At 42.3% G+C, this 144,179-nt stretch overlaps 3 protein-coding genes across 52 annotated transcripts in view; 2 read left to right on the top strand and 1 right to left on the bottom strand.

The window, feature by feature from the left end:
* The window catches only part of LOC127008521 (uncharacterized), a 65,758-nt gene extending 61,687 nt beyond the window's left edge, over positions 1–4,071 (top strand). Inside the window, exon 9 of the mRNA XM_050880668.1 lies at positions 3,133–4,071. Within this exon, the coding sequence (XP_050736625.1) occupies positions 3,133–3,268 (136 nt within the window). The 3' untranslated portion in view covers positions 3,269–4,071. The remainder of the gene's footprint in view (positions 1–3,132) is intronic.
* A 231-nt stretch (positions 4,072–4,302) lies between these two features.
* On the bottom strand, positions 4,303–6,554 carry LOC127008354 (uncharacterized). Of its 50 annotated transcripts, XM_050880539.1 has the most exons (6): positions 5,913–6,554; positions 5,620–5,745; positions 5,494–5,577; positions 5,167–5,370; positions 5,077–5,124; positions 4,764–4,992 (listed from the first exon to the last, which is right to left on the bottom strand). In XM_050880539.1, the coding sequence occupies exons 1-6, from the start codon at positions 6,194–6,196 to the stop codon at positions 4,764–4,766; spliced, it is 975 nt and encodes a 324-aa protein (XP_050736496.1). In that variant the 5' UTR covers positions 6,197–6,554. The 50 variants fall into 50 exon arrangements, 47 of the variants coding, with proteins under 47 accessions (XP_050736581.1, XP_050736338.1, XP_050736496.1 ...); XM_050880624.1 differs by lacking the exon at positions 5,077–5,124 and having other exon boundaries at positions 4,303–4,992; positions 5,161–5,370; XM_050880381.1 differs by having other exon boundaries at positions 4,743–4,866; positions 4,951–5,370.
* A 26,402-nt stretch (positions 6,555–32,956) lies between these two features.
* Positions 32,957–127,257, top strand: LOC126982185 (probable ATP-dependent RNA helicase DDX46). Its single transcript, XM_050834033.1, has 18 exons — positions 32,957–33,132; positions 34,262–34,312; positions 36,851–37,277; positions 43,823–44,050; positions 51,980–52,091; positions 52,664–52,848; positions 55,625–55,737; positions 65,540–65,681; positions 65,798–65,978; positions 66,351–66,589; positions 73,772–73,984; positions 86,567–86,772; positions 92,208–92,340; positions 107,184–107,426; positions 114,338–114,562; positions 114,723–114,856; positions 120,900–120,987; positions 123,868–127,257. The coding sequence occupies exons 1-18, from the start codon at positions 33,116–33,118 to the stop codon at positions 124,039–124,041; spliced, it is 3,111 nt and encodes a 1,036-aa protein (XP_050689990.1). The 5' UTR covers positions 32,957–33,115; the 3' UTR covers positions 124,042–127,257.
* Positions 127,258–144,179: the final 16,922 nt, after the last annotated feature.

The following is a 144,179-nucleotide window of genomic DNA, read 5'->3' as shown; positions in this document are numbered from 1 at the left end:
ATACTACTAGGGGTGTTTGCCAATATCTGGGAGGAGTGATTTAAGTAACGAGCAGGGAGCACACCTAACAACGCTTTTCTTCGGCGCTGACTTGTGTTTATTATCAGAGCCTGGTAAACGAAGTTATCTGGATTACCTCAGAATATTCTTCATGAGATTTCCCCGGTTACCAATGGGGGAAGAACAGCTACGTGGATAATGTGCCAACTAGTACATCCCAATCTGTAGTCAGACTCAGGACTACATAGCCAAGAATGGAAACCACTGCAAGGGACTTCTTTAAGTACGAGTCGGGTCTAGGATCGTTTTACTGCGTCGCCGACCCCAACAGACAGACTGATGAATGTCGCGCAAAGCAGTTTCCAGTGTTTTCAGTTAGTTTGTATCAGGGTCGTAAAGATATTGCATAAACCCAAACAGATCGCATCAAAAAAAGTTTGAAGGCCATTGCACTACACTGGCGGGGGAAGGGGCGGACCCAATGAAAACAAATCCAGGTTAATCAAAAGCATCACGAGTAAACGTTTGAACCGACATGAAACAATTGCATGACCGTCTTTGATTTCTGATTTGTGGAGTGGGAGAGCTAGGGATAGGGGTCAACAGGTAACGGAAATACAGCTGTTTTGAAGAAGTAGCAAATTAGATATCGATATAGAAGCAATGAAAAAGAAAACCGAGTCGTGAGTAACAAGTAAGCTCCGATATTGCGGCAGGCTGCCGGACAGAGGAAAGATGTGGGGTTCTTGAAAGGTCTGGACTTCCGAAAATCCCGTAAATTCTCAGCAATAAAAAAATATAAAATAAAATAACTGAAAATTGAGTTATCAGACTCACAGCCCCTCTAGTCCTTATTTATTTAAATATCTGACCAGTCACATCTCTCATAGGGTAAGCAAAAGCCAGATAAACCTGCTCTTATGTTTACTGAAAACAACAAAGAAACTCGCTGGAAATTAAGAATAATTAATTAACACCAAGCACACAGCAACTTAGTAGCTATTCTAAAACATCCTAGCAAATGGTTACTTAGCTGTAGGTGGAGAAGAGGGAAGCCACACCCTGATCTGCCTCGTGTCTGGAGCCTTGCAGTCCTTCTTCAATCCTCTCTCTTTCCTCACTGCAACGCGCGGTGCCCTCCTTCCTCCCACGGGTTTCCCTGACCTGAGTACATAGTCACTCTGGACTTGCGAGTACTACAAGGCTGAAAAACCCGGAGGCTGGGAAGGGACGTCCGCTCGCATCGCATGGTTGGAAAATGGCGGCGGTCCCACAATGCTCCGCGCGCCGGCCGCGGTCAAGATGCCAGCTCTTGCCATACTGACATCTCGTTTTCTGTGCAACACTTACGCTAAAACGCCCTAACGGCTATGGATTGTTATTTATTAATAACCTAACACATGCAATTGGTCATAGTGGGTCATGCATCCCACACATAGGTCAGCGTTGGCAGTAATAACGAATATGATTTGAAAAGCTCGCTGCTTCCCGCCTTCTAGTTTTCCTGCGTGATCTGTGACTACTTCCCGCTCTCTCAATGAAAATGGCGGGGACTCCCGCGGTAATTTTCCACAGGCCACTCCCTGAATAATGAAATCATGACAAAAATATTGCGATGAAGATGGAAGAATTTCATAGATATTCAGACTACGCAGACCCTATGGTACAGACCAAGTGATTTATCCTTAAACCTAAGTGAAACATCAAAAGGCCACGCAGACTTGCTTCTCTGCCGTAGAGAATATAAAGGTAAAGCAAGTGGCGATAGTTTGTTTTTCAATTAATTAATCGTGTTGCACTGAACCAGTGAGAGAGAGAGAGAGAGAGAGAGAGAGAGAGAGAGAGAGAGAGAGAGAGAGAGAGAGAGAGAGAGAGAGAGAGAGAGAGAGAGAGAGAGAGAGAGAGAGAGAGAGAGAGAGAGAGAGAGAGAGAGAGAGAGAGAGAGAGAGAGAGAGAGAGAGATTTACAAAGAGCAGGAAAACTGAAGTTCAAGCCGCACAAAAACTCGCTGGGGCGTGACGGAAAGTTAAGATTTTTTTTCCCGGTGTATATTTCGAGAAAGTTTCCACTAAACTTTCCCATCTAACACGGCAATGCAAAACTCCATAGGCTGTAGGAAGCGTGTGTGTTATGGCGGAGGTCTGAGCCATTGAGATAATGCAAACGTCAAGTGTAGGCAAAAACAGTGTGACGTTAGAACATTATTATCGTATTTCTTGGTAGTAAGTAAAAGCATTGCCATAGGTTGTAGGTGTGCTATTTTTTATAGTCTGGGTCTTGGATAAATCAGTCAATAAGAGTATATATCGGGGAACGTGTTGCCTTCCTCTGAGCAAGTCTTCCTACCTTCCCATCACACAAGTAAATTATGGCAGGATTCATCGCATTACTCGAGCCACGAGCTTGGTGTGAATTCCCCTGGCATCATCCGCATAGGATTGTCCCTTTCAAGAACAACCCGATGAGCATGGCCAACTTCTGGGCAGCGTGCCACTTACTTATATAGCTAGAGTTGGTGTTCACGGACAATGTTTGTAATAGACTTCGATCCAGTCTCAAGGAGTACTCGCTGATTGATGGCAACAATATCGTTGTATTTTGTCTTGAGTGGAAAGATAATCGTTGTAACTTTTTTTTTATTTTTTTTTTTTTACGTAGTTACCCAGGTTTTCAGCGATGGAAACTTACTAGTAATATGGGAAAAACGGATATCGTAGAATTTTCAAATTGTTTTAGTCTTGAGATTTCCGCCTTGAAAATATTTAACAGGTAGGAGAGGTGAAATAAAATAGAAGGAAGGCTGTTATAGAGTGTAACAGTGAAGGATTCCTGTTATATGAGTGTTCGGTGTAAGTGTTGGGGTGTAAGCTTCAGTGCGGTGTAAGAAAGATCGTTATGATGCATATCTGTAGGTGAGCATGATAGATTTGGTAGTACGAGTTTGAGTTTGGTGCAAGACTCATGTAGAATGACATCCCCTAACATCAAGTGCCGATTATAAGTTATTTTGGCCTAAGTCAATTTGGGTGTAAGAAAAAACATTATGACTGGCATCTCTATGCACGGGTATGGTCACTCACGCACGAGTCTCCGGTGTACTTGTTCCAGGAAGTGTTTTCTTTCTCCCTGCAGGAGCATAGCGCCGCCGCACCGCCTAGCCCTGTGGTTGGTCGTGGCCCTGGGCGCTGGGTGCAGCCTGGTAGCAACGTGGACCGCCCTGGAGGCCCTGCTCGATCCTTCTGATTCTTCTCTCTCATGCTTCGACTGATAGATAAGTTTTTGCCGCCGTTTCATCCTTCTCTCCTCTCTCCTCCTACTACTACTACCATTACTACTCTCCTTATCCCTCTCTTCTTCTTCTTCTTCGTTGTCGTTGTCATCATCCTCTTCCTCTTCTCGCCCACCTACTCCTCAAACGGTGTCTTCTCCTCCTCCTCCTCCTCCTCGCTCTCCATCTTTTCCTTACTAAGCGGAGTAACAAGCACTACCTCTGCTGCTACTTGCTGATCTACTGATGCCCCGGAGATTCCCGCAGTCCAGGTTGTATCAGTCTCTGCCCAGCCGAGACCCCTCAGGGCAGCTAGTAGAGGATCCAAGCAAAATCTAATTATAACAAGTCTGGTCACTTCCCGCGAAAATCTCGTCGGGCTCGCGCATGACGTCCCGCTGCCTTCAGAGGCGGGGTCCGTTGCGTGGAACCGAGTCAGTCTGCAACAAGACGACGTCGTGGTTAGGTGTATAGTGCTGACGTGGACCAGGATGCCTAATAAATGTGCTGTTGGTGGCTGCACATCCAATTATAAACACAAACGTGGAATTGTTTTTCACAGTTAAATAAGAATGATATACTTGGAGTTGATAAAGAAACAATAGAATGACTGAAAAGGTAGTATACAGTTGACAAAAAAAAATACAAGTCACCCATCAATTTCTCCGTTTTCTGTCCTCGGACCATGTAGGTAAAATTTGTGGAGTCGACATTAGCCCTAAAAAGTGAATCCGCCGAACTGTTATTTTTAGGGCTGCAAGGTTGTGGACACCTGCCAGGTGATGTCAGGTCAGGCTGCCCTTTACTGGAAGTTTGGCATGCAGGTGAACAGACTTGGTATATGATCATATACCAAGTCTGTTCACGCGCAGGAGAGGCGTGGCAAAGAGGTGACGTCATGCTGCCTAGGTGTGTCCGAGGCATGGAGGTAGAATTGGTGGAGTCGACACGGCCCGCTAATCCGAACGCCGAACTGTTATTTTTAGGGCCGCAAGATGAGGGATACCCGGGTGAGAGCTCATCTCCACTACCTTAGTTGTTAACTCCAAGACCCCGTCTCATTCATTATGATGGTGGTGTTTTTGAATACTGCACATTTATTGTTGCGGTAGATCTATTTCATAAATACCTGACCTGACAACACCTGGCAGCCTGGATCCAAGCACGTCCTGCACGGCAAGGGTCACGGCGTCTTGGCGGGCAGGCCGTGGTAGGTTCAAGGTTCCTCAAGAATTAGGTTAACCGATCCGGTGTCAACCCACAGCGCATCGCGTCCGAGGACTCAGGGTTCCGGTGTGGTGTCATGAGACAGCCGCTATAATAAGACATCCCATCCTGATCTGCGCATGTGTGGGCTTTGTTTACAAACAGAGGGTGGATGAGCTATGACACGGTACCGTGTCTTTTGTTGACTGCCTATCATGAAACGTCCCACCTAAGTTTATTCTTTATCTTTTTTAAAGTGATAAATTAGATGACCTACACCCTTTGTATGTCAGTAAATGTGATGTAACCTACACCCCTTGTATGTCAGTAAATGTAATAAATGAGACAACCTACGCCCCTTGTATGTCAGTAAATGTGATAAATGAGACAACCTACACCCCTTGTATGTCAGTAAACGTAATAAATGAGGTAACCTACACCCCTTGTATATCAGTAAATGTGATAAATGAGGTAACCTACACCCCTTGTATGTCAGTAAATGTGATAAATGAGACAACCTACACCCTTTGTATGTCAGTAAATGTGATAAATGAGGTAACCTACACCCCTTGTATGTCAGTAAATGTGATAAGTTTGAGAACCTACAACCCTTGTATGTCGGTAAATGTGATAAATGAGACAACCTACACCTCTTGTATGTCAGTAAATGTGATAAATGAGACAACCTACACCCCTTGTATGTCAGTAAATGTGATAAATGAGACAACCTACACCCCTTGTATGTCAGTAAATGTGATAAATGAGACAACCTACACCCCTTGTATGTCAGTAAATGTGATAAATGAGACAACCTACACCCCTTGTATGTCAGTAAATGTGATAAATGAGACAACCTACACCCCTTGTATGTCAGTAAACGTGATAAATGAGATAACCTACACCCTTGTATGTCAGTAAATGTGATAAATGAGACAACCTACACCCTTGTATGTCAGTATATATGATAAATGAGACAACCTACGCCCTTGTATGTCAGTAAATGTGATAAATGAGACAACCTACACCCCTTGTATGTCAGTAAATGTGATAAATGAGACAACCTACACCCCTTGTATGTCAGTAAATGTGATAAATGAGACAACCTACACCCTTTGTATGTCAGTAAATGTGATAAATGAGACAACCTACACCCCTTGTATGTCAGTAAATGTGATAAATGAGACAACCTACACCCCTTGTATGTCAGTAAATGTGATAAATGAGACAACCTACACCCCTTGTATGTCAGTAAATGTGATAAATGAGGCAGCCTATTCCCCTTGTATGTCAGTAAATATGATAAATGAGACAACCTACGCCCTTGTATGTCAGTAAATGTGATAAATGAGGCAGCCTATTCCCCTTGTATGTCAGTAAATGTGATAAATGAGACAACCTAAACCTCTTGTATGTCAGTAAATGTGATAAATGAGAGAACCTACACCCCTTGTATGTCAGTAAATGTGATAAATGAGGTAACCTACACCCTTTGTATGTCAGTAAATGTGATAAATGAGACAACCTACACCCTTTGTATGTCAGTAAATGTGATAAATGAGACAACCTACACCCCTTGTATGTCAGTAAATGTGATAAATGAGACAACCTACACCCCTTGTATGTCAGTAAATGTGATAAATGAGACAACCTACACCCCTTGTATGTCAGTAAATGTGATAAATGAGACAACCTACACCCCTTGTATGTCAAAAAAGCTGCCATGGTGTCTTGCCGCCATCTTGCCTGGGACAAACGACGATATCAATACTCTTTGTTTGTAAACATTGGTTTCTGCACATGCGCAGATCAGGATAGGATGTCTTATTATAGCCGGACGTCTCATGACCACACCGGGCTCGGCACGGCTCAGTCAGGCGCGCGCAAGGTCTGGCGGGCCGCGCCTGGGCCCGCGAGCAAGCACAGCACCACGCTAGCGCCTCCACACTCTAATCCCACCCTCCTTTCAACCTTTTTTTATTTTTTTATTATTATTCTGTCGCACGTTCAAAACTGAGTTACGAAATAAACTAGTGTACTTAAAACATACATAAGACTAGAATGTTAGATGATATTTTTTTCATCTCTAGCCCGTAGCCCAGAGCTCATGCCCTCTCTTCACCCCCCACCTTCCCTCTACTCCTGCCTCCTCAGCCTCAAGCTCTGCCATTATATATTTCATGTGCCCTCTCTTCACCCCCTCCCTCCCCCACTCCTGCCTCCTCAGCCTCAAGCTCTGCCATTATATATTTCATGTCGTGCCCTCTCTTCACCCCCCTCCCTCCCCTCTACTCCTGCCTCCTCAGCCTCAAGCTCAGCCCAGATATGTTTCATGTCGTGCCCTCACTTCACCCCCCTCCCTCCCCTCTACTCCTGCCTCCTCAGCCTCAAGCTCTGCCATTATATATTTCATGTCAGTGCCCTCTTCACCCCCTCCTCCCCTACTCCTGCCTCCTCAGCCTCAAGCTCTGCCATTATATATTTCATGTCGTGCCCTCTCTTCATCCCCCTCCCTCTACTCCTGCCTCCTCAGCCTCAAGCTCTGCCATTATATATTTCATGTCGTGCCCTCTCTTCAGCCCCCTCCCTCCCCGCTACTCCTGCCTCCACAGCCTCAAGCTCTGCCCATATATGTTTCATGTCGTGCCCTCTCTTCACCCCCCTCCCTCCCCTCTACTCCTGCCTCCTCAGCCTCAAGCTCTGCCATTATATGTTTCATGTCGTGCCCTCTCTTCACCCCCCTCCCTCCCCTCTACTCCTGCCTCCTCAGCCTCAAGCTCTGCCATTATATGTTTCATGTCGTGCCCTCTCTTCACCCCCCTCCCTCCCCTCTACTCCTGCCTCCTCAGCCTCAAGCTCCGCCCCCGGCCTCGGCCGGGGGGAGCTTCATCCGGGGCGCGGGCCCCCCACCCCCACCCCCGATCGGTACCCTATGCTGCGTATCGGTTAACCTAACTCTTGGGGAACCTTGGTTAGGTTAGTGGAGGACGTCTGTGTAGCGAGTCGTCTCCATCACAGTGCAGGCGAGCTGGGGTGTTAGTTAGGTTAATCATTGATTCAGTCATGTTAGTCACTGGTTTTAGTCATTTTATATTCTCCGCCAGTCAACTAGTCTCATTATCCCCGCCACCTTCCTTATGGCGTCGCTGATGACCTGAGTTTTTTCAAGTTGTCTGCATGTAATGATCAAAATGCCTAAGCCATGAAACAATAGTGTTAGTTAATGATGTAACAAGATAAGTCGAAATGGATGTAGTCCTGCTTACACAACCACTGTGTTTGCCATTCGTTACTGCTGCCATTATGCAGCCTCGGCAAGCTGGCGGCGAGCTTGGTGGCCTCCAAGTTGTCTCTTCCGCAATAAGCATAAGGCGGAGGCTTTACAAAACCAGTTCCCCGACCAGAACGTACCGTAATGGACACATACGACAATCCCCACCCATTTGAATAACTTTCTCCTCTGTTGGTAACTAGAATATGCCAAATTTGGGGAATACGCTATGGAAATAAATCTTTTTTGTGACGCTTCTTGTGGTATAACGTAAAGAGAGCTACGTGGTGTTTTTTTATGAATGGGATATCCAATGTTCTCATGTCTCATACGATCCACAAAAACATCGAGAAGCCTTTGTTTATGCTTTTGACGGAGGGAACACCTAACCGAGTGCTAAGAGTGGTTGACTACGTTTGAATTAATAGATTTGTTTCCCATGTGTTCTTTTCAAATCATTATTGTTTATTGAATGCATGCGCGCCTGCTCGCCGACAGTCTACATGCAGGGGCTCAGCAGCGCTTCAGGAAAGGTGGCAAACGACTATTGTTTTGTATGTTATTCCCAATGTATGTGTTACATTTTGGCGCCTTCTGTTGATCTGCATCAAAGTTATGAATCATTTCACCAACAAGACTCTCAGATAGAGGCTTAATGTTATCATACTCATCAATGCATCACCTCATGTATAATGCTCCAAAGCATGTTACCATCCACACCTTGAAGCAGAAAATTTTTTCCTTTTTTTCGTGTGAATAAATTATGTGTGTATATTAAAAGAAAGTGGCAACTCATTGTTTCTTAAACTGGTTTTTAAAGTAATAAAGAAGCCAATGATTGGTCATGTATTTTATTTTGTTCCTAGGTGGAGGACACACCTCCCCTTGCCTCACCCCCCCCCCAAAAAAAAAGTTACACCACCGTAGGGTTCTTCTTACAAGGGGTGGAGTAAATCAAAGACTCCAGACTCCTTGCAGTTAATGGTGGTGGGTTAGAGTCTGCGGCCAGGCGGGGGCGGTGGTCCGTACCTCTCCCTCAAGTGGTTCCTCAGCTGTATCTCCAAGGGCCGAGTTTCGTTGAGGTACTGCTGGAGCTGCCTCGAGTACTCCTCTCTGAAGTAGGGTGGCAGCAGGAGGAATAGGAGAAGACGGTAAGTGAGGTGTGAAGTGGTAGAAGAAAGATCTGTATGAATATGAACCTAGTTTTTCTATACATAACACTCTGTATCCGATCATAACTCTCCCCTCTTATGATTACAGTACGTAAACTTAAACGTTCATACACACACACACACACACACACAGAGGAAAAAAATAATCTCGTGAGAAAAAGGAATTATTTAAAGGAAGACCACGTAAAAACTCATCAAATACATAAATTATCAACAGATTTTTTTACTCACCTGACATCTCCTTCAAGTAAAATAAAGGTATGTTCCTCTCACCTGTAAACATGGCAGTGCTCCCTCCTGCGCTGCTCATCCGCCAGCCTCACCTGTCTTCTCCGTTCCTCCTCCTGCGTATTCTTCTCCCTCTCTGCCGCCTCCATCCTCGCCACACGCTGTATACGAAGACATTACTGACTGAAATGGACAGAAGTTTAGAGTCTGTGTGTGTGTGTGTGTCATGACGTCAAAGGTAGGCTACTATTTTCAGGAAAGGTAGAACTGCAAGGAAGGATGAATAGGTGATCTGTGGGTACAGGGAGAATAATTTGATCGATGCCCCTTTTGATTATGTACACACACTCAAATAAGTATCGTAAAACATTCATCACGATATAAACTAACACCAAGTACGAAGCCATTGATAACAGGCTACTCATGTTGGTTTCACTGCGTGTGTTGGGTGTGGTTTCACTTGCCTGAACCAAGTGAGCGGGACTCGTAAATGAAGCAGAATTTGAGCTGGCACAGTAATGCTTCATGAAACACACGGGTGGAGTCTTAGTCGAAGTGAATTGATCTGTGTTGTATGTAGCACTTTAATATTGTCGTGTTTGGGTGATTGCTTTAACACTTCACGCACAAGTGAATAGTTAAAATTTCGTCCATTAAGGAGACAATATAATAAACACCTTGCGTTATTGTTATATTCGCTATAGGAGCATCGTTTTGTTGTGCTGGAAGCTTTCCCGGTGTCTATGGGCCTCTGGAAGACTCCGGGAGGAGCGAGCAGGGGGGTAAGGCCCCGCCCGCCTGCCCCGCAGGCACGGTCAGGCGCCAGGCGGGAAGTGTGGCCAACTCGCCCAGATTTGTGCGACAAGTTAATTCTTGTATAACCGAACAGACTGCAACGTTATAGACTGTACGGCTCGCTATATATATATATATATATATATATATATATATATATATATATATATATATATATATATATATATATATATATATATATATATATGAGAAGAGGGCGAGAGGAGCCAGACACAGTCAGAGTAAGTCATAGTCAGCTATTAGTCAGTGAAGAGCCAGAGTGAATTGTACTAAGGAGGAATATATTAAACTACAGAAGCTGTGCAAGGTGTTTCACATATCTTTCTCCCACGGAGTCTCCTGACGGCGACACGGAACCCATGCAAGTAACACGTCCGGCATAACAGTATATATTACACATGCTGGAAAAACAGGACAGGCATGGTTGCTTTCATTGTATTAGAATGCTTTTGGCAATGCTTTTAGCGTTGCAATTTGAAGTGAAGGATGGCACATAATGAACTATATTATATCTGACATGCGTTGATGGTTGACGTTTTTGTCTTTGACATGGGGGAATACTTCTGCCCACCGCTGTTACGTATATCATATGAACATTGTTTTATAATTTGTGAATGTAAAAGAAGTGGCACTCAAATCACTCCGTTAATATTTTGGTGATATCTGGTATCTCAGGGCCATATTCCCGTCACGCAACATTTTCCTCGAAGTAAAACTTAGAATTTCCAAGGTGCCTCCACACCTCCCTTGCTTGGACCTTTCCCTTGGGACATAATTAGGGATATAATTAGGGATTATATCGTCATTTATGCATAATGAAGTGCTAATATATTCTCATTGGCGTATAATACGTGAATTTCAGTCCACCTCGACCCGAATATGAGGAAAAATTTAAAGATACAAACACGTTTATAAGACTTAAATTAGCGTAGAAGTGAAGAAATAGGGTGATGTTTACCTGCAGGGTGTCACGTTTATTGACAGCGTAAAGAATGTTTTATAAAGTGAAACGTATGAGCGAGAATTATCATAATATGAATTACATATGTTTATTCATAAGTGGAAGTAGAAGAACTGCGAAATATTCAATTGCTCAACCTATACGCTTTTCACATGAAGGAAGCGGCAAAACCACGTGTTCCAACAATCGTCAGCTGAAGCGTGGACAACGTTGCCAGGTTGTCGTACTCTGCCTCTTATGTTTGCCGATTTCCGACCCAAAAAACTGCTTTCATCACCCAAATAACTGCCTGCATATATGGTTATCGTTTAATTGGTTAATTATTGATGTTTCTTGGCAATAGTTATGGGCAGGGTCCGGACCTCCGCCATAGGAGGTGAAGCACCGCTCCCAGCGACGCAGCTCGAGGCTTCGCGAAACTGTGTCATAGTGTCTCATGGCTTGATTCATTACTCGTGGCTTGTGAGGCTTCATTAAAACGCTCGATTCCCAGAACCGCATGGCTGTGTTTAGTGGCAGCGGGAGCAGCAAGATCAGGAGGAAGAGGTTGATATCGTCCAGCAGCCGTAAACAAGGCCACTGCTTCCGCCTGCTTCTTGCGTCGCATGAAAAGGAGGTAATTTCCTTTGAGTCGTGTGTTGCCGCGCGAGCCTGTGATCACATGGGTCTGCGGGCACTGGGTCTGTGGGCCTTGCCGGGTCGTAACGACTGGAAACAAAGACGAGGTGAAGATGTGACGGGTGAGGCAGAGCGTGGCGGATTAAAGGCCCTTCCAGACGAGGGGCAGTTGCCCGCCGTGCAAACACTGTTACCATATCATACTAAGCAGTGGGATGACGTCATAAGCACAGAAACGAAGGAAACAGATCTGGCAACATACAGTGATGGGCCCGTATCCTCGTCAACTATTAATACTAAACTTGGTATTAACTTTCGACTTTAGTATTAACTTCACTCTCAAAGTGTATCCTCACCAACTATTAGCCTAATACCTACTATTAACATCGATATTAACTTGGGAGTGCTGGCGAGGACTTCTAAACACTTTAATAGGAAAGTTAATAGTAAATCCCAGACCCAGACCCATATCAAAATGGCCGCCGGAGCTCCTCGCCCAGCCCACCTCCGCAATTTAGAGTCCGAAAGGACTCTTTGGAACTGTATAACGATGGTGAACTTGTCAAGAGATACATATTAGACCGTGCAGGAATGGAATATGTGACTGATTTGGTGAGAAGAGAGCTACAAGATCCAGTTCAAAGGGAGCATTCCCTCACCCCGGGGTTGAAAGTGATTTTGACTTAAAGATACTTGGCTACAGGAAAAATGCTGCAGTGTTCAAGTGATGAGTTTGGGGTAAGCCAGAGTAGTGTAAGCAGGGTGATTGCGGAAACTCTGGCCGCCCTCCGTGCCCCGTAGGTAGTCGGGAGGTTTATCCAGTCTCCCCTTGATAAGGTGGTGATCCGTGAAGAGCAAGCAGAATTTTCCCAACTTGCCGGTGTTGTGGGAGTGATAGACTGCAACCATGTGAAAATAATGGCACCAAAGGAAAACGAAGCAGTTTATGTGAACAGAAAAAAAACTTACATAGTTTGAACACACAATTAGTGTTTGATGCCTTTGTTATTGATTAAAATGTGAAATATTTGAGTTAAGGAAAACGAAACATGGGAAAAAAAAAACTTTTATTTGTAGCAGAAAGGTACACACATGCAAATGAAAAAGATGACAGTAAAATTGCATTAAAATGTAATTTAAAATATGATTTATAATTATTGTTGCTTTAAAATCAAGTTAGAAAAACAAATTACTCCTGCCGGTCATTCGTATGGAGATAATGGTGGTAAGAAACCTTGTTAGTGACGTCTGCGAGTGTGAGGGAGGAGGAACGAAAGGTCGAGGCGACCACATCGCGTACATCATGACTTATGTGTGAAGTAAAACGAGGTTACTTGGTTTCTGTTTACAAAGTTCCAAGTGGAAAAAAAACTTTATTGTGAATTCAGTGTATACTTTTCTGGAGTATTGTGTTTACTGAGTGAATTGGTGACCAATCTGTTGCTATTTGTGTCTTGCTTGAAGATATTCATCATTGGATTCAAAGCTATGGTATTAATGTGCAATAGTCGTCATAACAAAATACGTAGTAATTAATTATATATGTCAACCTATTTATTTTCATGAGATCATGGTATGACCACTGAAAAACATAGCTTTTTTATCTTGGCTCCATTACAAATTCAGTATATAATTACTCATATATTCAATAAAGTAGTGGAATCCAGTTTTCAGCATCTTTTATTATTATGCCAATTAGCACTCAGCTTGCAAACACGCTAAGGTTTATGTTGTCAGCTTGGGTCGGACTAAGGTGAACACTTTACCAAGTGACCTAAGAGTACTCAATGCTACCAAAGCTATGGTATTAACGTGCAATGGTCATCATACCAAAATACGTAGTAATTAATTATATATGCCAACCTATTTATTTTCGTGAGATCATGGTATGACCACTGAAAAACATAGCTTTTCTATATTGGCTCCATTACAAATTCAGTATATAATTACTCATATATTCAATAAAATAGTGGAATCCAGTTTTCAGCATCTTTTATTATTATGCCAATATTCTAAGCACTCAGCTTGCAAACACGCTTAGGTTTATGTTGTCAGCTTGGGTCGGACTTAGGTGAACACTTTACCAAGTGACCTAAGATTACTCAATGCTACCATATAGGTATACTACATCTTTGATTGTGAGTGCAAATCTGGTCATTAAACACCGAGAAATTAATCTAGGCTCTAGGAAACTCAGAAAAATCCAATTTAGAGAGTGCTGGTTGTGGGGATTGAACCAGTGACCTTCGACATACAAAGCCATGTCTCTGTCAGTCGAGCCAATAACGGTAAAGGTAAAGTTGGGGCATACCCTGTAGCAGCGCGTGGCCTCGGTGCTCATCTCCGTAACATTGGCCCTTGAGCCTGTGGTGGGAGGGAGCCCATTACCCCGGGACACAGGGCCAGTGTGACATCCGGGTTACCACAGTTTCCCCAGGTTTCCCCAGGTAGCCATTTATCGACCAGCCGGAGAGGGAGGATGATCAGCTGGGTGAGCTGCACGCCGACTGCCCGAGCAGGGATTCGAACCTGGGCCTGCGTAGAAGCCAGGCATGCTGATCACTAGACCACAGAGGCGTATTGGAGCCCAGTCTCAAGTGAACCCACTCACAATGGCACACAATTTTTTCTGGTAAATTTTGTGCTTTGAATGAATTTGCTAACCATTTCTGTCGAAAAACAGCAGAGATTTTTTTTCACCCCTTCCACCCTAACCTCAGTAATAAAAAAAAATGACAAAATCATAGCCTTGAGGCAGTAATATTCAGCCCCAGCATTAAAAAAATTGTACTGCTGCTCTATGAAAGGCATCTCTTAACTCCGATGAAGTAGGTGGTGACTGTGGTGGAGCAGCTTCATTGTCATCCCTTGCAGTGGCTGGTGTCATTGGGCCAGTAGATGATGAAGCAGTGGCAGGTGTCATTGGGCCAGCAGATGATGAAGCAGTGGCTGGTGTCATAGGGCCAGCAGATGTTGAAGCAGTGGCTGTTGCCGGAGCAGCTGATGGTATCTTTTCCACAAGTAATGAATAATGTGCTGGGATGATCTCTAGCAATATAGCAGCGGGGATGAAAAAAAGCGTCATATATTAGTCATGATTAATGCATGTAACTTAACCCCTTAACTGCGGATTTCCTACAAGAAAACATCACCAAACTACAGAAATGGAACAAAAAGTGGCTGCTACAATTCAGTGAAGAAAATGTAGTCCTGTGTTGTTGTGTGCCAGTCTCTACTCCGTTCACCGGGCAAAGATTGGCGGGCAAACTTGTGTCCACACGAGGGGCAGTTGCCCACCGGGCACTGCCCGTTGATCGTATAATAAATCCTCGCTTGTGTAGCAGGGTTACCAGGTCGAACAGTTGGTGGAGGGTTTTTGGCACTACCAGGGGCACATAGCAGACCGGGCACTCCGGGGCAGGCAGCGGCCGATAGCACAACCGGACAGAGTAGCACAGCATGGGCTACAGCAAGGATGCTGTCTATATAGGTCAATTAATTGCACGGTGGCTTCCCTTGACCACACCTGTTCTTTGCCACACGGGACAGACATGTTATCCCATCAAGTGTTTAGTGGAAACCAGAAACTGACTGCAAGGGAGTTCCGCAGGGTAACTTCGTGTGTCTGGCAACATGCTCTCTTTATACCAACCATCAAACCTGCAGGCATTGCCTCGCCCACGGGCAAGGGCACTTGGATGATTTGATGTGCCCGTAGTTTTCCCGCTTCTGACGTCATCTTCGCTCCCACCATCAAAACAGTTGAAGCAGTATGATATCTGGTAACAGTGTTTGCACAGCGGGCAACTGCCCCTCGTCTGGACGGGGCTTTAACGAGTGCGTTTGAAAAGGACACACACACACACACACACACACACACACACACACACACACACACACACACACACACCAGAGTATAACGTCGTATAAGAAGAAACCGTGGTAAATCTTAAGAATTACCACTCCACCCCCACCACCATTCCAGCCCCCTAAACTCCAAAACAAGCCTGGGGACCTGTTGGGGAACCGGGTTTTTTTTTTTGGGGGGGGAAGGCAAAATTACTGAAAAATGGGCTTTCAAAATATCCCTAGAAAATCCCTAAATTAGGGGAAATTCCCTAGTCTCGAAAGTAAGGAAAGTCTCCAACGCATACTCTGTAATCTATTCTAATATAACCTAGCAGCCGCCGGAGCCGGTCTGTTGACAAGTATCGGGCGTGTCATTAGATGCCCAGCGTAGTGGCCGCCGCCGCCCCACTCCGTCCCGCGTTGCGTACCTGCGTAATTTCCGACGGCCAACACCGCATGTCAAATATATTTAAACTACTCCAACCAAACTTTATAACCTAATAGCTAACGGGGGGGCTTTGCCCCCCCCTCGACCCTCCCCCCCCCAGTACTAAGGAGGGTAGCTCTATCTGCCCAACTTGTCAGTCACAGTTTGATGCGCCCACGAGGCTGCGAGCGCATCCCATGTGACACGCCCGTGTCACTGTTCGTATATGGTGGTATTGAAAGGTGACAAGGACTCGGTTTTGAGTTATTTGACAGCGCAATGTGGCGCGAGGTGCCTCATGAGGGATACCAATAAAGAGGCTAAATAGTCAGTTAACACTTACCGAGAGGTGAAGTAAAATGATAATTTGAGGAGACTAAAGAAGACTTTAAGTGTCGATCCCACCGCCCATCATGGCGGCCCGAGGAAGACTGAGATACAGAAAGCTACCTACGTGTAAGCAGCGCGATACACACTCGCGCAGTAGCTAATACTTCATGAATGTAGTCCTTTATAATTATAAAATACAAATACTTGCGCCATTATTTATTTTTAAATAGTGTTATGCGGAACGTGTTACTTTGGTTCAGTGTCGCCGTCAGGAGACTCAGTGGGAGGGAGATTATGTAAAACACCTTGCACAACTCCTGTAATTTAATATTCCTCCTTAGTACAATTCACTCTGACTCTTCCCTGACTACTAGCTGACTATGACTTACTATGACTGTGACTGACTCCTCTCGCCGTTACAGTATGTTCGGTCATACAAGAATGAACATGTAGCAAAAATCTGGGCGAGTTGGCAACACTTCCCGCCTGGCGCCTGACCGTGCCCCGCGGGGCGCGGGCGGAGCCTTGCTCCCTGCCCCCTGCTCGCTCCTTCCGGAGTCTTCCAGAGGCCCATAGACCCCGGGGGAAGCTTCCAGCACAACAATAGAGAAGAAAATAACGTAGAACTCGTAAAGACCGTTATATGTCTGAAATCGTAATGATCTTTGCGCGTTCTGGATATTACTGACTTAAGAACTATAGTGAAACCAAATTGTCGAGTCCGTTTTGGCGTTGGCTCTCGTGGGTCTATTTCTCCCCTCTGCTCTGCCATAGAGTCCCAACACCTATTTTTTCCTCTCATATGTTACCTATAGCTTACATATGAGAGAAAGAGATAGGTGTTGGGACTGTGTGGCAGAGCAGAGGGGTGGAAAGGACCCGCTGGAGCCTACGCCAGACCGGCCTCGACATATATATTTGGAAGACTTTAGTTTCTATGGTGTAGTGCTCAGGCTCAGTCTGTCTATAGAGGGGTTGCACGTGACGTCATCATCAGCGATCAGCTGATCACTTCTCGGCTGCCCCGCAAAGGCCCGCCATTTTGGGAGGCACATATTTACCGCAATAGAACTCCTCAGCTTTTCCCCGCCATGTTACTGTGTTGGTGTTTGTGTTAGTGGCCCATCTATTACTGTGTTGGTGCGTGTGTTAGTGTCCATCTATTACTGTGTGGGTGGGTGTGTTAGTAGCCCATCTATTACTGTGTGGGTGGGTGTGTTAGTTGCCCATCTATTACTGTGTGGGTGGGTGTGTTAGTGGCCCATCTATACTGTGTGGGTGTGGGTGTTAGTGGCCCATCTATTACTGTGTGAGTGTGTTAGTGTCCATCTGTTACTGTGTGGATGGGTGTGTTAGTGTCCATCTATTACTGTGTGGGTGTGGGTGTTAGTGTCCATCTGTTACTGTGTGGATGGGTGTGTTAGTGTCCATCTATTACTGTGTGGGTGTGGGTGTTAGTGTCCATCTGTTACTGTGTGGATGGGTTTGTTATTGTCCATCTATTACTTTGTGTGTGTGTTAGTGTCCATCTGTTACTGTGTGGATGGGTGTGTTAGTGTCCATCTATTACTGTGTGAGTGTGTTAGTGTCCATCTGTTACTGTGTGGATGGGTGTGTTAGTGTCCATCTATACTGTGTGGGTGTGGGTGTTAGTGGCTCATCTATTACTGTGTGAGTGTGTTAGTGTCCATCTGTTACTGTGTGGATGGGTGTGTTAGTGTCCATCTATTACTGTGTGGGTGTGGGTGTTAGTGTCCATCTGTTACTGTGTGGATGGGTGTGTTAGTGTCCATCTATTACTGTGTGGGTGTGGGTGTTAGTGTCCATCTGTTACTGTGTGGATGGGTGTGTTAGTGTCCATCTATTACTGTGTGGGTGGGTGTGTTAGTGTCCATCTATTACTGTGTGGGTGTGGGTGTTAGTGTCCATCTGTTACTGTGTGGGTGGGTGTGTTAGTGTCCATCTATTACTGTGTGAGTGTGGGTGTTAGTGTCCATCTATTACTGTGTGGGTGTGGGTGTTAGTGTCCATCTGTTACTGTGTGGGTGGGTGTGTTAGTGTCCATCTATTACTGTGTGGGTGTGTGTGTTAGTGTCCATCTATTACTGTGTGGGTGTGGGTGTTAGTGTCCATCTATTACTGTGTGGGTGTGGGTGTTAGTGTCCATCTGTTACTGTGTGGGTGGGTGTGTTAGTGTCCATCTGTTACTGTGTGGGTGGGTGTGTTAGTGTCCATCTATTACTGTGTGGGTGTGGGTGTTAGTGTCCATCTGTTACTGTGTGTGTGTGTTAGTGTCCATCTATTACTGTGTGGGTGTGGGTGTTAGTGTCCATCTGTTACTGTGTGGGTGGGTGTTAGTGTCCATCTATTACTGTGTGGGTGTGGGTGTTAGTGTCCATCTGTTACTGTGTGGGTGTGGGTGTTAGTGTCCATCTATTACTGTGTGGGTGTGGGTGTTAGTGTCCATCTGTTACTGTGTGGGTGGGTGTGTTAGTGTCCATCTATTACTGTGTGGGTGTGGGTGTTAGTGTCCATCTATTACTGTGTGGGTGTGGGTGTTAGTGTCCATCTATTACTGTGTGGGTGGGTGTTAGTGTCCATCTGTTACTGTGTGGGTGGGTGTGTTAGTGTCCATCTATTACTGTGTGGGTGTGGGTGTTAGTGTCCATCTGTTACTGTGTGGGTGGGCGTGTTAGTGTCCATCTATTACTGTGTGGGTGTTAGTGTCCATCTGTTACTGTGTGAGTGTGTGTGTGTTAGTGTCCATCTATTACTGTGTGGGTGGGTGTGTTAGTGTCCATCTATTACTGTGTGAGTGTGTGTGTGTTAGTGTCCATCTATTACTGTGTGGGTGTGGGTGTTAGTGTCCATCTGTTACTGTGTGGGTGGGTGTGTTAGTGTCCATCTAGTACTGTGTGGATGTGGGTGTTAGTGTCCATCTGTTACTGTGTGGGTGTGGGTGTGTTAGTGTCCATCTATTACTGTGTGGGTGTGGGTGTTAGTGTCCATCTGTTACTGTGTGGGTGTGTTAGTGTCCATCTAGTACTGTGTGGGTGTAGGTGTTTGTGTCCATCTGTTACTGTGTGGGTGGGTGTGTTAGTGTCCATCTGTTACTGTGTGGGTGGGTGTGTTAGTGTCCATCTATTACTGTGTGGGTGTGGGTGTTAGTGTCCATCTGTTACTGTGTGGGTGGGTGTGTTAGTGTCCATCTATTACTGTGTGGGTGGGTGTGTTAGTGTCCATCTATTACTGTGTGAGTGTGTGTGTGTTAGTGTCCATCTCTTACTGTGTGGGTGTGGGTGTTAGTGGCCCATCTATTACTGTGTGGGTGGGTGTGTTAGTGGCCCATCTATTAATGTGTGGGTGTGGGTGTTAGTGTATCTATTACTGGGTGGGTGGGTGGGTGTTAGTGTCCATCTATTACTGTGTGTTTTAGTGGCCCGTCTATTACTGTTACTGATGGGTGCTACACTGCCACTCACGGTAGACAGGGGCTGCCAAGTATAGGTCAGAGGGGTTTTTGCGAACCCCTTACGTTCCTATGTTCTTACTAAACACCGCCCGGGGATGCCCGGGGTTAAATTAGTCATATATTAATTGTTCTTATCATTAAGTATAACTTAAAGTTTAATAATAAATGTATATACTGTATGTCCATCATAATTTGGCAGCCTAATGGATAGTTATATAACGAAGCCTAGCCTCACTGTCCAGATTATTTGCATATTCACTCAGATTGTGTCATGAAGACAGGAGGCACGGGCCAGCCATCATCAGGGGGCAGAGGCTCAGCTGATTGCTCTTGCCTCCCAAAATGGCTGACAGTTGTTTTTCCTAAAACAAAAGCGAAGCGGTGTGACGTCAGTGCAACCCCCTCTATAGAGGCCTTCGTGAAACAACAACAATGGACTTAAAATCGAAGCCACCCAACTTTATAATTAACGAGGCTTGTCCCCTGGCCCCTCCCCAAGGTAAAACGTATACGAAAATGCATTATAATAATAATTCTTTCGCGGGCTAAATTACTACGGATATTGGTTTGGAGTGGTGCTCCCTTAGATTAACCAACCATGACTAGTTTCAAACCAAGGGAATTCAATTAAGTCAAATTGTCTCCGTTTTTATTACCGCAATATGCATCCATGCACCAAGCTTCCAGCAACAATGAAATCAAAGGTAAGCCAAAATCTAGAATATGCATCTAATAATCTTTACCTTTAAATTACTTTGTAAGGGTTTAGTAAGATTTGTTGCGTACCTATTACTAACCCGTATTGGGCTATTATTCTAGTGTTTGCCCACACTCACCCCTCTCACCCAAAGCTGACTAGGGGGTCTGTGCAATGCCTCCGCCGTTCAGTACGAAAACCAAGCTTGATCAAATGAAATTATAAAACCACTCAATCTCGCACAACCACATTAAAAGCTTTATACCATCGGAGGCGTAGAATACACACTGAACCCTTACCTCCCCAGCATAGCACCAGCAAAAGTGATAATGCAACAAAATTTGTTTTGGTTCCGTAGAGGAAATATACAATTATACTATTCATAACAAAGAGCATTCACCCTTCTTTTAGAATATTTACAGTAGTAGTAGTAGTAGTAGTAGTAGTAGTAGTGGCCCTAACTCTCAGAAGGCTTATGGACCTGATGGAGTGCCTCCTATTGTCCTTAAAAACTGTGCCTCCGTTCTGACACCCTGCCAGTTCAAACTCTTTCGTCTCTGCCTATGAACATCTTCCTTTCCTTCCTGCTGGAAGTACGCCTTCTTACAGCCTGTGCCTAAGAAGGGTGACCGCTCCAACCCCTCAAACTACCGCCCTATAGCTTTGCTTTCCTGTCTATCTAAATCTTTTGAATCACTCCTTAACCGAAAGATTGAAAAGCACCTTTCCGCTTCTGACCTTCTATCTGATCGCCAGTATGGGTTCCGCAAGGGGCGTTCTACTGGCGAAATTCTTGCTCTCTTAACTGACTCTTCCCTAAACCTATCAACAGCGGTGTTCCACTGGGCTCTGTCCTATCACCCACTCTCTTCCTGTTATTCATCAATGATCTTTCTATAACAAACTGTCCTATCCATTCACACGCTGACGACTCCACTCTGCATTATTCAACTTCTTTCAACAGAACTTTTCAACAGGTATTACAAGACTCCAGACTGGAGGCTGCAGAACGCTTAACCTCAGACCTTGCTCTCATTTCTAATTGGGGTAAAAGAAACCTTCTGTCCTTCAATGCTTCAAAAACCCAATTTCTTCACCTATCAACTCTACACAATCTTCCAAACACTTATCCCCTTTTCATCGATAACACTCAGCTATCACCTTCTTCAACACTAAATATCCTCGGTCTATCCTTAGCTCAAAATTTCAACTGGAAAATTCACACCTCCTCTCTCACTAAATCAGCTTCCTCGAGGTTGGGCGTTTTGTATCGTCTCCGTCAGTTCTTCTCCCTCACACAGATGCTTTCCATTTATAGGGGCCTTGTCCGTCCTCGTATGGAGTATGCATCTCACATGTTGGGGGGAGGCTCCACTCACACAGCTCTTCTGGACAGAGTGGAGTCTAAGGCTTTTCGTCTCATCTGCTCTTCTCCTCTTACTGATAGTCTTCTACCTCTTAAATTCCGCCGCCATGTTGCCTCTCTTTCTATCTTCTATTGATATTTTCATGCTGACTGTTCTTCTGAACTTGCTAACTGCATGCCTCGGGCAGCCTCCCCCCAACCCGCGGCCCAGCCGCACACGACTTTCTACTCATGCTCATCCCTATGCTGTCCAAACCCCTTATGCAAGAGTTAACCAGCATCTCCATTCTTTCATCCCCTTCACTGGTAGATTCTGGAACAGCCTTCCTTCATCTGTATTTCCTCCTGCCTATGACTTGACCTCTTTCAAGAAGAGTGTATTAAGACACCTCGCCACCCGAAATTGACTACTCTTTTGGCTACTCTTTACTTTTATCTTTTATGGGAGCGGCGAGTAGCGGGCTTTTTTTTTTTTTTTTTCAATCTTTTTGTTGCCCTTGAGCAGTTTTCTTTGCTGTAAAAAAAAGTAGTAGTAGTAGTAGTAGTAGTAGTAGTAGTAGTAGTAGTAGTAGTGGTAGTAGTAGTATACAAAAGTACTAGAAATGGTAGTGGTAGTATTGGTGGTGTTGGTAGTAGTAGTAGTAGTATACAAAAGTGCTTGAAATGCTAGCGGTAGTGGTAAAGGTAGTGTAAGTGACGGAACAAGATTAATTCGAAGGATTGGTTTAGTAAGACCAAAAAGAGGGTGAAAGATATATGATCAGCAATAGAAGCGTTAATTCCATTTTGATATGAGCCGTGTGCCATGAGATGGTTGTTCAAACATTTTGGAAACAGCTCGAGTTAAGCAGACCTTATACTTATCGAACCGGGAGAAGGGAGTCTTGACGGGACCTTACATGACTGCTTGCGAGTCTTTTTTGTTTTTTGTTCATTTGTTATTTCGCTTTATCTAAAATCTATCTCTCTAATTATCCATATCTATCTATCAATCTCTATTTCTATCTCTCACCTGATGTTCGTAGATCTGGACAAAGCGTTGGTGAAGTTCCCTCCGATGTCTGGCCTCCTCCTCCTCCAGCATCTCCCGCAGCCCACAAAGGGAAGGAGAGAGACAGCAGCGGTAATGAGGACAGTGAGAAAGGGGTGAGCTATACATATGCTTGAAGAGTTCGGTGTATAATGTTAGATGTAGTGCGAGGACTGTGTGTGTGTGTGTGTGTGTGTGTGTGTGTGTTTACCTAATTGTATTTACCTACTATCCATATCAGACCCTTTTTTTACTGTGTCCTCGTGTGTTGCTGACGTTTCTTCCTTCTCTTAGTAGTAACTCCTCATTGTCTACCTCTTCCATTTTAATCAATAACTTATATATTTGTATTAGGTCTCCCCTTTCTCTTCTTTGTTCCAATGTTGGCAAGTATATATCCTTTAACCTTTCTTCATATGACAGTCCCTCCAGTTCTGGAACCATTTTCGTTGCCATCCTTTGTATTCTTTCTAGTTTTTTATGGGTTTCTTCTTATGGGGAGACCACACCGTTTCCGCATATTCCAATTTTGGTCTAATCATAGTGGTTATTATCTTTTTCCTTATCCGTTTAGTGGAATGCTAATCCTATATTTCTAACCATTCTATACGTTATCACTGAATATCCTATTGTTATGCCGGGCGTGTTACTTGGGTTCCGTGTCGCCGTCAGGAGACCCCGTGGGAGGGAGATATGTAAACACCTTGCACAGCTTCTGTAGTTTAATATTCTTTCTTAGTAGTACAATTCACTCTGACTCTTCACTGACCACTAGCTTACTATGACTGGGACTGACTCTTCTCGCCCTCTTCGCCTATATATATACCGAACAGTACAGTCTAGAACGTTACAGTATATATTCGATCATACAAGAATGAACATGTAGCAAAAATATGTGCGAATTGGCAACACTTTCCGCCTGCCGCCTGGCCGCGGGCCCCGCGGGGCGCGGGCGGGACCTTGCTCCCCGTCCCCCTGCTCGCTCCTCCCGGAGCCTTCCAGAGGCCCATAGACCCCGGGGGAAGCTTCCAGCACAACACTATTAACATAACTCTCAGGCTGTTGATTATCCTGTATTGTCACTCCCAGATCTCTCTCTTCTTTAACTTTTTTTAATATTTCTCCATCTCCCATTTTATATGTCCATTTTGGTCTCCCTTCACTCTTTCCCATTTCCATTACATGACATTTATTCACATTGAATTCCATCTCCCATTTCATACTCTGCAGTCCCAAATCTTATTCAGGTCCTCTTGCAGAATTTCAGTCTTTATTGTTTTTTTATGTCTCAGCAGTTTCACATCGTCTGCAAACAGGCTCATATAACTGCTTACTTTCTCTGGCATGTCATTTATATATACTAGGAAAAGTATTGGTGCCAATACCGATCCTTGAGGCACTCCACTATCTACAATTCTCCATTCCGATTTCATGTCCTTTACCACTGTTCTCATCTCTCTTCCCCTAAAGTAACTTTCCATCCAGTTCTTCATTTTCCCTTTCAATCCTCCTTTATTTTCCAGCTTCCATAGTAGTCTTGTTTGTGGAACTTTATCAAAAGCCTTCTTCAGGTCCAAGTACACGCAATCTACCCATCCGTCCCTCTCCTGTATTATTTCTGTCACTCTTGAATAAAAGCTCAGTAAGTTTGTTATACATGAGCGCCCTTTTCTATACCCATACTGTTTTTCTGTAATCATATTATGTTCTTCTAGAAATCTCGTCCATTGTTTCTTTATCACTTTTTCGCATATTTTACAAACTACACTGGTCAATGATACTGCATGGTCTGTAGTTCAGGGGTTCTTCCTTTTTTTTCGATTTTATATATTATAGGGACCACTTCAGCCCTCCGCCATTCCTTTGGTAGTTTACCAGTTGCTACTGAGCATTTTATGATATCATATACCGGTCCAATCAGCTGATTTCTGCATTATTTCAATATAAAACCTGAGACTCAACCGGTCCTACTGCTTTCCTCTCTTCCAGTTCCTCCATTATTTTGTATATCCTCTTTAGGTACTGTGACTTCATTCATATAAACATTTATTTTGTCATCTTTTGGTTCACTGAATTGTGATTCTTTTGTAAAAACTTGCTAGAAGCTCTTGTTTAGCACCTCAGTCATGTCTTTAGGATCTTCAGTTAACTTGTTTCCATCTTTCAGTCTTTCTATTGTTTCCCTTGGTTTGATTTTTCCATTTATGAATCTATAAAACAGTTTAGGTTCTTCCTTGCACTTTTCAACAATATCCTTTTCATATCCTTTCTCTTCTTCTCTCCTTATTTTCACATATTCATTTCTTGCTATCTTAAAATCTTTATTCCTTTGATTCGTATTTCTTTTCAATCTCTTTCATGCTTTGTCTCTTTTTTCCTTTGCATCTGCACATCTTGCATTAAACCAATCCTTCTTTCCTTTTTCTTTGGGTTTATATAATGGTACATATTTCATCACTCCTGTTTCATACGCCTCCATAAAAATATCATACTTTTCCTGTACCTTGCTTTTTCTCCTCAACTTTACCCAGTCTAGCTCTCCATAGTATTTCTTAAGTTTTTCCATGTCCGCCCTCCTATAGTTTATCCTGTTTCTTTTAAATGATTCGTCCTCCTCAGTGCCTTCCTCCTCTGTTTCCATCTCTATTATCACGTGATCACTCTTTCCCAGGGGGCACCCATACCTTAATTCCTTTAACAAGTGCATTCCCTTTGTTAGCACCAGGTCCAGTCTCGCCGGTTCATCGTCATTTCTGAATCTTGTGTTTTCCGTCACCCACTGCATCATCAAATTCTCCATAGTCAATCTTAAGAATCTTTTCACACATGCCGTTTCACTACTTCCACTTTCAGAAATTTCCCAATTTACCTTCTTACAGTTGAAGTCTCCAACTAACAAGTCTCTTTTGTTTGCTTTTAGTAACTTACTCAAACTCTGAATGGTATCTTCAATCATGGTCTCATATTCTTCCTTGGTTGCTATTATCGTCATCATTTCTCTGTTTTTGTTCTCCAGATTAACACTCACTATTTCCGCCTTTCCTTCTCCAAATACTACTGATTTCACTAATACCTCCTTCCTCGTCATTATCATTACTCCACCACCTTTACCCTTTCTATCCTTCCTCCATACATTGTAATTGTTATCAAACACTATTTGAATGACCTCATTCAGCTTTGTTTCCGTTAAGCATACGATCTTGGGCTCTTTTTCCTTTAGGTTGTCTTGTAGTTCCGGTTTTCTAGATATTATACCGTCTACATTTGTATACATCACACTCAATTAGTCCCTTATTTGTTTTAATCTTGTCTAGGTTCTGTTCTCTTTCGGCTTTTCCCTTAATATCATTTCTTTATTCTGTCTCCCATAACTCTTCAGAAAAAATACCTCTTTTTCCTCTTCTGATCTTACATTGTTTCTCTCTTTTGCTTCTGCTTGCATTTCATTCCATTTCTTCCTTTCTTCTTCATTTCTATTTTTATATATATATATATATATATATATATATATATATATATATAGATATATATATATATATATATATATATATATATATATATATATATATATATATATATATATCCTTACATTCGTCTATTTCCCTTAGTTTAGTTGTTCTGTTTAATATTTCCTCAGTTACCTTTTGTGATTTTAATCTTAATTTAACTGGCCTTGTTTTACCTTCTATGTGAGGGCCCATCCTAACTATCTCTTCCACCTCCTCCTCAAGGTTTTGTATTTCTTCTTCATTTAAGTTTTTCAGTAGGTCTTTCACTGACTTAAATTCTTCCTTATCCCTTCTTGGTTTATATGTTATGTTTTTCTCTTTCATCCCGAATATTCTTTTTTATGACCTTAACCATCTCTTTTTCTACATTTTCCTTTTCCTCTTTTAGTTGCTTTTCAATTATTTCCTGTAAGTCTACATTGGCTTTATCATGTTCTACTTTCCATGTCTTTATCTCCCCCAGCACTTCCTCCCTAAATTTTTTCTCTTCTTTGCCCATTATCTCTTTCAGGTCTTCATTTTCCTTTCTTACGACTCCTAGTCCTTCCTTCACCATTTTTTTCATATTTTGCCCGTTTCTCTTTCAGCTCCTCATTTTCCCTTAAGTCACTGTGCATCTTCTTACCTTCCATATCTTCACCCTCCATGATTTTGACTCTTCCGATCCACATATTCAGTTTCTTTTCCACTAGCAACACTTTTCTGTATCTACAAGAACACATGAGCTTTCAGATCACCAAGCTCAGTGCGTTTGGTGCCTGCCTCGCGACCGAAAGGTTGCTTTCGGTGAGAAAAGTATAGCGCTAGGCTCTCGGCTACCTAGTTCGGGGGACCATGTACTCAAGTTAGGCGAAGGGACAGATGGGTGAAGGGACTTGCTGCTTCTGACAAATCGTAAAGTCAAACTGGTGTGGTGTCATAGACATCCCAGGATCGTGGGACATCCCATCCTAAATACATAGCCTACATGAATTTCGACACGGTACCGTGTTTTTTGTCGACTGCTTGTCGGGATCTGTCCCACCTAAATTTATTTATATTATTATAAAAGCAAATGATGACGTATGTATGTATATAACTAGGATATCAACAACTACTCTTCTTCTTCTTTTTGTGACCTGTTCCGCTTTGCCTCGCTTTTTAGATCCTCCTTGATACATTTTTTACACTTAGATGCTTCACTTAATTACTCTGGGATAGTGAAGATTGGGTTCCATGATGCAAAAATCAGGATGGGATGTCTTACGATAAGGGATGACAGCTAGATGACACCACACCGGGAAGTAGCAAATAAAAAAATATAAAAAGAAAAAACGCGCGCGTGCGTGCCTGTTTGTGTTTGTGTTTTTATGTGTGTTTGTGCTTGTGTGTGTGCGTGTGTGTGTGTGTGTGTGTGTGTGTGTGTGTGTGTGGTTCACCATGGTCTGATCACGTGCTGGACTCGGGTCGCCGGCCAGTAGCTTTCCCGAATGAGCTTGTAGCACAGGTGACGTGTGTCTGGGTTTGGTTGGAAGCTCACATCACACCCACATACACCCGGGAGGGGGGACGGCCTCCGAATTCCACCCGGTATCCATTCACTGGTGGGTATAAACAGGGGGCACAGATTAAAGGAGACTGCTCATCCGTCTCCTCTCCGCCCGGGAACCAAACCCTGGACCTCTCGGTTGTAATGCGAGCATGCTAACCAGTGCACTACGGAGGAGGAGGTTATGATTTTTTTTTTTTCATAAAAGGGAAGTTTCTTTTTCAAATTCGGATTCGTTTATTTGGCAGGATTACTTTAATATAGTTTGCTGCCAGGAATAATGAGGCAAATGCGGAGGGGGGTGGGGGGGTAATCACTCTGGCACGGCAGTCTTGCAAGCAGAATATTCAGCACCACTATACCCAAAGTTTTTTTTGTACGTTTGCGATATGATGCTTCCTGTTCTCGCGGGAATTACTTAACTATCAATCGTATATTTGACAGACGCTGGACCCGTTCTCTTATTCAGTTTGGGCGCTTCCGTGATGCGCTGCTTCCTCCATACATGGCAATCGCTTTTTCTGGCATTGTTTCGAAATTACCCTAATCAGTCTTTCTTTAGATTTTGTCTACCTCTTCTATTCCTTACCTGCACCTGCGGAGGTTAAGCTGCTGGCGATGCTCCTCCTCCCGTGCCGCAACCACCTCGGCCACCCGCTGGGCCCTTGTGCGGCGCGCCCCGCACGCCAGCCAGTCTGTCTGCGGGTCAGTCATCACTCCGATTCGCTTCGCGTTACCTTGGCCCACACTTTTTCATCGCTGTTCTAACGCCGTTCCCACAGTTTTCGTATACTCCACTGTTAGTTTTTAACTCTTTTCATGGTTACGGGTATTCATATATCTCCTTTGTACCTGTTACGTATAGACTTACTAAAAATGAGATTAAAACACGTCTTTTTTTGCTCCATTCAAGGTGTATATCATTCTGACCACACCATAATAATTCACCCATTAAATAGTTTATATTTATATACATAAGTCACGTCATATTACCTCATTCCGGTTGAATCCAGGGCAATACATAGTTCTGAACTTCTGATGATATCTAAACATTCCATTCATGATCAGAACAGTAATACATTAATTATTGTGATAGACCCACTGCGTTTTACATTAACATCATCATATCACATTGTAGCATTATGTATTATTCTGACCACAACGTTAGTAGTTTCTTCATTATTCCAACTAGATCATGAACGCATATAGCTGTAGTACTCTGGCACAGGAGACAAGTGATAGGGATTATCCAGACCAACAAGTCACGATGAATCCCACACATTATTGTGATATATAATACATATCCAGCCACACCTTTCACTCTTTATCGTACTTTTCCACTCGTTCTTTTCGCTTGCTCTGCCAGCGAGCACACTACAACTGACCACTGCAACGAATTCCATGCATCTAGGGTACATTTAGGGACCGTCACGAATAGGAGACGAGAGGATAATATAATACGGATCCAGTTAGATGGAGAAAGAGAGCTTGATGATGTCTACCTCTGAGAGACTTGAATAACACTGTCCTGACCCTCCCTGACTGCTCTATGGGATTACATTGAGCGTCCCCAAGTTACCATGGCAACGCATCTATAGCCAGCGTCCACACACACACACACACACACACACACACATTATTCCTAACAGAACACAATAGCTTATACACATTGCTGTTATTGGATAATTACATACATCACGCGTAATATATGATTCACACCACATCAAAACGTTTCAGAAAAGGTTCTGACCATGCCCTCAACTTTTCTTTTTTTTTTCGTTATAAAGCACAATGGTGAGGTGATTTGGAATAAAATAATAAAGTGTAATTAAATCGAATCAAATCAAAGCATGAAACGAGCGAATGATAGAGCGCACGCACGCACGAACGCACGCGCGCGCGCGCGCGCACACACACACACACACACACACACACACACACACACACACACACACACATATCAGGCCCGTAATTTTGAGAGAGCTATTTTTTGGGGGGGAGGCTAGAGGGCCTCAGAGGTTCATGAGGTGGGGAAGAAGGGTGGCGAGCAAAGCGAGCAGGCGCAGGTGGTGGAAGTTTTTTTTTTTTTTTTTTAAATAACACGTTTAGAGGCATTTGGAGGCCGATACAAAAAAAAAACAACAACATTGGGGGGGCTATATACCCCCCCTCCCCAACCCACCCCACCAGAAATTACGGCCTTGTACATGGAAACCTGGACTTACAGACAACAGAAAGCCTGTTGGTTCACTACAAGGTTGTCCACCATAGTACGTTCAGTTGACTCATGTCGCAACAAAGTAACAGTCGATTCGATTTTTATAGTTGATGATTTTTGCACATACTACTTCTGCAGGAAGGTTGTTCCAATGGCAGATGATTCGGTTTAAGAATAAACTCCTGCCAGTGTCTGTATGGCATCACTTAATTCACCTGAATAAGAAGATTGTTATATCTAGTTCTTGAGTTGGTTTGTAGATAAAAGAACTTGGGGCGAGCGACATTACTTCGTCAGATAGTTGAAGACCCGAATAATATCTCCTCGTAAGCATCTCTTCTTCCAACGTAGAGGAGTGGAGTCGTTCCTGATACGACTGGCATGTCGCTGACCTCTCTCCATGGTAATTCAATGTTCTTCCTATAATTAGGGGACCAGAAAGGCACAGAATTTTCGAGGTGAGGTCTTACCATTGAAATATATAGGGATTGCATAACTCCCAGCGTCTTACACTCGAAGTTTCTCGCTATGAACTCAAGCATAGTGTTGGGTTTGTTATCTATATTTTTTACAGGGTTATTATGTTTGAAGTCCCTGCTGATGGTAACAACAAGATCCGATTTCTCCTGCACGACTTGCAAGGGCTTTTCAAGCATAGTCTATTGTATGTAAAGTTGCTACTTCTGGACTAAGAGTGCATGACTTTGCATTCGTCAATGTTGAATTACATATGTCACTTTTCAGCCATTTAGATGATCTGTTCGAGCTCCTTTTCGATAGTTTCCCAACCGACAGTTGTGAAGGCTTTCCATCCACTTTGGTGTTGTCAGCAAACTTGGCTAGAAATTATTTGTCCTGTTTCTAAGTCGTTGATGTAAATTATGTATATGATAAGAGAATGAGTCCCAGCACTGCCCCTTCCTGTTCTCCACTAGTGACTGCATGCCATTCAGAAGCCTGCCCGTTGAGCAACACTCGTTTTCTGTTGGTGAGCTTATGAACGCAGATAAATTGTTTCCTGTACCTGCTGACTGTAGTTTCCTGTGTCTAGTCGCTCGTGTTGTACCTTGTCAAAGGCTCTCTGGAAGTCCTGATAAATAACATCGCTTGGGATGTGATCCTTCATATACAACTGAGTTTTCGCTGGCAATCATGAAACGTTATCTCCAAGCTAAAATGACCCTATTTCTAATTTTTCCAATATTTTCTTATAGTTCTGACCCAGCTTTGATATATATATATATATATATATATATATATATATATATATATATATATATATATATATATATATATATATATATATATATATATAATTCGCTGTTGTCATTTTTTACTTTAATTATTTTTGTTGCTCTTACACACTTCTCCTTTCATGATCCAGCTGTTCATTAATCAGCAAAGTATAAGGCTCGGAGCGATGGCTATGAAAACTGAACGAAAATGTACCTGGAGGGGTGGATGCATGAATGTGTTCAGTCTGGGTAAGTTTCAAACAAAGAACAGACAACTCCGCTGAAGTGTACAGCATACGTTAGTTTTAAAACAATGGCAGTTATTGATGTGTTTGAAATTTTAATGAGACATAAAATCCGCCATTACATTATTTTTTTCTTACGCATCCCTAGTGATAAGTTCACGCACCCCCAGAGACTCCCACTGGATAATAACAATTGGGCAAGAAAGGTATACGAATGGGATATAAGTAGGTAACTGAGGTGCCCAGCAGAGAAGGGGCAAAACCGCCACTACCCTAATTGCTTGTCATGGATTTGCAGTGACTTGAACAGTTATTCTAATTATGATTATTATATACCAATTTGATGTCCTGGAGTAGCTCTATTCAGTATTCAGTCGCATAAAAAATAAATCACATAACATTGTGATACACTTGAATAAAATAGGTATAGGTGCATATTTTTTTTTACCTATACACAAAATATTGATGCACAAAAAGAAATATGTTTGCAAATCAACCTATTCTATAAAGCTAATATATAGAATGTAAAAGCTTTATTATTCTACTTAAGTTAGATATTTTCATGAATTTTCAAAAAGTAAATTTCATGAATGAAGACTTGCGACGCTTGAACCTCTGTGCAAGGTTTTGAGGGTCTATTATCCTATTACTGATTTCACCACGGGAAAAGTTGATGTATAAGAGGTAACTTGCCGCGCATAATTCGAAATGGTATGTGGCGCAGCTTCTGCCCCATATCTCTGCTGGACACCTCAAATGGAGGTGGATGGAAGAAATGGGAATATGGATGTTTGCAAAAAAAAATAAAAAAAATCACAGGCGCGTGGAAGGGAGAGGAAAGGAAGAATATGGCAATGGGAAATGAGTGAGAAAATTTATCAACACTAGAATTGGTGTTGAAGGAAGGATCAGCATGGGATGAAAGTTTCTATGCTAGTCTAGTCCTTGGCTGAAACCGTGGAACGCCTCTGCTGGAATGTGAGAGGCAGGAGCATTGAGAGATGCTTGAGGTAATCGGAGTGGAAGAATGGAGTGAGATGGAAGTTGTATTTGGTAGGCAATGTGAGTGCGATGCTGACTGAAGTGACAAAGGGAAGTTGAACCCATAGTTTTGCCCCCACTTCTTCTGCTCTCGCCAGGATCATACCGGAGAACGCCGTTCAAAAGCTACACCGACAGTGCCCGCTGCCGCTGGTGACTCCCCGCTTGAGGCGTTCAAGTGAAGAAACTGTCCTCCCAGCCATGGCCCACTAGCTACATGCAATAAATGTATACAAGGATCATGAGGCCATTAAATATATCATACGAATTGCTGTTGTTAGTAAACTTGCTCAATGTTTCATTGAAAAGCCGAAATCAACAAACAAACGAACGCCGATGTGTGGCTGATGGGAACGTCGCCACGCTTGTTATATCCGGGTCAAGAAGTGGTTTTAATGGTTTTCGTGACAATCTGCTGTAGCAAATATATATACGTTGACATTAAATACTTCAAATTAATGCTTCGTAATGTTCTGATATGCATAAATAATTATGTGATATTGATAAATTTGTTTTTCCTGTGTTGTTTGTGTCCAGTACGTGAGTGTGTTGTGTGTGTGTGTGTGTGTGCCGCGGCCCAGCGTGCACGACAGCGGCGGCAGGCAGCACCAGGCAGCACCACGCCGCCACCATGACGCGGGACAGCAGGTGGGTGGCAGGCCCGCCGTGGACACGTCCTGCAGCCGAGGTTTAGTGAGGGGCTGCGTCAGGCCTGGACCCCCAGGGCAGGGCTGACCCAGGCACGCCCCGGGCCACAGGGGGCAGGGCTGCCCCAGGCACGCCCCGGGCCACAGGGGGCAGGGCTGGCCCAGGCACGCCCCGGGCCACAGGGGGCAGGGCTGGCCCAGGCACGCCCCGGGTCACAGGGGGCAGGGCTGGCCGAGGTGTGTCCCAAGCCACAGGGGACAGGGCTGGCCGAGGTGTGTCCAGGCCACAGGGGGCAGGTCTGGCCAAGGTGTGTCCCAGGCCACAAAGGGTAGGGCTAGCCGAGGTGTGTCCTGGGCCACAGGGGGCAGGGCTGGCCAAGGTGTGTCACAGGCCACGGGGCAGGGCTGGCCAAGTTGTGTCCCGGGCCACAGGGGGCAGGGCTGGCCCAGGCACGGGTATAATTTGAGTGTTTGCCCATACTCTCCCCTCTCATTCAAAACAGGCTTGGGGACCTGTGGGAATTCGAGTTTTTCATTGGGGAACACAAATTGCAGTGCAGTCACATAGATTTTTAGTTAGGGAAGGGGGGTGAACAATAGTCTATATTAGGGATGTACCGATACCGATACCCCAATATTTGACCGATACCAGAACCTGTGCACTGATTTTATATACAGCAATTCCAGCAGCTAAAGGGCAATATCAAATGTTAAGAAGAAGAAAAAAAACACTACTTGTCCCACCATAGACGGGAAAAAAAAAGTAATCAGTGCTTGCCTGAAAAAAGGTGTCTATAGTCATGAATTTCTTTTTATCAAGTTTGTTATTAATAAACGTAGGTCCCTTAAAGACATGGGTAAAAAAAATCAAATAAAAAAAATAGTAGTAATATAAAGTAGTAGTATTTATTTGATTATACATTGAGTATGGAAGTTTGCAAAAGGCAAATACAAATACAATCTCCCAAAAATTTTGTCATGGGATCAGTCTTTTCTGCTCTGCTGCTCCTATTGGCTTTCTACACCACTAGGAGGAATGTGATGACAGTGTTTGGGAGTTTTCTTGAATAGTAAAGAAGACTATTGTAGGTTGCAAAAGAGATTTCTAAAGTGTGTTGTCATCTTTTCAGACGCCGAAGGTCACGGACACGGTCTAGGAGCCTAGAGCGTCGGCGCTCCAGGTAAGTATAGGATAACATCAGTGTTGATGTCAGGACCGCTTTTTGTTAGAAATTATAAAACAACACCGTTGGGCCTCATTGTCAATAGATGTCCCCATTTCTTAACTATAGAAACATTAATATATTTGATTTTGAACTCAAGTGAATTTCCATCAGTAGGAATTTGTCAATGTGTCACATAGTGCCATGTAAACACAAAAGAGGGCTCTAAAACATGATCCCACTTAGGCATGCTTAGGAGACTAGAACTGGCACTACTTGGTGTAGTGGACTAGACTGAAAGAGGAAGGGCCAGAAAAAAATAAAGCTTAAATTTATTTGTTCAAGTATTAGCCTTAGGTTATAGAAAACGGTTTTGTCATGCTGATAACATACAATATTCCCCAGCGTCAAAGACGCACTTCTTTCTCAAAATAGGATTAAAAAGTCAGCATGCATCTTGGATATCTTGGATTGGATACACCTGCAGGTGTAACCTAGGCCTGTAGGAAGTGTACAGATAAGATATTATTGACAGTCTAGCTGACCCTACTCGCCCTGGCATTGCCCTGTGATAACAAGGATACACTTATAACAGCCATTGTTGATTTTTGGGTGTTTGTCTTGGTCATGGTGTGGGAGTCAATGACTAGGATTTCATTTATTCGTATTGTGATGCTTGGTGTGTCGTGTTTGTGCAGTAATGAAAAAGTTGTAGTAAATCTGATAACATGTATAGTATACTCCAATAGTAGTATGAGGTTCAACCCCACACTCCCTCTACCAATTCTTGGTCATGGTCATTGGCTGGGTGCCACTTGTCAAACAAAGACTCGGCTATGGTAAACAAACCCCTAGAGTGAACAGGTCTCTTTCCACATGGTGCTGTTGTTACAGTATGGTATACATGTGTATTGTATTGTATACAGATCACAATATAGTACTGGTCCAATAGTACAGTGGAAGCTCTGTTCTCAAACTTAATTCATTCCTAATGGTTGTTCAGAAACTGATTAGTTTTAAAACTGAAACCATTTCCCCCACAAGAATTAATGTGAAATTCATTAATCCATTTCTGAACCCCAGGTGATTTATTACTTAAAGCTTTATAACAGTACTTCATGCATAAATTCATATTCATGTGCTTGTAAAGCAGACTGTAGGCCTATAAACTGGTAAAGTAGTGACAGTAGCATGAGCAGTGATTACATCTTGAGCTCCACAGGCAATGTAGGGGGAAGTGTGGATGGGCTGGGGTCAATGTCATCAGATTATCATACTTAGCATATTTTTTTTTATTTTATTATTTTTTTTTTTTTACCATAACTGTTGCAAAAAACATCAATAATTAACAGTTTTAAGAATACCTTTAATTGAACATAATTTTTTGTGTGGGTATGACAGTTTTTGGTCTAAAACTGATAAATGCAGTCTTCTGAGTACGACAGTCTCGTAACGCTGGCTGGGATAAGGCAAGTGTTGTGTAAACACACTTCCGTAAAATGAATGCCATATTCATGTTTGGATTTGATTTCTTTTATCTGCATTGGATCAGTATAAATTTGTAACCATAATTTAAGCAGAAATATATGAAAATGAGTTGATCTGTGCTAGGTTATCAGCAGCACCTCCATCCTACCAGCCAGTATTGCCAACCAGTGAGGAGCTGAAGCCAAGTAGGCAGGAGTAATTGTTTATGCACTATTTTACTTAAGTCTAATTTTATATATTTCTGCATATGTTACTGTTACAAATTTACACTAATGCAATGAAGAATTTTCTCAGAAAGATGATGCTGACCTCATTTTTACTTGATATCAAATAGTAGTGTCAGGGATTGGGTAGGAGTTAAGTGTGTGAAATCGTCAGCTTGGGGCAGTGGTGTCACCCAGGCCATGTATCCCAGAGCCATCCTCAAACACACTCGACAATCTCAAACACACACTAGTCTATAACTTGAACTTTATGGAAATTACATTATAGTGAACAGTTCTCTAGCTGCCCAATTGTGCCGCTGTGTATAGCCAATACATTCTATTTGAGAGGGAGCCTGCAGTGAGTGGAAGCTGCAGTGTAACTGACTGTCCCCCACCGTACATCTCACTGATCTCAGTATGTACGTGGTTGCTGGCTTGCCTGTTTGGAAACCAAAACTTCGTTCGAAAACCAGTGCATTTTTTATTTGGAAAATATTTGGGGGAACCAATTTGTTTAAGATGAGTCATTTGACAACTGAGATTACACTACATACGGTAGACATGCACTACAAGTCATAAAACAGCCAGCAATTATTTCAGTAAAATTAGTAAAGGTCAGAATATTATTATTATTAATAATATTATTATTATTATTATTGTTATAATTATTATTATTATTAATATTATTATTATTATTATTATTATTATTATTATTATTATTGTTATTATAATTATTATTTTAAATATAGCACTTGAAAATAGGATGTGTCTTTGACACTGGCAAATATGGTACTTTGTGTTTAATATTTAATATTAATATAAATGTTCTATATTGTATTTACATAAGATTCTCACATGGCAGGGAGAGAGACCGTGACAGAGGCAGATCACGACGGTCCCGCTCCAGAGATCGTGACAGGGACCGTGACCGTGACCGCGACCGTGACCGTGACCGGCACAGGTCTAGAAGTAGGGACCGCAGAAGGTCAAGGTCACGTGACAGGCGTTCCAGATCAAGGTCACGAGACAGAGACAGGGACAGAGACAGGAAGAGGAGCAGGAGCAGGTCAAGGGACAGAGACAGAAAAAGGAGTCGAAGTAGGTCAAGGGACAGGGACAGAGACAGAGACAAAGACAGAGACAGAAAAAGAAGCAAGAAGAGCCGCACTCCATCCCCTCCCAAGGTGAAGCTCCTTCTCAACCCTCCGAAGCCTCAAGAGCCCGTCCCCGTAGCACCCAAGGAAGAAGAGGAGGTGCCGCTGGACTTTGACCCATCAAAAGTAGATAAGGTTACTCTTCTTTTTGCACACCTTAGCCCCCCTGCCAGGCCACTCATGACAGGCCCAGAGCAGAAGACCGTTTCACTGTAGAGAATGGACTTGGCTTGTTAAATGTCTTGTGTCCTCCTAAGCTATCTAGTTACATCCATCTCATCTTTATCAGTGGCAGTATTGGAATTTTCATGGTGATATTTGATAGTTTCCTTTCCATGCAGACATTCAGTGTGTGATAAGATGAGGGTCATAGGGTCATTTTGATGTGTTCTAGAAAATGAAAGGGAGAACCCAATCCTTAACCTAAACCTCCTTATGTAGGGGCTACATCCCTTTTAGCCACATCTTATAACATGCTGTGAAGTGTGGAGATAAATTTTTATTCTGTTGTCACATGACGCTTTCAAAGTGCAAAAGTCTTGCATGAAGCACACTTAAGTATCAGTATGTTCTTTAAAAGATACATTTCAAAACCAATGTTTATAAAAGATTTATGGAATGAAAAGCATCACCATATTTGAGCACAATCATATATATATATATATATATATATATAGAGAGAGAGAGAGAGAGAGAGAGAGAGAGAGAGAGAGAGAGAGAGAGAGAGAGAGAGAGAGAGTATATATTCTGTTTTGAATTTCAAGAGAGCAAAAAATAGTGAAAATCATTGAAAAATAGAATTATATCGTGCATGTAGTGTGTTGTAACCACTGTTGTATGCATCGGTGAAAAAGCAATACCACCATCAGTATTAAAACTATTAACACAAGCATTAGCACTGGCATGAACAAGTTTTCAGTGATATACAAATTTAATCTTAAAATGTGCATATTCTCCAGCTTATTTGAGTACAATATACATAACATTGTACAGGCAGTTCCTGTTACATGCATTCTCATTATGCATAAGTACTCATCTGTACACTTTTTTTCACCAAAATCATGCACCATTCATGGACATGTGGGTGGAAAATTCTATTTTACCTACATTTAATCTGCATGTATATATATATATATATATATATATATATATATATATATATATATATATATATATATATATATATATATATATATATATATATATATATATATATATATATATATATATATATACATACATACAGTCAAACCTGGGTTTATGAGTGCCTTAGTTTACGAGTGTTTTGATTTTCAAGCAAAAAAATCCCACAAAAAATGCCTTGGTTTACGAACGGGCACTCGGTATACGAGCATCCTGTTTGTTCCTTTTTTTTATTTGTCGCCTCCCCCCGGGTGCGCACATAGGCTATATGGAGGCCGTCAGGGTCAAGCGAGTATGTCCCTTTGAGGAGGGACGACAAATGCAGTGTGACGGTTCATGAAGGGGAGGAAATGATGTCAATAGACCGACTATCGGCTTACGTCAGTCTAGTAGCCGACCAAGTCGGTCTTTTGACGAGGCCTGGCGTGTCTCTTTGCATAAGTCGAAGATGTGAGCGTGGGTTCCCTTTGTTCGCTGCAAGACGAGAGTGCTCAAAGCAGAAAACAATGGGAATAGAGTCTCAGTTAGGGTTGCCACCTTGATCTAAAAAAAATGAGGAATGCAACATCCCATTTTCCAATGCAGAACGAATCCATATTTTAAGGAACGGATGGCAACCCTAAAATTTCTCTGGCCTGCCATACCTGACAGCCGGTGCCTACTGCTGGTGAAGGCAAGAGGAAGGGGGGGAAGAGACATTACAACATGTATTTTACACAAATTTCAAGACGACCCTTGACAAACGTAATTTTATGGACCTGTTTTGTGGTTCACCGAAAAAAGCACTCACTACAGTTTTAAAATACCAAATTTAATCTGTTTAACCATTCAGACAAATACGGAACAAATGGCATTCCGTATTTTAACCCTTTCCATACGTGATGCAGACGTCGGCGTCACAGTACAGAAAGGGTTAAGAGGAAATGGAAAAAAATTCATCCTCTTCTAAACCTCTTAATCCTCTTTCATTTCCTCTTAAGAGGTTTAGAAGAGGATTAAGAGGAAATGGAAGAGGATTAAGAGGTTCAATACGGTAACGTCGGCATCACCGTATGGAAAGGGTTAAGGAAAGGGTGGCAAGTTTGAACCCTAAGGTGTCATCTGGCGATATATGGCCTTCTTGAACAACCCCCCATTCCCATTCCCCCATCCCAGAATCCACCAGAACACTTTATCTTGTCCATATGATTGGATGAACCAACACTATTTCTCATTTTGTCACTCTTCAAGGACAACAAGCATTAATTTAGTCACAGTTACGAGATCTACAGTTCCTTAGGAGTATTTTAGTAGCTACTTAGCGTCAGTGCATGCGACGAAGATTCTTAAAACGTCCTTTTTCTCTACAAAATATTGACAAATGGCATTGTTTCGCATTCTTGTTTCTAATGATGACGATGATGTTTTCATTCCGGGAAGTTCTTACTTATCCTACAGTGATGCCTTAAAATGGTCTGTGGTGCAACAGTAACACAACAATAACCTTGTGAACTTATATCCACCACCACTTGGCAGGGTTACCCATAGGAAGCTTAGGAAATGGTCATCGCCATAGGCCCATTGAGTTGCAGCCGGCAAGACAATGGCCATACCCAGCCCCGCCGCAGCTTGCACAGGGCACCCGTTTCTTGCCAAGAATTGGGGGGATTCTCTAAAATCTGACGCACCAGAAAAAAAAATGCAAGAATTTCACAAGATTTGGGGTTAATTCTTGCTCTGTCTAGGATAATTCTTGACAGCTCTAGTCTCAGTCTGCGTTGTAAACTCGTAGAAATAGCATCCGTGCGCTTGTGTCATGTTTTCAGCACTACGGTGAGAGTTCTTTTTGCTTTAACAATGTCCCCAAAAGAGATGATTAAAAGCGATGGTGCTGCAAAGAAGAAAACAGGAACGGTGGATACTGCTCGCAACAGGAATGGGGGGGTGAGCCTCGGCAGCTTGTATGCCCTCCTGGACGTAACTGACTCCTGTTCACCCTCCATCACGGACGATACGTTGGGGTTGCTTCACGTTAGTGGTCGAACGTAGTTCCGGTGCCTCGAGAATAGGAGAACTGCGGCTGCTAAACCCTGGGGCAAAGCCTGCATCTCAAGCGTAGTTAGCGGTTGCAGGAGTTTCCGTAACAACCATAACACATTGATTTGTGTTTCATATTATATATCCGTGCTATTTGTTAGTAAGATTACTTTAACCCCTTCGCTACGGCCGGGCCAAAACAGCGTCCCGCACCGCATCCGAGATCGCCAAATTTCAAATGTTGCTATTGAATATAACAAGTTTTCAGCCATAAATCAACATAATCATCATGTATTATATATGAAAACATACAGAATTAAATGGTGCACATAAAGAAACATAAATTAATTGATAATTTTGAGATGTAAGCATAAACATAGAGATAAAATTACTCATATATTGGCTAAAGCGAGCCAGGACACAGTATGCGCGTCCTCGGATATGATACGGGGCACGCAATGACACAGTATACACGTCCTCGTGTTGAAGGGGTTAAATCACCAAAGCGGGCAACCTCATAATGAGCCAATACGCTTTGTTGCCTGCATTTCCATGTTTCCATGTTAATGCCGAATGTCCGTTATAAGCAGGGGAAAAAAAAAAAAAAACGGGCAGAGACGATACTGAACACCCAACTTTGAGGAAGCTTGATTTAGTGAGAGATGTGAAGTTTCCAGTTAAGATTTTGAGTTAAGGATAGACCGAGGATATTTAGTGTTGAAGAAGGTGACAGCTGAGTGTTGTCGAAGAATATGGGATAGATGTTTGGAAGATTGTGACAAGGTGATAGGTGGAGAAATTGATTTTTTGAGGCATTGAAGGACACAAGGTTCCTTTTACCCCAATTGGAAATAAATGTAAATCCCATTTATGCATCCCATATCTCCAAAAAATATTTATATAAATATCATTTTACATGTTATTTTATAAAGAATTGAAATACTTTTACTAACAAATAGTAATGATAAATAATACAAAACACAAATCAAAGTGTTATGGTTGTTACGGAGACTCCTGCAACCGCTAACTACGCTCAAGTTGTATGTAAGCTTCACACCGGGGTTTAGCAGCCACGGTTTCCCTATTCTCGAGGCACCGGAACTACGTTCGACCACCAACATGAAGCTAACCTGACGTATCGTCCGAGATGAAGGGTGAACGGGAGTCAGTCACATCCTGGATGGCATGCAAGCCGCTGACGCTCACACCCCGTTCCTGTTTCGAGCATAGTATCTGCCCTTTCTGTTTTCTTCTTTGCAGCACCATCCCTTTTAACCAGTGGTGGGCGCTAACGAAAAAGTTAGCTTCGCTTAACTGGTAATCCATTAACTAAAAGTTAGCTTATTACGCTAAACTGCTAAACTGTTTAAGAAATTAGTGGAAGCTAATGCGAACCACTAACCGCTAACTTTTTTATATGGATTTAGCTTTGATTTAGTATTTTGGCTCTAAAACCCTTAAAAACAGACCTGGTGACCTGCAATTTCAATATGTTGTAGCTTAGACATAGGGCTTTCCAGAAAGGTATAGCATGCCAAAATCAGATGATGGTAAAGGTGAACACAAATAAAGAAGTTAAGTTCAAAAACGCCCTCACTCCGGTCACCTTCCATGACATCGGTAATGACAAACCTGGTGACAATAATGAACGCGACTACACTGTGATAAAGTCACAGTGGAACTGAACAAAGAGCCCAACAAGCAACGACAAGAAGAGAATAGAAAGAAGCCTCCAGTTTATCTTAAATCCGTATATTTTACCCAAGATTTACCGCAAATTTACGCATTTTTTACTTTTTTCCATAACTGACACTTATTTTTATTATTTTAAGTTTATTTCTTGTCAGGTGGAAAATATCAAATTTTTATTAAATCCCAAGTTCAAAGAGATGGAAATGGAAGATGCATTACCCTTAAATATGAAAAAGTTTCCCTAATAATTATCCAAATATCCTACTTTAATGTGTAATTTACCCAAAAGTGGAAGCCCTGGAATTATTGCGCCGTGTGGCTCAACTGGTGCTGTGTCTGCCCACAACGGACGAGAACAAACCTGTATGATTTTTGAGTGGACTAAAGTTAGTGGAGGAGGAACTACATTTAGCGGAAGCTAATTGGTTTGCTAATTGTTTCCAAAGTTAGAGAAAATGCTGATCAGCCAATGAAAAAGTTAGCTTCGCTAATTAGCAGTTAGCGAATTAGTAGAACCATGCCCACCGCTGCTTTTAACCATCTTTCTGGGGGTACATTGTTAAAGCACAAACGACACATACTGCAGTGCTGAAAACACAAAAATCGCACATCAAAGCACAAATGCAATCGGACACGAGTACACGCATGCTATTTCTATGAGTTTACAACGCGGACTGAGACTAGAGCTGTCCTCTGGTGGTCAAGAATTACCCTAGACCAAGCAAGAATTTCCCCCAAATCTTGCAAAATCTTTGCGTTTCTTGTTCTGCCTTGTCAGATTTTCGAGAATTCCTCCCAATTCTTGGCAAGATTCGGGGGCCTGCGCAAGCCACTGGGGGGCTGGGTACAGCCACTGTCTTGCTGGCCTCACTTCCATAGTCCTATGGCGATGACCATTTCCTGAGCTTCCTATGGGTAACCCTGCCAGATGGGGACAGATATAGAGTTCGCGAGGTTACTGTTGTGTTACTGCTGCACCACTGACCATTTTAAAGCATCACACTGTAGGACAACCCTAACTGAGACTATTCCCATTGTTTTCTGCTTTGAGCACTCTCGTCCTGAGGCGAAGAAAGGAAACTCATGCTCACACTTCGACTTGTACACAGAGACACGCCAGTCATCGTCGAAAGATCAGCTTGGTCGGCTAGGCTGACATAAGCCGAGAGAGTCGCTCTATCGGCATCCTACCCTCCCCTTCATGAGCCCTCACCTGGTAATGGCCTGTGGTCCCTCTTCAGAGGGACGTACGTGCTTGACCGTGACGGCCTCCATGTAGCCCGTGGCCCCAGCCAGGGGGTGGCGATATATATATATATATATATATATATATATATATATATATATATATATATATATATATATATATATATATAAAGGAACAAGCAGGATGCTCATATACCAAGTCACCGTTCAGAACTAAGGCAGTTTTGTGGGATTTTTTACTGTAAATCAAAACACTGTAAACTAAGGCACTCATAAATCATGGTTTGCCTGTATAGTATATATATATATATATATATATATATATATATATATATATATATATATATATATATATATATATATATATATATATATATATATATATATTTTTTTTTTTTTGTTAATTTTTTTATATTATTTTTCTTTACTTTTGTAAACAACTTTTTCGGCATATATACAATGATCATTTATTTTAACATGGTGTATGTTATGTATAGTAAATACAAATAGTGGTCAGAGTTTGCCTAACTATTTAGCAAGTTAACATAGTAGATGCAGGGGATTTTCTCATTTTGTTGATCTAATAGTAATGTCATCACATAATTCATGCATTCATGTTTCAGGAAGAAACAGAAAAACGCCTTGAAGCTGAAATGCAAAAGAGGAGGGAAAGGATTGAGAAATGGCGAGCTGAGAAAAAGAAGAGGGAGTTGGAGGCAGCAAAGAAGGAGGCAGAGAGAGGGACTCTGGGAGCCAATGTTCCTAAAGTGTCCATTAAGGCATGGAGTCTTGAGGATGATGAAGAAGAGGAAGAGGGAGAAAACAAGGAAGGAAATGGGGAGGCAGATGAGGTACTGAACAGGATTGCTTACTTATTGTATTTTAATTAACCCGCTCGCGTACCAGACGCACATGTGCGTCAAAATGTCTTCATGCGAAAGATGACTTGACGCACATGTGCGTCAAAAAACATTTTTAAATTCATAGAAAATTAAGTTTCTAGTGGAAGTGCGTCAATTTTTGGTGCTTCAAAGATGAGCATAAGTTTTATGAAAGTAAGCAATTGACAACTTTGTCCCTTCCATAGATAGGCAGAGCAAGTGATAAATGAGTCAGTATTTGTGCATCAGGCAGGGTGTTCGCCCGCTGTCCCCAACTGTCCGTTTTCTGTGGAGAGTTTCCCGTACGTAGGATAACTGGTGTTGCTGAGGGGTGACTCCATCATCAGAGATAGCGTGCTGATTTCAGTTTTCCATTACTTTCTCGGGATCTAATTTACATTTTGGAATGATAATACCACCATTGGAAAGCTTGTAAAGAGACAGTTCAAATGAAGTGTAGCACGTAAAATGTTCATGAGAAAAGTTTTGAGCTTTGATGTTGGGAACTTTATTTATTCTTGGTTTATGTGTATGTTCATAGGATAAAATGCTTTAAATTATCTATATAATGAAGTTTTTACTTAATCACATTACAGATAAATGCCTTGCAAGTCTAGTTGTATATAATATGTGCCTATTTATGAGTTTGTATGGGATGTAAACTGGATACGAGGCAGGTTTATGCAAGGCGCACGGATACGCCACAAATGCTTCTCAACAGATGAGGTATTGGAAAGAAAACTTATGAAACTTACTGGTACTCGAGAGGGTTAAAAAATGAGAAAAGAAATATATTGTAAACTTAATTGTACATTTAATAAGAATAATTAATTTATAAGAAAACCTTTATTTTATTGATTTATTTCTTTATATATATATATTTTTTTATATATATATATATATATATATATATATATATATATATATATATATATATATATATATATATATATATATATATATTTATATATATATATATATATATATATATATATATATATATATATATATATATATATACTCAACTCAACTTTGCGGACCTCCATTTGCGGATTTCGATTTGCGGACAAGAGTCCGTGGGGTAAAAAAAAAGTCGGGACAAGTCGATTTCAAACTACCGCCAGACAAAGTTCTAAAATCGGGCACTAGATGGCAGCGCGGGCTGACATACACGACTAGTCCTGGACTGTACACAAGTCTGCCGCGTCACACGAGTGTTGTGCTTACGTGCTTGTCATGGATACACCTCTTCTTCACAACGATGCCACCCAAAAACCCACCAAAGAAAGTAACCAAGCATGTTGTAGAAGGTAATATATTATATTACAGGACAGTATAGGACAGCTATGCGAGGTGTAGTCCGGGGGTGGGTTGTGTTTCCCGGACATATATAGGGTAAAGTCCGGCAAGGGGGTAGACCCCCGGACATTTTCCATTGCCGGACATTTGCCATTCCCGGACAAGCCTTCCCCCCTTTTAGTCCGGCAAATCGAGGGTTGAGTGTATATATATATATATATATATATATATATATATATATATATATATCTATATATATATATATACAGTCGTCCCTCAGATAGTACGGGGGTTAGGGACCCAGTACCCCCATACTATTTGAAAATCCACATAAAATTAGTGCCCCCCCTTGAAACACCCATGGGCACTCCTACGGAATCCGAGTCCTGCCTGGCTCAGCTGTTACCCACGGGCCCAAGTTGCCAGTTATGCATTTTCTGCTGCAGTCACAGTGTAATGTTACCACGCTGGGAGTGTCGAAGGGGGCGAGTAGTTTAAATATGCGTCCCTTAACTATATAGTATGGAGACATAATGTCGTATTTTGGAGGCTCGGAGTCAATCTCCACAATTACTGTTTCGTATCTTATTTCAAGTATGAATGAGAGTGCAATAGAAACTGTGGTAGAGAGTAAGAGAGAGTGTGAGTGTATGACATGGCTGGCTTGTTGCAATGTGAAAGGCAGCACTGCTAGGATGGCTAAGTTGTCCAGCGTGGAAACACTACAGAAGAAAATGCATAATTGCATGGCAACTTTGGCCGGCGAGTAGAAGCTCAGCCAGGCAGGACCTGGATTCACGTGGTATGTTCTCCCTACCGCAACTTAACTCATACCAAAACGTAACTTTTTCTAATTCTGAATTCTTCTGCAAGGTGAATACTTTTCTCGAATGCTTTGGGATGCATTCAGTAGGTGTTTTGGCTTGTCTCTTGGGTCCCATGTTCATGTTATGTGGTAATGGAGAAGCATAGCTGAGGTTGTGCACTCACACGGACTTAGGGAAAGTGCATACGTTTCAATCTGGCAAAACAGTGTTCCTGATGTTGTGCACACACACGGACTGAGGGGATGTGCATGGGTGGCAGTCTGGTAGAACAGTGTTACTACTCATGCCATGGCTACTTGGTGCGACAAGCAGGAAATTTAAAAATCCTATAAAAATCTTCTATGACAATCCGTATAAAACCGAAACCGTACTATTGGAAAACATACTATTTGAGGGACAACTGTATATATATATATATATATATATATATATATATATATATATATATATATATATATATATATATATATATATATATATATATATATATATATATATATATACGTGTGTGTGTGTGTTTGTGTGTGTGTGTGTGTAGGCGGTAGCTGAGTGGATAGCGTGACGGTCCAGGATGACATGGGTTCGCGCCCTGCCTGGTGCCACAAGCTGGGATTTTTCAGTCACTGCCGAGTGGCCTAAGACTACCCACATGCTGTCCAGAAGACCATGTATCAACCCAGACTCTAAATTCTAGGATCAAAGATGAGCTCTGGGGGGCAGCATGAATCAATGCAAGATATTGCCTCAATAAATACTTGCCTGCGCCACGACGGGATGGGGCCAACCATCAGTCCCCATCAAGAAAGCCTACCAGTGCCACAGGCTATACATTAAAAAAATATTATATATATATATATATATATATATATATATATATATATATATATATATATATATATATATATATATATATATATATATATATATATATATATATATATATATATATATATATATATATATATATATATATATATCTATATATTTACAGTACCCTCTCGAGTTTCGAGCTATCTGAGTTTCACAATCCTCAAGTTTAGCGCTTAGTCCTACATTCTTACCATCACAATTTTCGTGCATTACCGCCACGAGTTTCGCGTTGCTTTGATATGTTTGGGTCACGTCTGCCTACTGTCGGCGTCATGCGTGCTGCCTTAAAAGGCGGTATCCAACCATTGGGCATACGGGCAACTGCAGTTGCCCGTATGCCCAACCAGGAGCGAGTTGTTGGTTGTCCTTATGAATGGAAAACGGTTGTGAGTACGAGCATGAGGAGTGAGGAGCAGTGGAAGATGGCCCACCAAGAGACTCGTAAAATGGACTGGCAGAGCTGCTTTGCTTACTACTTGATTAACAAGATAAGAGAACACCCCGTGCTGGGGAAACACAGTCAAAAGATCCTTTTCTCAAGTCTGTGAAAATTGTAGATCTCCCGGTGTTGTTTTCCTTTTTTTCTTCTTCTTCTTTTGACCTGTAATGCATGGCAGCGACGGTGAAAAGTAATAGTGAAAAATAGCGAAAGGGCATAGAAAAGCAAAATCTGGGAAAGAAAAGGACAGAAAAACACCTAAGTTCAGGGTAAAGTGTATAAGTGCGCACTGTTAAGTAACTAAGGGCCGCTTTCACAGTCACTTTGTTTGTTTTGATTGTTACCAATGGCGGCGATCGCCGCTTAGTATTTCATGTGAAACGGGCCGATGGGGTAGTGGCAGCTGCAGATGAAGCGAGAGATGTTGAGAGTAAGTGGTAAGTGCAGGGCTAGGCTAAACCCGCAGCCGCCACTATCCCATCGGCCAGTTTCACGTGGAAATACTATAGCGGCGATCGCCGCCATTGGTAACAATCAAAACAAACAAAATGACTGTGAAAGCGGCCCTAAGTGCATGTTGTGAAGTATAAAAGTGTGGAGAAGGAGGACCTAAGAAGCGATACAAAGCATTACAGGTCAAAAGAAGAAGAAGAAGGTCCACTACACTGGCCGGTGTTGCGAGAAATATCTCCTCGATGAAATTAGTCATTCTGCTGTCCACCACGCATGTGCGCTGTGAGAATACACAGCATTGAAAGTATTAATTTGCCTGGTTTTGTTCTAGTCTGTCCGCTTGTGATCTTTGTGAGTGGTGAGGGAAATATGGAAACAGTAAGCAAGTCAAACCTCTCTGCAAACTATTTTGCGGCGGCAGCAGCGGTTTACGTTCAATAGGCATTGAAAAGTCAATCATGATATTAGTTATTTCATGATTTCTAACAGAAAGAGTTTGCAGATTATTTCATAACACACAGAAAACTACCAGAAAATATAGGTTTGTTAAACTATCCAACAGGTGACCGCTAGCGACCGCCTGTACTTTAGCAGACGACACCACGTGGATCGCAAGCGTGTATTCAGAACTGCCAGCCAGTTGTAAGGCAGCCGCCTTCAACTGCGGCTTAAAAACGATATGTTCTTACTTCCTATTTTCTGCCTATTAACAAGGTACATATTTTGAGATAACAAGTGAGTAAAGTCAAAAAAATTGTGATAATAAGGGAGTAAAGTTGGAAAAAGTAATTATTTTCAATGGGTCGGAACCTATAAGCGCTTTTACATGGATGTCAATACCTCGAGTTAGCGATCCTCGAGTTTAGCGCCATACCTTGAATGAAGCAAGCGAAACTCGAGAGGGTACTGTGTATATCTATATATATATATATATCTATATATATATATATATATATATATATATATATATATATATATATATATATATATATATATATATATATATATACAGTAGAGCCCCACTTAGCGCGAGATCAATTAGCGCGAACCGCAATTAGCACGAGCCACCATCTACCAAGAAAAAAATTAATTAGCGCGAAAGCCTCAGTTAGCGCGAGCAGCCACCACGACTGAATTTTTAAAATTGCGCCGAGCCGCCATGATGCGCAGCATAAGCCGCCATGATGCGTGGCACAAGCCACCATGATGTGCAGCACAAGCCGCCATGATGCGTGGCACAAGCCGCCATGATGCGCAGCACAAGCCGCCATGATGCACGGCACAAACCGCCATGATGCGCAGCACAAGCCGCCATGATGCACGGCACGAGCCACCATGATGCGCAGCACAAGCCGTGAGAGCCCTTACTTTAGCAGACGACACCATGTTGATACAGGGCAAGTGCTTTGTTTACATTGTGGATGTGGATATGGGCAACTGACCTTGGCCGTGTGTAACCCACACCCGTAAAATTTGGATTTGACGGTTGTCCAATGTCCAAGTGTGATACTGCCTTAAGGCAGCGAGGCCCCTGATCGGGTGAGTGCCGGCGATGACGTCATCGGACTCCCAGCGAATCACAAGCGTGTTTTCAGAGCTCAGCCAATCGTAGGGTTGTTTTTTTAATGTGAGTGATTATTTTGAGTAATCATCAAACCCAAAAGCCAGACCCATGTGTGCACCAAATAATTTTTTTCATACTGGTTACTTTATTCAATTAGCGTGAATTCAGTTAGCACGACCGCGTTCATCCACCTAATTCTCGCGCTAAATGGAGCTCTACTGTATATATATATATATATATATATATATATATATATATATATATATATATATATATATATATATATATATATATATATATACAGTGCTACCTCATGATTCAAACTTAATTCGTTCATTTGGGCTGTTCGAATTGAGAATGTTCGAATTAGGAAGCAATTTATCCCATTGAAATTAATGTAGAAAAAATTTCATCCGTTCCAGGCCCCAAAATCCTCATATTTTTTTAACATTTTTATGGGTTTATGTTGTGCCCTGTGGCCAGATCTCTCAAATATTGTCAACCAGATATATATTGTCAACTAAATATTGCCAACACATGTAAATGCATTTTGTGGGGGAAATGGAGGAGAGGGAAGGGAAGAACACTGATGTAAGATCATGGAAAATATCCCACTGAGTCACCAGCAATACGCACAGATTTCCCAGAGTAAAATATTGAAAGGCCGTCCTCCTGGAGATGGGCCTTGTGTGTGTGTGAGAGAGAGAGAGAGAGAGAGAGCAGCAGCAGCAGCAGCAGCAGCAGCCTCTCTCTCTCTCTCTCTCTCTCTCTCTCAAACACACAAACACACACACATACATACACACACTACGGCATGGTAGCTCAATGGGTAGAGCGTCTGCCTCACAACCAGAAGGACTGGGGTTCGATTCCCCAGCCATGCAGCCCCTGTTCACCTAGCAGTGAGTAGGTACACGACGTAAGGCGAGTCCTCCCCAAAGATTGGTCACTGAGCTCTGAGCTCCTTCCGTAGGGGAATGGCTGGCTGTCTCGAGAGAGACCCGCAGTAGACCAAGAGGTGAATTACACACACACACATACACGGGTGGGATCGAGATACAAGGAGGGGGAGATAAGCTCTCTCTCTCTCTCTCTCTCTCTCTCTCTCTCTCTCTCTCTCTCTCTCTCTCTCTCTCTCTCTCTTTCCCACCCCCTAGACTCCTACCACCACTTGCACTGTCACTTTTCACTTTCTTGGGAGCCATAATGAGGGTTAATTTCAAGAAATTATTCAAAAAATATCAAAAACAACAAAGAGTGGTGGTCAAAACAGGGGAGCGAAAGAGTGACTGACAAGAGTGGCTTCCAGTGTTGCCAGGGCCAAGTTTTTCCCACGCAATTGGGCTATTTTTCAAGGGAGTGTGTGGGAAAATATGGCAGCCGCGGGTTGGCGTTTTTTGAGGCTGGAGTCCGCTGTATCACAGTCACTGACCTGACTACACAGGTGGCTTCATCTGCAGCCGTTTGTTTGTGTTCGAATTGCGACCCACATTCGAATTGGAGGACAAAATTTGTTTGATAAATGTGTTCGAAATGGGAATTGTTCGAATTGAAAGGCGTTCGTATCACGAGGTACCACTGTATATATATATATATATATATATATATATATATATATATATATATATATATATATATATATATATATATATAATATACACTGGGGGGTCGTCTAATATGCGAGAATATGGGCGGTTCAAAGCCTCGCATATCGCAAATTCGCATATTAGGAACCTTAAAAAGCATGTAAATAATGGTATATGGGCGGTCAGCCACATTTTTTTTAACTTAGTTTCCAATGTAATAAACTGCTTTTTCGAGTTCTTTGGAGGCGCCATAATAACAACAACAGCAACAACAATAGCCCACAGGCTAGCTTGCACACAGCACAGACACAGCTTGTGAGAGCAATGGCTGCTTTAGACGTACTGATGAAGAGAACACGTGGAGCCGTCTCACAGAGTAGAGTTGCCAGATTGTGCCATTGTTTATTTCCTTCCTTCGAAGTGAGTAACAACAAGTTCATTATTTGGTAGGAAATGGATGTTAGCGAAGTCGGGAACATGAAATGAATGAAAAAAAAACTTTTCTCTTACTACCGAGTCAAGTCACCGCTCCCACGTGCTCCACCCCCCAAGGGGGGGAGGGAGGGAGGAAGGAGGTCGCATATGAGGTGGTTCGCATATCCCAAGTTCGCATATCAGGCGACCCCCCTGTATATATATATATATATATATATATATATATATATATATTTATTTATTTATTTATTTAAAGGTCTTCGTGTGATGTGGTTTTAGTTTTCATTATTATTCCATTTTTCCTGCCTTAGGATGGGAGTCTAAAATTAAGATAAGAAAAATACTTTGTTAAAGAAGGATCAACCAGTGAGGTGGGCTGCCAGTAACACATGTAGCCTCGTACTTAACTTTGATGTTTTTATACAGGAGGATGAAGTTGATCCCCTCGATGCCTTCATGTCAGGTATCCAAGAAGAAGTTCGGAAGATCAGTCGTGTAGACATTCGAGGAGGAGTGAAGAAAGGCACAAAGATCACTGGTGAGGAAATGTGCTTTCTTTATAATTTCTTAAATAAATAAAAAAAAAACTTTTGCACATGCAAGCTATTCAGATGAAAATTCAAACTTGGGAAAGTAATCCAAACTAAGTTTTCAAAGCAATTGAGGATAAAATTTCAAAATCAGTTATTTACCATGAAATATCTTTCAGCATAATATGTATTCTAACTAATGTTTTTAAATAACTATGTTTTCACCTTTTCCTTAATCACACCAGTCTCATCAGGAGCTAATGGTATGAATTATCTTAGTTTTCCTTTTTAAAATCATGAACTTTCTGTGACTGACTAGACTGAATTTTTCACGATTTAGTAATATGAATAAAAGACAAAAAATATTTGAAGAGCTTAAACAGATTGATAGCACATGAAAACTGTTGTGTGTATTATCACATCACGGGTGTAGAAATTTTTTATAAATCAAGGTGATTTTTTTCATATTTAAGATGACAATTGTTAGACAATGTTTTATGTAAAAATGCAGGAATTTTCAAAGCTCACCAAGCACCATATATCATAATAAACAAAGTATATTGTGATTTTTCTATGACAGCAGCAGGTACAGAGTCTGGGGGGCCTAAGAAGCCAGTGATCATCATGGGTGTGGCAAAGAAGGTGAGTGCCAAGAAGAAGGGGGAGCTGATGGAGCAGAACCAGGATGCCCTCGAATACTCGTCTGAGGAGGAGGGCGAGGACCTGAAGGACACCATGGCCAGCATCAACTCTAAGGGCAAGAAGGTTTGTGTCTCTCCATATATGGGAAGTAGGATGGTATGCATGTAAATGCCACAAAGTAAGGTTGTAAAACAAAACACAACAAAAATTAATCAATAGTTTAAATTGTGTATGGTATACACTTCATTATTTTTACTTTTTCAGGGCAGCTAAATTTAAGTATCAAAGCTTCTAAGTTAACTACCATCATTGTCTTTTGAATCAAGACCAGAGTTTGTTTTGTGAACAAGTCAGATGGGGAAGAAGCATAACATACCATTCAAGCCAGTTAATACAAGCTGTGACTGTATCGTCATCATTGACATCATATGTCTTAAAGCACACACAGTCTGAGGTTAGACAGTAGCTTGTCAGAGAAATGTCTAATTGTTATGCATACTGCTTTACAAATATTGCTCCAGTTTTACTCCAGCCTGTCATTTGCCACCTCCCTTGCACCCACAGTGCCTCTGTGGTGCAGTAGTTAACATCCCTAACCATGTGTCTGTGGGCCTGGGTTCAAGATGGCATCACTATAAATGCTTGCCTGCACCAAAACAGGCTGATGCCAACCACCAAGCTCCACCAAGAAAGACCACTGGTGCCATAGGTAAAAAAAAAAATTCCAGCCTGGGCAATCAGCATGCAGCCTACCCTGCTGTTCATCTTTTTGGGATGTTTGGTAAATGGGTACCTGGTGAAACCTGATGAAGGTAAACTTGGGGAATTTTTATGTTACACTGACCCTGTGTCAGGTTAATGGTTTCTCTCCCACCATAGCCTCAAAGGGCCAACTGGATGGAGATGAGCACTGCTGCCACGTGCAGCTGTAGCATATGCTCTCAACCTTGCCTTACCTTACCTTTGCACCCACATTGCCATTCAGTCTTTTTCCCATCTTTTAACCTAACCCTGTATACTTTCACCATGAACCAAATCTGATGTTGATTCTCTCCACTGCATATTGTCTCCATAATTCAGTATCACAGTACTACATTAACTCATCTTACTTAGTTTACCTGTCACATGTCATGTATTATAGATTTTACAGTTCAATTAAGCAACTGAAGCCATGTAGCCAAGAATTAGAATAAGAGGCAGAATATCCTGGGATATTCTGCAGATCTGTGGGATTCCTGCAAGGATTATTGATCTGATGACTGGCCTAAACTTTGGGACTGAGAGTACTGTGAAGTGTGGGGGAGGCATTTCTAGCTTCTTCCCTGTTAATTCAGGAGTGAGGCAGGGGTGTGTCCCTGCTCCATCACTTTTCAAGACTTGCACAGACTGGGTATTAGGCAAAGTTGCTGATCAAAGTCATTGTGGTGCATCTGTTGGCAACATCAAGGTCACTGATAGTGTTTTTGCTGATGATGCTGTACTTCTCATAGAATTGCTGGTAGCAAAACCTCTGGAACTGAAGGTCTCCTGAGCCAAAACCTAGGTCCAGTCATTTGGAGGCTTGCTGGATCACATAGTTCAGTCTGTTCATGCATATTGTGTGACATGGACACTGAATAGTGACTTGGAAAGGTGTGTCGATGCCTTTGGTACTGTTAGGAATTAAGTCAGTTAACCAGGGGATTAGACAAATTAACTATTTCCCTTATGGAACTAGTCTCGGGCCAAGAGTTCAAGTCAACTAAGAGTATCGTCTGAGCTCAAATAAGCCTTGGATGGTACTTTCATACTTCGCTCATCGGCTCCCAGACCGAGACAGTATCACCGTATTCACTGCCTGACGACTAAACACATTTACCATGAAAGGAATAACAATAGTTCAGTGTTTCCTTTCATGAAATAATAAATAATTGCCCTTGCGGCAAGGATAATTTAACCGATCGAAAGTCACGCCATCTGGCGAGGGAAATTCAAAATACCCCTTCAGACCCACGTGGTTGGCTTTCGGCCCACAACATCACCTGCTCTCAAGCAAACAACATCTTCAGCGCTTCGCCCCACATTAACTCGCGACAGTGCTGACTTAAACTTAGTCTCGAGGACTACAGGACTCCTCCAGAACTTGATTCAAGAGACCACTACTTTTGAAACCCTTCGAAAATTAAGTGCCTCCTACAGTGATTACAAATAGGTATTACTATCAGGCCTGTTAGGTTTATCGTTGTAACGCTGGGAGGTGCTTGTAGGGGAAAGCCCGGCACCCCTGATGAATTAGTGGTAAGTGGTTTGTGTGTCTTTTTTGTGGAGTTGTCCTGGTGTAGTTCTAGTGTCTTGGGAGAAACATAACTGTTGGGTATGGTAAATTCACTGTATCACAACAGTACCAAGTGCCTTTACAGGATGACTTCATTTCAAACCAGTGACCACTCTTTGAAATTGAATTGAGGCCTGTTATCAACTAGTCAGTGAACATCAACTCCAGCTATATGGGCACATAGCATGCCTCCTGGATGTAGATCCTGCTTACAGGGTTGTTTCTGTACGAGACAACCCTGAGTGGAGGAGATAAAGGGGTCGCCCATGTAACTCATGGCTGGTGCAAGTCAGCCGATCCTGCCAGGAAGGACTTAGGATGGATAGGGTAACTATGTGGGAGCTTGCTCGGGACCACCGCTGGGAGTATGGGTAACGAATGAGTGAAGCAACGCACCCCCAGGCATATGCTCCCCATTAGTTAGCTAGTTATTAAAATGCTGCCATCTGTAAGGCACAAACTCATGTCCTTCCAGGCAACAGGCACTCAGTCTATCTGGTCCCTATATTTTGCCTGAATAGTGAGGCTGCACTTGTTAATTGCAATCTAGAAACAGGGAAAGTAATATGTACTATCCCTTTTCAGGAGCTTGGGAAGGTGGACCACACAGTCATTGAGTATGTACCATTTAGGAAGGACTTTTATGTGGAGGTGCCGGAGATTGCCAACATGACCAAGGAGGAAGTTGATGCATACCGGTGAGTATGGACATGAGAAGAGCTTGTTAATTTTAAGGATCATAAATTATCTGGTGTGTAAGTTTTTGTATTGTATAGGAAGGATTTACCAAACAGTCTTTGTAATTTTTTACCAGTTTTGAATGTTTATCCCCATAATGACGATGATGCCGCTGGCGTCACATAGTTTTATCAGACGTGGGCAATGAGCATGACGTGAGCGCCGGAGAGCGAGAAGCTATTTAAAATTTGAAGGCCGCGCGTAACTATGTCTCTGTCGATGTTAAGTGACTAACTAGCACCTCTTTTGTCCCTTACCACCACTCCGTGCTAAAAATAGTCTACAGTTCCTGCCTGTGCATCATGGCGTCTGCAGAGCGATTATGTTCCCTCAGCTATCCTATTTCGGCGGCCTTCCTTTAGTTTCTGCTAGTTGTGTGTGTGCTGAGTGTATTCTTGACACCTCCATTGATATACGTGATGTTCTAGATGAACCAATATCTTGTTCACAGGAGTGTTCAGAGGAGTGGGAAGCAGAAGTTGGAATTTTTTGGAATCATGGAATTCCAGCTAAATGGTCTGTCCAAATCATAATCTGATTTCACAGTTGAGTTATACAGATGATTTTCTACAACTTTTATTCAATGAGATTCATTCCAGAATGAAAAAAACTACAAAAACTCAAAAATTATTTTTCGGGTCTCACTGCAACTTTGGCTCTCTGTAGGCAGTAAATTTCCAGGTAAAAGATTATAAACTATATTTTTCACACTCCATCGTGATAAAATGAGCAACTTTTCTTCAATAAATTTTCCTGTACGTCGCACCAGTAAAAAGTTGGAATTTTTGGGAATCATATAATTCTAGCCAAACAGTCAGTCCAAATCAGTCTGATTTCACTGTTGAGTTATACGAATGATTTTCTACAACTTTTAATCAATGAGATTCATTCCAGAATGAAAAAACAACAAAAAATTACCAAAATTATTTTTTGAGTTTCACTTCAACTTTGGCTCTCTGTAGGCAGTAATTTTCTGGGTAAAAGATTATAAAATATATTTTTCAGACTTCATCGTGATAAAATGAGCAACTTTTCTTCAATAAATTTTCCTGTACATCACACCAGTAAAAAATTGGAATTTGGGGGGAATCATTGAATTTCAGCCAAACAGTCAGTTCAAATAAAAATCTGATTCCACAGTAGAGTTATAAGGATGCTTTCCTATAACTTTTATTCAATGAGATTCATTCTACAGTACCCTCTCGAGTTTCGCAGTTAGTCCTAAATTCTTACCGTCCCGAGTTTCGCGCTGCTTTGACACGTACGGGTCATGTCTACTTACCATCGGCGTCACGCACGCTACCTTTGAAGGTGGTATCACTGTAACGGTGTAGGCTTGATTGCGTGGAGCCTAGTCAGGGTCTTGGTGGGCGAACAGGGGCGTGAGGGAAACGCTCACTGCTTTAGGTGAGTATATTCTTTAACCTAAAATACAGGGAGCGTTGGAGAGAGAGCCGAGACAATAGGTCTGTGTCAGTCAAGCTCTCAGGAAGGAGTGAGAATTACAGATTGGAAAATAATGATGTTACAATTGGTCACGTTCGTCAAGGTGACCGCTGAGGTGACGAAGTGTTTGTTACACATACTGAGAACGAACGGACGATAAACACTGATGGATGACATTCCTATAAAGGTGGCGTGATCTCTCTGAAGTGGGTATTTTCCACTATACATGCATTCCTAATCCATGGTAATATATAATGATAATAATAATACACTGATATAATTACAACTACTATAACATCACACTGGACGTTTTCCTCCAAACATTGTGGCTATGGCAAGAGAGAGAGAGAGAGAGAGAGAGAGAGAGAACGGGTCGTTTTGAAGGCGCAGTTGAAGGCGGCTGCCTTACGATTGGCTGACAATTCTGAAAACACGCTTGTGATTCGCAAGGAGTCCGATGATGTCATCGCCGACGCTCACTCTATCAGCGGCTTCACTGCCTTACGGCGGTGTCACAATGGCCGTTTTCGTCCAACCGCTGGGGCTATGGGCAACCCCCATATGCCCAACTGGGAGCAAGTTCACGGTTATCTGTAAGCTGGTGTCACACAGTGTTTTTTTCTTTCCACCGCGTTGGTGCCACCTAGGGCAACCGGCAACTCCAACTTTTCCTGGTGTGCGTCACACATGGCCAAGGTCAGTTGCCCGTATCCACATCCACAACGTAAACAACGCACTTGCCCTGTATCAACATGGCGGCTGTGGGGTTCTTGAAAGGTCTGGACTTCCGAAAAATCCCGTAAATTCTCGGCAATAAAAAAAATATAAAATAAATAACTGAAAATTGAGTTATCAGACTCACAGCCCCTCTATCCCTATTATTTATTTAAATATCTGACCAATCACATCTCTCATAGGGTAAGCAAAAGCCAGATAAACGTGCTCCTAAGTTTATTGAAAACAACAAAGAAACTCGCTGGAAATTAAGAATAATTAATTAACACCAAGCACACAGCAACCTAGTACCTATGCTAAAATATCCTAGGAATTAGATTACTTAGCTGCAGGTGGGGAGAAGCCAAGCCACACCTGGTCTTCCTCGTGGTCTGTGCCTGGAGTCCTTTTGTCCTCTTTGCGTTCCTCTCACTGCAACACGCCGTGCCCTCCTTTCTCCCACGGGCTTCCCTAGACCTGAGTATACAATCACTCTGGAATTGTGGATACTAGAAGTCAGGAAAACTCCACGATCTTCCTCATGTTGCAGGAGGCGGGAGGGACGTCTGCTCGTGGCAGTGTCTGGGCAGGAGAGATGGCTTGGAAGATGGTGGCTGTCCCACAATGCTCAGGCCGGGTTCCGCGGTCAAGATGCCAGCTCTCGCCATACGGCATCTTGTTTTTTCTGTGCAACACTTACGCTAAAACGCCCTAACGGCTGTGGAATTATTATTTATTAATAACTTAACACATGCCATTGGTCATAGTGGGTCGTGCATCCCACACATAGTTCAGCGTTGGCAGTATTAACAAAATGATTTGAAATAGCACGCATTCCCGCCTTCAAGTGTTTTTTCCCGCTCTCTCAATCAAAATGGTGGGGACTTCCGCGGTAACTTTCCACTGGCCACTCCCTGAATAATGACTCATGACAGCGGCATCTGCTAAAGTAAGGGCTGTCGCGGCTTGTGCTGCCATTACCCAAGTTATGGACTTGTTGCTGCAGTTAAATGGAAGGAAGAAGCTGTTGTGGGTGTGGCGTGCCTGTGGGTCCTCCGTGCCAGTTCTCATTGTCACCACTGCGCGTGCGCAGCCAATCCACCCATCTTGACTCAACCACATAAACACTTGGATCAAATAACAACAAACACACACGCACGCACCAGACTCATTACGAACCATTGCAGATGTTTCTGACAAACTGAAACGACTTCACCATTTCTTGAGCGTGTTAGAACATATTTGGTGAGTGGCTCACATGAACCATACCAACCTCTTGGCAAGAAGAGAGCAGGTGTCTTTAACACTGCTCTCTTCTTGCCATTGGGTATATTTGGTTTGTATGAACCACTCACCAAATAAGATCTAACACACTTTAGGAAATGGCAAAGCCATTTTTGTTTGTGAGAAACATCTGCCATGGTTCATGATGAGTCTGGTGTGTGCGTGCGTGTGTGTATGTGTCTTTGTTGTTACTCGATCCACGTGTTTATGTGGTCAGAGTCTAGATGGGTGGGTTGGCTGCTCATGTGCAATGGTGACAATGAGAACTGGCACAGAAGAACCACAGACATGCCACACCCACAACAGCTTCTTCCTTCCATTTAACTGCAGCAACAAGTCCATAACTTGGGTAATGACAGCACAAGCCGTGGCAGCCCTTACTTTAGCAGACAATGCCATGTTGATACAGGGCAAGTGCTTTGTTTACATTGTGGATGTGGATACGGGCAACCAACCTAAACCGTGTGTGACGCACACCCAAAAAAGTTAGATTTGCCGGTTGCCCAAGCTGCCGCTAACGCGGTGGGAAGAAAACGGCCCGGTGCGACACCAGGTTATGGACAACTGACAACTCGCTCCTGGATGGGCGCACGGGCATTGGCAGTAGCCACGACAGTTAGAGGAAAACGGCCAGTGTAACACTGCCCCAAGGCAGCGAGGCCGCTGACCAGGTGAGCGCCGTCGATGACGTCATCGGACTCCCAGCAAATCACAGGCGTGTTTTCAGAGCTCAGCCAATTGTAAGGCTTCATCTGTGGGTTTAAAACGACCCGTTCTCTCTTCCTGTTTTCTTCCTTTTTCCAAGGTACGTATTTTGAGATAACAAGGGAGTAAAGGAGGAAAAAAAGTGAGCTCTGGGGGGCAGCAGGAGCCAGTTATAATGGCGCCACTATAAACAGTTGCCTGCACCATGACAGGCTCGGGGCCGACCATCAGACCCAGATGGATAGTCTACTGGCGCCATAGCACACATGTAAAAAGAAAAAGAAAAAATCCACGGGTCAGAACAAATAAGCGCTTTTTCAGTGTTTTCAATACCTCAAGTTTCACGATCCTCGAGTTTAGCGCTATACCTTCGGAATGAAGTGAGCGCGAAACTCGAGAGGGTATTGTAAAATGAAAAAAATAAAAAATGATTTTCGAATTTCACTGTAACTTTGGCTCTGTAGGTAGTAAATTTCCGCATCAAAGATTATGAACTATATTTTACAGACTCCATCATGATAAAATGTGCAACTTTTCTTCAATAATTTTTTCTGTACGTCGCACCAGTAAAAAGTTGGAATTTTTGGGGAATCGTGGAGTTCCAGCCAAATGCGACAACCTAGAAAGAAAGGATTTCACGGCAGGGTGAGCCAGAAAATTTTCTATTAAACACCTTTTATGACATTTTCTCAGTTTCAAAGTTTATTTTCCGCTGACTTTTGCATTCAGGGGAATCTCCTGGGAAAAACTTTTGCAGTCTAAGGGGCTTGTTAATACAGGTCTCCTTCAGTTTCCGATGTACTATCGATTTATGATATTTAGCATATACAGTTGACCAGTACTACTACCCATGTTTTGATTTGATTTGACTCGTTGATTCTATCATCTGACCATCAGCCAGCCTGGGTCTGCATCTAAAGCAGTGGTTGCTGATGGTCAGCGCTAATAATAAAAACTAGTTGCCAGGTAGCCGACACTGCAGGTGCATACAAAGAGGAGGCTTAGTGCATTTGTCCAGGGGTTGCTATGACAGAGAGGCTGCTGATTGGGTGAGTGCCACCACCAGACTTACCAGCAAATCACAAATGTGTTAACAGAAATGTCAGCCAATCATAAGGCAGCTGCCTTCATCTGTGTCTTCAAAGGAGCTGCCTTGTACAGGCCTACCGGCCTCTTGTAGACTCCTGCGTTCTTATGTTCTTATGTAAGCAACCCATTCTCTCTTCCCATTTTCTTCCTTTTTCCATCATTATAAGATATAATTGTTGTTTATATTGTTTGTAAGACCATAATTACTTTTTCTCTGCTTTTTACTTCTACAGTAAATCCCCAAGTAAGTGGCAACCACGGGTTTCAGAGAAGTTCTAGATATTTGTGGTTATACAGTCAAACCTCAACATCTGTGGTGATTAGGTAACAGACACATCCGCTGATATTGAAGATCCATGCATATCCGTTGATAGATACTTACATATACTTACGGCAACCACTAGCGTGGTTACTGCAAGTATGTAGGTGCATTGGGTGGTGGCTGAATGTGTGGTGAGCTGAAAATGTTGGCCACAAAAGTGCCAAAAAAAACCTGCAGAAACACAAATCTTTAACTTGATAGTACCCATGGGGCACCCTGCAGGTATTCAAATTTATGAATGTTAAATCCACAGATGTTGAGGTTTGACTAACTGTGTTCAGAAAGTTCCCCATGTAATTTTGTAATTTCATTCAACCATATATGTTTACATAAGTACTATCCATGCAGAAATGCATCTCTTGACTACAAGTGTGTAGCTATTCATGTACAGTTCTCTCCCTCTAACTACAGTGAGCCCCATGTCTAGCTGAAAAAAGTCGCTGTTTCTGAAACTGCTAGTTTGGGGGCAAACTTTAACCCTTACATTATGGCGATCGTATATATAAGTGCGCTACCACACACCCCACCTGTACAGGGATCATATATATTATAATAATATGCAAAAATTAATGGTGCACATAAAGGTGCATCCACACCAGGAATCTTTGTTTGACAACAATGAATCCCAGATGTTTCCCAAGTGTTTCGGTAAACCACTGGCATACATTTGAATACCCTTGGGAAATAATGTTTCCTGTCCACACCTCAAGGTTGTTCTCAGGATGTCGGTGTGTGCGAAGATTGCTACAATGGCCTCTGTGTTTTATTTATTATTGCACTCACTGGAGAGCAAGAAGAAGACAAGAAAACGCGTATGGGTGCGGTCATTTATAGAAAGTTGAGCATTACAGAATGACTTACTTTTGGCGGAGCCAAGAGTTAATGGAGCAGGGTTTAATTGATTAATAATTTTCTTGGAAGGTCAACCACTGATTTTGAAGAACTATTACGAACGGTGGCTTCCAAAAGCTGAGTTTCCATACAAACTTTCCTGGTGTGGGCGGTCATGAGAAACAGTTTGGAAGTTTCTCATGTTTTACATACAGGATGGCAAAAATGAGAAACTTTTTAGGCCATATATATGTGGTGTGTGGGGTGGGTGTCTGTGGGTGTATATGTATATATGTATATATGTGTGTGTGTATATATATATATATATATATATATATATATATATATATATATATATATATATATATATATATATATATATATATATATATATATATATATATATATATATATATATATATATATATATATATATATATATATATATATATATATATATATATATAGTCTCACACACACACACACACACACACAATTAGCTAGATATTGAAGTATGTGAATCAATGATAATTAAAATCCCAATCCCTTTTCCCCGTGAGTGAGGTGTGGGATATGTCTTTATCCCCGCACCCCTGAGGGAGGTCACTCCCCGCGGTCAGGGTGACCCCACTCTCTCTCTCTCATCAAAAAATATGTAAATGAAATTTGACTGGAATATAAAAATAGTTTATATTTTACTATCAAGACTTGAAAATCACACACACACACACACACGCACACATGCATGCATACGTGCGCACGCACACACACACACACACACACACACCTGACCTGGCCCAGACCTGACCGAGGTCAGACATGGGTCACGGCGCTCCGTAAGGAGCAGCCTGGGGCCAGCCTGTTGGCCTCTCCCCTTCCCCTCCATCCCCCTCTCCCTTTTCATCAATAACCCATCACTGTAAGAAACTTTTGTGACATCAAGCTTAATCATAGTGAGAGAAAGTGAGTGCAGTGCGTTTGTGGTGCCGTGAGGACAATGAAGAGTAGTAACGGCCAGCGTGACGTCGACGCCGCCTAACCATCCAGCCGACGCCGGCCCCCAGGTGCCCCCAGGTACACCAGCCCGACCATCATGCTGCTGGGAGAATTCGGTTCAGGTGCAGTGCAGTGTAGAGCCCCGTCACTCAGGTGGTGTCATGGTTGGGGCAAGTGGCATGGGGCAGTGCAGACGTTTTGATGTTCCCACGCCTACTGCTTCTCGGTCCACCTCTTCCTATCTTGTCCCACCGGCTGGAGAGATTAGCTGGTCATCGCTAAGCTGAGTGACGGTCGACACCGCTTCTACCTGCACTCCTGCCATCAACTGCGACCTGACCCTTTTTTGACCTGGGGTTGACCTGGGGCTTAAACACCTGACCCGTCACCCGGAATACCACACCGCCTCCTTCAGCACTAACGCACTGCATTCCACCACCTCACCTCCCCCCCACCACCCCAGACCCCCTATACCCCTTTCACATTGTACTTTTTCTTTTCTTCTATTTTATTTCAATATTGTAATTTTAACATGTATATTTTCAGCTTTACAGCTGCAATCACTTAATAAACCGTTTATTATTATTATTATTATTATTATTATTATTATTATTATTATTATACACACACACACACACACACACACACACACACACACACACACGTGTGTGGCCCAGACCTGACCGAGGTCAGACGTGGGTCACGGCGCTCCGAAAGGAGCAGCCAGGGGCCAGCCTGTTGGCCTCCCCCCTTCCCCTCCATCCCCCTCTCCCTTTTCATCAAAACCCAACACCGTAAGATACTTTTGTGACATCATGGTGACAGACAGTGAGTGCAGTGCGTTTGTGGTGCCATGAAGACACCGAAGAGTAGAAATGGCCGGTGTGACGTCGACGCGGCCTTACCATCCAACCGACGCCCCAGGTGCCCCCAGGTACACCAGCCCGACCATCATGCTGCTGGGAGAATTCGGTTCAGGTGCAGTGCAATGTTGAGGCCCGTCACTCAGGTGGACTTATGGTTGGGGCACTCAGCACGCCGCTCAACATACAAGGCAGTGCAGACGACATAGATGTTCCCACGCCCACTGCCGCGCGGTCCACCTCTTCCCATCTTGTCACACCGGCTGGATAGAATAGCAGGTCATCGCTAAGCCCATAAGCTGAGTGACAGCCGACACCGCCTCTACCTGCACCCCCGACCCTTTTTGACCTGGGGTTGACCTTGGGCTTACACCTGACCCGTCATCCGAAAAACCACACCGCCTCCTACCGCACCAGCGCACTGCATTCCACCACCTCACCTCCCCCCCCACCACCCCAGACCCCCATATCCCTTTCACATTGTACATTTTCCTTTTTTTTTTCTATTCCAAAAGTGTTTTTGTAACGTGTATATTTTCAGCCTTACAGCTGCTATCATTTAATAAACCGTTTATTATTATTATTATTTAATACACACACACACACACACACACACACACACACACACACACAGGAATGCGCACGTACACACACACACACACACACACACATACACACAGGAACACAAACACACACACACACACACACACACACACACACACACACAGGAACACACACACACACACACACACACACACACAGATATACGCTAAAGTGCACTTGCTCATGTCGGGAGGGTACCTGCTGGCGCTTACGAGTCCAACCCTTGATCAGTCCGTGGTGAATTACACACATATATTCTCTCAATGTTTCTCAATTCTTTCCTGAATGTATCCAAGTTGTTTCTCAACTGCTTCCCGAAAAACTTGGGAAACTTCTGGGATACATTGTTGACATACAAAGATTCCTGGTGTGGACGCGCCTTAAAGAAACATAAATTATTTGATGATTTTGAAATGTATGCAAAAATATACAGAGAAATTTGCATTATGCGAAGATGACGTGTATCTGCTGAATTGTATTTCCTTATATTAGTTGTGATAAAGAAATAGATTTGTGGAGGAGAGGGAAGGGAAGGACATAGACGTAAGATCATTGAAAATATCCAACTGATTCACCGGCAATACGCACAGATTTCATGGAGTAAAAGTTTGAAAGGCCGTCCTCCTGGAGGTGGTCTGCGTGTGTGCATGTGTGTGTGTGTGTGTGTGTATTACCTAGTTGTAGTTTTACAGGGCCTGGGCTTATGCTCTTGTTTATTAGGAATATAAATGAATGTTATTATTTATATTAGGAATATAAATGTATGTTAGTCTTTAGTTGGCTGCTATTTTTTTTTTTTTTTCCCCCCCCCCTAAATTATGAGGTACGAGTGACCAATATTTCTCGTTTTTTCTTTTGTTTAACATTTTCACAAATACTTTATTTGATATGTCTATGTAATCCATGCAGAGCTGAACTTGAAGGAATCAAGGTTAAAGGTCAAGGATGCCCCAAACCCATCAGGACTTGGGCTCAGTGTGGAGTCAGCAAAAGAATATTAGATGTCCTCAAAAAGAACAACTATGAGAAGCCGACACCCATCCAAGTGCAGGTCTGAACCTGGAATGTTGTGTCAGACTGAAATTTTGTGAATATGATATAAATAGTGTTTGCTTTTATAAATAATTGCAATATTACATATGTGGCATCCTATTCCTCCACAACCAGGCCATCCCAGCCATCATGAAAGGTAGAGATGTCATAGGCATTGCCAAGACAGGCTCAGGGAAGACGTTAGCCTTCCTGCTGCCAATGTTCCGACATGTAGTGGACCAGCCACCCCTGGAGGACACAGACGGACCTATTGCCCTCATCATGACCCCCACCAGAGAGCTGTGCATGCAAATTGGTAATTTGAGGGTGTGCACTATGTCAATGAATGGACAGCAGCTTTTTCCCTTATTTCCTTTATTTCTTTTAGTATTTCCACCTTTGTGTATGAATTTTAGGAGAGAGAGGATTGTTGAGTCAAGTCTAAAGTGTCTAGTATCAAGTCCCCATTGATGACAGAGAAATGTTCCTTCTGGTACACAATTAAAAGATATAACCAAGTCACTTATTTTATTATGTGGATATCAAAGTAGTATAACTCATTCTTATACCTGGACAATAGATTACACTTCAACATTGTTAACATTAAATGATCTTTATGGAGGGACTTGAAACCAGAATGTATACTAATGTGCAGCTTATAAATGTTAAAATAATATCTCCAACACAGGCAAGGAATGCAAGAAATTTGCTAAGAACAACCTGAGGGTGTGCTGTGTGTATGGTGGCACAGGAATATCAGAGCAAATAGCAGAGTTGAAGCGAGGAGCAGAAATCATCGTGTGCACTCCAGGTCGAATGATTGACATGCTGGCTGCCAACGGAGGGCGGGTGACCAACCTGCGGCGAGTGACCTACGTGGTGCTCGACGAGGCTGATCGCATGTTTGACCTGGGTTTTGAACCTCAGGTAGGGAGGATGAACTAAGACTTGTACCATCTACTTGGACATCTTTGGGGGTGACTGGCTATGGTAGAGAGAAAAATTTACTATTTTCTTCCTATATGCTCTAATCTTGCATGCTCAAAGGCAACCCACTTTTAGTCCATTTCTTTGAAGCACAGTAATCCCTCCTTATACATTGATGTTAGGCTCCACATTACGTATAAGGAAAAAATGTGTATAACATTTCAAGTTAGTATACACGGAGTAATAGCAATCTGTGCCTGTGTTTCCTCCATGCCAATTCCCATTGTCACCACTGTGCGTGCACGGCCAACCCACCCATCTAGACTCCAACCACAAACACATGGATCGAATAACAACACACACACACACACACACACACACACACACACACACACATGCATGCACACACCAGACTCATCATGAACCATGGCCGATGTTTCTGACAAATAGAAACGACTTCACCATTTCTTTGAGTGTGTTAGAATGTATTAGGTGAGTGGCTCACATGAGCCAAACCTAGCTCTTGGCAAGAAGAGAGCAGTCATCTTTAACACTGCTCTCTTCTTGCCATTGGGTATGTTTGGTTTGTATGAACCACTCACCAAATAAGTTCCAACACACTCTAGGAAATGGCAAAGCCATTTCTGTTTGTCAAAAACATCTGCCATGGTTCATGATGAGACTGGTGTATGTGTATGCGTGTGTCTTTGTTGTTACTCGATCCATGTGTTTATGTGGTCGGAGTCTAGATGGGTGGGTTGGCCATGCACATGCAGTGGTGGCAATGAGAAATTCTGGCACGGAGAAACCACAAGCGCACACCCACAACCGCTTCTTCCTTCCATTTAACTGCAGCAACAAGTCCATAACTTAGGTAATGGCAGCACAAGCTGCGACAGCCCTTACTTTAGCAGACGACGCCATGTTGATACAGGGGAAGCGCTTTGTTTATGTTGTGGATGTGGATATGAGCAACCAACCTTGGCCGTGTGTGATGCACACCCGAAAAAGTTGGAGTTTCCAGTTGCCCTAGCTGCCGCCAACGCGGTGGGAAGAAAAAGGCCCAGTGCGACACCAGCTTACAGACGACCAACAAGTCGCTCCCGGTTGGGCGTACAGGCGTTGCCCGTAGCCCCAGCGGTTGGATAAAAACAGCCAGTGTGACACCGCCTTAAGGCAGTGAGGCCGCTGATAGGGTGAGCGCTGGCCCACAATAAACACAGCCACACACACACACGGTCCCCAATGAAAATACCGTTTGGGTGGCGCCGATGCAAAGGCCACGCCGCCGACACTCATCATCACTATCACCATCATCAGATGCCCGTCAGCTGCTCAACCCCAGCGTGCGGTCGGGGCTGCTCACACACATGCACCTGGCTGCCCGGATCCCACTCACCATGCTTCCCGCGGCCAATGGAAAGGCCCAGGGGCTGGCAAGGAGCGAGAATGGGAGTCAAGGACCACAACAAAGTGTGAAGAAACCCGGATTTAGCAGCCTTTTCCATTTCCTTTCGGGTCATATTTCAATTTCAGTTTTCAATAAAAATCGATTTTTTTGGGTCCCTATCGCAAACTTGAAACTCGCAGTCCTGGAAACAGTACTGTATTTTCGTAATCGTAGCCAAAGAGTATTTTTTCATCACATTGCAAAGTACTGATTTTAATTTTTCATAAAAAATCGCATTTAAAAATCTGCATACTTAATATTTATGGTAATCAAGGCTTGAAAATACATAGAATTGGAGATTTGAGTGTCGTGGTCATTTTGAAACAAAAAAGTAAAATCGCTTTGTTCTTACAAAGTTATTTGTACCTTATTCAGAAAAAAGTACAGTACCCTCCCAAGTTTCGCGCTATCATAGTTTCGTGATCCTTGAGTTTCGTGATCCTCGAGTTTTGCGCTCAGTCCTAAATTCTTACCATTCTGACCTTCACGCATTATCGCCCCGAGTTTCGCGCTGCTTTGACATGTACGGGTCATGTCTACCTAGCGTCGGCGTCACTCGCGATTCCTTAAGGCAGTGTCACATGGCCGCTTTCCTGCAACCGTTGGGGCTATTGGCAACCGCAATTGCCCATGCGCCTAACCGGGAGCGAGATGTCGGTTGTCCGTATGGATGGAAAATGGTTGGGTGTACGAGCAACCACGCAGCTGAATGTAAACGGGAGGCAGTGGCTGAGTGGTTAACGTGCCAGCCCTGCATTCGGTGTGTTGTCCATGATGCGGGCTCGAATCCGCCGCTAACCACCTGGGATTTTTCAGTCACCGCCGAGTGGCCTAAGACTACCCACATACTGTCCTGAAGACCGCCTATCAACCCAGACTCTAGAAGAAGCTGTGCAAGTGAAATCAAGAATGAGCTCCGAGGGGCAGCATGAGCCAATAATAATGATGCCACTATAAACAATTGCCTGCGCCATGACGGGCCCCGGCTGATCATCAGGCCCCTACTGAATAGCCTACCGGCGCTATTGGACACATGTAAAAAAAAAAAAAAAAAAAAAAAAGACGACCGCATTGGCTGTGGAGTGAGGAGCAGTGGAAAATGGCCAACCAAGAAACTCGTAAAGTAGACTGGCAGAGCTGCTTTATTTACTATTTAATCGATACAGGGTGACTGCTTTATTTACGTTATGAATACGGACAACCAACTTTGGCTGTGTGACACAAACCCAGAAAAGTTGGAGTTGCCGGTTGCCCCTATTGCCAACGCGATTGGAGGAAAAAAGCCCAGTATGATACCAACAGCTTTAAAGGCATGGTCACACAAGCTAGTTTCTTGGGAATTTTCCACCACAATTGTCCCGACAATTTTCTCCCTCGAATTTATCCTCAAGTTTGGTCACACAGAGGACTGTTGCATTCTGGGATATATCACCTGAAAAGCAAGACAAATGATGGATTCAGACATTGCAGAGTTTGTGCTTTGTGGTGTTTGTTGAAGAAAAATGAAAAAAATTAAAAGAAAATATTTGTTGGTTCCTGAGTGGTTAGCTCGGAGACAAAGGGAGAGTGTGTCACAGCTTGCTACCATTAAATGCTACGAGAACACAACAGTAAGGACCCAGACATGATGAGGCAGTGGCTACGCTTGGACAAGACTCAAGTCCAAGACCTGCTCAACCTGATTACTCCAGGCTTATCTAGCTTCGTGGAACTCATTGTGGTACTGGAATAAACACGCGGATAGCTGCTGGACCGATCAGCTGATACGCTCTACTTCATCTTGTGACCACAACTAACCGACCTTACGAGAAAATAACCGACATGCTGGTGAGTGAGTTTCTGACTAGAATTTCGATAAGTTTCCCGTGAACTGCAGCTGACTTTGAATCTCTGTACAAAATTCTCAAGAAACTAGTGATTGGGTGACCATGTTCACACGTGCTGGGGCGGGATTCACAGAGATGCTCAATAATGGCCCATGGTGAAAGCTTCGAACTAATGATTTAACAATCAACATTGACTTCAGATTCACAGAGCTTTCGTTTCGTCAAAGTTAGAGGCCGCTGATTGGATGAGCGCCGTCAATGATGTCATCAGACTCAGCGAATCACAAGCGTGTTTTCAGAACTGTCAGCCATTCTGCTGCGGTTTCAAAATGACCCGTTCTCTTTTCATATTTTCTTCCTTTTTACACAGTACATATTTTGAGATAACAAGTCAGTAAAGTGGGGAAAAAAAGTCAGCATCTCTACGTGCCAGAACCAATAAGCTCTTTTTCACTGTTTTCAATACCCCGAGTTTTGCGATCCGCAAATTTAGCGCTATACCTGTGGAACAAAACAAGCGCGAAACTCGGGAGGGTACTGTAGTTTCGAGATAATTGCACTTTTATACTGAACATCTTCCTTACACCATAAACAAGTGCCGAATGGAAATATCAACTCACCTAGTCCATTGGCCATTCCTTGGTAGTCAGTAGAAGAGGGTCTGGTCACATCAGGTCAAATTCAGGTCACCTATGTAGCACTGTGAGAGAGCGTTTTCGATAATCATGGCTCCTGGTCCCCTTTTATTTATATATATGAGTACATAATATCATATTTATATATCATATATCTCTCATATATAAATAACATATTATCAAGGTATCAGTGGCACCCACCCAACCTCATTGTTGCCAGGAAATCATTCAGAAACTGCCAGGCTGGTAGTCACGGTCAAATGTTGTACATTTCCTCCTCTTCCCAGTATGCTTGGGTGGTGTTGTCTTCCTATTGTCCATTCTCCTCCTTGACACCACACTTTCTGAGGCTGAGGCAGGACCAAAGAAATTAATGACAAATAGAAAAATAAAAAAATAGACATTTTTTGACCGAATAACCGAATCCCGCCCTTAAGGCAGCGTGCGTGATGCCGATGGTAAGTAGACGTGACCCGTACATGTCAAAGCAGTGTGAAACTCTGGGTGATAATGCGTGAAAGTCGGGATGGTAAGAATTTAGGACTAACCACGAAACTCAAGGATCGCGAAACTTGGGAGGGTACTGTATAGCTATCCATGTCTCCGTGATTGCTATAATATCTGATGTTCTGCCCAAGCTACACCCCACAGAAGATCCATTTTTTTCCAAGAACGGTGTCCGCACGCGGGACACTCAGCATTTTACAGAACCCACCAATATTTCCGCCTGCAGGTTACTCATCCTTTAGGGGTGAAGTGCTATTACTCTTACGGGCCTCCTTGCTCCCCAAGTTTGTGTAATAATCTTTAACTGCTCAGGAAAACTAGAACCATTAGCACGTAACCTTTTCTCAGAAACATTAACTACATCTCTGCTACCACTGTCAGACCCAGGAATCTTTTATTAACTCCTAAGGGCTGCAAAAATAATCTAAGGGGTGACTCCGAAAAATGCAAAAAACAGCCGATTTTCAAGTACATTTTTTGTAAAATCTCATGTGATACAATAAAACAAATGAAAATCATAGTGAAATGGCTAATAATAACAATTACAAATAAACCAATAAGGTCTATTTGTGCACATGAGGTAGAGGACTTGGCTCTATGTGGAACTTTCCTTGTATGCAAAAAAATTTTTTTTTTATCCATGACAACTTAACATGTGACTGAGCCTCTAGGTCTATGTATGCATGCATTTGGGTCAAATTGTTCATTTGTGTATTTCAGATGTAGAACAATAGCAAAAGTCACAAGGGAAACATATGAGAAAACGGAGGCGTCCGCACGCGGGACACTCAGCATTTTACAGAACCCACCAATATTTCCGCCTGCAGGTTACTCATCCTTTAGGGGTGAAGTGCTATTACTCTTACGGGCCTCCTTGCTCCCCAAGTAATCTCTCCCTGACATGAAAAAAAATATGGAGAACACCAACCTTGCACTAGAGGCTCTGAAAATCTCCACACCCTGATGCAATAGGTGAACACCGTCTTTAGCAAGCATGCAACTTTTGCCTTAGAAATTGTCCCAATTATCCACAAAGAGCCACCCATTGCTCTTGAAATGACCAGACTGCCAGCTACTTATTGAAAATTAACTTGAAAACTATCAAATGGCAAAAAAACACCAAAAAAAGAAAGCAGCAATAGAGGAAATATTTACTGCATTTAAAATATAGATGTAATTTTCTACGTATGTCCAATTTGACCTGCGACCAACCTGCTGGTCCCACCCACCGTCATAACTCGAGAACTACTTGTATACATACAGAGGTGAATACGTCGATGATACCTCAGCCCATTTATGTTGACTGTCTCCTTTTCTGTCCTTGAGGCAGACGGGTCTCATTTATAACCAGAAAAACATTGACATGTTGGTTTATGAAATGCTGAATAAACCTTGGTTCCCAAGTAGGGTTTGTTTCCCGGGATCCCGGGATCCCGGGATCCCGGACAATTTTCAAGGTTTAATAATCCCGGGATATTTTTGCAAATCCCGGGAAATCCCGAGATGAAAAATCATGAAATTAAGTATAAAAAAAAATAAAAAAAAGACAAATTTGACTGCAGGATAGTTGTGAACTTGTGAACTTGTGCTTCTATTTATATGTTTATACAGGGTGTCCCGTGAGGAGTGTTTTGTGTGTGTGTGTGAACACTGTGAAGGAAGGACTTACTGTTTAGGTATTCTCTTGAGTATTATAAAGCAGCCATGGCACTCCCGTTACCCGTAACAGAGCCCGTATAATGAACACCATGTCTGCATATTCCACTTTGCTGTATGTATACGGCATTGAGATGAGCGTGACAGCTTAAAAAAAAAAAAAAAAAACACACTTTCCCTCCTCGCGTGAGTGACCGAACAGTGACGGTTACCAGTAAACTGTCTGTCTGTCTGTCTGTTTGCCTGCCCGCACAGCTGATCGCTGTTGCCATAGTTCCCAACGTTTTAGCTACTTATTGCTAAGATGATACATAACTTTTTTTTTTTATGTTGGACATGTAATGTGACTAATGTCTATCATCTTCACATCAAAAATCTGAACGTGAAACTAGGTATAATGTGCAATTTTAGACAATTGAAAATCCCGGGAAATCCCGGGATTAGGGCTAATTTTATCCCGGAATCCCGGGACAAAGAAAAAGGTCCAAAACGACAATCCCTATTCCCAAGCAATGAAATGTTAAGGTCAACATTCTCAAACTTTCTTAGTCCTAATATTGTTCTCAGGATTTTGAGATGCCTAGCACCTTATGTTTTGCCAAGTGGCTAAATGAATGCTTACACTATGTGATGACATCTGTATTTGTTTTATGTCTGGTCATCTTAAGGAAATTGTGCTTAAAGCATTATGTACATCTATCTGCCTTGTTTCCCTTTCTTTTGATATCTCCTCAATCTCAGTTTCTTCAGGTGGTGAACCATCTCTGAGTACTTTTGTTTTATCACCTCTACCATTCCACACTTCCTTCACTCTACTTGGAATAGGCCTTAAAACTTGTTCCTCATCCATATCATTGGTATATGCCACTGTGGGTACTTTAATCCCATGCTCAAGGGATCATGGCACTTTCTTCCATTGTAAGAGTGTTTCACCACACCAGTTCTATCCAAATTCATTGACTATTCCAGATATACAGGAGCCTCTTTTCTATGAAAATACTACTACGTTCATCAATGTATGTGATCATATATTATCCTGTTTTGTGTAATGTTATCTTGTTTTAACTTGTATAAAATATAGTGTTCAGATGATTTTTTTCCCCTACAGGTTATGAGAATAGTAGACAACGTTCAGCCATCACGGCAAACTGTGATGTTCTCAGCTACATTCCCAAGACAAGTAGAAGCTCTGGCTAAGAAAATTTTAATGAAACCTATTGAAATAACGGTAATGGTCTTATATGTGTTTTATATGTTCTGTGGATGGTTAAACTATATTAATCTTAATAATCTTTCCAAAAATATTTGTTGGCATTTAATGGCATTGCAGCATCTGCAACATTAACATTTAATTGAAGATGTCTTTACATTTAACTGAAGTAGATGTCAGAAAATGTCAGTCAGCATGCATTTTTATATTCTATATATATATATATATATATATATATATATATATATATATATATATATATATATATATATATATATATATATATATATATATATATATATATATATATATATATATATATATATATATATATATATATATATATATATATATATATATATATATATATATATATATATATATATATATATATATATATATATATATATATATATATATATATATATATATATATATATATATATATATATATATATATATATATATATATATCATATTTCCCGCCATATAAGATGCACCAGAGTATAAGACACACCTATACTATAATTTGGCAAAATATAATTAGAAAAAAAATTAAAATTCCAGATTTTCCCTGAACTTAATGTATGTGCAGTATTACATTTGGCCACCTTACATAGTTATGACTATGATACCATACGTTTCTTTGTGTCTTTCTCTGTGTTCAAAGTGTTCCACTGTTGGTTGAAGAGTTACAGTGCTCTTACCCCAAGCAGCTGTGACTTAGAAATGGTAAACAAAAGGGTTGGTTGGTAGACTCACTCACTGCACAGTGTGCAGGCGGTAACTTTCACCGAGCACTGGGGGAACTAATCACACGGGGATGCTAGGTTCGATGGGCAATCTTGGTCTTGATCTTGACTTTCAGGGACCGGCTCAAATAGAAATAGACATTGGTTAATTTCTGTCAATCATATTATGTTTTATTACAGTTATTTTTACAGTGAGAAACAAAAATGCGTTTACAATAAACATTTTAGTCATCCACGGATATCTGTTCTTTCAAACGTGTATCACAGAAAACGTCAGCTGACTGGGCTGTTGCACAGCAGAAATACCTTCTGATTACTCCGGCCATGTTCGCCCCACGGTCGCCGAGTTGAGTCACGTCAGGCAGCACCCTGCTCCACCAATATTGTTTCCGTGTAATAGCCACTTTAACCTCCAAGGTACCCGGCACACTGGTGACTGGCGCGCCACAGCGGAATTGTGTTTTGTGTTTAGTGTTCACGCTGTGCATCACATGTCCTCCTCCTTTCTTCTCCTTATCCACACTTTCCTTTTCTATTGCATCACACTATTCATTATTTAAAGCCATAAAAATTTGTACCTTTGGCGTATACCGCGCAGGGGTAACTTTTTGGCATTTCCTGAGTGAAAAAGTACGCATTACACGCTGCAAAATACAGTATATTTCATTCTGGGGACATTGGGAACTTTTGTGTCAAAAGGAGGTATTTTGGGTGTTGGTTTCATACCTCTAACAATAACCCCTAGGCGTACCAAAACCTAACCATCGGGGTATAAGATGCAGGGTGATTTTTTGACTCTTCTTTTTTTTAAAAAAGTGCATCTTACATGGTGTGAAATACGGTATTATATATATATATATATATATATATATATATATATATATATATATATATATATATATATATATATATATATATATATATATATATATATATATATATATATATATATATATATATATATATATATATATATATATATATATATATATATATATATATATATATATATATATATATATATATATATATATATATATATATATATATATATGTCTGTTAAACGTGATAGTCAGTTCAATGTTAACTATTTTCTTTAGAAAATCTCTTTTCTCGGATAATAGTCCTATTCTTTTGTCAATTTGGTGATGACTTCACCGTAAGTGGTCATCTTTGTATCCAGATCAGCGATTTCTTAACCCTTCTTCAGTGGCTTGAAGTGTTCGTGGAGGAGTAGTTTCTGCTCGCTGGTGGAGAGAATGGCTGGTGCACGCCTGGTGCCCGGTATTTAAGGCGTGTCTCCCTCCCGTGTTGCGCACTGCTGATTGGTTAGGCTGGTGCGCAGCACTCCTGCATACTCGGGAGAGCCTGTAGATCTAGGGCCTGCTTGTTTAAGTTGGGCTCCATTTCTTTTATGTTGAGGGCTTCTAGAATCGGGAGGCGTCGTTGTCAGCATCTTGCGATTATGTCTGTGTTTTCTTCTAAAATTTTCCTTGTTAGCACTGTATTGTGCTTCTGTAGTAGGTGTTGGCGCGGGGCTCCGGATGTCAGGTGGTAGCTCATTCGCCTGCTCAGGCCTCAATATATATATATATATATATATATATATATATATATATATATATATATATATATATATATATATATATATATATATATGCAAAGAAGAAAGTAGAGAGAGAAAGGGTCCCCTTGGAAAGGAGGGAGAGGAGAGGGGTGAGGATGGCAGGAGATGTTGGTGCATTGTGATCATAAATTGGTGGTCTATCTTTAAGTCATTTGGCAAGTGATGTTATGTGCATTTATCTGCATTTTGGTCACAAGTATACTTGCCAAGCATACATGCCAAGCTTCAATCAGCTTAGTGAGTGGGACAGGAAGTAGTCACTGTCCCAGTCACCCTCCTGATACACACCATACACTACTCTTCACCCTCTCTTGCTCATGATTGTGACTTTTCAAGTGGTTTAAGTGAAGATCATGCATCATATTGTCTACTTTTAAGTGCTTTACATTCGAATGCCTCTTTATCCTCCATTAGACCCTCCCTATCCTTGGATTAGACCTTATTCCTATGTGCAAACTTAAGCTTTTTTTATCATTCTTTTATAGGGAATGAGGTCCCTCTCATGTCAATAATTCAGTGAAGTCAGCCAGATCTCCACTCCAATGAAGGACTTCACAGACTGAAATTTAGTAGAGAGCAGCATTGATTCTGGCCCCTTGGAGACAGAAATGCAATACAGTAGTGCACTGAGTTTCGTGTTTAATCAACACCATTGTAATTGGTGTGAAACTCAAATCTGTAAACTGTATGCATTGACCTTATGCGAAATAAGCTGATCAGAACCCCTAGCTCCCCTCCCTTGGCTCACAGGGTGGTGGGGCTGAGGGAGCTGCTGCCCTTGGAGTTGATGAAGCTTATGTCATCAGAAGTAGTGGCAACCTTCTGTGTGTGGCTGAGGGGATGTTAATAGGCAGCTTGTGCTTGTGCTGGCCTTTTGTGTTTCAGCCTATGGCGCCGATAGGCTTTTTTCGCGGGGGCTCATGGTCGGCCCCAGTCCGTTATGGTGCAAGCATGTGTTTATAGTGGCGCCACCTTGCTACGCTTATGGTGTCCGCGGGAGCTCATCTTTGAACCTCTTTAGAGTAAGAATCTAAAGTCCAGATTGCTAGGTGATCTTAAGGACAGCTTGTGGGTATACTTAGGCCACTCAGCAGTAACTGAAAAATCCCAGCTAGTGGCAGAGGGCGGGACTCAAACCAGTGTCCTCCTGGACACGGTGCCCACATGCTAAACACTCAGCCACCGCCTCCCCTTGGTGATCTTGGCCTTAGTACCAGTTGGGGAGGCCTTGTATGACAGTGGCCGTGGTTGGAGGTAGCATGGACAGTCTAGTAGCAGCTGAGGTGGCCGAGGAGGGTAACATTGGCAGTAGCTCAGTGGCATTCTTACACCTCCGCAGCCACATTTCTTGAGCTTGTGGATGTGGCTGCTGACTGGCCCAGGACTCATGCTCTTCGGCTCAGTAGCAGTGGCGGCTGGCCAGGCAATTTGAGTTGTTTGTGGTTTAGGGTGTTACAATAATGAGATAGACAAACACTAGATGGTCTGTATATTCTTTGGGAAGCAAACTGAATATGAATGTGTATGTGCAGAAGTACTTACCTAGTTGTAGTTTTACAGGGTCTGGGCTTACGCTCGTGTGGTCCCATCTCTGTATCTGTATTTGTCCAACTTTTCCTTAAAGTTTTGCACACTCTTTGCCGATACTACCTCACTTAGTCTGTTCCAAACCTCTATATTTCTTTGCGGGAAGCTATATTTCTTTATGTCTCTCAAACATCTTCCCTTCCTCATTTTTTTACTGTGTCCTCTTGTGTTCCTGGTGTTTATTCCTTCTCTTAGTAGTAACTCCTCATTGTCTACAGTATTAGGTCTTCCCTTTCTCTTCTTTGTTCCAGTGTTGGTAGGTCCATTTCCTTTAATCTTTCTTCATATGTCAATCCCTCCAGTTCTGGAACCATTTTTGTTGCCATTCTTTGTATGCTTTCTAGTTTTTATGTTTCTTCATATGGGGAGACCACACCACCTCTGCATATTCCAATTTTGGTCTAATCATAGTGGTTATTAACTTTTTCATCATATCCTTATCCATGTAGTGGAATGCTAATCCTATATTTCTCACCATTTTATATGTATCACCAAATATCCTATTAACATGACTCTCAGGCTTATCTTGTATTGTCACTCCCAGACCTCTCTCTTCTTGCACTTTCTTTAATATTTCTCCATCTCCCATTTTATATATCCATTGTGGTCTGCCTTCACTCTTTCCCATTTCCATTACATAACATTTCTTCACATTGAATTCCATCTCCCATTTCATACTCCATTCCCAAATCTTGTTCAGGTCATCTTGCAAAATTTCACAAGACTTCTTTACTGTTTCTTATATGTCTTTGCAGTTTTGCATCATCTGCAAACAGGCTCATATAACTGTTTACTCCCTCTGACATATCGTTTACATATACTAGGAAAAGTAATGGTGCCAATACCGTTCCTTGAGGCACTCCACTCTCTACAATTCTCCATTCTGATTTCATGTCCTTTACCACTGTTCTCATCTCTCTTTCCCTTAAGTAACTTTCCATCCATTTCATCATTTTCATTTTCAATCTCCTTTGTTCTCCAGCTTCCATAGTAGTCTTTTATGTGGAACTTTGTCAAACACCTTATTCAGGTCCAAGTAAACGCAATCAACCCATCCGTCCCTCTCCTGTGTTATGTCTGTCACTCTTGAGTAAAAGCTCAGTAAGTTTGTTACACATGAGTGTCCTTTTCTAAAGCCATATTGTTTACTTGTGATTATATTATGCTCTTCTAGAAATCTCGTCCATTGTTTCGTTATCACTTTCTCACATATTTTACATACTATACTGGTCAATGATACAGGTCTGTAGTTCAGTTTTTTTTCCTTTTTTCCACTTGTATATCGGGACCACTTCAGCCCTCCGCCACTCCTTTGGTACTATACCAGTTGTTATTGAACATTTTCCCAAACGGGATGAGTTACTTGCCTATGTTGATGTAGAAAGTCCGGACGTGATTGCTATCACCGAAACGTGGGCCACCTCTGACCACCTAATGACCGAATTCTCAATTCCGGGATACGAGAGCTTCTACAAAAATAGACTTCACAAGAAGGAGGTGTTATCTGTTACGTCAAGTACAAATACCCTGCCGTGGAAATAACCAAAGAAGACTCAGAGAAATATGATACTGTATATGTTGAACTGGAGACTAGCAAGCACAACAAAATAACGATTGGAACCATTTACAGACCTCCAAAGCAACAAGCAGTGGACGACGAAGCGCTGTACGAGGAAATTCACACCATAACACAAAACAAACAGTCAGTCATTATCGGGGACTTTAACTGTTCCAACATTGACTGGACCACGATGATTGGAGATCGGGAGGGTAACAGATTGCTCGAAATGTTAGAGGACACTTTTCTTACTCAGATTGTTACCCAATCGACGAGGGAAAATAACTTATTAGACCTAGTACTCGTGAGTGATTCAGATCTCACACGTGAATGTCAAGTCGGCGAAAAACTGGATGGTTGCGACCATCACCTAATTCGCCTAAAAATCAGAACAGACCATGAACTCACCGAAAACACGTCCAAGATTCCAGACTACAAAAAAGCCAATTTTAACTTCGCTCATGAACTGCTAAGCCAGACAACTTGGGAACCCATGAACCTCACTCCGGTGGACGGCACGTGGAACGGCTTTAAGAACAAACTCCTGGAGGTAGAGAGAACGACTGTTCCCATGAAGACAAGGAGAACAAATAATGCCACAAGCACACCATGGATGAAGAAGAGAAAATACAACTTGCTAAAGGAAAACAGCACTGACGAGGCACGCGAATAGTACCATCAAAGCCTCAGAGCTTGCAGAACACTCATTCGCCAGCGTAAACGCGACTATGAAAAGAAAATTGCACGCGAAGCCAAGTCCAACCCGAAAAAGTTCTTCACGTATATAAGAACCAAAAAGAAGACAAAAAGCAATATCGGTCCCCTAAAAGATGAAAGTGACGTACTAACACAGGACAGTAGACAAATGGTCGAAATCCTAAACAGGAACTTCGCGTCTGTGTTCATGGTCGAAAATACCCAGTCCGTACCCGAGAGCCCTTCCCCACCGATGGGAATCACTCCCCTAGAAATTGGCACAATCGACGAACGGGATGTGAAAAAGTACCTAGACAAACTTGAGACAAACAAGTCTACCGGACCCGACGACTTGTCACCCAGGCTGCTCAAGGAACTCAAGTAGCAAATCTTCAAGCCACTCACCGCCATCTACAATCTATCACTACAACAAAACAAAGTCCCGAAAGACTGGAAACAAGCGAACGTAACACCGATCTACAAAAAGGGAGACAAAAGTGTGGCCCTAAACTACAGACCAATCAGCTTGACCTCAGTGGCGGGAAAAATCCTCGAGAAGATCATCAGAGACAAACTCGTTAGGTTCCTTGAAGACAACATCATTTCCGATGCTCAGCACGGTTTCAGGAACAAGCGCTCATGCTTAACCAATTTATTGGACTTCTTCCAAGGTATCTATGAAAACTGGGATAATCATATCCCCAGCGATGTTATATATCTAGACTTTCAGAAAGCCTTTGACAAAGTGCCACATGAAAGACTCCTCAAGAAACTTAAGTTGGCGGGATTAGGCGACGATCTGACAGCGTGGATCAAAGACTGGCTCACTGAAAGAAAACAACGAGTTGTACTCAACGGACAGGCCTCCGAGTGGCTCCCGGTCAGAAGTGGAGTGCCACAGGGGTCAGTGCTGGGACCCATACTTTTCATCATATATATCAACGACCTAGAACTAGGATTAAAATCCAATCTTTCAAAATTTGCCGACGACACAAAGGTGGGTGGGAAGGCCCTCACGACGGCAGACTGCGAAATTATCCAGAGAGACCTGGACCAGATCACTCGGTGGTCAGAAAAATGGCAGATGTCCTTCAACACTACCAAATGTAAAGTAATGCATATCGGATCCAGAAACAGCAACCACATATACCACATGGGTGGCAAACCACTACATGTTGTGCAAGAGGAAAGAGACCTCGGGGTCACCATCAGCAGTGACTTGAAACAAACAAAACACTGCAAGTCCGCCTGTAAGAAAGCCAATACAATGCTTGGGTTCATATCGAGGAACCTCGAACATAAGACGCCGGGAGTTATGTTATCCTTGTATAATTTGCTGGTAAGGCCCCACCTGGAATACGCCGTGCAATTCTGGTCTCCTAATTACAGGAAAGACATTGAATTACTTGAGAGAGTACAGCACCGCGCCACGAAGATGATACCATCACTGAGGACGAAACCCTACGAAGAACGACTCGAGCGACTCAACCTCTTCACGTTGGAAAAGAGACGACTGTGGGGAGACATGATACAAGTCTTTAAGTACCTGAACAAGCTCAGCAACGTTGATCACTCCAAACTCTTCACGCTACAAACTAACCTGAGAACAAGAAACAACGGAAAAACAATTCAAGCAAAGCGATGCAATACCGACATCGGCAGGAGTTATTTCTCGAATAGAGTTGTTCGCCACTGGAACAGCCTTCCTGCAGAAGTGGTTAGCGCAGAGAGCATCAACTCCTTCAAGAAACGCATTGATCGCCACTTTGCTGCAACGGGTGTGAACTGAACGTTCTCAAGAGTAGGTACATAAGTGCTTTAATCCTTCCCTGCAAGCCACTCCTATGGCAAACGGATTGATTAAATCACTGAACGCAGGCAGCCTAGTAATGAGCCAACAGGCTTTCTGCTGACTGCTAGTCCATGTTTCCATGTTTCCATATACCAGTCCAACCAGCTGATTTCTGCATTCTTTCAGTAAATAACCCGAGACTCCGTCTGGTCCAACTGCTTTCCTCTCTTCCAGTTCCTCCATCATTTTATATATCTCCTCTTTAGTTACTATGACTTCTTCCATATGAACATTCATCTTGTGGTTCGTTGAATTGTGATTCTTTTGTAAAAACTTGCTGGAACCTTTTGTTTAGTAGCTCAGTCATGTCTAGGATCTTCGATTGTAATATTCCCATTACTCAATCCTTCTATTGCTTCCCTTGGTTTGATTTATCCATTTATGAATCCATAAAACAGTTTGGGTTCTTCCTTGCACTTTTTGACAATATCCTTTTCATATCCTTTCTCTTCTTCTCTCCTTATTTTCATGTATTCATTTCTCGCTATCTTAAAATCTTTTTTATTTCTGTGCTTCTTATTTCTTTTCAATCTCTTCCACCCTTTGTCTCTTTTTTCTTTTGCCTTAGCACATCTTGCATTAAACCAGTCCTCTTTTCCTTTTTCTTTGGGTTTATATTCTGGTACATATTTCATAACTCCTGATTTATACGCCTCCATAAAAATATCATACTTTTCTTGCACCTCTCTTGTTCTCATTAACTCTTCCCAGTCTAGTTCTCCATAGTATTTTCTGAGATTTTCCATGTCTGCCTTCCTATAGTTTAACCTGTTTCTTTTATATGATTCATCCCCCTCACTTCTTTCCTCCTCTGTTTCCATCTCTATTATTATGTGATCACTCTTTCCCAGGGGGCACCCATTCCTTAATTCATTCAACAAGTGCATTCCCTTTGTTAACCCCTTCACTTTGGTGATGCCGACGGGCAAGGATCACGTATGAAAAGTGGGTAACGACCAGAAAAAGTTTGGGAACCACTGTTCTAGATGAATCAATATCTTGTTCACAGGAGTGGAAAGAGGAAGTTGGAATTTTTTGGGAATCATGGAATTCCAGCCAAACAGTCTGTCCAAATCATAATTTAATTTCACAGTTGAGTTATACGGATGATTTTCTACAACTTTTATTCAGTGAGATTCATTTCAGAATGAAAAACTACAAAAATATTTTTTTGAGTTTCACTGCAACTTTGGCTCTTTGTCGGCAGTAAATTTTAGGGTCAAAGATTACCGTATAAACTATATTTTTCAGACTCCATAGCGATAAAAGGAGCAACTTTTCTTCAATAAATTTTCCTGTACATTGCTCCAGTAAAAACTTGGAATTTTTGAGGAATCATGGAATTCCAGCCAAACGGTCAGTCCAAATCATAATCTGATTTCATAGTTGAGTTATACAGATGATTTTCTACAACTTTTATTCAATGAGATTCATTCCAAAATGAAAAAAAAAAAATTTTTTTGCCAAAATTATTTATTTTGTTTCACCACAAATTTGGCTCTCTGTAGGCAGTAAATTTCCATGTCAAAGATTATAAACTATATTTTTCAGACTCCATTGTGATAAAATGAGCAACTTTTCTTCAATCTTTTTTTCTGTACATTGCACCAGTAAAAAGTTGGAATTTTTTGGGAATCATGGAATTCCAGCCAAACTAGACAATCTAGAAAGAAACAAATTTCACAGCAGGGTGCACCATAAAATTTTCTATAAAACATCTTTTATGACTTTTTCTCAGTTTCAAAGTGTATTTTTCGATGACTTTTTCGTCATGGGGAATCACCCGAGAAAAACTTTTGCGGCTCTGAGGGGTTAATGGTACTGGTATCGGCACCAAATGTCACAGTACTGGTGGTACTGTAAAGTGCTCGCTCTGGCCATTGAGAGTGGAACTTAGGGACAGAGACTCCCCCAAGGCGGGGGGCTTCGTGGTGCAGTGGTTAGCACAATCAGCTCACAACTGAGAGAGCCTGGGTTTGATTCCCGGGTGGAGTGGAAAAATTTGGGCGGCTTTTCCGATACCCTACGCCCCTGTCCACCCAGCAGTGAATGAGTACCAGGTATTAATCGGGGGTTGTGTCCCGTCTCCTGGAATCTATTCCCTTCTATAATTCCTTCCCCTTCTGTCTCTCTCCGGCATATGACCACAGATGTTGTGCCGACTAAACAAAACTTTCCAACTTTTTCCCCCCCAAGGCGTCTCATTGAGGCACTTGAGTGACGACACTCAGTTTAAGTGAGAGGGAAGCACCATGTGCTCTCCTAAGCTGCAAACATGTGAATAGGTTGAAGCACAGGCGGTTTTAAAAATATGTGAATCAGCATTTTAACTTACCCAGAGGTCAGTTTGGCTAATGGCAATTTTTGGATACAGGAAGGATTACTTTACTTCATTTCATGTAAATCACCCTTGTTCCCATTCCCCTTCGTCTAAGGCTAGATTATCTTACAAGACCACTCTTCCTCACTTGCTGACAGTATGTCTGCGCTGTTAACACTGTCTGCTAGTTTCAGTGTCCTCCACCTCTTCTGAGTCATACTCATCAGGAAAGTCTTTTAATAACTCCTCAATACATGTCTCATAGTTATAATTTTCATCACTGGTATCTGAGGGAGAAAACCATTATCTCCAGCATGCAGCAAAATATCAGTCACTAGTTGCAGGATCATAGAACACACAGGATCTTGGAAAATCTGGGGTAATAATTTCATCCTACTTGTGTGTGAGAAACTGACTCCATAATTGATTGGCTACTAGATGTGACTTTATGATAGATGGGTGGCTGTATTTAACGGTTCATGCTTCTGTTTTTGTTTCTCAAAAATGTTGCCACCATGTGGGGTCTGAAAAGCCAAGATCCACACTCATGGCTTGGCCAAATACATCCATGTATTAGTGTGGTACATGCATACCACACATTTTGCTCAGTACCACCAGGTTGCTTTCACACGTCATATGCACTTACATCAATCACATTAATCATATTCCATAATTCAATAATTACATCATCAAGTTTGAGAGCCTATTCATGCAAAGGTTTATATCTTAATGGAAATCTTTGCATGAATATTGTATTCAAGTGGTTTACTTCAAATGTTTAATTATTTATGATTATATTAAATTTTATAAAGTTATCCAAACATGGATTTACTTGAATATCATGTGGTATGTATGTCCCTTAAGAAAAGCAAGTGCCCCTACACAAAATGGCGCTTAGCTACACCACTGTTCAAAGGTTCTGTAAGTTGAGCTTCAAAGCATTTGTAATTTACCTATTTGTAGTATACAGGACCTGAGCTCAAGCTTGGTCAGTCCTGTCTCCCAATCTATATTTGCCCAACTTTTCCTTCATTTAATGGACACTGCCCGCTTCAACAATGTCTTTGTTTAGTCCATTCCATGTATCCACACTCCTGTATGGTAAACTGTACTTCTTTATGTCCTCTTAGTTGCCTCCTCCCTTCCATCTTGATTAAATCTTTTGCATCCAGCACGTCCATTCCATAAATGCACACTAAAGAATCTGCAAAGTGATAAGAGTTAGGTCTAGGGACATGAATGTAGTGTAAAGTTATTCCCCCCAAAAGGACTGTTCATCACCTCAAATATAACCACCCCAAAGCAGACATTTAAAGAATGAGGTGCCAATGCTGGCTTTTTCAAGTGAGGAGTGAGAGGTGAGAGGAGAGGTGACAGATTCATGAACAGGTGAGTTGAAGAGAATTTCAAACAAATGCACAACTTGAAAATAATTATTAGCATACACGAGCATCAAGGGGAACAAGGCTAGAGTAGATCTGTCCACTCGCTGCTTTTCAAGCTTGTATTGAGGTCTAAGCATCTATGCTTTAAGACAGTCATATTAAAAGTGCTATACTGTCATCTTATTCCAAATGAAGTTATGTTACTAACATGCCCTTAGATCCAGCCCTATTATTTGGCATAGTCTTTAGTGTGTACTAAATATTTCCTTAAGCTCAACATACAGGATTTTTAAGGGAAAGCAATATAAAGAGAGGGAAGGTGTGGAAGTACTTGCAGCTATATTACCTTGAGTAAAGCACACCATTATTAACAATTTATTGTTTTCCTAAATATCTATTTACAAAAGAAGTTGAGTTATTTTAGTGTCATGCAACACTTGCCTCACATTTCTTGCAGAGGTGTGAGTGACTCATGATAGTTATGAGACTTGACTACTGGACACAATTTCAGTGTTGACATTGACGATGGGCCACTTGTAGAAAGTCACCCCTTGCCATTATTTTTGTTGTTCCCTGTCATGTTTATCAGTTTGCATTCATTTAGTAGTATCCTTCAAAGCAGTAAAAAAAATAGCTTCAATTAATTGCATACCTCACACACAGGGCAACTGATGACAGCTATTGGAGTCAATGCAATGGTAAGTTGGCTGCCCTATCAATTCCAGGAAATTTTGCAGTACAGATACTAACTTAACCAAATAAATTTTTTAATAGTAACATTACTTTGCAAATTTTTCACCCTATTTTGTAGTAACTTCCTTCTCTGACAGATAGCAGCATCAGGTTGACTTTGTCAAGCCTGGGTGATAATGGAATCATTAGGGGTGTAAACAATGTCAAAACCTTTGTTTCCTAGGACCTGCTCAGTCATTCCTACCGGGCACTGGTGCTCCACGGAGGGGTGGACCAGATTGACCGCGACAGCACCATGATGGACTTCAAGGCTGGTCGCGTGCCCATCTTGGTGGCGACATCTGTAGCAGCCAGAGGCCTGGATGTTAAGCAGCTGATTTTAGTTGTAAACTTTGATGCTCCCAATCACTATGAAGACTATGTACATAGGTAAGATATTAACCCCTTAACCCTTAGACTCTTGGTGTAGTTATATAACACATGAGCAGCCTTGGTCATGGCTACAGGTGTAGTTATATAACATGAGACATTTCCCACTGGAGTATTTCATCTCCCATTTTATAGGTCTATGTGGTTCTCATTTCACTTTCCCCCATATGCAGAACAAGGTATTTTTTTGCAATAAATTCCATTTCCCAGGTTTTGCCCCATCCATATATCTTATCAATATCTTTCAGCAGTTCTTCACAATCCTCTTTGTATCTTATTTTTTCAATAATTTTGCATCATCTACAGACAGGCTCATGTAGCTTGTTACCTCCTCCTGGCATATCATATATAATTATGAACAAAATTGCTGCCAGCACTGAGCCGTGGCACTTTATTAGTCATTTTCTTCCAGTTTGATCTTTTGTCTCATCACAATTCTCATTTCTCTTTCTTCCAAATAGTCTTCCATCTAGTTTTTCACTTTCCCATTTAAGTCTCCCATGCCTTTGACTTTCCATAATAGTCTTTTGTGTGGGACTTTAACAAAGGCCTTTTTTAGATCCAGGTAAATACAGTCTGCCCCATCCATCTCTTTCTTGTCTAGATTAGAAACGTATCAAATTTGTAACACAAGATCATCCTTTCTTAAACCCAAATTGTCTCTGTTAATATTTCTTCTCTTTCTAGATATTCTATGCATTGTTTCATATTTTGCATACAACACTGGTTAAAGATACTGTTCTGTTTTTGATGGATCCTCTTTGTTTCCATTTTTGTAAATAGAAATTACATCTGCTCTCATCCACTCTCGGCATTTTCCCTGTTTTTAGTGAACATTCAGTTATGTCATATATTGGTTCAAACAGCTGTTGGTTATGTTATTTAAGGATGTGTCCCACAACCCCATCTGGGTTTGTTGTTTGTTGTTTTCTTTTATCCAGGATTCTCATCATCTCATGCATCTCTTTCCTATCCACTTTTATTTCACTCATCACTACTGTGTTCCCCTGTCTCTGTGTTTCCTAAAATCTGACCCCTTCATAAACTTTTTCTGGAAATCTTAATTCAGCATTTCACTCATTTATTTTGGCTTTTTGTATATTGTTTACTTTTAAATGTGTTACACTTTATTCTTTATTCTTTGGCTTATGTATCTGTAAAATAGCTTAGGATCTGTCTTACTTTTGTCAACAATATCCTTCTCATATTTCTTTTCTTCTTTTCTTATTCTCACATAATTATTTTTTGCCAGTTTATATTTTTCTTTATTCCTCTGTGACATTTTTTCCTCATTTTCTTCGATGCTCTGTTTCTTAAATCCTTTACCCTTGCACTGTTTTTGTTGTACCACTCATTCCATCCCTTGTCTCTCTTATTTTATACAATGGTACATACCTTCAACAGCTTGTTTGTATACTCTTAAAAGAAGTCATATTTACTCTGAACATCTATTAACATTTTCATTTTGCTCCAATTTTGTTCCATTTAGAAAACTTTTCAGATCCTTAAAGTTTGTTTTTGCAAAGTTCCTTCTTGCTACCTTGTGCTTTTCCTTTAGTTTATTTTCTCTCCTTACTCCCTTTTCTATTTCCAGTATCTCTTGCCTAGGGGACATAAATGTCTTATTTCTCTATCTAAATGTTTCTTTTGTAAAGACGAGGGCAAGTCTTGAAGGTACATCTTGTCCCCTTATCAATATATCATTCTTCACTCATTGGATCATCATATTATTTAATGTCATCTTAAAAAAAAAAACTATTTCCCCAAGTGTTTTTGTTTCCTTCACATTTGAGTGTCTACCAGTTCACTCCTTGACAGTTAAAATATTCCACTATTATTTCTTTGTTCCTTTTCCTTAACCCCTTCGTTACTGACTCTGTGATCCCCACGCTTCCCACCCACCCACCCCTCCCGCACCGAGTTTTTCGCGGCCTTTTAATTTCGTGGGGGTAGTTTATATTTATCCTTACATCCATATTTAGTCATTTATGTATTTTTTTCACGTGTTCCGATAGATTTTGTTCACGAGATGTATACTATTTAAATCAAAAGTCCAAAGCACTCATGTCATTCCTTGGTACATCAGGATGAACACAGAACAATCCTCAATTAGGGCAGGAACAGTGCCAGGACGATGATTAGCAAAGGGATCAGCCACGAGTGTAAAGGAGTGTGGGGCTGTGTGGTGTTCCTTCATCGTCACCATTCACATCACTCATTTTCCTCATCACTACTCGCCTCACTGTCATTCTCTGGCAAATAGTCTTCATCCAAGTCACTTATGAAGCCTTCTGATTGAGTTTCATTATCATCTGACCTTTGTAAGTCACCTTCAAGAGTCATATCGCGCTTAGAATTACTATCGGACGGAGAAAAAGACGCCCTTACACGACACGTTTCAATCACACACTGCCCCATCACCACCCCCAGGGTACACATCGTACCCCCCAAGGTCAATGCCCCCAACATCCTTGAAACACAAGGTGCCAACTTGTCAATTTATCACTATGTATACATACAAACCGGAAAAAATGAAGTCCTGTGTATTGTCAATGAGCGATGACATATACATGTACTTCATTGGTTCCTTAGCCAAAATTATATATGAAGTACTATGGTATGCCATCAGTAATGAAGGGGTTAACAACTCTAGACTCTGGTGTCATCAAATATTTCTTCATGTTCCTCATTTGTCCAGCAATTTGTCTTGGGGGGGTATATCACCACTATCTTCATTGGCTCCCCTTTTTATTCAATATCTGCACACTTAATACTTCTGCAAAAGATGCAGGATCCTCTAAGTATTCCTTTTTTGTCATATGGTGGCATTGAACTTCTAACCCGAGTCTGGCTTTACTGAATGTTGGAGGGTTTGCAAATCAGTTGGTCTTTTAATAGCAGTGTACTTTCTGGAACATGCAGAATGATACCCTGTGTTACCCAGTACTTGCTTCAAATTGGCTTCTGCGGTATTTCTTTGTAGCAATCTGACTTCAGTAGGAGTCGCATCTGTGCAGCTGTCTTGAATGTACCCCATGTATTGTCCACAAATGTTTTAAAAGCCTCCCCCTCTTGAGATTTGCATAAATAATGCACACCTGATCAGCCTGAAATAGAAAAAAAGCTTGGCTATGGTTGCAAAAAATGTTTGTATTCGAGTCTGTTCATTTCTTGCAGCGACCTGAGCGTCACAACTTATACAGTCACCTCTCGATTAACACGAGTTTAAATAATGCGTTTTTGATTTAACACGAGTTGATATTTAACCCTTTCCTTGTGCACGTGACGGGATGCAACTATCCCCTCAGGCGCAGTCAGGCAGCCCAATGGGGGGTCTCTTTTAACCTCTGTATCTCAAAAACTATTCATCACAGCTAAAAACCAAAAACACCATTGGAAAGAGGAGGTCCAGATCTATAGGAGTTGGTTATATATGCCTCTCTTGCGAACATACATGCATGTTCAGCACGTCGGTGCGTGCGGGATGATCAGCCATATTGAGAGAACTGCAAACATCTCTCCTTCAGATTCTGGCAAGGGAGTATTGCCAACTGCAATATTTACAACTATTTGGTCAAAGAATCAGTCAGGTGAAGCTATGCAAAAATGCCACTATATTGGGCAAGAACATCCATCAGTTACTCGTCCGTAGATTTGCCGCGCTGGGCTGATATGATTTTCCACCAAATTTAGTGAAGAACCCACTCAATTGGCAATCCTGTGTTGTGAGAATTAGTGTTGGAACACTTTCATACGCGGGAGATTTGAGTGCGGGTGGAGCTCGCAGCGAGTGTTTAGCACCACCAGCAAATACGCCTAACGCTCGCTGCGAGCGTTTAGCAATGAAAGGGTTAAGGAGATATGTTTAACTAACGCAATATGTTCGATTTAACATGAGTTTCATCGATGACATCATCAAGCGTGACGTGACGTGACTAACAATTTGGTTAGTGGTGCCCACCACTGCCTAATTCTAGAAGCAGGGGGCATAGGGGTACATTTGGGTGTGTCTGGTAGCCCCTTTGCAGTAGACAATTTGTCTGGCTCAGTCCATTCTGTGGTCTGTGGGATGTAACTATTAATTTGAAATTGGTTTCATGTGGTACCTCCTATGTTTGATCTAGGACAAATCTGGGGGTCCTTTGGGGTGTCTGGCACCCCCTTTGCAGCAAATAATTTGTCTGGCAGGGTCCATTCTGTACTCTCTGCATCATACTTGGTCATTAAAAATTGGTTCAAGGTGGTACCTCGTAGGTTTGACCTAACATTTTTTTTGCCCCCTTTTGAGGTCACCAGGGGTCAGATACAACAGGGGAGACCCGGCGGACGGCCATATCTTCAAATGTTACGTTGCAATATAACTGTCCCTGGGGTCGAATGTTGGTACTTTATTCGTTTGATCAAACTGGTCTGGGCTGCTGCTCTAGTATTATATACTGTTGAGCCTCGCTAAGTCGGACTCTGACTGACCCAAGGACTAAAGTCCAAGTTGAACTGCCTGCCCGGTTGCGCCCGGCAGTACAGACTTTGACCGACAGGTGGCCGTCGGTCCGTGTTGTTTACATCGCTGCATCGCAAGCACCCTGTGGTTGCTGCTGTTATTTCTACTATTTTCAAGTCAGGTTGTGATCACGTGTGACTTTTTGTGCCAACATATCCTCAAGAGCTTCAAGACCAAGTGGGGTGATGAGGAAGGTCACTAACATGAGTATAAAACAAGTGTCTTTGCATGCAATATATTTCTTTGTGTCCTGTAACACAAGTTTAATACAGGCAACTCTTGATTTATGCGAGTATTGTTTCCTTGAAGAGGTCGCGTAAATCAAAAACAATGTAAATCAAACAAGAGGTAGGTATCTATCAAAAAATAAATATTCACTTCATTCAGTGGAGAGAGAGAGAGAGAGAGAGTATCCATATCACCGAGATATCCACTCAGGCACTCAGTGTCAGCCTCACTTGTGTGAGGAATAAATGAGGGACACCATGAGCGACTGGCTAGTATTGGTACCGGTACCATATAGCTGGTACCGGTACCTGCCCACCCCTATTGTTGAGTAGCGTGGCAGCGTGGGTTCTGTATTGTTGTTCAAGCGCTGTGTGAGTCCAGTTGCGTGAGACATATGGTGGCCACTCCATAAAATGTCGCGTATAAGTGAAAAAACATGTAAATTAAACATTTATTTGGATTTTGGACCCTGCGTTATTTAAAAAACGCGTAAACCAAACTTGCGTAAATCAAGAGTTACCTGTATAATTAAATCTATTTTAGGTTTGCTTTTGAAGTTCTTTGAGGGGGTTTGGGGTAAATCCGTTTATGTCGGACGTTCGTGTTTGTCGGACCAACCTTTCCCCCTTTCAGTCTGAGTCAGCAAGGCTCAACAGTACTACTTTTAGAGCTATGTGTGTTCTCCAAACATAAATGCTTTTGACAGGTGTGGACGTACAGGCCGTGCTGGAAACAAAGGCTGGGCATACACCTTTCTCACCCCTGATCAGCCTCGCTATGCTGCTGAAGTCGTCCGAGCTATGGAGATCTCTGAGATCACTGTACCACCAGACTTGCAGGTAGGTTAGCTATTTAAAATTATATAAACATCTATTTTATTTGAAGGCTCTGTTTTTCCTGAAAGATGTTGCAAAATTAGTAAATAAGGAATGGCAAGATATGAAGAACTCTTCAAGATGAAATGTAATTTAAATGGTAGATACATGACAGGATGAATATGTGGATGGGAAAAAAGTTTGAGTTACATAGTTTCATAGATGTTCAGGCTACACAGACCATATGGTCCAGACTAGGTGATCTGTCTGTAAATATAGGTGTAGCAACATCAAACAGCCACTTACACTGCATTTCTGCCTTAATGAATGTTTAAGTGGAGGAAATGGTGATTGAATTAGTTTTTAAATTAATCATATGTGTTGCTCTAAATAGTTGTAAGTGGGAGTTTATTCCATTATGACACAAATCTTTGCTTTCTGAACTTCCCTTCTATAGATTTTATTCCGGCTTCTTCTGTACTGGGTAGGGGCAGATCTATCTGAATGAGGAATGCAGCGTCCACAACCCCCCTGAGCTCCCTTTTCCCCTCTTTCTGTCTCCTGTTCATGCTTCTTTCTTTGGGTAACTGAGGGATTAATCCTCCCAGGGGTCCTGCGTCCCTGCCCTATGGTGAGCAGTCAGGCCAGCCCCTGATCTGGGCTGGTTGGGAGGAGGGGTTTGCACCCTCTCCCCCCCTAAAAATTAACCTTAAGCCAAAAACAAATAAAAAAGTAGAGGTCGGGGTCGGGGCACAAGCCTCGACCCCAATCCGGTCTTGCTGGGGGGCCCGACCACACGGCAGGCTTCCACAATACATCCACATCCGGGGAGCCTGCCGTCAGTGACGGGTGCATGGGAAAGCCTACGGGACCCCTGCACCTCGAAGGAGGAAGGGCCCCCTAGCCCCTCTTTTTGTTTCGGGGGTGGCCTATTGCTGATGCAAATTCGCAGCCAGCTGCTGAAGCTGCAGAGATCTGAACAGTATGGGTTCATGCCTGGTTAGTCAACAACTGACCGTATCCTAGCGCTTCGCGTACTGGTGGAGCGCCGACGTGAGTTTCAACAGGGGATGCTTGCAGCCTATGTCAATCTCAAGAAGGCATTTGACTCAGTGCATCGCGGGGCACTCTGGGATCTTCTGCGACTCCGTGGGATTCCTGCGAGGACTATTAGTTTGCTGAGTGGCCTGTATTCTGGGACAGAGAGTGGTGTGAAGTGTGGGGGGGGTGGCTTGTCCAGCTTCTTTCCCATGAATGCAGGAGTGAGGCAGGGCTGTGTCCTTGCCCCATCACTTTTCAACACTTGTATGGACTGGGTACTGGGCAGAGTTGTGGACCAGAGTCATTGCAGAGCATCCATTGGCAATACCAGGGTCACTGACCTTGTTTTTGCCGATGATGCAGTAAGTCAGGTAGGAAGACACCTACCGAACGGGCGCAAGCCACTCCCGGTGAGGTATATATGGGAGGTGAGAAGGGAGCTGAAGCCCTCCAAAGACCCCTCCCATGTCCTCACTAACCGTTTCCCTATTGTCTCACCAACACCGGAGAGTAGTTCAGCATGCTCTCTAAAGACAGATCCTCTCTTTATCCACACCACACTACATTCACACAACATATACACCTGTTCCCAAAATTAAAATTTCAAAATGGCGCACCTACACCAAGCCTCGGAGTCCCCGCCTGGGGGGGGGACCACAAATTCCCCCAGGGAGGACTCCCCTTCTGGCTGCCGACCCGAGAGGTGTCTTGATAACTCCTCGAACCTCTTTCTTCTCAATTTCTGCAACATTCGCGGTCTTCGCTCTAATTTTCATTCTGTGGAACATCATCTCTCCTCCTCTAAACCTCACCTTCTCTTCCTTACCGAAACACAGGTTTCTGAGGCTACTGACAGCAATCTCTACTCTGTTCCCTCCTACTATCTCTATCCTAAATTTCAATCCAAAGCTGGATGTTGCAACGACATCACTTGCTCTCGTGCCCACAACCTTGACTCTTCTGAATTTTCCACCATCTGGCTAAGACTTCATTGTCATTCTATTACTAAATACATCTGTGCTGTTTATCTCTCACCTAACTCTACCAACTATGTAAAATTCTTTGACTTTGAATTCTAAAGTGGAGCACATCTTGACCCACTCTCCCTTCGCTGAAATCTCCATCCTAGGAGATTTCAATGTTCACCACCAGCTTTGGCTTTCATCCTCTTTCACTGACCATCCTGGTGAACAAGCCTACAACTTTGCTATCCTCAACGACCTAGAGCAGTTGGTCCAGCACCCTACACGTATTCCCGACCGTCTTGGAGACCGGCCCAACATTCTAGACCTCTTCCTTACCTCAAACCCTTCTGCTTATTCTGTCAAACTGTTCTCTCCGTTGGGCTCCTCCGATCACACTCTTATTTCTGCATCCTGTCCTATCGCTCCTGTACACCCTCTGGACCCACCGAAGAGGCGATGCTTCTGGCATTTTGCTTCAGCTCGGTGGGACGACCTGAGGATGTACTTTCCATTCCGTGGAATGATTATTGCTTCCAGGATAGAGACCCCTCTGTGTGTGCTCAGCGCATCACAGAGGTGATTGTCTCTGGAATGGAGGCATACAATCCTCGTTCTTTCTCTACTCCTCACGCTAAAAAGCTTTGGTTTAATCACGCTTGTTCTCGTGCTGTCAATGATAGAGAGGTAGCTCACAAAAGGTACCAGAGCCTTCAAACTAATGCTAATTATGAACTTTACATTTCTGCCCGAAATCGTGCCAAATCTATTCTTCGACTAACCAAAAATTCTTTCATTAATAGAAAATGCTAAAACCTTGCTTTCTCTAACTCTTCCCGTGACTTCTGGCATCTAGCCAAAAACATCTCCTCCAACTTCACTTCTTCATCTTTCCCTCCACTCCTCAGTCCTGACGGCAACACTGCCGTCTCATCTATCTCTAACCCCCATGGCGTCGGAACATTTCCCACCCGTGACCCCCCCCAGCGTCGGCACTTTTCAAAAAAATTTTTTCTCCCATTATGTCAGAAATGCTGAAAAAACATAGGTTTAAGTCATGAAAAGTGTCAAAAATGACATCTGAGTCACGGTGTGTGTCGTAAATTGTCGCGTCGTATATGTACGACGCCGACGCTGGGAAGGTGACTCAGCCTGTGTAGTACATGTACGACGCCGACGCTGTGAGGTTTAAGGTTGAACTCTTCTCTCAAACTTTTTCTAAAAACTCCACTCTGGATGATTCTGGGCATATTCCTCCTACTCATCCCCCCTCTGACTCCTTTATGCCTGTTATAAAGATTCTTCAAAATGATGTTTTCTATGCCCTCTCTGGCCTCAATCCTCAGAAGGCTTATGGACCTGATGGAGTGCTTCCTATTGTCCTTAAAAACTGTGCCTCCGTACTGTCACCCTGCCTGGTCAAACTCTTTCGCCTCTGCCTGTCAACATCTACCTTTCCTTCTTGCTGGAAGTATGCCTTCATACAGCCTGTGCCTAAGAAGGGTGACCGCTCCAATCCCTCAAACTACCGTCCTATAGCTTTACTTTCTTGTCTATCTAAAGCTTTTGAATCAATCCTTAACCGGAAGATTCAAAAGCACCTTTCCACTTCTGACCTTCTATCTGATCGTTCTACTGGTGATCTCCTAGCCTTCTTAACTGACTCTTGGTCATCCTCTCTTAGCCGTTTCGGTGAAACTTTTGCTATTGCTCTGGATATATCAAAAGCTTTTGATAGGGTCTGGCACAAATCTTTGCTTTCCAAACTACCCTCCTAGGGTTTCTATCCTTCTCTCTGTACCTTTATCTCCAGTTTCCTTTCTGACCGTTCTATTTCTGCCGTGGTAGACGGTCACTGTTCTTCCCCTAAATCTATTAACAGTGGTGTCCCACAGGGTTCTGTCCTATCTCCCACTCTTTTTCTGTTGTTCATTGATGATCTTCTTTCCAAAACGAACTGTCCTATCCATTCCTACGCCGATGATTCCACTCTGCGTTACTCAACTTCTTTTAATAGAAGACCCACCCTACAGGAACTTAACGACTCAAGGCTGGAGGCTGCAGAACGCTTAGCCTCAGACCTTACTATTATTTCCGATTGGGGCAAGAAGAACCTGGTGTCCTTCAACGCCTCAAAAACACAGTTACTCCACCTATCCACTCGACACAATCTTCCAAACAACTATCCCCTATTCTTTGACAACACCCAGCTATCACCTTCCTCAACACTAAACATCCTCGGTCTATCCTTAACTGAAAATCTCAACTGGAGACTTCATATCTCATCTCTTACTAAATCAGCTTCCTCGAGGCTGGGCGTTCTGTACCGTCTCCGCCAGTTCTTCTCCCCTGCACAGTTGTTGTCCATATACAGGGGCCTTGTCCGCCCTCGTATGGAGTATGCATCTCATGTGTGGGGGGGCTCCACTCACACAGCTCTTCTGGACAGAGTGGAGGCTAAGGCTCTTCGTCTCATCAGCTCTCCTCCTCATACTGATAGTCTTCTACCTCTTAAATTCTGCCGCAATGTTGCCTCTCTTTCTATCTTCTATCGATATTTCCACGCTGACTGCTCTTCTGAACTTGCTAACTGCATGCCTCCCCCCCTCCCGTGGCCCCGCTGGGACTTCAGGTCTCCTGGGCCAAGACCAAGGTACATGTGTTCGGAGGCTTGCTGGATGACACAGTACAGTCTGTTCATGTGTGTGGCGAGGACGTTGAGATCTCAGAAAATTTCATGTATCTTGGTAGCGTAGTTCATAACAACGGTGAGTCTGGCCAGGAAACCTTACGGTGGATTGGCCTGGCCCACGGTGTTATGAACTCGCTCAACACGAGTATATGGCATTGTCGATACCTGTGCAGAAGGACAAAGATCTGGATCTTCAAGTCCCTTGTGCTCCCTGACTTACTCTATGGTTGTGAGACATGGACACTAAATGGGGACTTGGAGAGGCGGATTGATGCCTTTGGTAATAAATGTCTTCGCAGAATCATGGGGTATTTCTGGAATGACTTTGTGTCAAACTGGTAACTACTCCATGAGACTGATTCAACATATATCACGTACTGCATAGTCCATCAACGCCAACTCCGGCTATACGGGCATGTGGCACGTTACCCTGAAGCTGATCCTGCTCATCGGGTTGTCTTTGTAAGAGACAGTCTTGAGTGAAGGAGGCCAAAGGGATGCCCATGGAGTTCGTGGCATGAGCAAGTCCTGCCGGGAGGTACTCGGTTGGGAAGGGGGCCTGCATGGAGACTCGTCCAGAGGGACCCCCGGGCTTGGCGTCGTAGGGTGGGCGAGGCGACACGCCCCCCGGCGTATGCCCCCACTGATTGATTGATTGATTTCTGTACTTTATTTTCATTTTCCTTTCTGGCCGATCTATCCCCATTGTGGTAGATGGTCATTGTTCTCCCCTATAGTCTTCCAAATATGTCAAGGCCGGTCTGACGTAGGCTCCCGCGGGTCCTTTCCTCCCCTCTGCTCTGCCACACAGTCCCAACACTTATATCTTCCTCTCATATATAAGCTATAGGTAGCATGTGAGAGGAAAAAATAGGTGTTGGGACTGTGTGGCATAGCAGAGGGGAGAAATGGACCGCGGGAGCCAACGCCATAACGGACTCGACAATTTGGTTACACTATAAACCTATCAACAGAGGTGTCCAGCAGGGCTCTGTTCTATCTCCCAGGGCCTTCAACATCCCTGAACTGTCTTTCTTTCTCATTCTTCTCTTCCTGTTTATGCTTTTTCTTTGGGTAACTGGGGGATTTATCCTCTCAGGTTGTGCGTTCCTGCTGTATGGTTAGCAGTCAGACCAGCCCCTGATTTGGTTTGGCTTGAGGGAAGGGTTTGCACCCCCTCCCCCACCCAAAGAAAATCATAACTATAAAAAAAAAAAAAAAAAAAAAAAAAAGAAGATTCAAAAGGTAGAGGTCAGGGTCGTGGCGAAAGCCTTGACACCGATCCAGATTTGCTGGGGGGCCCAACTTTGCAGCAGTCTACCTCGATTCAGCCACATCAGGGGAGCCTGCTGTTAGTGATGGGTGCTGGGCAAACCTTATACAACCCCTGAATCTCAAAGAAGGAAGAGACCCCTAGCCCCCCTTTTTGCTTTGGGGGGTGGTCCTGGAGATATAGAAGCAGTTCCCATCTACAGAACCAGGCTTGGGATTAACCTTTAGAGGGGTCTGCGTGTGGGCTCCTGGAGCATCCTGATCCTCTTGGAAGATTACCAGCTACCTTACCTATCTAGTGAGCTCAGAAGGCAGAGCGTGGACATAGTGGAACTCTGAGATGAGGAGGCCTGGCAGTGGTGAAATCAGTAGTGGGGGATATACGGGTAACTCGATTTACGCGAGTTTGTTTTACGCGTTTTTGAAATAACGTGGGATCCAAAATCCAAGCAAATGTTTAATTTACACGCTTTTTCCACTTATACACGATATTTATGGAGTGGCCACCATATGTCTCACGCAACTGGACTCACACGGCGCCGCGGCCACACAGCTGAGCTCAGTTCTTCCCACGCGCCAATTGAACAACAATATAGTACCCACGCCGCCACGCTACTCAACGATAGGGGTGGGCAGGTAACGGTACCAGTACCGGTACTAACGGTACCAGCTATACGGTACGATACTGGTACCAATACTAGCCAGGCGCTCATGCTGTCCCTCATCTCTTTCTCAGACGAGTGAGGCTGAGACTGAGTGCCTGATTGGATATCTCGGTGATATGGATATTCTCTCTCTCTCCACTGAATGTATAACGCGCACCTTTTTCACATAAAAAATGCCTGAAAGTTTAGCTCTGCGCATTATGTGCCGAATGTACAAATTTTTAATGATTTTTTTCTTCTTTGGAGTGTTTTTAAGGGTCTGTGTTTCGTCTTATCCAATAACAACTGCAAACTTACCTTTATTATTGTTAATGATCCTTCATAGTCCATAGCTGTCTTATAATATGTTACCATAGAATATAGGGCGATCAAATAACTACTATACAAAAATTAAATCGGTGGAGGATCGCCCATGCCTTGCTGTTATCCCGTTTTCCCATTGGGCGCCACTTGTATGATCTTGATCTTGATGTCACAGCTGGCTTACGACTGTATGACTAAGGAGCAGTACAAGCTACATAAAAGAATCATATTGGAAAAAAACATCCACAAAACAAACAGCTGCATGCCGCGTGTCACCAGAACTGCGTGAATTGTGTCTTGCCTAGTTGTCTGTCATAACCTATGAGTGACTGTGAGAATAATATGCTTATTATGATCTCAGAAGCTGTACATAATCAGTGTGTATGAGGAGATATTTCTCGCAACACCTGCCCGGCCCCCATTTGCATTGTTTGAAAACCACACAACCACACCCAAACAGCTGCATGCCGCGTGTCGCCAGAACCGTGTGAATTGTGTCTTGCCTAGTTGTCTGTCATAACCTACGAGTGATGGTGAGAATAATATGCTTATTATGATATCAGAAGCTGTGCATCATCAGTATGTTTACGGGGATGTATTTCTCACAACACCAACCCGGCCGCCATTTTCATTGCTTTACTCAAGGACACTTGTCAATTCAAGCAGTAAAGATTACACCAAAAATATATAAATTTCGGGAAACTGTACATTGTCAATGTTCTTTAACCCGTACATATTTCTGAGCATTTTAAGAACTTTTTTTTTTTTTTTTTTTTTCAAAATTGTTGTCTTAAAGTTTGGGGTGTGCGTTATACGCCGCAAAATACGGTATTTATTTTTCCACAGAAACCTACCTCTTGTTTGATTTACTTTTTTTTATATTTATGCGACCTCTTCAAGGACGCAATACTCGCGTAAATCGAGAGTTACCTGTACCTACTACTGGTCTGGCATGAGCAATGGTGCCTGTCTTAGAGGAATAGCCAACTGCAGCCATTTGTGGTTTAGGTTACTTGGTTGATGAGCATTTAGTGTGAATGAGGCTGAAGCACAACAACCATCTAATGGGGAGCATAATGGGAGAGTGAGTGGTGAGTCGCCGCGCTGATCGGATGTGCTGCGCCTTGCTCGCGAAAGCGCTGTGTTGACATGGCTGGCCGAACCAAGAACTCGGTGGAGTTCTGTTACGTTTGTGCGGATCCCACAGGCGATAAGTGGATAGGGTGCTGTCTGTGCCCTAAATGGTGTCATGTGAAGTGTGCTCATCTGTCTGGAATTAAGTCGGAGAATATACCTAAAATAAATTGGATTTGCAACCCATGCCTTTATAAAGCATCTCTGGCTACCAAAATTGTGGAAAAAATGGAAGAATTCAAGCTAGAATTATCTAAGGAAATATCAGAAGTGAAACAAGAAGTTGAGTCACGAGCAGTGAGCGTGAAGGAGGAGCTGGGGGAGGTGGCGCAGGAGGTGGCGGACGCATTGCAGCGGGCTGAGCATGTGGAGTTAGCAGATGCAACTTGGGTTGAGGTCATCAAACGTAAGAGGAAAGTTAAGAAGAATTTACTTGTTGTCAAGGCCTCTACACAGGAAAAGAAAGCAACAGACATGAAGGATGAAGTCTCCCAGGCATTGAATGGTATTCAAATAACTGATTCAAGATTTACAAATAGAGGTAACATTGTCATGAACTTTGATAATGAGAACACAAGGGATGAGGCTGCTCAAAAACTGGAGTCTGTTGAGCAAATTAATACCAAGAGTGTTGGAAAGATGAAACCAAAGATCATGATATGCAATGTGCATAAAGAGGAGACCAAGGAAAAAATAAAGGAGACCATCTTAGACCACAATGAATTCTTACACACCATTGGGGGTGTTGAGGATAAGATTGAGCTGGTTTTTAGCAAGCCTGCGGCTGGCGGCACGATGCACTACATTTTGAGGTGTGACCCAACTGTAAGAGAGCTGATTCACAAGAATCACGACAAGCTAAAATTAGAATGGGGATTATACACAGTGAGAGACAGATACCATGCAATTATATGCTATCATTGTCAGAGATATGGCCATCTTGAGGCCAACTGTACTGCCAAGACCAATAGAGACGTCCCAAATTGTTTCAAATGCGCTGGCAATCATAAATCACAGGAGTGCATCATGGCTGAGAAGAAATGCATAAATTGTGTGAAATACAGGAAGCCTGAAATCAACCACTCAGCAAATGACCAATGTTGTGTAGTTCTCCAGACTGAAATTGAGAGAATTCGTAACATGACCAATCATGGCTATTAATTATTGTCTGTACTCAAAGATAAATTGTGTGACGAATGTTCAGTGTGCTTGAAATAATTGTTGAATATTTAATTGTGATACTATAATGAAAATAGCAGACATGAACACTGAACTAAGAAATTAAGACACTCACTCACTCACTACGATGTTTGAGAATAAGTGCATCGAAGACTATTATTGAGGCTAACGTTGAAACTGTTGATGGCCCTCGTAGAGCGCTGCATCAGCGGCGGAGCAGGGCCTGAAACCTCATCAATGGTAACAGTAACGGTATAAGCCAGGAGGCATGTCACTTCACCCACCCACCAACTCTGCCCCAGATGGTCTACCCAGGCAATCCTCCACACAGCTGCCCTTTCCATTCTAAGCCCCTTCAAGGATCAGTCGACTTGCCCTAGTCATGAGTTACATTGCCATCCCCATGGTCTCCACTCATGGTTCTTTCATATAGAAACAACCCTATGACAGGATTGACACTTTGGCCTCCTAAAGATACTGGCCAGGGGTCTAGAGTTGATGATGTCAAAAGAGTAGGTGGATTTTCAGTTTTTCAGCACACTGAAATGTCATACTCTTAACCAATATTAGCAAACTACCAGATAATAATTAGGAAAGCTGAGCCTACCATTGTGCTCATGATACATTGTTGTTTACCGTATTTCCCATATGTCACTTTATTTTAAAAGAAGATTCGAAAAATCACCTTGCGTCTTATACCTCGATGGTTAGATTTTGGTAGGCCTAGGGGTTATTGTTACTGGTATGAGACCAACACCCAAAACACCTCTGTTTGATACTAGTTCCCAGATGTCCCCAGAATGAAATATATATGTTTGTAAATTATTACATAACAATTACAAATGAAAATAATGCTAAAATATAAAATTTACATAAAGTCTGTAAGATTGTTGTCTTGATGCTGTAAATGTGAGACGGCCATTGTTGGTGTAGATTCAAAATGGGCATTGTTGTTTTTGGCACTAACACCTTACACAGACAAAACATGGCATGATACACTCTTCTTGAAGGAGGTGAAGTCACAGGCAGGAGGAAATGCAGACGAAGGAAGGCTGTTCCAGAGTTTACCAGTGTAAGGGATGAAAGAGTGAAGATGCTGGTTAACTCTTGCATAAGGGGTTTGGATAGTATAGGGATGAGCTAGAGTAGAAAGTCGAGTGCAGCGGGGCCACGGGAGGGGGGGAGGCATGCAGTTAGCAAGTTCAGAAGAGCAGTCAGCATGAAAATGTCGATAGAAGATTGAAAGTGAGGCAACACGGCGGCAGAATTTAAGAGGTAGAAGACTGTCAGTATGAGGAGGGGAGTTGATGAGACGAAGAGCCTTAGACTCCACTCTGTCCAATAGAGCTGTGTGAGTGGAGCCCCCCCACACATGTGATGCACACTCCATATGAGGATGGACAAGGTCCCTGTATATGGACAGCATCTGTGCGGGGGAGAAAAACTGGCGGAGAAGATACAGAATGCCCAACCTCGAGGAAGCTGATTTAGTGAGAGAGGAGGTATGGAATTTCCAGTTCAGATTTTGAGTTAAGGATAGACCAAGGATGTTTAGTGTAGGAGAAGGTGACAGCTGAGTGTTGTTGAAGAATAGGGGATAGATGTTTGGAAGACTGTGTCGAGTTGATTAGGTGAAGAAATTGAGTTTTTGAAGCGTTGAAGGACACCAGGTTCTTCTTGCCCCAATCGGAAATGATAGTAAGGTCTGAGGTTAAGCGTTCTGCAGCCTCCAGCCTGGAATCATCTAGTTCCTGTGGAGTTGGCCTTCTATCAAAAGAAGTTTAGAAATGCAGAGTAGAGTCATCGGCGTAAGAATGGATAGGACAGTTCGTTTTGGAAAGATCATCAATGAAAAATAGAAAGAGAGTGGGAGATAGAACAGAGCCCTGAGGAACACCACTGTTGATAGGTTTAGGGGAAGAACAGTGACCGTCTACCACAGCAGTGATAGATCAGTCAGAGAGGAAACTGGAGATAAAGGTACAGAAAGAAGGATAAAAACCGTTGGAGGGTAGTTTGGAAAGCAAGGATATGTGCTATACCAATCACTTGTTGATGCAGATTTTCAGCCAGCCACTGAAGTTGCAAAGGCCTGACCAGTCTTGGCTCATGCCTGGTAAATCAACACTGACCATATCCTATTGCTTCATGTAATGCTGGAGTGCTGGTGTGAGCTTCAACAGGGGATGCTTGCAGACAATGTTGATCTCAAGAAGGTGTTTGATTCACTGCATTGTGAGGCATTCTGGGATCTCCTGCAATTCTGCAATATTCTTGCAAGAACCATTGGTCTGTTGACTTGACTGCTTTCCAGGACTGAGAGTGCTGTGAAGTATGGGCTGGGGTGGGGAGTCCGGCTTCTTTTCCGTGAACATGGGAGTAAGGTTGGGTTGTGTCCTTGCCCCATCGCTTTTCAACACTTGTATGGACTGGGTACTAGGCAGAGTCAAGGACTCAGTCATTGTGGAGCATCTGTTGGCAATACCAGGGTCACAGACCTTGTTTTTGCCAATGATGCAGTAATCCTTGCGAAGTCACTGGTGATGGCTCTCAAGACCTTGCACGAGAAGGCGAAGCCCTTGAGACGCCAGGTCTCCTGAGTCAAGACCGAGGTACGAGTGTTTAGAGGCTTGCTAGATGAAATAGTACAGTCTGTTCATGCGTGTGGAAAGGACATTGATATTTTGCAAAATTTCACATACCTTGGTAGCATAGTAGAGGACAACAGCGGGTTTCACCAGGAAGTCTTATGGCAAACTGGCTTGACCCACGGTGTTATGGACTCACTCAGCATGAGTATACAGTGATGTCAGTACTTATGCAGAATGTCTTCCCCAAAGTCTGTGAGACATGGACACTAAATAGTGACATGGAAAGGCAGATTGATGCCTGGTAATATGTGTCTATGCAAAATCATAGGATATTGCTGGAATGACTGTGTCAAACTGGCGATTAATCCATGAGATTGATTCAACATGTATTACCTGCATAGTCTGTCAACATCAATTCTGGCTGTGTGGGCATGTGGCACACAACCCAAAAGCTGACCCTGCTCATCGGGTTGTTTCTGTAAGAGACAACTCTGATCGGAGAAGGCCAAGTGGACACCCACAGAGTTCATGGCTTGAGCAAGTTGATAGATCCTGCCAGGTGGTACTTAGCATGAGAGGGGACCTGCATGGAGACTTGCCCGGAGGGACCCCCATGTTTGGCGTCGTAGGGTGGTAGTTTATGCCCCCATTGATTGATTGATTGATTTTTCCAAAATAAACTGTCCTATCCGCTCCTATGCTGACTACCCTATTCTACATTACTCAACATATTTTAACAGAAGACCCTTCCTTCACAAACTACATGACTCTAGGCTGGAAGTTGCAGAACACTTAACCTCACACCTTGCTATCATTTCTGAATGGGACAGGAGGAACTTGGGTGTTCTTTAATGCCTCAAAAAATCAGTATCTTCACCTGTCAACTCGACACAGTCATCCAAGTATCTTCACCTGTCAACTCGACACAGTCATCCAAGTACCTATCGCCTATTCTTTAATAACACTCAGCTGTCCCCTTCTTCTACGATAAACATTCTCATGATCTTAACTGGAAACTTCATAGCTCATCTATTGCTAAATCAGCTTCCTTGAGGTTAGGCATTCTGTATCATCTCCACCAGTTCTTTTCCCCCTCTCAGATGTTGCCCATATACAATTACCCTTGTCTGCCCTCGTATGGAGTGTACATCTCGTGTGTGGTTGGGCTCACACGAAGGCTCTTTATCACATCAACCCCCCTTTTCTTCCTGACAGTCTTCTACCTCTTAAATTCCATTTCAGTGTTGCATTTCTTTCTATCTTTTACTGTTTTTTTCATGCTGACTGGTCTTCTGAATGTTGTGGCCTGCTGCTGGGCTCTCAAGGAGATTTAACACAAATTTGTACTTGCGACAAATGACATAATATTCTTATATACTAGACAGGACCACTATACACAATGGACTAGTGCGCTTTCCTTTCTGGTACAACACTTCACTTTCTACTCACGACAGCGTAGATGAACACACGACACATGTTGTGTCTTGAAAAGAGAGGGACACGTGAGTGTCGGTCAGAATTATTTATAGTTCTGCCTCGAGTATGCTGAGGGAACCCCTTATATGGGCGGTTGTCTACGTCACTATACGTCACTACTACGTCATAACTGTTGTTTGTACACATAAGGCTTTTCCTCTGAGGGTGCACCCCTAACTCTATGATATGGCTACATCCTTTATGGTCATAGTACATAAGAGTGAATATTCATGAGTAGTCTTATTATACATGGCTTCAGTTTACATGATTCTCGTCCTTATAACCTGTGGCGCGGTGCTGTCGTTGGGTGAAGTGGGTGGTTTCGGGAAGCCGGCAGAGCGCCGGCTGTATGGTGGCCTGAGACGCCCCTTTTTACTTCCTGTGTGTTTCGATAATGATTTGTTCTTCACACTGTCGCCTCGCTGTTCTGTTCTTCAAATTGTTCTTATTATTAAATGAATTCTAACGTTCTACATCGCTTTCTTCTTCTTTATTTATTTGTGATGCTCGTACTGGGTCAGGTGATGTTACTGCATCTGTGTTGGTAGATGCAGCGCCCTACGGGGCACCACATGAACTTGCTAACTGTATGCCTCCCCCCCTCCTCTGGCACCACTGCACACAGATTTTTACTCTTGCTCATCCCTATTCTATCCAAATCCCTTACGCAAGAGTTGACAAGCATCTTCATTCTTTTATCCCTTCTGCTGGTTAACTCTGAAATAGCCTTCCTCCATATGTATTTCCTCCTGACTTGAACTCTTTCAAGAGGAGAGTATCAAGACACCTCTTGTTTGGACTCTTGTTCCTTTTTCCTTGCTGGAGCAGTGCTGATGGACTTTTGTTTTTCTTTGCATTTTACCACTGCCTCCCTTTCTGTAAGAAAATAAATGATTAGAAAGTTGTGTACAATATTCTTTTGTTAAAAAGCCCAACATACTCCTCACTTTATTTGTTGCCTCAGTGCATTGTTAGTTGAATTTTAGGTTTGACAAGATGGTAGCACCAAGATCATTAGTATACTGTACACTTTTGGGCTCTACGCTGCATATATCATAACTGAACATCGTATTCTCAGTTTCAATTTGAAGAATCTAGCATTCATATTGAAACCAGATTGCCCAGATCATTTTTGTGTTGGTTCCTGCAGGTCAGTTCATTCTGCCACACAGTCCCAACACCTTTTTCATCCTCTCATATGACAGCTCTTTACTACTTCTGAATGAATTTACTTAATGATTTAATAATCTAATAAGGGTATATATTGCTAATATTGATTTGTTTTTAAAATAATAACAATGGTTTTGTATAAATACCACAACACAACACTGTTTTCCGATGTTGTCAGTGTACTGACGGTCTGACTCCAGGTCAGTTTCCTCATGGCAGCCCGCCAGGATGGAAGCCGCTCATGCTGTCACTCTGCCTGTTGCCAACATTTTTGTGCATGTGTGTGTGTGTGTGTGTGTGTGAGAGAGAGAGAAAGATAGGGGGGGGGGGGGGGGATGAGGCGGGGAAGCAAGGCAATTAATATACTGTTCTTTCATTACAGAAACTTTTTGATGAATACAAGCAAAAGCTGGAAGGAGAAGGCAAGAAAGTTAAAACAGGTGGTGGTTTTCATGGTAAGGGTTATAAGTTTGATGAGTCTGAAGCTAACTTTGCATCAGAAAAGAAGAAGTTCGAGAAGGCTGCACTTGGATTGGCAGACTCTGATGATGAAGATATTGAGCAAGACATTGACCAGCAGATAGAGAGTATGCTCAACACAAAGAGGACTGTCAAGGAAATCAAGGTAATCCTATTTTGAATGAGATTGTTTAGTTTCTGTATCAATTTGAAAATTAGCAACTGAATGTGCTCCAATGAAACAGTATTGTGGCCAGCAATTCTTTTCTAGTCAGTTTTTGTGTCACTAGGTTTGACAGGCTTAAGGACCATATTTACAAATTTCGTTAATATTCAACTTACAAGGTTGGCTGACACATCATTTTGTTGGTAATGAGCATACATTAATTCAGTATTCTTTTTTTTTTTTTAAGTTAGTCCTTTCCATGCTTTTGTTGATGTTAAGAGAAAATGCCAAACTTAAATTTGCTAAGGCTTCGTCAATAACAATATCAGTTTATTTTATTTACCACAGTTTTGTTGTTTATCATATCTACTAAGCACAGCCGCCAGAAAATTTTGAAATTGTAAATATTAGGCCATTGATGATTTTTTTCTTTTGCTCATTTTTTTTGTAATTGAACTTTCATTATAATCCAAGATATTAACCCCTTCACTCCGGTGACGCCGACATCGGCGTCCGACGGCGTCACCGTATGGAAAGGGTTAGTCCTCTTCTGAACCTCTTAATCCTCTTCTAAACCTCTTAGGAGGATTAAGAGGAATTTAGAGGAGGATTGAGAGGTTTAGAAGAGGATTAATTCTCTTCCATTTCCTCTTGACCCTTTCCATACTGTGACGCTGATGTCTGCGTCACGGATGGAAAGGGTTAAGATAGAGTAATATTCTAGCGCCCAGGTCTTCTCCTTTGACTCTCAAACCTAATGGCCAAAACTAGTTGCTATTCGATTGGCACTATCAGAGCCTTTACACGTTGAAGTTAAAAAATGTTGGTTTTGAGAAAACACTTCAAAAGTTTTGAGTCCCTTTGTTATGAAAAACACCTGAGTATATTTGGGTAATAAGGATTATTACATATCAGGACTCATAGACAACACATTCCAGTCTCTCAAAATATAGCAAATATTACTTATTACACAATACATTGTGCCAGATTGGTGTATGATGTACGGGTGTGTATGCGTGTTAGTGGTGCCAGTTCTCCCCTGGTTGGTAGGACTCACTCTCCATCAACTTTTCGTCTTCTCCTATGTTTAGCTTTTCTACTTCTTCCTTCCTATCCTTCCATTCCCATCCCTTCCATTGCTGCCATGCTGAACATAATTATTGTTGATGTATCATCTACTTCACATGATACTGCTTGATAAGGAAGTAGAAGCGATGAAAACTGATTATTTGCAGGTTCACTACCTGTGACTAAAGTACAGTGGAACCTCGGAATATGAGTAACTTAGTGTATGAGTAAATTAGAATACGAGCATTTCAACTCGTAAAAAATCGATTTAGAGTACGAGCGATAAACTAGAATACTAGCAAATGTGAGGAAATGGCAAGCATCCGCCTGTGACTGTTTTGAAAATCCCACGCGACGACGGCAATCTCGTGGCAGCCGCCCAAGTTATTGGTCGGCCAAGCACATGTACACAGTCAGTGTACATGTTGGGCGGGTGAACTGACGTTCTTTCTGATCACTTCTTTGAGTATTTTCACCCACATAACACACAATGGCGCCCAAGAGGAAGACAGGTGCCACTGAAGGCAGTGAGAGAAGGAAAAAAGGATCAATAACAATTGAAGATAAGAAAGAGATCATTGAAAAGTCTGAAAGGGGTGTTTGTGTGTCTCAGCTTGCTATGCAGTACGGTCGTTCTACATCCACAATTTGCATTCTAAAAAAATATACCTATATATTTAATTTTTTTCAAAATTTTTTGGGCCTGGAACGAATTAAGTGGAACTCCATTAATTTCAATAGGAAAAGTCGTTTTAGAATACGAGTAAATTGGTTTACGAGCTCGGTCTTGGAACGAATTAAACTCGTATTCCAAGGTACCACTGTATTTGGTGCATGCTGTTCTGCTGTTACTCTGGACATAATGGCTGTGGTTTGTAGGTAGATGTGGAAGCTTATTGAAACGGTGGCATGAAGGATAGATAGGAGACAGGCTGAGGGAATAACAGGGCTACAGGCAGCACTGGAAGAGGGGCAGACTGGACATATGGCATCTCGTTCTCTCTTCTTTCCTTCTCTCCCACGCTGCTCTGGCATTCCTAGCATATCCAGTTCTTTCTTAGTGTGTCTGCTTCTTCTTGGCATTGTAAAAGTATGTATGATAACGAGTGAAGGACAGCGAGGCGTAAATATTTTCCCTCATGACAAAACAATGGGCAGCTCTCGTACTATACTCTGTTCACTCGACCGTGCTTCTGGCTCCTAGAGGGTTTTTAACGATGCACATGATAGGCTATCTGATCATAATCCTCGCTCATGGGCGCTGCTCGTGATTGGCTGTCCAGTTATGTGCTCAGTCACGGGCCTCTCTGGTGTTATGGTTCTATATTATTTCCTGTAGCTCACCTACACTATTGTGGTAGAAAGAAAAAAAGACTCAGTAATCATTGTAGAGCATAAATACATATGTCACAACTCAGTAAAACAAAACAAAAAAAATAATGGCAAGTATAATTGAAAGAACAATTCTGGAATGTTTATGAGTAGCGGCGAGTATCGTGTACAGCGAGAATCACTGCTGTGGAATGCGAGATGTTCGGTGTTTCGCTTATGTCATGGTTTTATCTATAATCTGTTTACACTATCGTGTTCAGAATGCTTTTCTTTCTACCAAAGTACTGTATCTTGTACAGTAGGTGAGCTACAGGAAATAATATAGAAACATAACACCAGAGAGCCCCGTGACTGAGCACACAACAGGACAGCCAATCATGAGCAGCGCCTGTGAGCGAGGATTGTGATCAGATAGCCTATCACGGGCATCGATACAAAACCATGCTAGGAGCCAGATGCATACTTCGAATGAACAGAGTATAGCTTAGCTCTTGGCTTATCACCCTATCCAAATGGGTCCATTTCCTTTCACAGTGATACCACATCATCGTAGTTTCCAAGTGGAATGAAACGTATACCATTATTCTACCGCAAAATCTCATAGCAAATGCATGAGGATTTTGAAATCACCAGAGGGGCCACCCAAGCACATCAAAAATAACTAAAAGCTCTTTAAAACAGAAGGAACTAAACCTTGTTGGAATATTTGAGTTACACCACCAATTTCTACACAAGTTCCTCTTTAATCTATATGGATGAAAACAGAAAATGAGCAATTTTTGGATAAACTCATAAATATGGTCCTTAACCCGGGAACTCAAACCTTCAGTTTTTGTCACACATACACAAACCTGGGGTGTAGCTAACCCCATTTTCGGATCGAGAAAAAACACGTTTCCTTTCAAACAATTGTATTTTTGAAAAATTCCACAGAAATTAGCCTCCTTCCTCTTCATTTTGGTTGTTAAAGTTACTTGACTCACTAAATTCTTCTGGTCTAAAAAAAAATAAAGGAAAAATACTGAAATTTCAAGTTTTCCCAAAAATTCGAGATAAAAATTCAAATTAAATAAAAAAAAATTCTTTAAAGAAACAGGTAAAAAAAGAATAACATCAACAACAGAAGGGAAGAGCTGTGAGCTAATGTTAAACAGGCTCAAAGTACTTAATAGTTAGATGTACAAGGAGTAGGCTGGTAGGCACCTGCTGAAATGGGTGAAGCCACTTCCATTGAGGTATAAATGGGATGCAAGAAGGTGCTACAAGCCCATCAAAGACATTATCATATCCTCACTTTCCATATCCCTATTGTCTCATTAACACCTGAGAGTAGTTCAGCATACTCTCTTAAGACAAATTTTCTTATTTTTAATGACAAACTACATACATGCAACTCACACACTATTTCCTCAAAATTTATTAACCCTCTTGTGCACCGTAAGTTTCCAATAAGTTTCTGTTCTGCTCATCATACATTTCTCAGGCCCGACCGGCCTTTTCTTGCCACCGCAATACTCTACATTCCTGGACGTATTTTACCCTCACAGATATATCGTACCCCAATAAATTTGGTATCAATGGCTTCATAAAGACTTGTAGTAGAACATGCGCAAATAAAAATAGAGTAAAATATATATATAAACAATACAAACTTGTTTAAAGTCTCCCTATAGAGTATTGTAGACAATAAATCCGAAGTACCAACTCTTTCCCACTCGCTAGCTTGAAATTTTGTGGGCCAACTTTTTTAGCCAAATATATGTTTCGAAGTGGAATTTAGTAAGGATTCTTGTGGTATCCTCAAATTTCTCATACACCTATTAGTTCCAGAGTTACACTGAGAAAACTGTATTTTTTCCTCTCCCGTCAGAGTAGGATAACAAATAAAAATCGCTCAAAGCTCCTCATCTACGCTCCTTAGAAAGGTTGCCATATGTTACCATTAAGAAACTTATCCCAACAAATGACGCTCCCAAATTTGATGCACTTTCACCGAAAACTTAATTTCTAATCAGGACCTTTTACCCTTTGATGACGCGAAACACATCATCGTGCGCGAGAGGGTTAATTTATTATGACGATGAAACTAACAGCCTCTGAAGCACCTGTCTGAGAACCACAAAACTCTGAGAATCATGAGTCACTAGAGTCTGTAGGCTATGGCCCATTCCCGGACATTAAGGGGAGGCGACGGTAGTTACTTAGGAGGTGACATTCATTCTTTTCAGATTCTCATGGATTTGGGTATGTATGTCTTTGTACCTTAAGTATAAGATCCCCAAATTCCATTGGGATACAATCAGTATTTAGCGGAAAAAATATATATACCATATTTCCCGCCGTATAAGACACTTTTTTAAAAAAAGAAGATTCGAAAATTCATCCTACGTCTTATACCCCGGTGGTTAATTTTTGGTAGGCCTAGGGGTTATTGTTACAGGTATGAAAACAACACCCAAAACACCGTTTGACACAATAGTTCCCAGATGTCCCCAGAATGAAATATACCGCATTTTGCGGTGTATAATGCGCACTTCTTTCACTTAGAAAATGCCAAAAATTTACCCCTGCTCAGTTTATGCCGAAGGTACAAATATTGATTGATTTAAATAATGAAGTGTGATGCAATAGAAAAGGAAAGTGTGAATAAGCAGAAGAGAGGAGAAGGACATGCAAAGCGATAAAACCATACAGGTCACAAGAAGAAGACGCGCCACACGTTGGAGCCGAGGCACGGAGTGAACACGAAACACAAACCACAACACCGCCATGGTGCGCCAGTCACCAGTGTGCTGGGTTCCTTGGTGATAATGGTTAAAGCAGCTATTACATGGGAAACAATTTGGCGGAGCAGGGTGCTGCCCGACGTGGCTGGCTCTGCTCTGCGCCCACGGGGCAGACTTGAGCGAATTAGGCTAAAGCTATTTCTGCTGTGCAGCGGCCCGGTCAGCTGATGTTTTCTGTGTGTGTGTGTGTGTGTGTGTATTTACCTATTTGTAGTCTACCAAGCCCGAGCTAAGCTCTAATAGTCTCATCTCCATATCTGCATTTATCCAGTCTTTCCTTCATTTGTTGGACACTGTTCGCTTCCACCACCTCTTCCCGCAAGCTGTTCCATGTGTTAATAACACTTGTATTTGAAAAACTATACTTTTTTAGGTCACTCCAACAGGTTCCTTTATTAAATTCCTTTCTATGTCCTCTCTGCCCCTGTGTTCTCACAGTTAAGAAGAGATCATCTCTATCCACTTCATCAAACTCATTTACCAACTTATACAGCGTGATCAGATTTCCTCTCTCCCTTCTTTGTTCCAGTGCCGTCAAGTCTATCTCCTTCTATCTGTCTTCATACGTCATATTCGAGAGTTCTGGGACCATTCTAGTTGCAATTGTCTGCATCCTTTCCAGCTTTCTGATATCCTTCTTTTTGTGAAGCGACCACACAACTGCAGCATATTCAAGCTTTGGTCTTATCATTATTGTTATTATTTTCATCATTTCTTTATCATTAAAATGGAATGATACCCTTATATTTTGCATCATCTTGTAGGTTTCTCCAAACAGCTTGTTTATGTGCTTTTCTGGGGATATTGTGTCTTGCATCGTTACTCCCAAATCTTTTTCTTCATGTACCACTTTTAAGTTTTCTTCTCCCATCCTGTATGTTTTCCTTGGTCTTTTTATACTTTCCCCATTTCCATAACATGGCACTTGTTTGCATTAAATTCCATCTCCCATAACTGTCTCCATTTATACACTCTGTCCAGGTCTTTTTGCAGCTCCTCACGATCTTCCTCCGTCCTCACTTTTCTTATTAATTTTGCATCATCTGCAAAAAGGCTCATATAACTTTTTATACCCTTTGGCATATCATTTATATATATATATATATATATATATATATATATATATATATATATATATATATATATATATATATATATATATATATATATATATATATATATATATATTATGAACATTATTGGTGCCAGAACAGAGCCTTGGGGAACTTCACTCTCTGCTCCTCCAATTTGATTTCTCCTCTCTAATCACTGTCCTCATTTCTCTACCCGTTAAGTAATCCTTCATCCACTCAATAACCTTTCCGCCCATTCCTCCCCACTGCTGTAGTTTCCAGATTAACCTTTTGTGCGGAACCTTGTCAAAAGCTTTTTTTTCAAATTGAGATATACACAATCAGCCCACCCTTCTCTCTCTTGCACCATGTCTATTGCTCTTGAGTAGAAACATAGTAAGTTAGTGACACCCGATTTCTCTTTTCTAAATCTAAACTGCCCATTTATCATGTTTTCTTTTTCTAAATTTTCGACCCATTGATTTTTTATTATACTTTCACAATCTTGCACATTACACTTGTCAAAGAAACTGGTCTTTAATTTAATGGTTCAGTTGGTGTGTGTGTGTGTAAGAGAAAGCAGTGGCAGAAGTACTCGTCTTGATTGAGTTCATTTTTATTTCAGATATATATTAAAGTTCTGTTCTTTCAGGCCCCTGAAGTGTCATCAAACTCAGATAGTTTAGCTGGCATGCCCTTCGGTGGTCCCTCAGCCTCAGACAAGTTAGAACTGGCACGCAGACTGGCTCAGCGCATCAATCTTCAGCACAATATTGGCAAGGAGGCAAAGGGTGCCAGTCAGCAGGCTGCTGAGTTTATCCTAAAGGGAGGAGCTGCTATGCAACCCACTATATCAGCCAAAACTGTTGCAGAACAGGTAGATTGATGTTACTCATACTTGTTATATCACTAAAAAAGTTTAAAGGGATTCAAGGGGGGAACTCTATAGGGTTAAATGGGATTTCGCCAACATGGATTTCACTACTGCAAACCAGTTACTATCTATCTAATACATATTTCTTGGTAATTTTATTCAGATGGCCCAGAAACTCAACAATAAACTGAACTATCAGCCACGTGATGACCAGGAGGAAGAGGAGGAGACAGCAGAAGAAACTCATCATAAGTATGAAGAAGAACTTGAAATTAATGACTTCCCTCAGCAGGCAAGGTAAGTGATGGTCATCAGTGACATCTTGCTGTACATATCCTGCAACATGCCAAGGTGTGGAGTCAAGTAAAAGTATTAAGAAGAGAACACAAGATTCTTGTCAAAAAGACTTTCACTGGTAGACAGAGATTGCCAGGCTGTTGTGCAAACTTGGCCAGGGTGGCTTTAGCTTTCATTCTTGACTCTTATGGAATGGTTTCACTGTTGTAGAAGCAAATATTACTGATAAATATGTAAGGCAGCAAGTATTACATAGAAATGTGTCAAATTATCATTTTTGTCCTTATCTGGCACTTCTTAGACCTTTTTGTAAAATGACAGATTAGTGAAGATTTACTCTGAGTGAACACATGCTGGGAGCCATTGATCAGATTATGCTATCTAAGTGGCCACAAATATTTCTAGTATATTTAACTCAATTTTCCTGCAACAATTGTCAAACTAATGGGGGGACAGTGGATGGAAGGCAGTGCTGTGCCATGTGGTCCCTCAGCATCAAGGAGATGGAAATACAATACCTCTAGAGTCTAAAAGGACTGTGAGGGAGGGAAATTGCTTCAATATTTCATTGAAACCACTTTAAATAAATTTCGATGAAAGTGTAGCGAAGAAGCATTGCTCTCCTTGCTTTATTTCTTGCAAAACAAAGCTATTGATGGGAAAACCTGGCAACATAAGTTGCCTCATCTTTTTATCAAGCTAATAGAAAGGGAAGTACAGTACCCTCTCGAGGTATAGCGCTAAACTCGAGGATCACGAAACTCGAGGTATTGAAATCCATGAAAAGCACTTATTGGTTCCGACCCGTGGAAAAAACTGACTTTTTTTTCGACTTTACTCCCTTGTTATCACAATTTTGTCGACTTTACTCCCTTGTTATCTCAAAATGCGTACGGTAATTGGCAGCAAATGGGAAGTGAGAACAGGTCGTTTTGAAGCCGCAGTTGAAGGCGGCTGCCTTACAATTGACTGGCAGTTCTCAGAACACGTTTGTGATCCACGTGGTGTCGTCTGCTAAAGTAAGGGCGGTAGCTCGCAGTACATTTGGACAAGCCTATAGCTTCTGGTAGTTTTGTGTGTTATGATATAATCTGCTAACTTTCTGTTATAAATCATTAAATCACTAATATCATGATTGACTTTTCAATGCCTATGGAACGTAAACTGCCGCCGCAGCCGCAAAATAGCTCGCAGAGAGGTTCAACTTGCTTACCGTTTCCATATTTCCCTCACCGCTCACAAAGATCACAAATGGACAAACTAGAACACAACCAGGCAAATTAATACTTTTAAAAGCTGTGTATTCCTACAACACGCATGCGTGGTGGACACAAGAATGAATAATTTCCGCGGGGAGATATTTCTCGCAACACCGGCCAGTGTAGTGGACCCCTCCTCCAAGGTGGACCCGACCGTTGCTGCCATGTGATGTGATGGTGTTGGAGGTACAGGGGGGTCGTCTAATATGCGAGAATATGGGCGGTTCAAAGCCTCGCATATCGCAAATTCGCATATTAGGAACCTTAAAAAGCATGTAAATAATGGTATATGGGCGGTCAGCCACATTTTTTTAACTTAGTTTCCAATGTAATAAACTGCTTTTTCGAGTTCTTTGGAGGCGCCATAATAACAACAACAGCAACAACAATAGCCCACAGGCTAGCTTGCACACAGCACAGACACAGCTTGTGAGAGCAATGGCTGCTTTAGACGTACTGATGAAGAGAACACGTGGAGCCGTCTCACAGAGTAGAGTTGCCAGATTGCGCCATTGTTTATTTCCCTTCCTTCGGGAAGTGAGTAACAGCAAGTTCATTATTTGGTAGGAAATGGATGTTAGCGAAGTCGGGAACATGAAATGAATGAAAAAAAACTGCTTTAGACGTACTGATGAAGAGAACACGTGGAGCCGTCTCACAGAGTAGAGTTGCCAGATTGCGCCATTGTTTATTTCCCTTCCTTCGGGAAGTGAGTAACAGCAAGTTCATTATTTGGTAGGAAATGGATGTTAGCAAAGTCGGGAACATGAAATGAATGAAAAAAAAACTTTTCTCTTACTACCGAGTCAAGTCACCGCTCCCACGTGCTCCACCCCCCAAGGGGGGGAGGGAGGGAGGAAGGAGGTCGCATATGAGGTGGTTCGCATATCCCAAGTTCGCATATCAGGCGACCCCCCTGTATTGCCATTACAACGGCACCAGTGTAGTGGAACATCTTCTTCTTTTGACTTGTAATGCTTTATATCGCTTCTTAGGTCCTCTTTCTCCACACTTTTATACTTCACAACATGCACTTAGTTACTTCGCAGTGTGCACTTATTCACTTCACCCTGAACTTAGGTGTTTTTCTATCCTTTTCTTTCCCTGATTTTGTTTTTCTATGCCCTTTTGCTATTTTCCACTATAACTTTTCACCGTCGCTGCTATGCATTACAGGTCAAAAGAAGAAGAAAAAGAGGAAAACAACACCAAGAGTTCTACAATTTTCATATACTGGAGAAAAGTTTTTTGGACTGTGGTTCCACAGCACGGGGTGTTCTCTTATCTTGTTAATCAAGAAGTAAGCAAACCAGCTCTGCCAGTCCATTTTACGAGTCTATTGGTGGACCATCTGTCATGCCCCGAGAGCATATTTTTCTATCTATTTCCCAACACGACCTCTGCGTGTATCGTAACAACACACGAGAAATTAATCAAGACAAGGTGAGGGTATTCACCGGCTGCCTGGGCTGGGATTGAACCCGCGACCAACGTGTCGGGAGAGCCACTCCTTACCGAGTCGGCCAAAGAGGTACCCCACTGGCTAAGTGGGTTATGGGAGGCTCGTTCATCAGGCATAGTTGCCGCACTACACGACTTCCCCTCTATATAGATTAATTTCTGTGTGTTGAGACCTTTAGACTGTGACCCATTTTGGTGCACTATTTCACAATGTCCCCGTAGAGACATACCTCCAACACTTCCCATTTTCTATTACTCTCGGAGCATGGGCCATCCTACCTGTCACCCCTTCAGGGAAACTCAACAGAACTGCAGGAGAGGATGCCCACTGCTATGCCACCACTGTCATGCCCCGAGAGCATGTTTTTCTATCTATTTCCCAACACGACCTCTGTGTGTATCGAAACAACACACGAGAAATTAATCAAGACAAGGTGAGGGTATTCGCCGGCTCCATGGGCTGAGATTGAACCCGCGACCAATGTGACGGGAGAGCCACTCCTTACCGAGTCGGCCAAAGAGGTACCCCCTGGCTAAGTGGGTTATGGGAGGCTCATTCATCAGGCATAGTCGCTGCACTACGCATCTTCCACTGCTCCTCACTCCTCAGCCACTGCCGTCGTCTGGTTGTTTACATACAGCAGTGAGGTACCCACTTACCCACGCTCGTACCCACAACCGTTTTCCATTCATACGGACACCCAACAATTAACTCGCTCCCAGTTGGGCATACGGGCAACCGCGGTTACTCTTAGCCCTAATGGTTGGGCACCGCCTTTTAAGGCAGCATGTATGACGCTGACAGTAGGTAGACGCGACCCATACATGTCAAAGCACCGTGAAACTCAGGGTGGCAATGCTCGAAAGTCAGGATGGTAAGAATTTAGGACCAAGCGCTAAACTCAAGGATCGCAAAACTCAGCGCAAAACTCGAAAGGGTACTGTAAACTCAGGCTTTTAGTGATAGAAGATACATACTATACTCCATCGACTCTAACTTGAGCCCTGCGGCTTGGCCCAGGGAAACACCCATTGTTTACAGATCTAGCGATGACCTGCACATGGCGATCTGTCTCACTGTTAGTCTGTATATTATCTATTTATGGAATATATACATATTCATAATACGACGCATGGTGTTATGAATGGCTTGGGATTAGAGGGAAAGACAACAACTTAGTAAGCCTTCCATATCACTTGGCAACATGGCTCATGCAATGAGCCATGTTGCCGCCTGACGGAACTTGGCAACAGGCGCCAGGCCGCACCATTCAGCGTTACGCCACAATAGACAACTCAAGTAGATCTCATTCAACTCAAGTAGATCTCACTCGTACCCTGCACAGCCATGAGAGAGAGAGAGAGAGAGAGAGAGAGAGAGAGAGAGAGAGAGAGAGAGAGAGAGATAGCAACCCTCTCTGAGGAGAGTAATGGAGTGATGTGGCACCAGCGCGGTCTGGTGGGGAATGCCTGAGTCGCGCCCAAGGGCTCAAGTTAAAATCGATAGACTATAATGTTTTAACTAAACACAGTTTTTGTCTGTGCCAGCTTAATTTTGAGAAAATTAATTCAGAATAAATGTTGGGAGGTAATACTCAATAACACCGTCGTTCAGGTGAGAGTACCAAATGTTAATTTTATTTGTAGCACATGCAGAAAGGCAATTACATAGTTACTGCAAGTTGCAATATCTCAAAGAAAAATCTGCTGGCTTGGTAGCCTGCAAGTGCCATCTGCTGGCATTCTGAATGAAGTAAACATGATAGGCTGCTCTCACCTGACACATGGTGTCTATATATATTACATACCACTCCCTCCCAGTGAAACAAGCTGTCTGGTGGTTCACAGTTTTTTTCTTAAACAGCAGCAGGTTGCTGACCCATGGTATAGCACAGGCATGATAGTGCCATGTGTTTGAAGATATTACTGCACAAACCTAAGCACTTTTATGTTTCGGCCTATAATGCTGGTAGGCTTTCTCAGTGGGGCCTGATAGTTGGGTAGTTGGGCCCCCCAGCCTGTTATGGTGCAGGCAAGTGTTTATAGTGGCCCATCTTGCTTGGCTCATGCTGCCCCCAGAGCTTATCTTTGAGCCTCTTTTAGAGAGAGAATCTGAGTCCGGGTTGGTAGGTGGTCTTCAGAGCAGCATGTGGGTAGTCTTATGCCACTTGGCAGTGCCTGAAAAATCCCATCTGTGGCAGCAGGCAAGACTCGATCAAGATCAATCATTCAAGAACAATTAATATTTTTGGGCAGCTCCTGGGGGCACTATGAATGGCAAAATATCTTGCTGGAAAACAATTTTTTGTCTCATACAACCCAAAAAAGACAAGTAGAGCACTGAACGATGTAAAAACAAACAATTCGTTTACTTCATGTGGCAATGCTGGGTGGATGAAAGTGTTCTTGGGAGCAGGGCCATTGATGCGGGAGTTGGGTGGGTATCAGAGGGAAAATAATACACTTTACAATCATATGTGAACATTATCTTACAACTTATCATCCATGGAGTAAGCATTGCCTTATGCATCTGAGGCTCCTGTTCTCCCTCTGCCTCCCCCTCCTCCTCTCTCACTCCAGTTGACAGCACTCCCTCACTCAGTACATCAGCTGAGTCTTCTCCATATATCTACTGTTGCTTTCCTGGTCTTCCTGCCACTGTGGACCATCAGAGAGTGATGAGAGTGGTTGCTCAGTTTACAATCAATGGTATACTTTCTGAAGGTGTCAATGACTTACAAGTTTGCTGGTAACTTTACATTTGGCAGCAAGTCTGTGACCTTGAGCACCAGGAGCGTGTTTACACGTCACGCTTCCTCACACCGGTATAAGTTGATGGTTGCATGATTATAATTCGGATCATGTCATTTTGAACACAGTCTAGTACAATCTTTCTCTTCACTAACACCTTTTTACCACCTCCAATTCCTCCCCCACAGCCACGAACATGGGAGCCAGGGGGCTGGCTAGTGTCAAAAAATTATGACAAAGTAAAACCTTCCATGACTGCTACAGGCTGATTAATCTAATGATAGATTGTGGTGTGAGAGGGGCATGATGTTGCAACAGGAGGTTCATTGGATTTTACCCTGGCGTCGCAGGAGTTTTTGATATGCAGCTTGGAACATCTGTCATCTTAAGATGTCTGGTACAGTTTAAGGGTTAATGGTGATAAATTTGTCATGCTCTCTGAAATTGCACAGATTAAATGCAGGTTAAAAGCAAACAAGTAATTTAAAATTTATAAACAGTATGCAATATACTGTGAAGCACAGTATGTTTTTCAGTGTGATATCTATGTAAAGAAGGAAATATTTTTTCAGGTGGCGAGTTACCAGCAAGGAAGCCTTGGCACAGATCTCGGAATATTCTGAAGCAGGAATCACAGTGCGAGGCACATTCTGTCCTCCGGTAAGTTCCTCTGCAAACCATACTTTACTTTCTTTTCCAGCACAGTAAGTATGGAAGCAGCTCAAGGAAAAGAAAAACACTATAGTATGGAAGCAGCTCAAGGAAAAGAAAACACTAAGTAATGCTTATGTAAAAGAAAATAGAATTGAGTAGCCATAAGAGAGGATCAATTTCCTATGAAGAGGTGTCATGATACTTTCCTCTTGAAAGAGTTCATCACAGACAGGAGGAAAATATAGATGAGGGAAGACTGCTCCAGAGTTTATTAATGAAAGGATAAAGATTTTTGTTAACTCTTGCATAAGGAATTTGGAATATAGCATAAGGATAAGCCAGAATAGAAAATTGTGCACAAGAGGGATGTGGGTGGGGTGGAGGCATGCAGTTAGCAAGTTCAAAAGACCAGTCAGCATGAAAATATTGATAAAAAATATTGAGGCAACATTACGGCAAAATTTAAGAGGTAGTAGTCAGTAAGAGGGGAATCAATGAGATGAAGAGCCTTTAACTACACTATCTAATAGGACTGCTTGTGTGGAACCCCCACACAGGATGTGTGGTGGGCAAAGCCCCTGTATATGTATAGCATCAGGGAGGGAGAAAAGATACTAGTGCAGACAATACAGAACGCCTTACCTTGAGGAAGCTGATTTAGCAAGATGAAAAATTAACCCGGTAGCAGCGACGGGCCAAATTTGTGCCATGATTTTAACCCCCCAAAATAGATGATACATAAACTGATCACAAATGCTTTGATTATTATTATGAAATGGTTTGTGTGAGGGGTGATTTTTTCTCATTTTTCTCGCTTAGAGGGACCATTAAAAATCATGATCACTGCTGCTACTGGGTTAAATTTCAAGAGATTTTGAGTTAACCCTTTCGTTGCTAAATCCTCACGGCGAGGACTAACGTAACTTGCCGTTGGTGCTAAATCCTTGCTGCAAGCTCCAGTTGCATTCAAATTTCCCACGTATGAGAGTGTTCCAACACTATTTATCACCCCACAGCATTGCCAATTCAGTGGGTTTTCCACTAAATTTGGTGGAAAATCATAACAGCCTAGCGCTGAAAATCTTCGGATGAGTTACTGGTGGATGTTGCTGTCCAATATAGCGGCATTTTTGCATAGCTTCACCTATCACCTGACTGATATTTTGACGGAATAGTTGTAAATTTTGCAGTTGGCAATACCCTGCCAGCACCCCATCATGATATCTACTCAGTAGTTGCCTCAATACGGTTGACCGTCGCGCACGTATAAATGTACGTCTTCACAGGCAACACCCCCTGAACATGCCTGTATGTTCGCAGGAAAGGCTTACATGACCATATCTTATAGATCTTGGTCTCCTCTTTCGAATGGTGTTTTTTGTTTTGTAGCTGTGGTGAGTAGTTTTTGAGATACAGAGCTTAAAAGAGCGACCACTATGTCACTTGCTGGTGGTGCTAAAAGCTCGCTGCAAGCGCCAGTCGCACTCACAGCAAAACACCCCCTGAACGTGCTGTACGTTCATAGGAGAGGCTTACATAACCGAATCTTATAGATCTTGGCCTCCTCTTTCCAATGGTGTTTTTGTTTTGTAGCTGTAGTGAATAGTTTTTGAGATACAGCGGGTAAAAGAGATCCCCCCTGCCCCCGCTGGGCTGCCCGAGTGCGCCTGGGGGCATAGTCTCGTTGTGAGCGATTAGCAATGAAAGGGTTAAGGATAGGCCAGAAATGTTCAATGTAGAAGAAGGGGTTAGCTGAGTTTTATCTAAGAGCAGAGGATAGATATTTGGAAGTTTGTGACAAGTTGACAGGTGAAGATACTGAGATTTTGAGGCATTGAAGGATGTTGAGTTTTTCTGTCATCAGACGTGGGCAACAAGCATGACGTCAGCGCCGGAGAGTGAGAAGCTATCCGGAATTTAAAGGGCGTGCGTAACTAGGTCTCTGTCGATACTAAGTGACTAACTGGCACCTTTTTTGTGCCTTGCCACCACTCCGTGCTAAAAATAGTCTACAGTTCCTGCCTACGCATCATGGCGTCTGCAGAGCAATCTTGTTCCCTCGCCCGTCCTGTTTTGGCGGTCTTCCTTTAGTTTCTGCTCATTGTGTGCGTGCTGAGCATAGTCTTGACACCTCCACTGATATACGTGATGTTCTAGATAACCAATATCTTGTTCACAGGAGTGATCAGAGGAGTGGGAAGCAGAAGTTGGATTTTGGGGGGGAATCATGGAATTCCAGCTAAACGGTCTGTCCAGATCATAATCTGATTTCACTGTTGAGTTATATGGATGATTTTCTACAACTTTTATTCGATGAGATTCATTCCAGAATGAAACAACTACAAAAATTATTTTCTGCGTTTCACTGCAACTTTGGCTCTCTGTAGGCAGTAAATTTCCGGGTCAAAGATTTTAAACTATATTTTACAGATTCCATCGTGATAAAATGAGGAACTTTTCTACAATAAGTTTTCCTGTACGTTGCACCAGTAAAAAGTTGGAATTTGGGGGAATCATGGAATTCCAGCCAAATGGTCAGTCCAAATAAAAATCCCCCATAAATAGTGAGACAGGTGTAGTTAAGTTATAATTTTTTGTTGGAGCAGTAGTTTTATTGCCTTGGATACCATTCTTTACAGGCAATGCCCTCATTTATCCAGGTTTGGGACCAGTTTTTAGTTGGGTTGGCTACCCCCCCCCCCCCCTCTCTCTCTCTCTCTCTCTCTCTCTCTGCATGCATGTGTGTGTTTTTTTAAGTATATATATATATATATATATATATATATATATATATATATATATATATATATATATATATATATATATATATATATATATATATATCTATCACACATATCACTATTGTAACCTTACTTTAAATTTCAGGGTAAGAATCCACCCGAGGGTGAGCGGAAGCTGTTCCTGGCTATTGAATCTACGTCTGAGCTGGCTGTGTCAAAGGCAAAGGCTGAGATCATTCGGTTAATAAGAGAAGAACTAGTGAAGCTCCGTACCAGTGCTGGACCTGCCAAAGCTCAGGGACGGTACAAGGTTCTGTAAGATAGTAGGTCATGACTGCAAAGAAACTTGAACTTTGCTCTACCTGTATAATTTCCAAGTAATTTTATGCTCAAAATGTTAACCTGACGTAGATAAAACCTAACAAAAAGGTTTGAAACATGTTAAAGTCCATGAGCTAAAATCACAGGGAAATGGCATGACAGTTGTATGGAATCGATACCTAAGCTTCAAGTCAATTCTGTATATGATGTGAAATGTGTTTTGTATGCATACATTTTAGAACTGGATTGTCAGTTATACCATCATTCAGACAAATTTAAATAACATTTAAATGATTAACATTAAGAAGGTTGGGTACAAGGTAGAAAATTCAAAATATGATGAGTAAATAGAAACAGGTTTTATATGACGGTTTCAGTTAAGAACATGAAAATGCTTCATACCTACATTCTGAATTCATCTTGTGACTCAGTTTGTAGCATTTTGCTTCAACAATGGATGTATATGTCTGTGGAAGAAAACTGGTTTATAAGCAGGCAATATCTTTCTATAAGTCAGAAACTAGTGAACTCCTTGAATGTATAAGTAATGGTAAGTATATCACAGTAAACAAACAGGCATATAAATGTAAAGGACAAAAGTATAAAACTGCTTATCATACAGAGAAGTCAATGTAGAATGGTAGAAGGCTGTCTTTTCTCAGAAAGTGTAATGGGATGTTAGTGCTGCCCTACATTGGTTTATCAAAATCATTGGAAACCTTTTATTTGTATATAATGGTGGGAGAAGGAGCTGAGAGTGATTCAAGAGCTGTCTGTTGTTAACATCACCCATCCCTAAAAATATTGATTAAAGGACCGCATTAACAATATTCCCCTGAATCCTTAAGCCACGTCCACACGGTCCAGCACTGTCTGGGGGGCACTGCCCGCTGAGTGTATTTCTCCCACTTTTTAGCATGGTTACCAGATGGGGCAATTCCCGGCAGGCTCCATACTATTGGGCAGTGCCCGGCGGGCCTTGCCCTCACCAGGCAAGGCCTGCGGACTTTGCCCGTGGTTTTGTCCACGGCTGAGCTGCCGGTTCAAACTTCAACTGGTTGGTGGGTAGTCGGCAGTAACGAGGGGTTATGAGCGGGCTGTTTGTAGTGCTGTACGATCACCATGGTTTGCGCCATAATTCAAAAGAAGATTGCACTCTATACAATCATAATTGGTGCCTGCATAAAAAAGAAACTGAAGAGATCACAGAAAAGTGTATGGTGCAGGGAGCGGTTGCAAAAACGAGGGGTTTTGGGTAGTTTTGTGACTGTCTTGCGTGAACTACAGGATAAAAAATAGATTCTTTTTGTCAGTTACATGAGGATGGACATCAACACCTTTTATACACTCCTGGCGAAAGTGGAACCTTACATAAAGAGGCAGGATACATATATGAGGCAAACATTGCACCTGCAGCACGTCTGGAGGCAACTCTCAGATTTCTGGCTAGTGGGTGTTCGTACACATCCCTCCAATATAGTACGAGGATATCTAAGCAGAGTTTATCCGCCATCATACCAGAAACTTGCCAAGCTATATATGAAGTTCTGAAGGATGATTACATGAAGGTGAGATAATATGTAGTGAGCCTACGCACATTGTGCATCTGGCAGTGTCGTCGCTCCATACCGACGTCAAAACTACGGCCACTGCCCGTGCCCTGTATGAGCTGCGGGCACGGGCAATTCGATGCTTTGCCCGCTAAATGTACCCGCTGACAGCCAAAGCCCTCGTGCCCGCTGGGCAGTGCTCGACCGTGTGGACGTGGCAATACCCCACAGTGCTCGCTTCTGATGTCATCAGCGCTCATTCCCGCTTTCTATCGTGATCTGGTAAGTGTTTGCCCGATGGGCATTGCTCGATCGTGTGGACGCACCTTTAGCAATGTGTGATTATTGCATTATATAAGTAATTTTATGAAAATGAGTTAGAATAGTATCTTGCAAGGAAAAGCTGTTCAAGTGCACAGATATTTTTGTGTATTTCATCATGAAACACTAATCATGGTCTCATGAAATATGGAAAAAAAAAAATCATCCTATGCACCATTGTCATTATGTTGACACCTTTGTATCAGATGAACTCATGATTGTGCAAGGAACTGTGCTGCTGCTTATCTAGGCAAGGAGTAGCCTAAAGCCCCGTTCACACTGTGCCGACTCTGTGCCATGACTACCCACGACTAGGGTACACGAGGTCTTGGGTGTTGATGTGAAAGGGTCTAGTCTGTTCACTTAAGTCTGACCCAAGCTGACAACATAAACCTAAGCGTGTTCGTAAGCACAGTGCAGATTAGCAGAAAGTGCTGTGTGAGATAAACACAAACGGAGGTTAAAGAAAACTTTGAAGCCATAGCATTAGCCAATTAGCACTCAGCTTGCTAACATGCTTAGGTTTATGTTGTCAGCTTGGGTCAGACTTAGGTGAACAGACTATAATTGGCCGAATGTCCCAGAGAGTCAGCAAGACACCAAGACCCCAATAAAACCTCCACCCCCTTCTTGGAGTGTGGGAACCAACTTGTCAAATGTAAAAGTCGCTGGGTTGTCGTGGCCCAGAGTCAGCACAGTGTGAACAGGGCTTTAATGTTTGCACCATGGCCATGCCACTATTTTTAACATGACATATTCATTGGAAAGCCTCATGGTCTGAATGCCCATTACCAATACTGTTGCTAGACAACAAGATTAAAGATATAAGAAATCTCCAAAATTGTATTACAAACTGCCTCATGTTACATTGTTTTCACCTGATAAAAGATTTTTCATGACAAACTGAACAGATTCCATTAAGCTGTGGTTAAATCTGTAAAATATAAGTAACAAGTTCAGTAGATGAATAAAAAATAAAATGTGTTCATGAGGTACAAATTTCTAAACTAGACCAGTGTAGCAATGCTAGGAAAGTCTTGATGCTGACTAAGCTGGAGTTCAAGTTTACAATGTATGCAAGTTTCAATAAAAAAGTTACACACCACTATTGAAATGGTACAAGAGTAACATGTGCAGATAAATGAACACCAAGGAAAAATATTTATTTTCACCTTTGAAATCTATTATACCCCTCACAAAGCAGTAACTTACCAGTTTCACAAAATGTTCAACATAGTCATCCTAGAAATTGTTCCTCACATGAAATTGTTTTCATCATTAATGCTCACACTATCAGTCCCATATCACTTGTTCACAGTATGTAAGTAAAGCTGACTTGGAATTGTGGTGTTTTCTTGTCATCCTTAAATAAATAAAAAAATTCCTAAACATCATGAAAGGGTATGAGTAAAAGAAAAATGCCTGATTTCCCTTTCTCATTACTAAAAATTGTAGCTCAAAACAACAGTGAGTCTCGCCAGGAAGTCTCATGGCAGATTGGCTTGGCCCACGGTGTTGTGGAATCACTCAGCACAGGCATATGGCATTGTCGATACCTTTGTAGAAGGGCAAAGATCTGGATCTTCAAGTCCCTGTCTTACTCTATGGCTTTGAGACATATAAAATAGGGACTTAACCCTTTCATTGCTAAACGCTTGCTGCGAGCTCCAACCGCACTCAAATCTCCCACATATGAGAGTGTTCCAACACTATTTTTCACAACACAGGATGGCCAATTGAGTGGGTTCTTCACTAAATTTGGTGAAAAATCATATCAGCCCAGCGCGGCAAATCTACAGACGAGTAACTGGTGGATGTTCTTGTTCAATATAGCGGCATTTTTGCATAGCTTCACCAATCACCTGACTGATTCTTTGACCAAATAGTTGTAAATATTGCATTTGGCCAGAATCTCAAGGAAAGATGTCCACAGTTCCCTCAATATGGCTGATCATCCTGCACACACTGACGTAAGTGTTCACATTCATCATTCCCTAAACGTGCATGTACGTTCGCAGGAGAGGCATACATTACCAACTCCTATAGATCTGGGCCTCCTCTTTCCAATGGTGTATTTGGGTTTTAGTTGTGATGAACAGTTTTTGAGATACAAAGGTTAAAAGAGACCCCCATTGGGCTGCCTGACTGCGCCTGAGGGGACAGTCGCGTCCCGTCCAAAGAAAGGGTTAAGAGAGGCAGACTGATGCCTTGGGTAATAAATGTCTACACAGAATCATGGGATATCGCTGGAATGACTTTGTGTTAAACCAGCGACTATTCTATGAGACTGATTCGACATATACAGTAGAGCCCCATTTAGCGCGAGAATTAGGTGGATGAACGCGGTTGCGCTAACTGAATTCGCGCTAGTTGAATAAAGTAACCAATATGAAAAAAAATTATTTGGTGCACATGTGGGTCTGACTTTTGGGTTTGATAATTACTCAAAATAATCACTCACATTAAAAAAAAAACCTACGATTGGCTGAGCTCTGAAAACACACTTGTGATTCGCTGGGAGTCCGATGACGTCATCGCTGGCGCTCACCCGGTCAGCGGCCTCGTTGCCTTAAAGCAGTATCACACTGGCCGTTTTCTTCTAACCGTTGTGGCTACTGGCAACGCCCGTGCGCCCATCCGGGAGCAAGTTGTCGGTTCACCGTAACCTGGTGTCACACTGAGCTCTTTTCTTCACACCACGTTGGCGGCAGCTTGGACAACCGGCAAATCCAAATTTTCCGGGTGTGCGTCACACACGGCCAAGGTCAGTTGCCTGTATCCACATCCACAACGTAAACAAAGCACTTGCCCTGTATCAACATGGCATCGTCTGCTAAAGTAAGGGCTCTCGCGGCTTGTGCCGCGCATCATGGCGGCTTGGCGCAATTTTCAAAATTCAGTTGTGGTGGCTGCTCGCGCTAACTGAGGCTTTCGTGCTAATTAATTTTTTCCTTGGTAGATGGTGGCTCACGCTAATTGCGGTTCGCGATAATTGATCTCGCGCTAAGTGGGGCTCTACTGTATTACCTGCATAATCCGTCAACACCAACTCCGGCTATACAGGCATATGGCACTCTACACAGAAACTTGACTCTGCTCATTTAGTTGTACTATCTGTATGAGACAATCCTGAGAGGAGGAGGCCAAGGGGACACCCACAGAATTTTTGGCTTTAGAAAGTTGATAGATCCTGCCAGGAGATACTTAGGATGGGAAGGGGGCTGGCATGGAGACTAAGAACATAAGAACGTAATGAGTGCAAGAGGTCAGTTGGCCTGTACAAGGTAGCTCCTGTGAACCTAACAACACTGTCCATGAATTTAATCTATTTTTGAATGTGACTATTGTATTGGCACTCACAACATGACTGCCCAGCCTGTTCCATACATCTAGCACTCTGGTTGTAAACTAGTTTTTGCCTATGACCTTATTGAATCTGAATTTTTCCAACTTTAGCCTGGATCTCCATTATTCCTGTACAGAGAGCAGAATATCTCGTTCAGGATTCACCTTCACTTGGTGATACATTGCTTCTATGTCACATAAAAAGGCCATCACTTCTTGGCGGAATCTACACAGAACCCCAACCAGATTGTTAGGTCTGGGCCCTGTAACAGGCGACCATTTAAGGAATGACCCCTGTTGTGAGCACTACAGTCATATACAACTCTTATCTTCTCTGGTTTCTTTGGGTGGTAAACACTGTGGTGAGGTATATACCACACCTGACCATCTGCTCGTCGCAAATCCCTTGCTGGCACAGTTTCTGCAAAGCCCTTGTCGATTAAGTCTTTCATAAATTACTTGTAATCTTGGTAGTACTTCCAATCTCTCATAAGCTTTGCCTTTAACTTCATGAGCCTATGCAAGGCCATGTCCTTGTTGTTTGGAAGCCTGATGAAAGAGGCAACCCTCTCATTCTTTTGAAGAATCTCTTGTCATCATAGGAAAAGGGATGTTGTCTGTTCCTTTATCATTAAAATCAAGCTTAAACATGTTCTTGACTTGTGCTGGGTTTAGTAACTTTGTTGAGTAGGAACAAGGAAACTAACTTTTCTTTCTTCACTAATGACAACTTCATGAGCTATTGTTCTGTATGCTCACACTACATCATCTGAAACTGTCTTAGTTTCTTTAACTGCTTGGCCCACAACACCCCATCCTAAATTTGTTTAATCTTCAGCTCCCACAATAATCTCTTTGGGTTTAATGGCTCTGATGCAGTTAGCTCCAATAAGAAAGGCCACATCTACATTTGAGTCATAAGGCATTAGTTTGTTTGAGATACTTGCTAAGTGTGGCCAAGTTTGGGATGTCTCAGGGCATGGTGTCTGAGCATTAGCAGGAATATCTTCCTTGGAATATGTAGATGGAAGCTCACTGAATCCTCGTACCACAAGTCCCCTGATTTTTGTGCAGGGCACAATCTGTTCTCCTATTATTGTGGAGATGAACTGGTGAGCCTCTAACTTCTATTCTTTCTACGGTACTTTCTTTGATGAAACAGGCATCAGACTGACAATCCAACAATGCATACACCAACTTTTTACAGTGTTCATTGCTACTGTGGTGTAACCACTTTGGCACAATCATGGTGTGCATATCTCCTGTCATAGACTGACCGGTGTTAATCTTGTTAGAAACAACTGAGCTTTCATTTATCTTCGGTTGAGTTGCTCTATCTGACTCTCCTGCCTTGACATTCTGAGAACTGGTTTGTGCGAGAACATTATTGTGAAGAGATGTTGGGTGGTATCGTTGACTTGTACTACATTTCTTAACCCTAGAACTGTAACACTTAATTTGACTAACACAGAGTAATGTGGGTCCGCCAGACCCACTGTAGAAAATAATGAAAATTTAAAAAAAAAAATTCATATTTCTTGACCTCCAAAGCTACAAATCTCTACAAATAGACATTCCTGAATACAATCAGTATTTAAATCAAAGTTTTTCCGCACATTTTTTGTGAAAAAATAAAATGTAAAAAATAATAGGTAATGCATATAATATATATATATATATATATATATATATATATATATATATATATATATATATATATATATATATATATATATATATATATATATATATATATATATATATATATATATATATATATATATATATATATATATATATATATATATATATATATATATATATATATATATATATATATATATATTAAACCCTCAGTTATCCGGGTGCACCATATCCAACCTCGCCCATATCCAGGAGTTTTCAAAACTATTTGATTTTTTTCCCCAAAAAAAGTTAAAAATTGTAGCACTCCACCAAAAGTCGTTCAAATTGCCTGCGCGATGCATCTAAGCTCTGCCCAGGCAGCGTACAGCACCCGTATGGCGCGCCCCAGCTTGAACGTAGCAATGATATTGACATCCTGGTGCGAAGGTTTGCAGGAAAGCTGTGTGCTTCGCAGTACAACTGGCACGTAAACGTTCTTGCCGAGTGCTACAGACTATATCGAAGTGACGAGAGTCAAGGCAGTGCAGGTTTAAATGGTGGGAGTGTCAAAGGACTTTAAATGAAACGCACAGTGCGAACCCTAGCTTAAGCTTTGATGGCTGCCTAAATCCAGACTGGACTAGGTGAGTAGGGCTCCATCCCCGTGGAGAGGGCGTGCGGGTCCGCTAGCACTCCTGTGGGTGTGAGGGTGGAATAAGAAATGCGGATAAGTACCACCCACTGTCCAACTTGTGAAAGAAGGATTTTACCATGCTTACGGTAAGGCAAGTAAAGGGGCCCGCAGGGGTTCGGGAGTCCTGTGGGCCAGCCCGATCTGGAGGTGCGGGCTTGCCATAAATCGTGGTTACTTCTTGTGGCTGGCCTCCCCGTGGTCCCGCTGGATGCACTGTGCTCGCAAGGGCAACACAGTGTAACTAAACAGCCACAGATCACCGAGCAAACGGATGCACCAGGTTGTCATTGACTCCTTGGTTATCTTCCCCATTCACACTCAGAGTGGGGCGGCCTGGCATACTTGCCCGGCACCTGTGGGCCTTTGGGCTCATTACCGGGCTCAAAAGGGTAGCACCCTGGGGTGCCTGCCCGGGCGTCCATATAGAAGCCTGCTTTGAGCAATTGATGCCTGTTGCCGGCCCGGACCGCTTTGGGTATCGCTCCGGTATGCCTTCTGGTTGACCCAGGTGATAAAGCCTGCGGTGCTCGTAGCCACGATGTTGCTATCGCAGCTACGCAGCAATAAAGCCGCAGGCGCGCACCTAAGAACAGCACAGAGCGTCGGCCTTCCAGTTTTGTAAAACTGGACCTGTAAAAAGTTTCTTGTGTCATTGCTGGGTCTGCTAGAAAGCCTACGTGGTAAACACGATGATGCAGACTTGGGCGGTTAAGCTGCCACAAATACCTGGGCTTTTCTGGGTTGGGCCCAGGCCCTGCCACTGTGATTGGCCAGGCAGGGGAACATAAGCTGCTGCCTGTGAACACGGGGCTAGGCACCTCAGCAATGGGTTAGCGGCTGAGGTTGTTGTGCCTAATTGCCGAATTCCAAGTAACAGATCCCCCCAAGGTGCAGCAGGACTGCGATAAGCCAGGAAGAGATTGCCGCGAGTGTTAACCGTGACGACGCTGCTCGAACCCTTTTCTCAGCGTTCGGAGCACGTCAATCGCACGCATTTCACTCCCTGGTGCAGACTGACTGCTACAAAGCCAAGGGGCATACCATATTATGAGTATGGACAGAAGCACATTTTGCAGTACCCTGTCGTTGCCTTTATGGCAGGCCATGATCGAAAGTTGGGTTTTCGGGTCCGTAGACTTAACCTTCACCATATCCGGGTGCCCCCGTGGCTCTATTAACCTGGATACCTGAGGGTTTAATATATATATATATGTATATATATATATATATATATATATATATATATATATATATATATATATATATATATATATATATATATATATACATACATACATACATACATACATACAGTACCCTCTCGAGTTTCGCGATCCTTGAGTTTAGCGCTCGGTCCTAAATTCTTCCCATCACGACTTTCACGCATTACCGCCACGAGTTTCGCGTTCCTTTGACATGTACGGGTCACGTCTACCAACCGTTGGCGTCATGCATGCTGCCTTAAAAGGCAGTGTCCAAACACGGTTGCCCGTATGCCCAACCGGGAGCGAGTTGTTGGTTGTCTGTATGAATGGAAAACGGTTGTGAGTACGAGCGTGGGTACGTGGGTACCGAACGGCTGCATGTAAACAAACATACGACGGCAGTGGCTGAGGAGTGAGGAGCAGTGGAAGATGGCCCACCAAGAGACTCGTAAAATGGACTGGTAGAGCTGCTTTGCTTACTACTTAATTAACAAGATAAGAGAACACCCCATGCTGGGGAACCACAGTCCAAAAATCTTTTTTCTCGAGTCTATGAAAATTGTAGATCTCCCAGTGATGTTTTTTTCTTCTTCTTCTTCTTTTGACCTGTAATGCATGGCAGCGATGGTGAAAAGTAACAGTGGAAAATAGAAAAAGGGCATAGAAAACCAAAATCAGGAAAAGAAAAGAACCGAAAACATTTAAGTTCAGGGTGAAGTGTATAAGTGCGCACTGTGAAGTAAATAAGGGCCGCTTTCACAGTCACTTTGTTTATTTTGATCGTTACCAATGGCGGCAATCGACGCTATATTTTTCGACATGAAATTGGGCTATGGGGTAGTGGTGGCTGCAGAGAAAGCGACAGGTGTTGAGAGTGTGTGGTAAGGTGCGGGGCGAGGCTAACCCCGCAGCCGCCACGAGGTGCCGTTGTAAAGGCAATACCTCTGACACCATCACATCACATCACTACCCGATCGGCCAGTTTCATGTGGAAATACTAGAGCGGCGATTGCCGCCATTGGTAACGATCAATACAAACAAAATGACTGTGAAAGCGGCCCTAAGTGCATGTTGTGAAGTATAAAAGTGTGGAGAAGGAGGACCCAAGAAGCGATACAAAGCATTACAGGTCAAAAGAAGAAGGTCCATTACACTGGCCGGTGTTGCGAGAAATATCTTCCCGCTGAAATTAGTCATTCTGTTGTCCACCACGCATGCGCGCTGTGGGAATACACTGCATTAAGTGTTAATTTGCCTGGATTTGTTCTTTTTTTCCGCTTGTGGTCTTTGTGAGCGGTGAGGGAAATAAGGAAGCAGTAAGCAAGTTGAACCTCTCTGCGAGCTATTTTGCGATTGCGGCAGCAGTTTACGTTCAATAGGCATTGAAAAGTCAATCATGATGTTAGTGATTTGATGATATATAACAGGAGGAGTTAGCAGATTATACCATAACACACAGAAAACTACCAGAAGCTATAGGTTTGTCCAACTGTACCACGGGTGACCGCGAGCAACCACCCTTACATTAGCAGACGACACCACGTGGATCACAAGCGTGTATTCAGAACTGCCAGCCAATTGTATGGCAGCCGCCTTCAACTGCGGCTTCAGAGGCTAGATTCACAAAGGCTTAGTGCATAGTTTGGGCCCTTAGTGCATAGTTTTGAGAACATTGCAATACACAAAGCTCGCACGGTAATAACTACCAACTAATCGATGATGTCACGGGTTAGCGTACAGATTCACAAAGCTTTACCGCGCTCTGTGTGACGCTAAATTTGTTGTTAAATAACTACTGCCTCGGGGTGTAGTAAACGCTAACAGTATTATTATATTTACGTATAAATGCTTATAAATCATGTTTTTCAACTTGAAATATAACTTTGCGAGTAGAGGAAGCCCATTTCTTTATAAAATGATGAGATATACACACTTTGAGAGGCATATGATAAGTGTGGGCAGTATGGCAACACCTGGCCGGGGGATTGCCAGACCTCCCTCCTCCTTCATCCATTCGATCATCCATCCATCTCTACATTTGTCCCTCCGTGGGACCATGGACCTTTGTCGGGTGACAGCCCATGAGTTGGGCTGCAGATATGGCAAGACAGTCTTACTTTTCCTCGTTCCTTCCTTCCGTCCTTGTCTGCCTCGGTATATATATGTGCCACATTATTTTTAATTTGCTCTCTTCCTGCCTCAATCTCCTCCTTATCTTCTTTTCTTCCCCTTAAGCATGTTCTTAGATAACAAGACATTGAACAGCAGAGGTACCTTGACGTAAATGTGCAGCAAACAACGAAATAATTGTTCCTAGATTATGATTTAGTACAGTTTACCTTAAAAGAAAGAAAATAGGAAAAAAGAACGGGTTCTTTTGAACCAGCAGCTGGAGGGGCCTCCCTAGGATTGGCTGACGATTTTGTGAACATGTTTGTGATTCGCTGCAAGGGCAATGACGTCATCAACCAATCAGCGGCCTCGCTGACTTAGCGCACCTCTAACTATCATCTAAAGTTAGCTTTGTGAATCTGATGCTAACGTCGGTCGCTAGATCAATAGTGCGTAGTTATGTTACTTCGTAGTTAGTGAGTATGTTTGTAAATTCCTGCCCAGAACAATCTGTTCTCACTTCCCATTTTCTGTCTATTACCAAGGTACGTATTTTGAGATAACAAGAGAGTATATATATATATATATATATATATATATATATATATATATATATATATATATATATATATATATATATATATATATATATATATATATATATATATATATATATATATATATATATATATATATATATATATATATATATATATATATATATATATATATATATATATATATATAGTAATTCTTCGAGTTTCGCGCTTGCTTCATTCCGAAGGTATAGCGCTAAACTCGAGGATCGCGAAACTCAAGGTATTGAAATGCATGAAAGCGCTGCGATTTCAACGTTTGCGACCTGACTCGACCTATTTATCATAATATATATATATATATATATATATATATATATATATATATATATATATATATATATATATATCTATATATATATATATATACAGTACTGTCTCCAAGTTTGCGATAAATAGGTCGACGTTGCAGGTCGCAAACGTTGAAATCGCAAACTTTGAACCATTATTCTTACAGGAAAAATTGAAAACCGTCGACATATCATCTGAAATGCCAGCCCAAAAGCCGGCGATAGTGAGAGCCAGAGCCCCTGTGCCCACGCAGCCTAGCGCGTTCCAACGAAGGGCCGGAGACAAGCCGGTTCAAGCTCTCGGCACGAGTGACGAGAGGGCTCGACCGCCACCGCGAAATGCGAGCCGCATTACACCGGGCCGTTGGCCCCACACCGCATGAGCATGTCCCGCCTGCGACCAGCGCTGCGTGAACCTTGTGATAGATCCCTGTCGCTGCCCCGCCGCGCCGGCTTTAGCGTGAATGGCGGAGGGGGACCGTGAGCGAACGGAGAGTGCCACGCCGGGGCTTTGAGGGCCCAAACGACGTGGGGGTTGAAGCGTGGGTGGGACCAAAGATGCGTGACATATAAAGTATAGCTCGCTAAGCATTTGTTTTTCGTACAATGCACCACGCTCATGACGTCACATGTAAACAGAGACGTCACTGGAGACCCACACGTGTGGCCGCAGCGCCACTGGATTGAAGTTTCAGAGAACACCAAACTTCATAATATGATGTGTAAATCCTTAAGTAAAACCAAGATTCAAATGAGACTCTTGCTGGTGAGGGTCTCCAGCGCGCGTCACCGCCGTGACGTCGTAGAACACGTGAGGTCATGGCTGAGTTGATGACGTTTCACTGAACTATTGGCCGCGGCCACGTGTGGGTCACCAGTGACGTCATGGTTGAGTTGATGACGTTTCACTGAACTATCCTTAGTTGAGTTGGACGGGGGGTGAGGTGAACAATGGCAGTAGGCGGCAGAATACAGTGTTGTGGTGGTGACGCCGCAGTGCGCCCTGATGTCACAACCCCCTCCGCCCTGTTAACTAGAGCAGAAACCACCACTTTCTCACGCGCGCCACCCACAAAGTTCAGGTCATATCGCAATTTCAGTTTTCAATAAAAATCAAATCTTTTGGGTCCCTATCGCAAACTCGGTGGATCACAAACTTGAAACTCGCAATCCTGGAGACAGTACTGTATATATATATATATATATATATATATATATATATATATATATATATATATATATATATATATATATATATATATATATATATATATATATATATATATATATATATATATATATATATATATATATATATATATATATATATATATATATATATATATATATATATATATATATATATATATATATATATATATATATATATATATATATATATATATAATATATATATATATATATATATATATATATATATATATATACAGGTAACTCGATTTACACGAGTTTGGTTTACGTGTTTTTTAAATAACGCGGGGTCCAAATTTTTTTTTCACTTATACGCGATATTTTATGGAGTGGCCAGCAGATGTCTCACGCAACTGGACTCACACGGCGCCGCGGCAACACAGCTGAGCTCAGTTCTTCCCGCGCGTCATTTGAACAACAATACAGTACCCACGCTGCCACGCTACTCAACTATAGGGGTGGGCAGGTACCGGTACTAACGGTACCAGTACCGGTACTAACGGTATCAGTACCGGTACTAATGGTACCATCTATACGGTACGGCTACAGTACCAGACTGCTCGGTACCGGTACCAATACTAGCCAGTCGTTCATGGTGTCCTTCATTTCTTCCTCACACGAGTGAGGCTGAGACTGAGTGCCCGAGTGGATATCTCGGTGATATGGATACTCTCTCTCTCTCTCTCTCTCTCTCTCTCTCTCTCTCTCCACTGAATGAAGTGAATATTTACTTTTCGATAGAAACCTACCTCTTGTTGATTTACATTGTTTTTGTTTTACGCAACCTCTTCAAGGACACAACGCTTGCGTAAATTGAGTTACCTATATATATATATATATATATATATATATATATATATATATATATATATATATATATATATATATATATATATATATATATATATATATATATATATATATATATATATATATATATATATATATATATATATATATATATATATATATATATATATATATATATATATATATATATATATATATATATATATATAGTCGTCCCTCAAATAGTACGTGGGTTAGGGACCCAGGATTCCCGTACTATTCGAAAATCCGTATAAAACTAGTGCCCCCCCTAGAAACACTCCTGGGCTGTGTTTGAGAGAAGGAATTGGGACTCTCAGAACATCCTGAGTGCTCTCAAATGCGTGACGAGGCAGCACAAGATGCCAACTCAGCACGTCTGCTGGCTCCCAGCCTTCGTGCTGTGATGACGTCATTAGCAAATATGGCGGCCCAGCAAGAATTTCTTTTACATTATGATTATCAGGGTGTTGGCCCTGAGGGAGTAAGCCGTTTCAAAGGCTGTAGTTGGGACCGAAATTGACAACTACCTCCCGAACCAAGACTAAGACCAAGGGAGAAATCCCAGGTCACCTGTGACATCAAGACCAAGATCAAGATCATAGATACAGCGAACACTGCTCTCATTCTCGTGGTATGCTCTCCCTACGGCAACGTAACTCATCCCAAAACGTAACTTATCCTAAATCTGAATTCTTTTGCAAGGTGAACACCTATCTCGAACGCTTTTGGGGTGCTTTCAGCAGGTGTTTTGTTACAAGTGTTGCCACTCATGACATAACTACTTGGTGCAACGAGCGGGAAATTAAAAAATCCTAAAAAAATTCTTCCATGACAATCCGTATAAAGCCGAAACCGTACTATTGGAAACCGTACTATTTGAGGGACGACTGTATGTATGTATGTACATATATATATATATATATATATATATATATATATATATATATATATATATATATAAATATATATATATATATATATATATGTACAGTACTGTCTCCAAGTTTGCGATAAATAGGTCGACGTTGCAGGTCGCAAACGTTGAAATCGCAAACTTTGAACCATTATTCTTATGGGGAAAATTGAAAACTGTCGGCATCTTGCGCTTGGCCACCCGCCCGGGTGGCCAAGCGCATGTGTGCTGACGGCCCCAGCCGCGCGCTGGGCCCGAGCAGTTGACGGGCGGCTGATGATGGTGATGGTGATGATGAGTGTCGGTGGCGTGGCCTTTGCATCGGCGCCGCCTGAACGGTGCTTTTGTCGGGGTCCGTGTGTGTGTGGCTGTGTTTGTTGTGGGTTTAGGCTTCTCAATTTGCCGATTTTTGTTCTCCACATGTTACATGAGACCCCTTTCTTTTCTTCCATCTCTTCTTTTTCAAAAAGAAGAGATGGAAGAAAGGAAAGGGGTCCCGCGCAACATGTGAAAAGTGAAAATTGGCAAATTGAGGAGCCTGGGACCACAATGGGCACAGCCACACACACGCAGGCCCCAGTGAAATTGATGTTTGGGTGGCGCCGATGCCGGGGCCACGCCGCCGACACTCATCATCACCATCACCATCATCAGCCGCCCGTCAGCTACTTGGGCCCAGCGCACTGTCGGGGCTACTCGCACACATGCGCCTGGCTGCCCAGACCCCACTCACCATGCTTTCCGCAGCCAATGGAAAGGCCCAGGGGTTGGGTAAGAGCGAAAATGGGAGTCAAGGACCACAGCAAGGTGTGAAAAAAACGGTTTTAGCAGCCTTTGAATTTTCCTTTTGGGTCATATCGCAATTTCATTTTCAATAAAAATCAAATTTTTGGGGTCCCAATCGCAAATTCGGTGAATCGCAAACTTGAAACTCGCAATCCTGGAGACAGTACTGTATATATATAGTCAAACTTCACCATTTGCGCACATATGGGCGGTCTGAAGGTACGCAAATGGCGAACTTAACCCTCTCGCGCACAGTAAGTTTCTGTTCCACTCATCATGCATTTCTCAGACCCGACTGGCCTTTTTTTGCCGCTGCAATACTCTACATTCCCGGACGTATTTTACCCTCACAGTTATATTGTACCCCAATAAATTTGGTATCAATGGCTTCATAAAGACTTGTACTAGAGCATGCGCACATAAAAATAGAGGGAAATATATATATATATATATATATATATATATATATATATATATATATATATATATATATATATATATATATATATATATATATATATATATATATATATATATATATATATATATATATATATATATATATATATATATATATATATATATATATATATAAACAATACAAACTTGTTTCAAGTCTTCATATAGAGTATTGTAGACAATAAATCCGAAGTACCAACTCTTCCCCACTCGCTAGTTTGAAATTTTGAGGGCCAACTTTTTAGCTGAATATATATGTTTCGAAGATGAATTTAGTGAGGATTCTTATGGTATCCTCAAAATGCTCATACGCCTATTAGTTCCAGAGTTACACCGAGAAAACTGTATTTTTTTCCTTTCCCGTCAGAGTAGGCTAACAAATAAAAATCGCTCAAAGCTCCTCATCTACGCTCCTTAGAAAGGTTGCCAAATGTTACTATTAAGAAACTTATCCCAACAAATGGTGCTCCTAAATTTGACGCACTTTCATCAAACTTAATTTTTAATCAACTTTTTTAACTTTTGTAATGCATTTCGCGTCATCGTGCGCCAGGACCTTTTACCCTTTGATGATGCAAAATGCGTCATCTTGCACGAGAGGATTAATAATAACCTATGAGGAAAATTACATATGGGCGGTCATGGCCCAAACCCCCCCCTACCAGCAAAAAAAAAAAATAAATAAATAAATAAAATAAAAAATAAAAATAAATTAAGTAAAACTGGTCTACTGGCAGGAAACACGTCATACTCATGGCCAATCTTTTGCTTTTTTCTTCCACTGTCCACCTCTTTAATCACTTCCACCTGTGCTATGGTCATTATTGGGTTCTTCCAGGGTTTAGGCTTCAATGACGCTGCGTGCAGCATGATGGTGGTGCAAAGGTGAGGCAGAAAACATTGAATAATCAGTCACCACGAGACCAGGAGAGGCAATCGAATTATGGCGGAAACAACATGTTGTGTATGTTGGCAGTGTTCTTCACTGGTGGCAGAAGGCGCACGGGTTGCAGACATCTGTAGCTCGCCAGCGGATGCCATTTTGCTGACAGAAACAGCTAGTAAATGTCATCAGAAGATCAGTGGACGCCATTTTGCTGCTGCTGTTTTCCGGCTTCAATAAGGTTGAAAGTCTTGTAGTAGCTAGTGAAGTCACGACTTAATCGACTTGGGAAGCATGTGTTGTGTTTGGTGGTTGAGCCCAATGGTGCGTCCGTTCAAGACCAGAGAGACTCAAGTTCAGCGAGAGGGGCCAGCCAATGAGAGCGTATGATGCAAAGCCCATAGCCATCTCTCATCCAACCAGCGATTTGTTTCCATAAGAAACGCGTCACCCTGGGCCAATCACCGCGCTGCTAACTAGCCTTCCTCACCCTTCCTCCCCCAGTCCTCCTTAAACCTCGTTGCAGTCGGACGCGCTGGTTCTTGTGTTCACAGAATCTCGTTGCCTTTGACTAACCAGTGCCACCTGTTAATCCTTTGTTTTACCATCATTACTAACTTATTTTCTTAATGACTTCCTCTAACATAGCATTAGTTCATCCTTCAATTTGTTGCTTTCTTTTAAGTAACTATTGTACTGTAGTACCAATACTCGTATTTTCTCCTATTTTTCAATACACTGAGCCTATGATACTCTTCCTTCATGTAGTTTATTGTATTGTTGTTATTATTATTATTATTATTATTATTATTATTATTATTATTATTATTATTATTGTTGTTGTTATACTATGCTCTTTTTGCTGTTGTGATACTGGGAAGGTGTTAAAAACTTCATTATTTACTTCAGGTAAAACATTTTATCAAGGTTTAAATCCCAAGTCATGCAATGAAATGAACAAAAACTTAAAGGGGGGTAACATTTTATGTGTCAGTGCGCAAACGCACCATACATTTTTTTTCATTCTTGGTCAATAAAATTCTGAAGAGCAGGGCTTTCATCTGAAACTTGGTTGAAATCAATACCTTTCCTATATATATATATATATATATATATATATATATATATATATATATATATATATATATATATATATATATATATATATATATATATATATATATATATATATATATATATATATATATATATATATATATATATATATATATATATATATATATATATATATATATATATATATATATATATATATATATATATATATATATATATATATATATATATATATATATATATATATATATATATATATATATATATATATATATATATATATATATATATATATATATATTATATATATATATATATATATATATATATATATACACACACACTCGGCCCTCGACTTGACGGACCCCGATTTAACGGATTTCGGATTTAACAGACCACAAAATCTCAATGGACAAATATCCAGCAACGGACATTCTGTCCGTTGCTGGGTAGATTTGTCCAGTGTGACATCGGCTTTAGAAACGTCAAAACCATAAAATAATAACAATATCACAGAAAGTGATATTTTTCATCCCCCTTCCCATTAGGTTGGTTAGATTAAGTTAAGTTTGGTTAAAATTATTTGGCTCACAGTTTGGGGCGGCAGAAATACGAAGCACGGGACGGGACATGGCGGCGGCGTGTGAGGTCCAATTCTTGAGCCTGTGTTGCAAGAAATACCTCCTTGCAAAAACAAGTCGTGCTTTTGTCCACCATGCATGCGTACGGGGGAAATACACAACAGGAAAACATTAATTTACCTGGTTTTGTTCAATTAGTGTGTCCACTTCCGAGTGTGAATGGTGAATGAAATGAACAGACAGTATGCATGTTGAACCTCTCTCTGTGAGTTGTTTTGCAGCTGCGGCGGTGGGCGGCAGGGGGTGCAACAGCCATTGAAAAGTCAGTCATTTAATGATTTGTGACAGAAACAATTTTCAAATTATTTCATAACATACTGAAAACTAAAAAAAAAAAGAGGTTTGTCTGCCCACGCAAGACTGTAGAATTTTACCCATACGCGTAAACAATATCCCCCCCCCCCCCTCCTGCAGGGCCCCACTGTCAACCCTTGATCACTGGAAGGCCAATAAAACAATACGTGTCGGTGGAGCGGACGCGAAGGTGGAGATGGCTTCTTCTGGAGTATTCCATGGGGCTAGTTAGGCTGTGCCTGTCTTACTGCACCAACGCAGAACAGGCCAAACGAAGAAGAAGCAGCGCAGTTTGTTTTGTTGGTCCTCTAGCAGAGCTCGGACAGAGAGACCTTCAACGGGACGAGTTGTGAACACCACATATACAGAAAACGTGCAGACAACATACAAAATAAAAGAACTAAATACAGTAAAACCTCACCATTTGCGCACTCACCATTTGCACGGCCTTAATTTATGGCCATCATCCCACCATTTGTGCAGGTGGTCTTGCCATTTGTGCACCTCGCCGCTATGGTAATGGCGTCTCACTGGCAGCAAAATGGCGTCCGCTGATCTTTTGAGAACATTTAGTAGCTGTTCTGGCAACAAAATGGCGTCCGCTGATCTTCTGAGGACATTTACTAGCTGTTCTGGCAACAAAATGGCATCCGTTGATCTTCTGAGGACGTTTACTAGCTGTTCTGGCAACAAAATGGCGTCCGCTGATCTTCTGAGGACGTTTACTAGCTGTTCTGGCAACAAAATGGCGTCCGCTGATCTTCCGAGGACGTTTACTAGCTGTTCTGGCAACAAAATGGTGTCCACTGGCGAGCTACAGCTGTCTACCACCCACGCGCCCTCTGCTGCCAGTGAAGAACACTGGCAACGCACACGTCGTTTCCCGCCATAACCCGATCACTTCTGGTCTGGTGGTGACTGCGATTATTCGATGTATTCTGCCTCATCTTTGCAACACCATCATGCCGCACCCAGCGTCATCGAAGCTTAAACCCAGGAAGAACCTGATGATGACCATAGCACAGGTGGAAGTGATTAAGAAGGCGGACAGTGAAAGAAAGATGTGGGAGATTGGCCGCGAGTATGGCGTGTTTCTTGTCAGCAGACCAGTTTTTTTTCTTGCTGGTAGGGGGTTTTGGGCCGTGACCACCCATATGTATTTTTCCACATAAGTTATTAAGTTCGCCATTTGCGCACCTTTAGACTGCCCATATGTGCGCAAATGGCGAGGTTTTACTGTACCTATGTTTATTATTAGGTTTGTCGGTATCAATTTAAGTTTTTTTTTAACAGTAATTTTA

Source organism: Eriocheir sinensis, chromosome 4 (assembly GCF_024679095.1).
Source record: "Eriocheir sinensis breed Jianghai 21 chromosome 4, ASM2467909v1, whole genome shotgun sequence".
Taxonomy (NCBI): domain Eukaryota; kingdom Metazoa; phylum Arthropoda; class Malacostraca; order Decapoda; family Varunidae; genus Eriocheir; species Eriocheir sinensis.
Note: the sequence above shows the minus strand (reverse complement) of the source record. Positions and strands in the feature narration are given on the sequence as shown.

Excerpts from the sequence above, each read along its gene's own strand:
- LOC127008354 (XM_050880264.1), bottom strand. The coding sequence starts at position 6,196 with ATGGCAGCTTTTTTGACATACAAGGGGTGTAGGTTGTCTCATTTATCA. Across the intron at positions 5,746-5,912 it reads CTGACATACAAGGGGTGTAG|GCTGCCTCATTTATCACATT; the intron begins GTTCTCTCATTT and ends CAAGGGGAATAG. Across the intron at positions 5,578-5,619 it reads CTGACATACAAGGGGTGTAG|GTTGTCTCATTTATCACATT; the intron begins GTTGTCTCATTT and ends CAAAGGGTGTAG.
- LOC126982185 (XM_050834033.1), top strand. Across the intron at positions 52,849-55,624 it reads TCAACTCTAAGGGCAAGAAG|GAGCTTGGGAAGGTGGACCA; the intron begins GTTTGTGTCTCT and ends ATCCCTTTTCAG. Across the intron at positions 65,682-65,797 it reads CGACACCCATCCAAGTGCAG|GCCATCCCAGCCATCATGAA; the intron begins GTCTGAACCTGG and ends CTCCACAACCAG.